This window comes from Cheilinus undulatus, linkage group 9 (assembly GCF_018320785.1).
Source record: "Cheilinus undulatus linkage group 9, ASM1832078v1, whole genome shotgun sequence".
In the NCBI taxonomy this organism is placed as follows: domain Eukaryota; kingdom Metazoa; phylum Chordata; class Actinopteri; order Labriformes; family Labridae; genus Cheilinus; species Cheilinus undulatus.
Window position 1 is genome coordinate 39325959 of NC_054873.1, and position 144179 is coordinate 39470137.

The 144179-nt window shown below is 39.0% G+C and overlaps 2 protein-coding genes across 3 annotated transcripts; both read right to left on the bottom strand.

The window, feature by feature from the left end:
* Positions 1 to 1032: 1032 nt before the first annotated feature.
* On the bottom strand, positions 1033 to 55465 carry ano10b (anoctamin 10b). Of its 2 annotated transcripts, none has more exons than XM_041795445.1 (15): positions 55352 to 55465; positions 15560 to 15813; positions 15098 to 15271; positions 14451 to 14588; positions 13453 to 13569; positions 9723 to 9839; positions 8785 to 9123; positions 7961 to 8143; positions 7816 to 7871; positions 7644 to 7718; positions 5278 to 5436; positions 5003 to 5194; positions 4771 to 4908; positions 4570 to 4686; positions 1033 to 4480 (listed from the first exon to the last, which is right to left on the bottom strand). In XM_041795445.1, the coding sequence occupies exons 2-15, from the start codon at positions 15804 to 15806 to the stop codon at positions 4457 to 4459; spliced, it is 2076 nt and encodes a 691-aa protein (XP_041651379.1). In that variant the 5' UTR covers positions 15807 to 15813; positions 55352 to 55465; the 3' UTR covers positions 1033 to 4456. The 2 variants fall into 2 exon arrangements, with proteins under 2 accessions (XP_041651379.1, XP_041651378.1); XM_041795444.1 differs by having other exon boundaries at positions 1034 to 4483.
* Positions 55466 to 71046: 15581 nt separating this feature from the next.
* fa2h (fatty acid 2-hydroxylase) lies at positions 71047 to 118158 on the bottom strand. The gene is made up of 7 exons (XM_041794831.1): positions 117715 to 118158; positions 75267 to 75380; positions 72270 to 72412; positions 72020 to 72120; positions 71601 to 71773; positions 71261 to 71513; positions 71047 to 71118 (listed from the first exon to the last, which is right to left on the bottom strand). Exons 1-7 carry the CDS (start codon positions 117994 to 117996, stop codon positions 71051 to 71053), a joined length of 1134 nt encoding a protein of 377 aa, XP_041650765.1. The 5' UTR covers positions 117997 to 118158; the 3' UTR covers positions 71047 to 71050.
* Between the last annotated feature and the right edge of the window lie 26021 nt (positions 118159 to 144179).

Sequence of the window (144179 nt, forward strand, 5' to 3'; positions counted from 1 at the left end):
GTCTTGGTCTTGTCTTGGTCTCTGCTTGTCTCAGTCCTGTCTGGGTCTCAATCCCCAAAAGTCTTGATCTTGTCTTGGTCTCGGTACACTCTGGTCTATGGCAAGTCTTGGTCTTGGATAGTGTGTACAACACCACTACGTTGTGGTAGTAATGGAATGGAATGTACACCACTACATTGTGGTAGTAATGTAACATTAAGGTCAAGGAAAAAATAATGCTGGGCACTTAAAAATTAAAGTCAAAATGATGAGAAAGAAGTTTAAACTTCCTATTACAAACAGCAGATTTTAGACACAATTTTTATGAGCTAAAAGCGAAAGACTCCCTTGTTGTTAAATCCCATTCTGAGGTATAGTTTCACATGTTCATCGGAACGAGGCATTTTGTAGAGAGAGTCAAAATTCATTGTTTGTTATTGTCTTAAATAATTGTAAATTAACAGGAGAGACATAACAGCACTCATCTTCTCTTTTCCCTATCTGTTGTGGAAGAGAGGAACTCATCACTATCTGCGGCTGCGCTTCCTGATCTCCCAAACTATGGAATGGGTCGAGGGTCACACAGAATGGACGTGCGTGAATTGTGCTACAAAAACTTGTGAAGCTAAAATGAACTTAACCTAACATGTTACGTTCAGTTTGACAGTTTGACAGCCCTAATACACACACACCCCCACACACACACAGACCTGTGATAGGACCTTAGATTAAAAATCAAGTTTGAAAGGTAATAATAATTTTACTACATGGGGCACAAAAGTTTTAATGTAATAGTATGCTGTATGTTGATGTTGTTATCACTGTTATCATTATCATTGCTATTGTTGTCATTGATAGCAATGATAACGGGGAGGTTGAAAAATACTTTAATAATTACAAATAATGTGTACAATATTAAAATTGATAATGATGGTAACTGTATAAGGATTGTGTGATGAGGATTTGTACTTGTCTACAGATTTAACACAGTCTCTTTAAATGTCAACCCCCCCCCCCCCCCCACCACCACCACCACCACCACCACACACTCATATATCCACAAATACATGTACAACTACATACACACACAAATAAAATCAATTTAAATAGCTAAGCCCCCACCTCTGCTGACATACCTATTCTCTCTATCAAAAAGGCAGATAAAAGCACATAAATGATGGATTAATTTTCTGGAATAACACTTGATCATGTGAATTTTCCTCCTGGTGATTGTTTTTATTCCATGACTCACAGATGAACACAAGTTGACTTAAACTGGTAAGTTAACAAGCAACAGATTTTAAGTATATTTACTACTATATTCTAGTTTAAAATTGACAGACAAGCAGTGTAATAAACATTAACTGTGACGGTGATAATTCTTTACATTCATTTTTAAACTGTACTGTCTTGCTCATTGTCTTATTGAGCTTCTATATACTGTTTTTAAGCTGGTTGACCTGATTTTTGTATGTAATACTGCTGACTGAAAAACAAATTGCCCACTACAGTGCAACCTTGAACCTTCCAAACACTACCCTTGTCTAAAACCCTTGTCTAATAAACTGTCTATTCTAACAGTGCAACATTTTCAGATTTAATGACAAAACACATGCAGAAACAGACAAAAAACACAGACTTACTGGAACAACAGTTGCCATGAAGAGGTTTTGATGCTCTGTAGTGAAGAGACTACAAAGATAACAAACTACAGTTGTTGCCTTCTTATACATGCAACATAACTAAGCAAGACCAATAATTCTTCAGAGGAGACAAATAACCCCGCCTACCAAAGACATCACTACAGTGAGGTCAACACACTGCACACACGCCTGTTGATTCAGGTTACACATTTGTTGCCATGAAGTTCTCTTTTGTTTTGAAGGACATATTAAGGACCATTTATAATTCTGAAACTGAAGAGATTTGTTGAACTAATTTGTGCAAAAAGAGAAAAAAGGAAAAGGAGTAAAAAAGCAGATGTGGGTGGAGGTCTGTAATGTTGTGAGGAAAAAAATTTGACATTAAAAGACTTGCAGTGTAGGGTCACATGCCTAAACAGGCACATGCAACTGAATATTACATGTCAGTGTAATGTCAGGCTTCCTGCATTGGAAACTAGGCTTGACCTGCACGTGTGTCCTTGGGTGTGTGTGTGGGGTGTGTGTGTGTGTGTATGTTATAAACAAAACAGAACTTGTTGTATCCATTTGCTTTTACAAACTGATTGAACCTCTGGAAAGAAAATCTAGTTATTTACATTTTTATTGATGTTTAATGTCCTTTTGCTGATTTCTAAGGAGAAATTGTGTCTTGCACACCACTCATTCCCAAATTTGCAACTTTGCAACATAGACAACTATTTTAACATTGAGCTTGTCTTTCATCATTCACAATGATGAAATTTATGTTTGTGTGTTGAAAATTTTCACATATTTAAATTTTCATGTCCAAAGCCTCCTCATGCCACATGAACAACTGAATGAAAATTTAATAACTGAAGTGTATTATTTAGCAGCCAGTACGATCACCCTGCAGGTGGTGCATTGCTCTCTGAATGTTCACAAAGGCTGACAGGGACCTCTGGTGTCTTGATGGTTTGAATATGTTATTTAATGCCATTCCATGCACAGTGCTGGTCTTGTTCACACTGTGTCTTTTACGGCGGTGGTTCCAAACTTTTTTTTTTTAATTAGGGCCCCCCTATTCAGATCTAAGAAAAAACTAAGCCCCCATCCACCCAAGAACCACTTGGAAAAATTACAGATCAATTATAATTGATTTAATTGACAAATCCAACATAATATGCCAACTTAATAATAGCTAACCATTAATGCAGCAGTATATTTGGGCCATTCTAGAAAAAAAAAAACTAATAACAAAGAGTATCTGTTATTATATTTTCAAGAACAAAATATGAAAATCTCAAGTTTAAAACATTTTCAACTTAGAGGAAGACCCCCCAAAATACTTTAAAAGTTAAAAATAAATGTGAACCAAAACTTACAATTTTTGAGATGTTAAAGTAAAAATCCCCAAATGCATAGTTTCTTGGTTTTTGAATTTTCACTGATGTAGATGTAATAGATGTAATCATTTTGAAACTTGAATTTTTTTAATCTCCAGTGTCAAAATTTAAGACGTTTTAAACTAAGAAATAAGTGTTTTTCCCTCATAAATTAACTTTTCAAACTCTGAACATCTGACAGAGGCTGAGCCTGTGTGGGGGTGTGTGTGGGTGTGTGTGTGTCTTTTGGGTGGATAAACCAATCCTAGCTGTAATGCAATCCTATTCATATTATCAAAATACCTTATTAATGGCAGTTAAAAATTCACAAAGCCTGTTATTATATAGATAAATTAAATACACAAAAAAGTTGATAATAAAATACAAATTACACTGATGTTATGACTCACTCTTTTCAACAACAACCTTAGTGTTGTAAACTTGATGAAAAATAAAGAAAAACATTTCATGATCTTGTGATTTTTCAAAAAATGTCATTTAATACTTCAAAAGATGGAACCATCCTGCATTAATTAATAGGATAGTTTATCCAGCAGAGTGACCAGGTGACAGTCTGTACAGACACACACACACACACACACACACACACACACACCTTATTAAATATTCACATCATGCTTCCATCTTGCTAACCCCAAACCTTAAAAAAAAAAAAAAAAATTTAAATTTGCACACACATAATTAAAAAATTTCTGCCATGCTATGAACAGCTTCATAAAGAATATTGTTCTTATTTAAAAGGTTTACATCATCCAGTGCAAAAAAAGGAGGAAAAAAGAAAATATTAAAATTTAGTCATTATTTCACAACATTCATATATCAAAGGAATTCCTCACATGTAAATGTGATATAGGTTAAATTGATAAATGAATGTTAAGGGAAATTAACAATAATCATTTCACTCATCTTGTCACCTTTGCAAAGACACAAACTGCAAGTTTCATTTAAGCTGTTTTATTTGTCCATTAAATTATCACAAGCTCTACCTGTCTATGGACCCAGTAATGATATGGCAAATTAACTGTATATTTACTACACTGTTCTAGTTACCTGGCATTTTAAAGGGCCTAACAACAACTTTTACTGCCTATGCAGAAATTTTGGATTTGGTGGATAAGCAGTTGTGTTGATTTTTTTCACTATTGGAGGGAATGGCTGAAGTGTTTGTAAAAAAAAAAATAGCCCTATTTACAGCATTAACCTTTTACAGGGCATCTCTAAACATGAACAATACCTTCCATTTGATATTGTGGGAGGATAAAAATACTTACATCACAGAAGCTCAGTGTTAGTGAATGAAAGCAGAGCTGCTTAAAAGTATACAAGGAAACTTTAGTTGCTGAAGACCCTAGACATAACTCTGGTTAGACTGAGTAACATGTAGCTGTAGCTGGTTGTTGTTGTTGATCCGCAGAGCAGTGCATGAAGCAGTACTTTCTTTTTTGAAATTTATCTGGACTCCTCAGCAACTAGCTTCTGGAAAAAGGAAAAATAGTTGTCAAACAGATATCGGAGAATATCAAAATCTTGATAACATAATAGTTTAAGATAAAACAATTAACCTGCTGTTTCAAGGCCTGCATGGATGTGTACTCAATGTGCTCTTTCTTTTTCCGGATCCACTCTGGTTCATCAGGGATAAAAACTACCAAGACCAACTTAATCAAGATCAGCACATGCTGCAAACAAGGTTAAAATGTCAGAGAAATGCATCAAGATATCATTTTGACTTTTACTTAAAACCACTTTAATGTCCTACTTACCTCTACCAAAACAGCCAAAAGTAGAATGTTTGTGCTCCTTATTCCACCCTCATTAAACAGCTCTTGTAACTGTGGTGACAGCAGCAGGAGCCAGCAGTTTGACACGACAGAGACAAAACTCAGGACCTCAAAAGCAGTCTTGTACAAAAAAGACAATGACGTGAGCCATTCACCCTTCACTTCTTGTGCTGATTGTATGTTATTATAATTGTGCATGGTATTTTTTGCTGACCTGCCACACGCCCATGTTGGCTACAGGGGAGCAGAAGGGTTTGCGAAACAGTTTGCAAATTTTGTAGGCATCTGATCGGATCTCTGTTAGGTTATTAATGAGCAGAAGCACTGCTGTCAAAGGATAAACGCAGGAGAAGAGACTGAGATACCCAAACTGCACCAGGAGTTCAATGTATTCTGCAAACAGGCCCTTTAAACAGAACAGAGAGCTGTGTCACACCATGTCAGTTTTAACCACCCTTTTGATGTTTTTTCTTAATACTGTGTACTCACAGGGAAAGTAGGCATGGCGCCTTGCTTTCTAAATTTATCCTCTTGCGGTTCATCTTCTTTCTCTGTCCTGGCACTGATAAACTTATCCACCAGAAAGGGTATGACCACCTCTGTCACCTGATTCACCAGCTGGGTCACTATTAGTAAAGATGCTAGACGCTTAAGACAGGAAAAAAAAAAAACATATTAGCATTTTGTAATTGCAATTGTATTACCAGTCCCGAGGCCTTTTCCTTTTGGTGACTCAAGACTTTTTCTATCTGCTTAAAAAAATCTCTCTGCCCTAATTCCAAAAAGGGACATCAGTTTCACCTTTGAGCCTGGGTCTCTCATTTGGATAGAAATTACGAAGATTTGGAAATCCCGTTAGGATCAGCTAATCCACCTCACCTTTGTCCTGTTTTCTCACTATTCTGTTTTCCAATGAAAAAACAAGATAGGAGATACCTGATCAAGACACAAACACTCAAACACATTATTCAAGTTATTTTGTTTGTCACAATGTAGGTTACTAACTAGGTAAAGAACCAAAAATAGAGCAGCTGACATGGGGTAGACAGCTAGGGATACATGGTTTGGTTTTGAATATAGTATTAAAAACCTGGAACAAAGACCACACCTCAAACAAATCCCATTTCAGCTGCCAAACATATACAAGCATGCAGCACTCATTGGGGCTTTTCCACTATGACTTTTGGCTGCGCCTATCCAAACCAAGCAGTGCTGTTTTGCTTTTCCATCACCAGTTTGGTTGTGCCAGGCTGTACAGAGCTGTGCCCAGATTGGTCCTGCTCTGGAGCAGGGCCAAAGTGCGCCACAGTAGTGTCACAGCAGTCCATCATCATTCGGGGATGCTTGCAGACGTGTTAAATAGCAACCACTGCACCAAACTTTGAAATACCTGCTGAATTTTCATCAGACGAAGGAGAAAAAACTTTGAAGAAACAATGGCCAACTCCTGGACAGCTGAAGACACAAAACAGTGCATGCTGAAGTGCAGCTATTTTACATCATCGACCCAAAACACTGCGTCATCAGGTTTACACGTGCCCTCAAACAGGTAGCTCAGTTGTGGTGGCAAATCCCCTGCTGCGCTGGGCTGCCATGTCAAGTCTATCCAAGTAGAGCAAAGCTGCTGAATGTAAAGGAAAAGCCCCATCTACTTTCACATTCCTCCCTCACCAAATCCCCTTCGTTCACTCACTTCCCTCTTGGTCTGAATTCAGGAACCACTGGGGGTCCCATTGCCGAGAGCGATGATGAAATGGTTCCCCCATCCAGTCTTGACCCCTCTGGTTCCCTTCACTTGTTTAAAGATAAGCAAACACTGTCAGCCTTCAGCACTAGACCAGGGTACTGAACTGTTTGCCCGATGAAGATTTCGTACCGAAACATTGCAAATAAATACCCCTCCTATTTCCAAATTGGACAGTGAGTGGGTGTTTTCTTTGAACTGTTTGCTGGATATGCCCTCTGACGCACCTGTCCTGAGAAATAGATGTGCGAAGCAACCTTTCCATTATGAACTTTAGAAATAAAAATTCAATGTGTGTTTTCATTGCTGCAGCCATACTGCACTTACTGTACATGTTTTTTCCCAAGAAATGTCAATAAATTCGGGTACATTGCAGACTCGCACCAAAGACGGATGTCAGGGTTTTTTTTTCCACAAACACTGATGTCAGAGGTCCACAAGTAATTCTTATCCTGTGCTTGTAATACTTTTACAAGTAAAATTGTGTCCTGGGAGTGTCTACCATGTGTTTAAAGACTTTATGGCATATATTCCTGTTAAATGTTTTAACTGAAAATCTGTTACAAACTAGAAAAGCACTCCGAGGGCGCAGACCTCCGCCATTAGCCCTATCTCCCAATAGTAAAGAATCCTTTAAAAACATTCCTGGATCCAGACAGTGATCTGGATCACTCCCAAAATCTAATCAGTTCTTCCTTATGCCATTTCTGACATTTCCTGAAAATTTCATCAAAATCCGTCCAGAACTTTTTGAGTTATGTTGCTAACAAAATAATGAGCAAATAAATTCAATTTCAAAACATTAAATTCAAATTCAAATCATGCTATTCAAATTTAATACCATTATTCAAATTCAGTTCCTAGTGGCACAAATCTCAGCCCATGACAACCTAACTAACAAACCCTGCCGATCACATAACCTCCTTGGCGAGAGGTAAAATAGGCAGCTCAAGTAACATTTGCAGGAACAGCCTAAATGTATGTACTGTAGGATCCAGTAGCAAATTCTTGATCCACATTGTAAGGCTCAAGTATTCCATAAAGTTTTTAGATTTCTAAATTGCATTAATTAACTGTGAAGTAAAGTAAAATTAAGGCACTTAGTTGTTACCTTACGAAGCATTGGCACATCCCGCTTAAAGAATGCAATGTGGAAGAGCACTGCAAAGTAGTTGAAGAAGGTAAACTGAAAAAAGGGAAAATTAGCTTGGTAAAAGAGCCTTAATAATAATAATAAATAATAATAATAATAATAATAATAATAATATTGACAGGGTGCCTACCACCAAGACTTTGGCCGTCAGATGATTCTCAAATGCAGATTGCTCTCTGTGGTTCTCTAATGGATATAAGAGGAATTTGGGCTAATCATTCAACTTTCCAGCTCTTTATGCAACTGTTAACTGTTATGCAATTTCTTTCACTCACCATATTCAGTCAAAGACAGCGCCACCGTCTTGTAAAAAGTTGCTAGAACATTTGTATAGATGATGTGAAGCACTGAGGGCAAGTAGAGGAAAGTCTGCGACAGCAGGGAATCCCATTCTCCATGTAGCTGTTGCATTTTGGCCTCCCCCCAGTAGAAACAAACCATACCCAGTACCACCAAGCCTGCCAAAAAAACCATGACAGACAAACATAAAAACATGAAAACACCTTAAGAAAAACTGGCCACCTCCTGGACAATTGTGAAGCAACATTTTTGCAACCTATGGCTTCCATATGTTTTCAACACTGATTTATCTCTTGCAGGGATATTTCTGTATTTTTTAAGTTGGGTTGGATAAGATATTTGGCAAATAGTGGCACTAGTCCCAAGGGATTTCAGTGAGCCTTACCCCTTCAAACAGGAGCGCTTGGAGTTCTCCTATGCTATACAGTGTAGCTGATAGGTTTAGTTTCTCTGCTTAATTTTTTTGAGTTTAAGGTTAACAATACAATAAAAATGGTCACCCAATGCAGGCTTTGTGTACCTTAAACTTGTAAAATTATGTGGAAAAACTTTACCCGTCTGCTACACTGCATAGCGCATCCTGTTTGAAGGAGCAATGCTCACTGAAATTAATGGAGGCACTACTGTTGCACTTACACAACCCAACTATGAAAATACCAATATCCTTTAAATTCTGACTTGACTTTCTGTTCACCAGAACTTTGAAAAATTTCCCTGACACTTCTTTTGCCTGAGGTTTTTGAATAAGCCAGTTTTAAAATGATGGGCACATTTAATATAAATCAAAGGCAAGTTGTACCTAGAAACAACCCCACCACTGGAACTGACAACAATGCCATACGTAAGTCCCTTTGCCAATCAGGAAAGAGCGGCTCCACACAGCCTGTCACAGGGTTAACCCCAAGTGTGCCATGGAAACCAGGTCGGGGCTCTGCAAAGCGTTCTGCTAGGTGTAAGGTCCCCCAGCGGTAAGAAAGGGAAGAACTTCGTCGCTTCCACAACTCCATAACCACAGTAGACCACAGCATGCTGAATACAGCCTGGATCATGTGACCGGAGACAGCTGGTCCTAAGTCTTCTTCTTTACTTTGGATCCCTGAACCTGATATTGACTCCAACATCTCAGTCTGGACCTCACCTGTGAGGGCAAAAAAGGTTAGTGTCCTGTTTGTTTGTTTTTTCAACATATAGCATTATTATCTTCAGTGAATTGTAATAATGTCATTAATAATCTAAATTACATGGTAGGGCTAAGCATGTCAAAATTCAAATAAATCATATGTTTGAAGTTGTAGCATTGATGTTGCATGGAACTTTTGTATTCTATTTTAACATATAATGATTTTTTTGCATGCATTGTAAGAAATTGTTTATGTTTTCAAATGAAAAATGCATATATATTCAAACTTGGGCATCTGTTGCAACCCTCTGCCAGCTCACTGTACTGGTGGCCCAAAACTGTTTTTCTAATGAGGTCAAGGATAAGGGACAAGTTTTATTTTCTGATTCTGTGTGTGTGTGTGTGCACATCCTATATCTCTCAGTGAAATTAGGTATGCCATTACCATGAAGTGTAAGCTTATTGATAGCTTCATATTTTAATGAATCAAGCATAGTTGTTGAAGTGAATATATATTCTAAATATATATTGACATCAGTATACAATACATCAAAAATGTCTTTATTATGAATTTATAATGCGCCAAATGGATTTTAAAAATCAATCTACACACCTACCTGAGAAGTATGTAATGCACAGACCAAGTATTGCTGGTGGCAGCAGAGACCAGGTGTACCAATCAAGAAAGCTGAAGTACAAAGATATGGAGCTCCCAAAATACTCATTTATCATATCTGGTCAAAGTAGGAGACAAAGGTATTTGGTTAAAGTATGTGCATGTCTGAATTGACCTATAGCTGAGCCCCACTCCCTTGGCTCACTAAGGCAAACATTCAACTCTTAATGTTGATTTTCATTTACATTTTTTTTTTTTTTTTTAAATTGAGCGATGCACGACAGAACTTGACAAATGAGGGACAACACATGTGCAACAACACTGGGGTCAGACAATACAGATAGTGAACACCAGACAAGACAGGGACATGCAGGAACTCAGAACATCAAAACATTTTAAATTGAGGGTGTTGAGGGGCTATGTTTTTGTGTATGTGTGTGTGTGGGGGTGTGTGTAAATGTGTGAGTATATACACACGTGGACAAAATTGTTGGTACCCCTCTGTTAATGAAAGAAAAACCCACAATGGTCACAGAAATAACTTGAGTCTGACAAAAGTGATAATGAATAAAAATTCAATGAAAATTAACAAATGAAAATCAGACATTGCTTTTGAATTGTGGTTCAACAGAATTATTTTAAAAAACAAACTCATGAAACAGGCCTGGACAAAAATGATGGTACCCCTAGAAAAGATTGAAAATAATGTGACTATAGGGACATGTTCAACAAGGTGTGTCCTCTAATTAGCATCACAGGTGTCTACAAACTTGTAATCAGTCAGTCAGCCTATTTAAAGGGTGACAAGTAGTCACTGTGCTGTTAGGTGACATGGTACCAACAATTTTGTCTGCGTGTGTGTGTGTGGGTGTGTGTGTGTGTGTGTGTGTGTGCATTTATTTGTTTTAGTGGAATATTAAGAATGGTGAGGGTATTGGCTGTCAATTAAAGTTGGGATTAAGTTGGATAAATACATTAAGACAAGAAGAGAGACACTGTAAAAAAAAAAAAAATAATAATAATAAATAAGATGCAGTATATATGAGTGTGGGATGTACATAGGTAGAGGAATAGTTTATGAAAAACTTATAATAAATGACAAGGAGAGAGTGAAAGAAAAAAAGGAAAATGGAACAAAACCAAGGGGCAGGAAGGGGGAAAAAATCTTGCAATAATATTAATGAATATATATATTTAATAAAATGCCTTGCATTAGGTTTCTGTTATCACCGTTATTCCTTCTCTTTGGTCCATTCTTTGGTCTCCATGTTTTCTCCCATTTTAACTCCCCTCCCTATTGTTTGTGTGGACGTCTGAAGTTCAGCTGAAGTTTGGCCCTTCCTCGGCTGCCCCCTGACCCTGCGGAGAAAGCCGGCCTATCGATTCGCCCTTTGACAATGTGCCAACTAATGGAGCAACACCCAGACCCAAAGGGAGGGAGTCTGCTCACATTAGACACTTTATCACTTCATCTCTTCATTTATCATTGCTAAGGGATGGCCAAAGGAGGGAAGGGGGGTCAGGGTACTAGGAGAAATCAGAATGGACTGGGGAATAATTGTCAAACCAACTGTAATGCAGGCTGATGTGAAGGGGAGAAGAAACACCGAATTAACTGACTTAATAATAATAATATTAATGATAATAATAATAAATAATGATACTAAAAAATAGACAAAATATTTAGAGAATGAAGAAAAGAAAAAATATTCAGAGTTATATATAGAGTTTATTATAAAATTAAATAGAGAGGGGGAAGAAAGTGAGTTATAATATTGGTATGGCTATATGTCGCTGTATTTTATGTGGATATATTAATAATAGTAATAATAATAGTAATATATTCAATCAACATAATAATAATCAAGAATACCTATTTAAGATATAGTAGTTTTATGGTTTTAATGGGGTTTAATAATAATAATAATAATAATGTTGATATTAATAATCATGATAACTATAGTTTGGAATAGTGTAATTAATAGAATATATTACTAATATCATTTACCGCCATCTCAACCCCCTCGATAGGAAGTCATCATCATCAAATACTATTTAAAAAATATAATATGAATTGTATAATAATGTAATACCAGTGAAATATCCATAACATTGTAATTATATAAATGATATAATCAGAATGTAATAATAATTTAATATAAGTGGTATGACAATGACAATTGATATAATATTATTAATAATACAATAACATATTAATGATATGATGATAAGAAATATAATATTAATAAGAATATATATATATATATATATATATATATATATGCCATTCTGAGGAACATGAATCATCCACTACATATCTCCCTAAATGACCAAAGAAACGGTGGTGGACGGCTCCTATCCCTGCAGGACAGAAAGATTTAGAAAATCTTTCATTCCATCAGCAATAACACTTTATAATTCTACCGTAAACAGATGAGAGAGACTCCAGACAACTGAATTTCCCTGTGGGGAAAAATAAAGTTATTGTACTGTATTGTATTGTATAAGTGATATTATAAATAATAATATAAAGACAATATAGTTGTGATCATCCCTAAAAAAGGTGGTGAGACAGAAACAAAATAAAATTAAATATATAAATAAATCAAACAAATGCAATCAACATAAAGTATTTTTTTACAAACAGTAAATAAACAACCAGTACATAAATTAATACAAAGATAGATAAACATTTTTAAAAAGCAAAAGTTGGAATGGTATTGTTAGAACAATTTATGGCTGACATGAAGTGCAGCTGACAATATAGCAAAAAGTAATTCTAATTGATTCTAATCATAATAAAACTAATATATATGCAATAATAAAAATAATAAGAATTACCATAATAATACTGCAATACTACTACTAATAATAATTATGATAATAATGTCAATAACTTGTACTTAAGTACAAGCCAGATATAATTATATATCTACATATATCTATATATTACATTTAATTGGATTTTAACTACAACCCTATGCTACAGTCAGTGTTAATGTCAAATGAAAATACTGAGACTAATTGGAAGGATATGGTTATGATGATCTAAAGTTACACAGCTGAAGTTGGCCATAACATTTGATTAGTTAATGTAGCAAAGTTTCCTGCAAGGTGATGATATACTGTTCTTATAGCCTACATATCATACTCATCACTTTTCGGCAAACTTTGAAAACCCTACACTATTCTACTACCTTAAAACAAATGTAGACATCCTTGTTGATTTTCTGCATGTGAGCTGACTGCATGCTCAGCAACATTTGGATTATAAAGGAGACACTTTACTGTATTCATGTGAGTCTATCAGTGTTATACTGTATATACCCGATGCATTTTTTTGTTTTTTTGCTTGGCTGTTTACACTGCAGTCATCGTCCAAAAGATCAAATCATCTGATTTAGAACCAAATAATCTAAATCTGATTCAAAAACGTCAGATTCAGTGAGAACTGTGCTGTTCACTGTCAGAAAAAAAATCCAATATGAGTCACATGTGGGCAAAAAAAAAAATCAGATTCTGGTCACTTAACAGCTGCGTGAACACAGCATATGGCCAGAAATTTCATTTTATTGTGGTCTTTCAGACCTACGCTTTCATCTCTTGTCAATTCAAAACCCTCTACGGCAGGGAAAAACTGTATGTTGATCATATTTTGTCATTTGTGTGCATGAAAGGAATGGATATACATGCATTGCATGGGTGAGTGTATGTGTTGTATTTCCACCCACCCAGCGGCTGAGTCAACTGATTTCCGGAGTACCAGGCTTCACTGAGATTCTTCAGTTTTTCCTGGTTGTGGAGTGGAAACATGTCTTGAACAACACCTGCTGACCCAAGTTTCCTCCCTGAAATTGTTTCAATTTGTGCACATTATTTATGTAATGCTCTTAAACTAACGTATATCAAAATCAAGTAACAACTAAACCTGCTAATTAATGCTACATACACAAAAATATACACTCTAGACTGCTTAATTGCTTATAATGACAATTTCTTAATTGAATGAAAAGAGAGAGCAGCTGGCATTATCAGGACATAGTACACATCACGTCAGACTATTATGCATATAAATCACATTATTGCCCTCTAGTGGCACAAAGCTTTGTAGCACAGCCCAGTTTGGATGAAGGAGATTGGGGGTTTGAGACCTGCTTGTTTCAAACTTTTTACAAAATGCTGGTTTTGTCATCCAACTTAATTAATTAAGTTGATTATTCTGTTTTTTATTGTTTTCTCCTTAACCATCTAAACCAACAAGGTTTAAAAAACAGAGAAGTCAGTCCTTAAACACTTTTATAAGCTTTATAATCAAAAATTCAACTTTGCTGCAGGACTGCCACACAAAGCTTTGTGCTGTGTGAGGGTCACATAGTCAACACAACTCCAATAGAGGTGGGGGCTGTGTGAAATGTAAATTAAAAACAGAATGCAAAGATTCATATTTCTCATGAAGCCATATTTTATTCACAACAGAACTTAAACAACATATCAGATGTTGAAACTGATTTCACACAGCACCTCAACTTTTATGGAATTAGGATTACAGAAATATCTAGATAAGTAAATTAATACGTGTGTGTCTTTGATGAGGCTGTCATAATGTTCATATGTTGTAAAGAACATTATTTTCTAATTGTTACGGAACTCAGTATTCATCTCAATGGATATTTTTAAAGTTAAGCTCCAATTACTGTTAGTAAAGTGAACATATAGTGAAAACACTCACATATATTATCTCGATGTTGCAGTGTGAAGCTGTCAGGTAGGCCAGGTATTCTCAGGTCTCGCTGCGCCCACAGGCCATCCAGCTCATACTTTACAATGTACTGTCTTTCTGCAAGTGTCAGGAACTTCTCCATGTTGTCTGTCACACACACAGCACACACAGACAAAGATACATGAACAGAAAAGTATCCCAAGTACCCTTTCACACCATTCACTCCACATTCATTACACTGATGGCAAAGGTTGCTATGGAAAATTGACCATCAGTATGAGCATATTCCATTCAAACACATCCATAGCAATTTACACTCCACAGGGGAAGCAAACTGGGGTTAAGTATCTTGCCCAAGGACACACCAACATGTGACTGCAGGAACACACAACCATTTCAAGACAACCGACCCTACCAACTGAGCCACAGTAACCCCAAAGGCTTTTACCTGTAAATGTGGCAGATCAGAATGAAAAATATTGAATAAAAAATTTGTAAAGAAAATTCGAAATAACGAAATGCCTTAAAACTAACACTAACCCTTTAACTGTCATTTCTTTGTCTTGAACTTGAGTTCATGTTCTTTTTGTAATGTTTTTAAAATAGAACAGTTATTCATGTCTATTTTCAAACCTACCTGCACTATTCTGCTGTACCTGAATTTTTAAAGTTGTGTCTGTTCCTGTAGGAGAAAGCTTCCATGTTGTCGTTGGAGTATGTCTTACAGAGACCCAACTCCTCAGCAGCTCTTAGCAATGTACATTGAGGGGCTGAAACCAAAATGATGTCACCGCTGGCATCCTCACCTGGGTGAGCTAGCAATGCAGCACCTGGGGTAAAACATAGAAACTAAAGATTATTACTCCTTGTATATTCTGACAGGGAGTGAAATGGGAGGCACCAGAGATAAATCTTAAGTGTTTTTGCAAAGGGTTTGAATACTTATTGCAATGCAATATTTCAGTTCTTTTCTTTTCAATATGTTTACGAAAATTTGTTTTAAAGAGAAAATTCTTCTGCTTTAGAGATGGATGGATGGATGGATGGATGGATGGATACTCTGCAAGTAGTATTAAGAGAAGACTGCAGGACTTTGTTAGTTATATGCTAAGACTCACCCCCATCTTTCTGAGGAGCTCCTATCAGTCTAATGAGCCATCTTTTTGTCTCAGGGCGAACTCTCTCTCCAAGCTTTACCAAAACCAAGGGCTCCACCTTCTCGGTCACACAGCAGGGGCAGCTTACTTTTGTCCAGCCTGATCCAACAGAGGAGGCACTTGGTTCGCTCATAACCGTTTGGGTCCTATCCTCATGGGATGATTTACTTCTGATGCCGCTGTCAGAATCATCAACATCTGTCTTCATAGTTAAACTGAAAGAAAAATTTACAAAACATTTTTAGTTTGCCACATACTTACCACATGTTGTCTTTCTATATGCACTGGAAATTTTAGGTCCACTACTCAATAAGAAAGCAAGCTCCACCAAGGGGTTAAAATTTTCCAGTCAAATCAATATGTCCTATCTTATTCCAGTCAAGGCAGGAACATGCAAATCATATTATCTTTTAGCAAACACAGTTTTACTTTACATACTTATCACCCTCTTGTCAAAATATATTTTACTTGATATTCCAGCCAGTGTCATGCCAATGCATTGCACTTAAAATGGATGGCAGCTGTCAGTGAAACCATGATCTGTTCCATCTCAATGATTTTAGGAATCACCAAGTTACCAGCTGCTAGTAAATCAAAATTCCAACAGAGGTGGAAGTGTATGAGGGGTGAAAGTGCCAAAAATGAAGTGATAAATTGGAGGTAATGAAAATGCATTTGAACCCATTGTACCACCCAACTGCATCCTTACCCAACTGACCTGAGATATTGAAACAGTGGTTCACGAGCCTGACCCAGGTGGGGGTCGACTTCGTTGTAAATCTTTTCCAACCACTTTGCAATCACAGATTCGTCAGTGGTGTCACTTTTCCCATTTTACAAACCATCCAGGAATTTGGCACACCCTCAACTTCCTTAAAAGGAGGCCCCATATGGATCATAAGGATGTGCATGAATTTGTTGCTGCTTATACTGTTTGTGCCCAAAATAAAATATCAGAAAGTCCACCTGCTGGCCTTCTCTGGCCTTTACCAACACCGAGTTGCTCAGTCACATATGGCCCTTGATTTTGTTACAGGGCAGCCCCCATTAAAGGGGTTTACAGTAATTGTGGTAGTAGTGGTCAGATTCTCAAAGGCAGCTTACTTCATCCCTCTTCCTAAGCTTCCGTCAGCCATGGAGACTGCCTGACAGGTGATCTAGTATGTCTTTTGCCATCATGGTCTTCCCCAGGACATTGTCTTGGACCGAAGACCCCAGTTCATTTCCTATTTTTGGGAAGCATTCTGCTCCCTATTGGGTAGTTTGTCATGTAGATTTTACCCAGAAGCCAACAGTCAGACAAAGTGTACAAACCAGTCACTGGAGTGAACACTCCGCTATCTGATCTCATCCAACCCATCCACCTGAAGTGACCAACTTCCCTGGGCACACTGCTAAATTCCTCTTCCGGGTTCTCTCCTTTTAAATGTCAGTTTGGGTATCAGTCGCTGCTTTTTCCAGAACAGGAGAGAGATGTGGAGGCCAAATGCTCAGGCAGGATCAAAAGAGTCCTCCGTAAAAAGCTACAGCCAATTGCTGATCATTGCAACACAGAGGACAAAGTCTACCACAAGCATTCAATTGTACTGAACAGAAGGGCCTCGGTGTGCTCATCAGCTAAGATAGAGTGGTAATATTTTCTACAATATTGTCCAAGTATTTCATTCACACAGGCATTGAAAGTCAAATGCTCTCCAGGGAGTGCTGGACAATGCAGACAATCAGACAGAAAGAACTGAAAATCAGAACACACTACCAGAATCTGAACTCAGACACTGAAACTGAAAATTGAAGTCAGGAGTAATGTTCTATAAATAATAAACCCCTTGATGAGGAGGAAAACAGTGAACGCTTTTCAGACATCAGACCAATGGAAGCTCCGATATGTACCAACACTTCCAAACAAAACGTCTACAAGCCTGAAGCTGAAAGCTGGATAAGTACTGACTTTCACAGACAAGGACAATGGCCAAACACACACAGGAAAAATCTTCAGAAGGGCAGGAAAAGCAACAAGAACACACAAAGACTGGTACAGTCTTCAATAATACACAGAACGTGAGGAAATTGCAAGCACAACAGGATCAGTTAACTTGAAACAAGTGAGTGAAGATTTAGGTTGTTACAACTGAGCAAGCAGAGTTATGCATTGATAATCAAAGATGAAATACTTGCAGTAAAGATGACGTGTACATTTCACCAAATACAATGAACTCAACAACTGGATAAAGAGTGAGGTGTTCGAAGAAGTGAGGGATGAAAGCCAGAGATGCATCTCTACAGGGTTTGGTGTGTGCACTCAAGGAAACATCTGATGGTGTTGTACCCAAAATTAGGTTAGTTGCGAGAGGCTTTGAAGAGATGAACACTGACTCTCCAATCTGTGCTTCAGAGTCCTTGAAAATAATAATGGCTGTCACATGCCAAAAGGAGTGGTAGCTGAACTCTATGGGCATTAAAGCAGCCTTTCTACAAGGTAAAGAGTTGACCTGAAATATGTATAGGTACAAAAAAAAAATTCTCCACAATAGCCATTCCTCATTCAAAAGCAGTTTTCTAGGTTGGACATAAAGAAAACAGCAGTTTCAGCGACATTGGAATCGAGATTATGGGGCAAAAGAGGCACTCTGTCAGGAGAGAAAAGTTGTTGGTGCCCCTGTAGTCTGTGCAGAATAAGTCGTGCCAGTGAAAGAAGAATGCACAACGAAAAGTCGTCTTTACAGTTACTGGGCTAACACTCACCCTGTGTTCTATTTTTCAGGTTATTCCATGCCATGTTGCAATTTGTTGCCTCCATTGCTTCTGCAAACTTGATTGCTTTTTTTTGTCTGATCTTTGGAACCAAAGCCACACTGGTGTTGGATTAACTAATGAGTTAAACATTCTACTATGCTGCTTTCTTCCCAATTTCAAGAACTTGTCATCGTAAACATTAATGCTACTGGGGGAGAGTTTGCTGTGTCACAAAGTACATTTAAAGGGATGAATATTAGAGAAGAAAATTTAAGTGACTTGCAGATGACTGATTTTAAAACAAAATGGCAGCAGTTCATTAATTGTGCTGTGTGACCTCACAAACACTTTCTGTGTAATATTAATGTATCTGAAAAATAAATAATTTGCTTTAAAATTCCCAGTTTATGTAAGCAAAAATATGATAGAGCTAGAAAAGCAATCAGAGATTGCAGACCTCCGCCATTAGCCCTATCTCCCACGAATCCTTTAAAAAATTCCTGGATCCAGACAGTGATCCCAAAATCTAATCAGTTCTTCCTTATGCCATTTCTGACATTTCCTGAACATTTCATCAAAATCCACCCAGAACTTTTTGAGTTATGTTGCTAACAAACTAACTAACTAACAATCCCTGCCAGTCACATAACCTCCTTGGCGGAGGTTAGAAAGGTAAATATTTTATTCTTTTTGGCCCCAGAAGATTTTCAGGTCTCAAATTGGGCCACAGCGTACTGAAGTAAAAGTGTTCACATTACTCTAATGCCCTCTGTTGGCTCTAAGGTGGATTATACTTTCATCACCATTTAGGCTTTATTCCCAGGCCAAAATGAAAATATGAAAAAAAAGAAAAAATATATTTTTAAAAATCCAAAGGAAAGGTCTTTAAGTGTGGTTGGAACAATAAGCTCCCCCAGCAGACCACGCCGTAGAAGATGGCCGAGGCCACAACAGAGTCATAGAAGGTCTTCAGGAGTGCCCCCTGGACCCCAAAAGACCTCAGCCTCCTGAGCAGATAGAGTCTGCTCTGACCTTTCTTTTTTTTTTTTTAAAGTGCAGTGGTGATAAGATATCTGAAAAGGGACATGTAGATATCTTGAACTCGGCTTAATTAAAGGTATCTGTAATTCTAATTCTGCCTAGTCAAAATGTAATTAGAGATATATTGAATTGGAACAAGCAGATATCTACAATTCAGTTGCAGATATCCGTAATTCACATTGTGGATATTCGAAATGACATTGTAGATATCTGTAATGAGAAACCCCATACACATGCGGTCAAGCCAGCCGCTCCCTCGATTTCCGTGGTCAACTCAGCCGCTCCAGAATTTAAAGATTTCCGTGGTCAACTCAGTCGCTCCAGAATTTAAAGTGCACACGTATTAGGAGCTTTACGGTAAATGCTCCACTTGACAGCCTGAGAGGGGGTTAGAGGCAGGCTGTGCGATGTTTTTCCTTTGCCATAAAAAGTGACAAATAGAAAAAGACCCTACCTTAACATTGGCTCTAAAATACATCTTTTTTTTGACATGACTGAACTGGATGTATAGTGATATTTCTAATTACGTCGGAGGTCGCTGAATGCAAGCGTGACTTATTTGTTTCCCCTTTTGACCGTCATTTAAAGGGAAAGGAAATAATTTCCTTCAGTAAGAACCTGATGAAACATACATTACCGTAAGGAGTACGTTTTGGAATACATGTATAAGCAGTATGAAGTAGTTTTACTGAGTACTATGTGAGAAACCAATTCAAAGTACACGATATACTGTCATATTCATACAATTTCCCCAACTTTGAAGTCCAATAAAATACTTTTTTCCCACAAGTACCTGATGAAACTTACTGCATTGTAAAGAGTACAGCCTGGACTCTGTGTGCAAGCAGCATGAAGTACTTTTACTGTGTACTTTTTGAGTAATCCTCTGTCAAAGTACCTGAAATACCATCATATCCACCAACTTTGAAGTCCAATAAAATACTTTTTTCCCGTAAGTACCTGATGAAACTTACTTCATTGTAAAGAGTACACCCTGCACTATATGCGCAAGCAGTATGAAGTACTTTTACTGTGTACTTTTTGAGTTATCCTCAGTCAAAGTACCTAAAGAAGGAAAGCGGGGGAGGAGAGGCGGGGTCAGGTTGAGACTGAGGAGACAACGGCTCACTTGGCTCCCCCTCCCCTCAGTGATTTTAGTAAACATTCAGTCCCTGCAGACTAAAATCGATGAGCTGCGGGTCCGGTTTCTTCGGGAATACAGAGAAAGCTGTGTCATAGCACTCACAGAGTCTTCGCTCACTGAGCTCGACTCAGACGATGACTTATCTTTGGATGGATTTGGGGCTCCCTTTTGCCTTGACCGGCAAGCGGCGCTGACAGGGAATGCACGGGGAGGGGCCATGTGCCTCTACGTCAACAAGAAGCTCCTGCAGCTCTGTCACCCAGAGAGAGACTGCTCGCCTGATGTCGAGCTCCTGTCAGTGTCGCTCCACCCAGTCTTACCCTGTGAATTCCCTCAAATCTTTCTAACAACTGTATACATTTACCCAAAGGCAAACCCCGACACGGACACCAGCACTATATTTGATATTGTACACAAACTCCAATCTATTTCCCCTGATCCTCCTAAACTTGTTCTTGGAGATTTTAAAAAAGTCCTTGACTAATTTTTATCAGTAGCTATTTTACATGTCCCACAATGCACAGCAAGACACTGGACCTTTGTTATGGGACAGTTAAACGACATCTATCCACATGACCCCTCTTGGATCCACAGACCATAATTGTGTTCTCCTTCTTCCCACTTATAAAACTATCTTAAAGAGGGAAAAGACACAGACCAAAGACATTAAAACCTGGTCTTAGGAATCACTCGCTAGTCTTTGAATGCACCGATTAGGATGTGTTCAAAGATTTATGCGAGGATATTAACGGACTCACTGATGTTGTCTGTTCTTATGCAACTTTCTGTGAAGATATGATTCTTCCCATCCCTTACCTTGGCTGTCCAAGGATGTTTAATCTAGTCTACGGATGAAGAAAATGTTTTTTAAATGGGGGAAGTTCCTGAAATGATTCAGCCAAGAAGGGGGTGAAAATGGAAATCATTAAAGCTAAACAGAAGTATAAAACTAAATTAGAGAGCAAACTGGCTGAGAACTTGCATCAGCGTGGTCCAGCATAAAAATAATTGCAGGTACACAGAAAAGTGTAAACAGAATCAATATTAATTTGGAAGGCTTTACATTAGATAATGTACTTGCCACTCACTTATCTGGGATTTGATGTGTTTGACTTCAGTGACAGAACTGAGGAACTAAAATGAGAACTTATTGACAGCAAGCAGTTAGTCCTTGACCAAATAGAGGTTGAGAAGTCCTTTGGTTCTGTAAAAGTTAATAAGAGCCCAGGTCCAGAAAACATCAGTGACATACTACAAGTCACGGCCAGGTCAATTAACTATTATTTTTTCTTACATTTTCAAACTGTCCTTGTGTTTTCAATGTGTGCCTGTGAACTGTGAACTGTGGAAGCAGGCTGTAATCATTTCTGTCCCTAAAAAACAGCACGCATTTAATGATTTTAGGCCAGTTGTCCTCACATCTATTGTGATGAAAAGCTCGTAAAAAACAGGATTACTGAGGCAACTGAGCAGGCACTGGAGCCTTTACAGTTTGCCTATAGTACTCATAGAGGAGTAGAGGATGCCACACTAATGCTACTGAACCTTTTAACCAAACATCTTGAAGGTAGCAAAACATGTGCCAGACTGCTGTTTTTTTTATTTTTTTCTTCTGTTTTAACACTATCCAACCCATGAGGCCTTTAAAGCATTTTATCCTGAGTTTTAATCTTGTTGGGTGGATAATTGCTTTTTTAACAAACAGGTCACAAAGGGTCAAAGTAAATAGCACCATATCTGAATTTTCTTATTCTTCAACAGGCTCACCACATGGGTGAGGTGAGAAACTTTAATGTATATTTTGTACACAAACATGTGCAAAAGTGTACATGAGAACAGGTTTATTGTAAAATTTGCAGATGATTCTGTTATTGTGAATTTGTTGCACAATGACGAGTCCAGCCATGGTCCCATTGTGGATAAGGTTTTTCCTGGTGTGATGATTCTTTCTTGGAGCTTAATATCTCCAAGACAAAGAAACTGATCATAGGTTTTGGAGCACATGCTCCAAATCACGAGCCTACTACGATCAAAAACCAGGTTGTTGAATGTGTAGAGAGCTATAAATATCTTGGAACGATTATCGACTCTAAACTTACCTTTGAAAAGAAAAGTGAGGCAGTCTGCAAAAAAGCTCTCCAGCGACTATTTTGTCTAAGGAAACTTGTTTGTTTTCACGTTAATAACACTTAAATGGTTTTATTCTATTGAGCTCATTTAACCCTTATTCCCTGTTAAGGGAAATCTGTATTTGGGAGTGAATTCTATGAAATAACTTTGGGTGTGATTGTGACCTTGCCCCAAAAATTAGGTCAGGGAGTGTGAATTGCATGAATTTTGATATATTTGAGTTTCATACATATCCACTATATTTTGACTGTGTAGTCAAAAAAAGTTCCGTTGGGTTTGTTAACTACAAAGTTTGTATCATAGACTTCCATTACAAACAAATTTTTTGACCTCCCATGTAAAACAAAGTAAAAATTACATTCCCTGTAATTTCCCATTTCTCTGTAGCAAACTACTTGAAGTTTTGTAAAGTCAATGACAAAATTGCCCCATTTTCACATCACCCCACCCACACAAATAAAAAATACTGACTTCCGCTGGCCATATGAGTAACTGGCATGGCTGCAGACCAGTTAAAAAAAAAAAAAGAAAAGAAAAAGTTTTTACAACTAAAATGGTTTTTGATGTGTAGTTAGTGATAAGATCTTTCAGTCAGAATGGTTGAAATGAAAAACAAAAATTCCAGGTGTGTGTCAGTGTGTAATCTTATCACAGACAATAAAATCCTCATGGGAAAATATGCAAATTTGTAAACTCATAAAAAGCCATGAAACTAGTATTTCTTATTCCTTGGCCATGGCAGGATAAAATCAAGACTTTCATCAGATTTTGCATTCATTTTGAAGGTTGGCCTCAAATTTTATGTTTTTACTCATATTTAGCCAATTTTTTATATTTCATATAGTTTCCCACTGGGGAACAGCCATGCCTCTGTCACAAACTAGAAAAAAATAGGAATTTGTAGAATTTCTGTCAAACTTCAGGATTACAGGCCACTGTGACCCCCAAAAAAGGCACATTTGTTGAATTTTGTTCTGATATGGATCGTAAGGACTTGTACTTGCATGTTCATGGCAAAATAAGATTGTGTGTGCATGTGTGTGTGTGCATGTGTTTGTAGGTAATTGGGCTGCAAATCTGTATCCCTTCCATTTCTTTACTCTCGTACACGCACACACGTACACCCTGTGCACCTGCGCACTGGACATTTCAGATTTCAGGACAAGTGACTGTCTTTCTGATTCTCGTCTTTGAAGTCAATAGATCAAAGTAATTAAAAGACCCTCAACTTCACGGAAGATATCAACATGACCCCAGTGCCCCATAACAATTTTAGTGCAGCCAATTGCAGGGTGTGGGAATGTAAACAAGGCTGAGAAAGCAGAATGTTTAGGCACAAAGTAAAATTTTCCTGGACCTCGTTTACATTTTCACACTTAGCCATTCGCTGCACTAAAGAAAATGAGGTGTGGCTACTTTTACACCTCCAGAAATTACATCTACCAGAAATTTCATTTCTAATCTGACAGTCATGGAGACGTGTCACTTCTATGGTAATTCCTGCACCCAGCTCAGCGCTGACAACATCCATACCGTTGGCCCAGCTTTGCTGCTCAGTGGTCAAGAGATCCAGCCCCAAGAGGACCCCACGCTGCTTCATCAAGGACCCCTGCCCCGAGAGATACTCAGGCTGCTAGCTTCAGGACCCCAGAACCTACCTCCCATGACCCATCCAACTCTTCCTCAGATGAGATGGATTCCACTGAGTCTGAGGAAGACACAGAAACTGCCAGTGAAATCGCCCCTTCAAGCTCAGACAGTGACAGTTTGGACCCTAGCAACAATGAAGATGGTGGAGAGAAGAATGCTCTGCTGTCCAGGGATGGACAGGTCAGATGGTCTAGCACGGCTGATGGCATGTGGCGTCGTGTCCCCCCTGCAATCCCCAAGCCAGATCCGACTCGCTTTGCCATTGCCCAGATGCAGGACATTGAGTCCACCTGGGATTTGTTCATGACGCAGGAAATCATGCAGGGGATATTGCACAACACCAACCTCTACATGCAGCCAACCCCCAGGACACAGCTGTGGAGGTATGTGGAGAAGAGAGAGTTGAGAGCATTCTTGGGGCTTCTGCTGCTCGCCGGAGTTTACCGCTCCAGAGGGGAGAGTGTGCGGTCATTGTGGGACTGTGAGCAAACAAGCCAGCCGGTGTTTCGTGCAACGATGTCCCTGTCCAGATTTGAGGAACTGATGACGGCAATCCGTTTCGACATAAGCTCACCTGACATTGGCACTTGAAGTTCTCGAAGCTAGCTGCAATTCAGCCACTCTAGGAAATGTGGCTGCATCAGCTGCAAATCCTATTCAACCCAGGCACTGACATCCCCATTGATGAGCAGCTCCTGTCATTCAGAGGAAGATGCTGTTTCCATCAATATATGCCACAAAACCCAGGAAAGTATCGGTTAAAGATTTGGGCTCTGTGCGATACTAAAACCTCATATGCCTGGAAGATGCAGCCATACACTGGCAAGGAGGGGGGCGAGAGAGAGGTGGGGCAGGGCCAGAGAGTGGTCAACCAGCTGATAGAGGGTTAAAGGGTCACACAGTCACATGTGACAACTTCTTTACGGGCTATCAGCTGGGTGTGGATCTGCTGAAGAACAAGAACACCTTGGTTGGCACCATCCGCAAGAATAAGAGGGAGATTCCCTGCCAGCTCCTGACCTTCCACGGGAGGCAGCCCCAGTCATCCCTCTTTGCCCACACTGAGACCCACACCATTTGTCATACCTCCCGAAGAAGAAGAAGAATGTGCTCCTGTTGTCTACCAAGCACCAAGAGGCCGCAGTTAGTGACGGGGCTGACTGAAAACCCATCATCATCATGGATTACAATAAAAACAAAGGAGGCGTTGATAACCTTGACAAGGTATGTGAAATTTTACATTCATGTACACTTTTTATTATTTTTGCATACTGTAGGCCTTTATTCATATTTTCTCTCATCTTTTTATATTCATCCTATAGGTTGTGGGCACCTACAGATGCGGCCGGAGAACGAACAGGTGGCCACTCTGTCTGTTCTTCAATGTGATGGATATCAGTGCTTGCAATGCATGCGTCCTGTGGACCCTGGTCAATCCCCAGTGGAATGTTGGAAAGACCTGGCGTTGCAGGATCTTCTTGCACGAGCCGGGGATGGCCCTCATCGCACCGTGGATGGGAGAGCGGCCGTGTCTTCCTTGGACCCCTGTGGCAGCAGCCTTGGTCAGGGATGCACAAGCACCAGCAGCAAGCACAGACATCCCAACCCAGAAGTCCTGCAATGCTGACAGGGGCCTTTGCTCAGTCTGCCACAAGAGAGTATCAATCCACTGTGCCGTCTGCAGGATGCATGTTTGCACTGGGCTCCAGTGTGCTCAAAATGCACTGACGCACATGCAAATACTGGCAAGCAGGACTTTTGTTTGGACCGACGACGAGGTGGAACTGCTGCTTTGAGTGACCCTAAACTACAAGGCTAGCAAATATCAAGAAAATGTGGACTGGGAGTCATGTCAGTCCAAATACGCTGACATTGTCGATGCCTATTTAGAGCATTACCCCGTAAACGGGGCAGCAGAAGGAAAAGATTTCCCCCACAACAAAGACTGCATCTCAAAGGGCCACATCATGTCTAAATTAAAAGCCATCCGCAGGAAGTGCTGACTCTGGACGGTGGAGTGGCCATGGATGAGTTGTTGTTGTTTATTTCGAACTGTGTGAGGAAATCTGGGGAGGGTCGCCATCAACGAGCACAATATCAGATGGCGTGGAGTCAGCCGACCTTTCATTTAACACCGACGACTGTTTGACCTCAGGTTCAAGAAGCTCAACTCCCCTCTCCGAGATGGAGAGCAAGGACTCAGCTGGTCCCAGTGCCCCGCCAGAAGTGTTCAAGATGCGATGGACTATGCTTCAAGTAAGTGTTTATCGCCACCATACTGTAAAACAAGATGCTTTTATGTAAGCCACAGTAGCAATGGCACCACAGTACATTTTAAACCCACTATTACATACATTGTATTAGTTGTTCCAGTTCACACTGATACATCAACTGTTGTCAATTTCCACAAAACCAGACTGGACAGAATCACAGACAATATAGCGGCAATAACAAGCACTATAAAAGAAGGATTCTCCATGTTGAGCAACATAATGTCTCAACAGCAGCATTTGCCTGCCCCCCTGTCCACAGGGATGTCTATCCACACATGCAAGGACCACCGCTGGGGTACATGCCCACGCCCCAGCGACCAGCACATGGACCATATCACTACACAGCACCAGCACATCACCGAAGAACACCTCAGCATGAGGACTCTACAGGGGGACATGCTGAGTCTGTAGAAGGACAAAGAACATTTTTTTAAATTTGTGTCCTTAGATGGACATTGTGCTTGCTTGGGTTTCTATGCATGCCTTGTATTTTGCACAAAACTGACATTTGCACATTTTGAAAATGTTATTCTTTTGTAATAAAAAGGATAGGGGAGAGTGGGGTGAGATGTGCCAGTTTTTACTCAAAGTGATTTTAAAGTGAGGCCATGACAGTAATGCCTCCAAATTAAAGTATGTACATATATTTCAGGATGTGGTGCATCCCTGGGAACAATAATTTTGGATCCGAAATAAACTGTTTAAGAAATATAGCTTTCAGAAAAAAAAGTGGTCTCATGGCACAACTTGCCCCGGTGCGGGGTAAGTTGTGCCTTTGGGGAGAATACGTTGGGGTAAATTGTGCCAGTGATTATTGAAGATAATTTAGGTAAAACAGAACATTTTAATCTCATAAACTGTAATGCTATATAAAAGCAAGACAAATTCAATAAAAAATTACTTATTTAAGTTTTATTCAGATTTCATCACCCTATTAAACTAATGGAATAAGTCATATTTTCTAGTTTTTGGGGAAACACAAAAATCTTTAATACACAATATGTGATATTTGTGAATCATTTAATAAAGTGATACTGGCCAATTCTGAACATCTCATTGTGGCTTAGGCCAGTTAAAAACTGAATAAAACTGCTCTTTAATAACATAGTGCAAACTCAAAACTGAAATCAGTGTTAGCTAAATTAAACAAATGGCAGATAAATCAAACACTGATGAGGCATGCCCATCTCCTCACTTCTCCAGCTGTTCTTGGCCTTTCTTTACTGGGTTCTAGGTGTGTAGGTCTCGGTGTGTGGATTTGTTAGGGTGGGTGTGTCAGTGTGTGTGGGTCTGGGTAAGAAGGTGTGTGGGTTAGGGTCTAGGCCTGTTGGTCTGGGATTTGTGTTTCTGGGTGTTTGGGTATGGAGTTGTGGGTATTTGGGTCTGGTTGTGTGGGTGTCAGGGTTTGGATGTATCTTTGAGTCTGGGTTTATGGGTGTGCCACTGGCACAACTTAACCCAGGCCCTTTGGCACAAATCACCCCAGCCCCATTATTTTTGAAAAAAAAATTAGCATGATCCAGCAGTTTAGAGGTAATATAATGCTAACTGTATAGACTCATTGTGTAGCCTAATAAAGCATTATAACATGTGTGAAATGTTTTTAAACTTGTCTTTAATTGTTCAGAGCTAAAATGTGCTTACCTCTCATGCCATGTGTCTCCCTTTTATACAGGATGAGTAAAATGGATGGCTCTTCAAAAATATGTGGTCACATGACCAATTTTTTCTATGGTTTTCTATAAACAAGGGGTGGCTCTACTTCCCCTTTGGCACAAATCCCCCCACTCTCCCCTACGTGGTTTAATATCTCAGTGTGTTTTGTTTACTTAAGTATTTGTAGTGCAACAGTGATTCTTTAGTATACTTTTAACATGTACTCGCAACCTTTTGATTTTAGCTTTAGTTCATTGGTGATCAGTTACATGTAGGCTATGAAATATAGCACACTAATAATTAATTTCCCACATTGACAATTATATCATGCTATCTATGATCACTATTAAAAAAACAGTTGGTATTTTGTTCTAATTAGTATTCATGGGAAAAGTTCTTATAGAAGTCCTTCTATAATTAGGGGTACATTTCATATCAGTGAAAAAGGGAAGAAATCAGTGTACATTTTTGATAAATGTTGTTTCCACAATACATCCCCTTAAGGTTCTTAATGTGTTAATTGCCAAGCTTATGCTCTAATTATCAATTAAAATATTTAAATAAAAACATGCATAGCATACATTATTTTGTCAACTGTTTAATGGACAAAAGTTGTTTCATAGAAGAAAAATAAAATACTACACGTTTGATAAAACATGTTCAAAAGGTCTTGTGTCAATTTACCAGGGATTTTGAAGTTTTCTTTCTAACTGACTCAAAAACAAAATTTGAGCTTGACAATGGATTTTTTTGTCAGCTGCTATTGTCAGGGATCAATATTTATTCAACATAATTACACAATATACTGAATTTAGAGTCATTCAACGTGCTTGTTTAATATGTTATCTCTCTAGTGAAGTCCCACAACTTTTTTATTGTACTTTAAACAACATTTAAAAGATTTGCTTGTCGTTAACACAGTTGACATAGATTTCTTGTACACACAAAAAGTGAATTAATTAATATTAATGAGTCATAAAGTTTATGACTACCTTTCTTGTGCTTTAATGATTCTTCTTGAATAAAAAAATGAAGAAAATAATTTATAAAAAAAATGTGTATCTTGTGTTTTTTAAGAGCAAAACCTGAACCTTACTAAACTGGACAGAACAGGAAAAAGGTAATTCCAGTATAACAAATTTTAGCAATTTTTAGCTAAATAAATGCTGGAACCCGTTGCTTTCCTTGTATAAAATAACAAAAAATATGCACTAATATATATTTAATTGCTTCATTGCTTGAAGTGAATATTTTTATGAAATTGGTCAATACAACCTGTGGGCATGAAATAAAGGCATCCCTAATTATAGAATGACTCACATAAATATAAAAAGCTTTGCTTAGGTTTTCACATAAACTCACAAGCTTTTGATTTTAGTTTTAGTTGATTGGTGGGTTTTCTAGGTTTTATAACATGTCCACACTCATCTTTGATCATCATCACAGTCTGAGTACCAGTAATTTATCAAAGCAGTAATGCCAAATAAAACATCAGCCAATGACTGTTCATTCCTTTATTGATTTCTGTTTTCACACATCTTGTTGAAAAACCACGTGGTAGACACAAGGCATTTAACAAAGAGTTGAAAAGACATGGCTGTTTAAAAGATCAGCAAAACATTTGCAAGAATCAGGGGTCCAGGTACTTGGTCACATCCCGTCTCACCCTCTTTCCACCTCCTTCATTACAGTCTGTGACATAATTGTTGCTCTGTGTGGGAGGCTGGCATTCTTGGTCAGAGTGTATGGCTCCCAACACACACTGTTCATCAAGACTCTCCCTGCTGGCTTCACAATAATTGTGTAGAACAAAACATGCATAAATCACATGGGGCAAATCCTTCAGGTTAATGTCCATAGGTTGCCTCAGGCATCCAAACCTGGCCCTGAGCTGGCCAAAGGCACACTCGATCACCATGTGAGCCCTACACAAAGAAAGTCCAAAGTATTGTTCCAGAGGAGTTGAGCCACCATTAGAGTATTCCTTCATCGTCCTCCACAATCAACTTTTCCAATGCATGGATTTTTCTGCTCTTGAAAAAAGTGTTTATCTTCAAATTAGCGAGGATTCGTGCATCATGCACGCTCCCAGGCCACTTTATCACAATGTCCATGAAACGATATCTGTATTCACAGACAGCTTGAAGATTCAAGGAATACTTCCCCTCCTGTTTATGTAGTTGGTGGAGTTAGCAGATGGTTGTTTTATTTCTATGTGTGTTCCATCGATGGCCCCAAAACACTGAGGCCTGCCATGAGCATTTTCAAATGCAGTGACAAGCTCCTGGGCCTGGTGTTCGTCGATATATTTTGGACCAAGATGTACTGCGATGGTGTTGCAGGTCTGTCAGATAACATTAGATACAGTAGGCCGTGACAACCCGAAGGCATTAGCCGTTTTTCGAAGCCTCCCCTCGTCACTCAGGTAATACAATGTGCATGCCACCTTTGTTACTACTCTGACTGGAGATCTCATGTTCGTTGTTTAACCCTGGATGTAAGGACGAAGTTCCTTGCTCAAGACCACAAGGGTGTCTTTGGACATACGAAAGTTTTCCCTCCATTCACTTTCATCAACAACATCATTGAGGAAGTTATCCCACCACTTGCTTGTCCTCCCAGGTCTTGTCCAATATCGCCTTCGGGCTGCCCTTCGACGGTGTATGGGTCGAGTCAGAATCTGGTGCAGGCACGAAATACGTCTCCGCTGATCCAAGTGATGGTGAAGTAAATCAATACTTTGCTGGAGAAGTACAGTTAAATTCAAAAGAGAGAGGAGCACGAACAGCATCCTGGTGTCGGCCATCATTGTTTTGTTTTGGGTTTCACATCTGCGCATGCATTATAAGTCTACTAGCGCAACGATATTTACTGCAGCCGTAGTGCGCATGTCCGTTTTCAGAAAGTGTTGTTTTTCCTATATACACGGAGACGGAGGCTGGGGCGTTTTGAAAAACTTCCACTCTGGAGCCCGTTTCCAGAAAGTTTCGTTTTCAGGCACCAAAACACCGTTGCCGAGTAAACGGACAGCCAAAACACAACAAAACTTTTGCGTTTTCAGTCGAAAATGCTGTTGTATAAATGGGGCCTTAGGGTGCACTCACACAAGGCCATCCGTACCGTGCCTGGGCTGGTTTCAGCCTGAAGTCCAGTACGTTTGGCCAGTGTGAGTGCAATCATTCCGTGTTTCAGCATGGCACGCTTCGTGGCCCCGGCACAGAAGGACGAGGTGGGCCTAGGCACGGCACAGATGCAATTGAAGGAGCACAGGCACGGGAATGTGACATGAAGTAACAACAGAGGGACCCTCTTCAGAGCACAGAGAGCACAGCAGCTACATGCTAGAGACAGCAGGATTTTTTTCTAGAAAGAGATAACTATTTTGTCTCATTGAATTTCAACAAGTTACAAGGACTTTATAAGAGTTGAAGAATTTAACTTCACACAGCTTTACTACGACCTCGTTCTAATGGATCCCAGTCCAGTCCACACTTCTGACCAGTTCTGAACAAAGTCAGGCTTTAACCACTGTGAGAGGATTTTTGGTTTGTGAAATAAAGCTTCTTCCCTGAATTGAGTCACAAACAGCTGCTCACAGGATAACAAACACCTTTCATCCTCTGTGCGTAAAGGAGAGTGCCAATTACGCGGACAAGTGTGTGCCGGGGTTAATCACATGGCTGATTTAACCTCTCTTATTATAAAACTATAATGCCAAACTATCATCCACTGAATTAACTTACCTCTAACTCTATTTCATGTCACCAAGAAATGAAACTGTGGTCTTGATCGCTGACGTTTGGACGTAACATCATTTATTAATCCTGAGGAGCATTCACCTCCAGCTCTCATCAGATGGTTAAAATTGCTCTTGTCACCGTTAAAAAATCTTTTATCTGAATATTTAATCTTGCTCTGGACACAAGCTGTCATGTGACATGATAGCTTCTTTGGTGCACCACTGAAAGGCATCCAAACGCAGAGTAAAGGCTCAGTTCATGGCATGTAAAAGAATTCCACGAGGATTCAGATAGTATATTGACACACAGAAGAGCGGTTCTAGGGGCTCATACGAGTTATAAAGTCTGTGTTTCATTCATCAGAAGTGCTTGGAACTCTGATCAGCCTCCAGATTATATGCTGTGAGCGATAATTCTCCGCTATGAACCGCTTTCTCTCCCTCTCTCTCTCTCTCTCTCTGCTCTTTATAGTTAACATTGCTACTGATCCCAGGTCAGCTGAAATAACTCTGGTGTCACATCAGATATCTATAAATCTGTTGCTATTTTACAGCCTAAATAAACAACACTTAAATATACTGAATCATCAACATGTATAATTTCATCAATGGTGGACACTTCATATGATGACGTTGGCACGTGACGTATCCGTGTCCAGGCCTGGATGCATTGAGCAGTGTGAGTGAGGGCCAAAGGGGGGACGGGGAGGGGGTCAAATGGGCTGCAGCACGGTTAGAATTCGGCACGGTACGGATGGCCTAGTGTGACTGTGCCCTTAGAAACATACCGCATAAGCTGCTTGTCATTAAAGGGGGCTTAATCTTGGATATCATCTTGTCTTTGTCTTCCTTTTTGTTTTCTTTAAAATATTTTGTGCTCAAACTTTACTCTTAACTTTATCATGTCTTCTTGTGCTTCTCCTAAGGTGCGTTCTAATAACGTGTGGGGCAGAACACCAACTACCAAACATTAGTTACTCCTTGGTAACTGGTGATGGGAAACACAATAAATAGATGGACAACCAAAAAAATAACACTGGGACTGACGATGAGAGGCAGTTACAGCCTTGTCAGCCTGAGTCACAATAATTTCCCTTTATGAAGGCTGAAATAGGGGCAGCAACTGAGGTAAAGACTCTTACAAAGCAGTGATAAAAATTTGCAAACCAAAGAAACCTCTGAACCTGTATGATAGTGTCTGGTTTAGGCCTGTCTGGCTTACCACTGCATTCACTTTGCTTAGGTCCATCCTCATCCTGTGTCATCCTGAGACACAACATACCCCAGGAACTGAATGGTGGTGGCATAAAACACATACTTCTCTGCCTTTACATAGAGTTGGTTCTGTAATAGTCGCTGCAAAACAATTTGACATGGGGCGATAAAGAGGGGCAAATGAAACATGCAGGCAGAGCCTCATCAATATAGTCCCTAATAGCTGCTGTTTCAGGTCCAGACAAAGAATACAGGTGCCCCCTAGGGGGCTTAGTGCCTGGGAGTAGATCAATGGAACCATCATTGGGCCTATGAGGAGGGAGGGCAGAGGCCTTCTGTTTGCTGAACACCTTCCCAAGTTCAGTATACTCTAACTGAACCCCAGGAGGGAGGGGAAATCTTCAGATTCAGCAGAGGTTGAACAAGGCGGGATAACGGATCCAAGAGTTTGAGATGTCCGAGTATCACAAAGGAAAACTGGGAGGCTGAGGTGCAGGGGAGCTTTTGGGAGCAGGAAACTAGAGGGTTGAGTTGAACCAGATTAGATTTCCCCAGGTGAGATGCACATTCCTGAACCCAACTTAACACCTCCCCTGATTTTCAATCTACAGTCTTGGAAAAAATTATTAGACCACCCTTGTTTTCTTCAATTTCTTGTTCATTTTAATGCCTGGTACAACTAAAGGTACATTTGTCTGGACAAATATAATGATAACAACAAAAACAGCTCATAAGAGTTTAATTCAAGAGCTGATATCTAGCCATTTTCCATGGTTTTCTTGATAATAACCAAAATCACTTAAGTTCTTGCATCAATAGCTATGGCATTGTACTGCCAAAAACAGTGCTTTTAGGTATTCCATGTTTTCTTTTCTGTCTGTTAGTCACATGATACACACAGGAGTTAGTACTTGATTGTATAACCATTGTTTTTGATGACTGCAGCCATGCATCTTGGCATGCTCTCCACCAGCTTCTGACATTGTTCTGCTGTCACAGCAGCCCATTCCTGTTGCAAACATTCAACCAAATTTGCTTTTTTTTGGGCTTGTGGTTCTCCATTTTGAGTTTGATGATGTTCCACAGGTTTTTAATTGGATTTAGATCTGGTGATTGAACAGGCCAAGGCATGGTTCGAATGTTCTGGTTCTCCATCCAGGCTTTAACTAACCTTGCTGTGTGGCAAGGGGCATTGTCTTGTTGGAAAATCCAGTCATTCGAGGCAGGAAAGAGTTTATCAGCTGATGGAAGAAGACTGTTTTCAAGAGTAGCCCTGTATGTGACCTGGCTCATTCACTCTTCACACAATTGCATTTGCCCTGTTCCACCCATACTGAAACGACCCCAGATCATCACCGATCAACCCCCATGTTTTACTGTAGGGGCAAGACAGTCTGGTTTGTAGGCTTCTTCAGGCCTCCTCCCAACCAGTAAGTTGGCTGGAGTGGGCATTAACTCAAAATTGGATTCATCACAGAAGAGAACCTTAGCCCAATCATCAACAGTCCAATCCTTGTGATCCCTAGCAAAGAGTAACCGGGACTTCCTCTGCCTTTCATTGATGAAGGGCTTCTTCCGTGCCCTGTGTGACTTCAGACCAGCTTCAAGAAGTCGGTTTTGAACTGTACTTGCTGAACAAGTCACATTTCTCGACAGTGCCCACTCATTTTTAAGGTCCCTGGAGGTCTGATGACGATTCCTGACACAGGAATGGATGAGTGCACGGTCCTCTCGTGGAGTAGAAAGACGTTTCCTGCCTTGACCAGCTAGCAATTTGGTAGTACCATGTTCAGCTTGCTTTTTCTTGGTGTAATGAACGGCTATCTTGGAGATCTTCAGTTTTTTGGCTACCTGTCTCTCATTCATACCAATTTCCAGCTGTGCCAAGATGGCTGCCTTTGTGGCTTCACATAATTCTTTTGTTTTAGGCATTATGTTAGAGCTGACAACTTCTGAGTTGTGCTACGGCTTGAATGTAAGCAGTAAACCACTCTAGGCCTTTGCATGTGCAGTGCTGCTTATGACATAAAATGGCCTCTTATATAACCTGGGAATACAGTTAAGTTGAAGCATGTCAAATAGGACATAAAGTATTATGGAATCAGCTGCATTTTTGTCGAGTGGTCTAATAATTTTTTCCTTGACTGTGTATGGGAATTGTGTTCCTCAAGCCATGGGTGTCCTAGAATGAGTGGCAACTTAGGAGAATTGATAAGTAATAACTGCATTTTTGCCATGATTGCCAATGCAAACCAAAAGCTGGCCAGTAATTTTTTTTAAACTGGCAGTTAAAGTTTTTGGGCAAAGGTTCACTCAATGAAACTACCTGCTGCCCCAAAATCAACAAATCCTGGCAAATTTAACCGATTATTATCCCAGGATAAATCAAGGGAGAGGACCTCCCCCCAATACTGACGAGTACACTCGTTTCCCTGTTTCCTCCATATCTCAGGACATTTTCTAATAAAGTGGCCTGCCCTCCCACAATACAGACAGGACCCCACTATTCATGTTTCACTCTCTGTCGGAGAGAGCCTTTTACGCCCGATTTGCCTGGGCTCCTCATTATTCGAAGAACCTGGAAGGCCTCTGGCTCTCCTCTAGGAAAATTATCCTGGCATCCACTGTTTCTTCTCTCTGTAATGCTCTCGGTTATCAGTTATCGATACAAATTGCCAGGGATATCAATTTCTCAAGCGAATCTGGGATATCACTGGAGGCCAGCTTTCTTTAACTCTCTCTGATAAATGGGTGGGTGAATGAAGATGGTCGTCAGAGCTTCCCTATTCTCATCCAAATTCAGCAGCTAGGCTGCGAAATTTAGAGAACGCTGCAACACCACGGTTGTAACTCAAACACCAGACTGCATTAGGCAGTCTGAAATCCTATGTTAACATGTAACTTGGCCTGTGAAGATGTTTTTGATTAAGATAGCTTTTGATTTCAGTAAATATAACCTCCAAATGTTGCAAATTCAACAAATGACGATTTTCAGTTCTTTCCAAACTATAAAATGTTTTGAAACTCTGTTGTGCATAATATTTTGGGACAGTGCAGTTTTATTATTTTTGAAAAAAATAATGTTATCAATGGGAGATTTGTCCAATAAAATTTGAATCATGGTAATAATGGTTGATGACTTGAAAATTATTCTGACTGAGAAAAATCAGAGAAAACCATCATTTGTATTATAATTTGGAATGCAGTGTATCGCCATACACTGCAACTGGAGTTGCCAGTTTGGTTTCTGGGAATGCTAAAAGGTCATGAGGTGGAGCTTGGGAAGGGTTGGGGTTAGAGTTAGGACCTTTGGTTAGGGTTGGTGCTTGGGAAACTGTGTGGTTGGTGCCTTGCACCTCTGCTGGTGTTGGCACTGTAATTGTAAATGAGTTGTTTCTTTAACATAATATTATGACTGACCTGTTGGTCTGCAATTACCTGGAGCATTTGTTCATGGGAGCCTAGAAGAAAAGTGCAGAAAAGGCCTGTCCATTTACTGCTAATTTCTGAATAAGGTCAGAGGTTAATGAATCACAAATGTGTTGGGCCACTGCATTCCATTGGCTGACTCACTGTCAGAAAGTGGGGAAAATGGAATGCAATTGTGACCTGCGTATCTTAAAGTTATCCAAGAAGGAAAACAACTAAATTGCAAGTGATATTTGGGTAAGGGGGGAAAAATGCCTGAAGCTAATTGTTATCAAACCAGAACTAAAAATCTCCCCTACTTAAATGATACTGATACTCCTTTCCCACTGGCCGAAAAACCCAACTTTGGCATAACGTGCCTACGTCATAATATCACGCCCGTAACTTGGGGCAACAAAAGGACGCCGGCAGCTGAGGGACGAGCATTGTTGTTTTTTGGACTTTGAAATTCCATCCACCTTCAAAGAAGAGAGAAGTAAACTGCTGCTGCTTAGCAGCGGACAAGAAACAAAACACTGAGAGGAACTGGGAAAAGTTTTTCTCAAATGAAACACTGAGGTCATCAGGCTAGAGTAAAATGAAACAAAAGGGCTGGGCAAAGGCCTCCATCACTAATCAACTTCAACCAAAGGGCAACTGGTGATAAAAGAAAACACTCTCTGATAAGGTGTCAGGAATGATTACGCAAACTCTCAATCAGACACAAGGAAACACAAGATGCACTTAGTAACTCTGATGGTGAGATAATGACTAAGCACTGAGAGCTGCAACCCAAGAGTATAAAACCTCACTAAACCAGACCCAATCAGTCCCACACACCTGGCATTGCAGAGATTGATACATTCTCAGTGAGGCAGGTGTGATCACCCTTACCTTATGCAGCAGAAACGGCTTTAATGCTGCATAACTATGACATACAAACCTGACACACACACACACATACTGAAAAGCACACAAGCATGTTGGCAGTGCAGACTTCAGGTTTCCCCTCAGTGTTCAGTGTTCCTCTTATAGAAGCTGTTTTGTTTCATTTAGAATGCGTCTGGCTTTTGCAGGCTATTGACCCTTACCAGCCACCATAGAAGGAAGTAAAAAGAGCAGTGAGGTTAGTTAAACTAGTTAAACTGAACTAAACGCGGTAATTGTTAAAATATGCCACAAGATCATGCTGAGATAACAGCAGCAGTAACACAACACGTCGCTAAAGACATGACCCCAGTGTTACTGAAAAGCCAGGATTTATAAATCTCAGACACTCCACTCAGAATATATGATTTGCCTGGGCACAAACATTTTGCTGAAAACTCCCTGCTAGAGTCATACATGTCAAAGAGAAGATGGCCCAGCAGCAGACAAATGTGATTCACTTCTTCACAACTACAGAGCTTTATCTCAGACTAACAGTTCAGAACACTGACAACGAGGAGTTAAAATGTTCACGTCCGCAAACAATTTTGTCTCCTGATGATCACACAGGAGAGTTTATTGATTAAGGTCTAAAGGCGCTCTCATGTCATGAACTTGTCAGAAACTGGTCCAGCGGTTAGCAAAGATAACAGACTAATGCAATCAAAACTGTGAGCCTGGATGGTGGACTAGACTGCAGGGTATTGGCCTTCGGCTGCATGCAGGATTGGTGGGTTTTTTGTAGGTTTGCTTCACCCTTAATGAGGAAAATAATCATTTTATAATAAGCAATAGTTAACATAACACAGAAAACATTTCAGGACTTTCCATACACTATAAAAGACAGAGTATTTAATGATTTATGTATTTTAGATTTATTAGTAAAAGATTAAATGGAGTCCTTTTCAAAATAAAAACGTGTAATAAAATTGACTTTATTTTGATTTTTACCCTTTCTGCATACAATTTTATTAAAAATCCAATAGAACAGTCTATTTTAATTACCAAACTGGTATCATTTAGGGCTGAATTAAACATTATACAGCTACTTAGATGGCATTTCAAAATATCACGATATATATTGTGTATCCGGATATAGCAAAAATATTTGCAATATAAATTTTAGGCCATGTCGCCAAACCTTACATTCCACATGTCTTTATTAGCAGGGAATTTAAATAATTTGCTGTTTATTGAAAATTAACAAATATGAAAGACGATAGGACTTCCAGTTATGGCACCCACGTAGGAAGACATGTCTCACTCCACTCTGCTTCTATAACCAAAATTCCTTTTAACACTCGTTTTCGCAACTCAACTTTATGCACTGTGTTGGGGGTAGCTTGAGTTATGCCAAGGGGAAAATCAAGTAAACAAAAGAACCCAGTCGGCTGAAACTAATTGACCACAGAGTGTACAGAGAAACACGGTGAGCTAATGAAGACATGTCGGAGGAGGCCACTAGCCAAGAAGTGGAACTTGGAGGTGCAAAAGCGGACGCAATATTGGCTCCAATCCTATGAATTTTGAGTTCTCCTCAAGACTTGATTGAATTATGGCAGCCATAGAAAACATGAATAAGGATATATATGACTGCACAGGGAGAGTACCACAGGCTGAAGATAAAGTGGCTAGCTTACAAGCTAAAGTTAAAACACTGCAGTCGAGAAATAATACAATGGAGGAGAAGCTAGTAGATTTAGAAACAAGATCTTGAGTGAATAATCTACAACTAGTAGGATTACACGAGGGCATCGAAGGAGAAAATTCCTGTCAGTTTTTAGAAAAACAGATTCTGGAATATTTGAATCTCAAGTCTCTGCAGCTGCCCCTTACAATTGAAAGAGTACACCAGTTTGGACTGAGGAGGGACAGCAAAGCGCCACCCAGAACCCTGATAATTAAGTTTCTCAACCACAAGGATAAGCAGGCAGTTGTAGCTGCTGCGTGGACTAAAAAGACATTCAGTACAAAGACCAGCAAGTGAGATTCTACTCAGACTTGGCTGCAGGAGTACACCAACTCAGAAAACAATTTGATCCTATTTGCCAGGAGCTCCGCATCTTGGGATACGACACGGAGTGATTCAACCAGCAAGACTGTTGGTGACTCATGAAGAACAAACCTATACCTTCAAAACCGCAGATGAGGCACAGGGGTCCATCAAGAAGATCCAGAAGGACTGTGGTGGGACTTATTTTGGACTATAAGAGGGTAACGTTGGAGTATGTGAAAATGAAGAAGCAGGCTATAAGATTTAAAACACTAAGAACAAAATGAGTATAAAAGAGCCTACCTTTTCTGTTAAAAACCGGTATATGCTCTGATTATATGGCAGGCTATTCTTAGACATATGTCAAGTGACATAAAGGCAGAGAAGTTTAATATAATATCACGCACATTACATAATAGGTTTAAACAGATCCTAAAAGATGATCAAAGTATTAAAATACTTATAAAGACACAAAGGCCAAATGATGCAAAACTAAATATGTAGTATCTATTGGTGAATCTAGGTTGAGAATGTAAAATCTACCGTGGTCTGTTCCTAACGTCGATCAGACTGAATGAAAACCATGTCAAACAGAGCAGGCAGGTATACAGTGCTCAACAAATTTATTAGACCACCCTAACCCTAACCAAAGTAAGGTTTATGCCACAGCTACCCTAAATTAACAGCATTGGTAATAACCAAAATCACTTTTTATTAACCACTGCAATGGTTAATACACCAATATGTAGAAGCTCTTTAACCCAAATGATATTTTTAATGCTAAAATGTCATTATTATTGTTATCCAAAAATTTTCAAATTTACTGATTTACAAAAAAACTGAAAAAATAGTAAAGCACATTAATATTTCTTGACTAATATGTCAAGTTATAGTTATTTACTTGCATTCCTGAACAGAAAAATGAGTTTTAGGGCTCTACTTTCATGGCACAGCGCAAGGTGGCGCAGGGTGGCAGAGAATGGCGCACCCTGCGCAGTGGTAATTTCGTCCGGCGCACCACCGTGCGCAGCCAGTTTGGCAATTTGGTAGACCAGGCTGCGTCAAGATGGGTGTGGCGGCGCACCAGGGGGAGGTGTCTACAGATTCAGCTTGGCGCAGTGACAATTTCTTGCCAAAACACTGTGCAGAAGGTGTGCTGAAAGCCCGCCAGCTCCAACCTGGTCTATTCTCGGCGCAGGCGAAGTGCGCCCGGTGTAGTGGTAATTTGGCTGACAGGCGCGCAGTGTGCACACGTTACCAAAACCTCACTGGCAGGTTTCCAGAGTGTCAGGCACATTTCAATGCAATAAACAATCACAGCAACCACTATTTAATGTAACCGTCTGAACCAGCATATACATTTGTATCTATATAAATTGCCCCGTCACATCTGATGTCAGATCAAAGATGTTTGTCATGCGTAATTGAAACTCAACCTGATGGCAGCTGGGAGTGATAAAAACTAGCAAGTTCACATCTCTCAGCCAACCACAAACAACCACGACATCCGATACGGAGTATATATTCGGCTTCTGTCATCTCATGAAATTCAATTGCTGAATAAATGTAAGTCAGTCAGTGTCTTAAGGATTTACCTGTGATTGCCCATATTTCTCTGTTTTAATCTTTATTCTTAACATGATCTAAAAAGATGGAGTACATTATTGCAAGAAGGATGAGGAGGAGATACCGGGTGAGAATATATCACCAAAGGTTCTCCTATTTGGTGATGACAGAGCAGGAATGCAGGTGGATCACAAGCATGATGCCTGGATTAGCCTGCTGCTGTGTTTAATGTAATTGTCACTTAATTTTGTACTCCTATTCATGACACAGGAACAGATTACATCTGTCCCGCAAGGTGGTCCACATGGTGACGCGCATTGTGGCCTCTGATGCACAGCCTGGTGGCCACTGTGTGCCTTCTTTGCTCTGACAGCTTTTTTTTTGGCCCTTCTCCTTACATCATTGAACTGTTTTTTACATTGGGCAACAGTTCTCAGAATATCTGGGCAAACTTGATTGACAATATCAGTAACTTCCTCCCAGGCAGTTTTTGCATCATCAGCCCGTGGAGGTCTGTTAGTATTACCATATATTCTGGTACTGCGAGCTTGGACCTCCTGGACCAGCACATCAGTTTCCTCCTGGGAGAAGTTTGGCTGCCTGGAGCTAGTGCTGCTGTCTTCGTCCATGGTGGTGGCGAGGTGAAATTGGCACTGCGCCTTGCCCGCAGCGCATTTAAAGGCGAGGAGAGGCGTTCATTTGATTGGTGAAGATTACACTCGGCTGTGTTAAACCCACTCACGCCTTCTATCCTCCCTCTTTGCCACTTGCGCCGGTGGGAGGGATGGAGGCATGGGTGCGACGCGCCGGACTGCGCCGTGCACGAAAATTGCAAAATGCCCTTGACACACCCCGTTGGCGCGGCATAGGCGCGGCGCAGGGCAGGTGCGCCACCCCTGCGCCTGGTCTACGAAAATAGAGCCCTTAGTGGTTGAATGTTATGCTTGATTAATTTCTGACTTCTCAGAGAAGCCCAGTGAGCTGGCTCAAATTTGGGTGAGTTCAGTTTGAAATCCCTCATTCCTGTTCAAAATGGTAAAACTTGGAGAGCTCACTGAAAATGAAAGCGTTCGCATTTAAAGCACTCCATGATGCTGGATGGTCTTTGAGACAAATATGACAGGTGGTATAATAAATTTGTTAAGCACTGTACGTCTGTGAAAGTAACGATGGATCAGGAGACTGTCAGACTGATTTTGTTATAACGTTGGGCCTTTTGGCTCTGGCAAACTTTCTGCAGTTTTCAATGCCTGCTTATGATCAGCACTCTGCCTGGTATTAGCCGTTGGCTCGGTCCTAATGCCCGCAGCTGAGGCTAGTGGCTGCTGCCGCTTCGTTTTAACGTCGTAAGGATGATGACTCTTAAGTGACTTAAAAGATCCGTCGAGGACTTCTATCTACTCTTTGGGGCCTTTGCAGGGCAAATTCTACACACATGGTTGCATTATCCTCCCTGTAAATAATGAATAACACTACCATGTTGTTAGCATTTTAGCACAGAGGTTGCTTCCTCTTCTTCTCTGGTGCTTAACAGTGGGTCATGTACTGCGGCGCCATCTGCTGTTTCAGAATGTGTAGTCTTGCGAGAAAGAAACCAAACACCTTTTATTATTGGTGGATTTTATCGGTTAATATTTTATTATCAGGATAATAAAAATATGTAAAATATACGCTATTTCAGCCAATAATTTATTTGTACCGATAATTATCGTGCCTCCCTATTAAAAAGATAAGAAGAAGGTGGCAAGGTGATGTATTTACAGCATCATTTTCTTCTCAAGCTACAGGAGTTATGACTCTAAATTATAAAACTGTTTCATTTCATGATAGAAAGGTACTTAAAAAACAAAATAGGAGATATTTAATAATTCAAGGTTCTCTTTTGGTAGAAAATTTAATTTTAGTTAATCTATACATGCCCAATGTCGACAATCCCAAGTTTTATGAAAACTTACTTTTAACTCTTTCAACTCTAGCAGGGGGTTATGTAATAGCAGGAGACTTTAATTGTGTGTTAAACCCCAGCACTGACCCATGTACACAACAAGACCAATCACATAACAGGTGTAGGATAGTTATTAACCATTTAATGAAAGAATTAAATCTTTTATGTACATGGAGAGGACTGAACATGTAAAATCTTTTTCTTGTTATTCCAATGCCTATCAATCATACTCTTGAATTGATTATTTTTTAATTTCCTCAGAACTAAGGTTCAAAATCCATAAATGTTTTATACTATTGCAATGTCAGATCATGCCCTGTGTTGTTTAGTATATGTGAATCAAAATTGACAAAAGACCCTCCTAGATGGCATCTCAAACATAAATGGCTTAAAAATGTAGAATTTGTGAAATACATAGGAAAACAGATAATTTAGTTTTTTCAAATTAATACTACACAGATTTCAGCAGGTTCAAATGGGTAGCATATAAATCATTTCTGAGAGGGCATATAATTAGTTTTACAAGTTTAAAATCAAAACTAGCATGTGAGGAGAGGCTTAACTTGGAATCTAAAATAATAATTCTCCAAGACAAAGTCTATGAGAAAAGTAACACACAAATGTAGAAAAAATTACTGATTTTGACAGTTGAGAATGAAAAATTATCTGCTTCTAGAGTGGCTGCTAGCCTTTTGGGATTAAACCAGGCATTTTATGAACAAGGTGACAAGTCAGACAAATTATTAGTATGGCAGATAAAACAGAAACAAGATTACCAATTACTTCCGTCTACATGTTATTGTAGACCCCACAGAAATAAACAATGTTTTTCAAAGTTACTACCAAGAACTATATGATGCTAAAAGCAAACAAAACTCGCAACATCTGAATAACCTTTTTAGTAAATTATCAATACCATGTATCTCAAATGAGCACAAAGAGGACTTAGAGCTAGAAATTACACAAGAAGAAACTTGTTATGCTATTGATAGTATGAAATCAGGAAGGAGAGCAGGACCAGGTGGTCTCCCAGTTGACCTGTATAAAAAGTTTCAAAATAAATGACATACCATTGTTAGAATACATACATACATAGAGGCTTATCAAAATGATAATCTTCAACCATCTATTAATAATGCTTTCATTTTTTTACTCCCAAAACCAGGAAAACCTTCCAATCAATGTGAGAATTGGAGACCTACCAGTCTGCTAAACTCTGACCTGATGATAATGTGTAAAATCTTAGCAAGACACTTAAAAAAAATTCTGCCAATTATTATTAACAAAGATCTAAATGGATTCGTAATAGCTAGAAAAGGCTTTAATAATGGTAGGAAGAGTTTTGAATATTTTATATGCTAAAAGAGAAACTTCAGATACAGCCCTTTTATTATTAGATGCCGAAAAGGCTTTTGATAGGGTCAAGTGGCTTTATTTTTATGAGGTTCTGGCAAAATTTGGCTTTGGGAATAACTTCATTAAATGGTTTCAGGTAATGTATAAAAATGCTACAGCAGAAGTTATGACTAATGGGAATATTTCTGGGAATATTTCTAAACCAATAAAAATTAGTAAGGGCTGCTGTCAGGGATGTCCACTGGCACCTTTGGTATTCACATTGGCAATTGAACCTTTCACTGTAAGTATACTCACCAGCATTTCTGTGGAATAACAGTCGCACAGACAGAACATAGAATATCTTTGTTTGCTGATGATGTCATTTTTTAATGACAAATTTAAATCAGACAATTCCAGTGTTGCTACAGCTTATGGAAACATATGGTGGTATTTCAGGATACAAAGTAAACAATACAAGTCCTTCATACTATTATTCAATGCAAATGAAAGAAGTTATCCTCTCAGAGGTAATTCAATTTAATGTTGTAGAACAGTTTAAGTACCTGGGAGTCCAAATCGTGCCAAAGTTAGAGTATGTTGTTAAGGATAATTATGAACCCTTAACTAAAAGTTAGCGAGTCTATAGGAAGATGGATGTCACTCCCTGTATCTCTTATTGGGAGAATTAATATTCTAAAGATGTACGTAGTTCCAAAGTTTCTCTAAATGTTCCAAAAGATTCCTCTGCCACCACCCTCAGATTTGTTTTCAAAAATTTAATTATTTCTAAAATGTATATGGAACAACAGAACGGCAAGACTTAGTTTAACTTTAATATACTTGCCATTGATTGAGGGGGCTTAGAATGTCCAAATCTTGCGTGGTACTGTTGGGCAGTACAGCTGTGATCAATGATCCTCCACATTGGACTAAAATCTCAGAACTTTAATTTACCACTTCCAACATACATATATTCAAATACAGTCAAAAAACTACAGAAACAAACTGAAAATCCTACTGTCAACATATGATTAAGATATGGTAGGATTTGAAAAAATATTTAAAACTAGAAAAACACTCAGAGAGCGCAGACCTCCGCCATCAGCCCTATCTCCCAATAGTGAAGAATCCTTTAAAAACATTCCTGGATCCAGACGGTGATCCGGAGGATCACTCCCAAAATCGAATTTGCGGATTACTCCCTCCCCAGTGGGGTGGAGACATGATGAGGCAAAGCACTGGCTTCGCTACGTGTGGAAGTCATGGAAGAGGGTGAATATTTCTCTGTTCCTGCCAGCATTGTGAGTATTCTCGCCACAATTCGCTGTCTTTCTCTGTTACACGCTGACTCATGTCCTCGACCAGGCGTGTGTCTTTAAAACCCTACAAACTCCAAGACTTTCAATAAGTTACTCATGTCTGCCATCTCCTGGTGTAAAGTGGTAACAGTGCAGACCTCTGCCATTAGTCCTATCTCCCAATAGTACAGAATCCTTTAAAAAATTCCTGGATCCAGAAATCCAGATCAGTCCCAAAATCTAATCAGTTCTTTCTTATACCATTTCTGACATTTCCTGAAAATGTCATCAAAATCCGTCCATGACTTTTTGAGTTATGTTGCTAACAAACAAACAAACAAACCCACCCGATCACATAACCCCCTTGGCGGGGGGAACTGTACTGTCACCATACAATCCAATATGGGGTAATCAGTTCTTTATTCCAGGAAGAACAAATGCTACATTTAAATTGTGGAAGCCTGAGAGACTTAAAATGGTTAAAGTCATTCAACAGACTCAAGTCCAATTATGTCATTTGAGGAACTGATGTCTAAATACAACATAAATAGAAAACATTTCTTCAAATACCTGCTTAGAAATTTTGTAAACCAAAACAATTCTCTTACCAAACCCGCACTTTCAACAATAGAAAAAAACAATAACGAAGGACTGTTTGAAAAAGGGTATCATATCTGAACTGGAGAAGTTGCATTTCCTTGCAGCAAATGTGTTGAAATGCTGAGGCTGAAGGCAGAAAATGAGAAAATGTGAAATAAAATTGCTAAAAGCAGTGAAACAAAGCTGAAAATAAGAAGGTATAATTAATGGTTGAAACTGTTGAACTTGTGAAGAGCCATGGTGATGGAGCATCAAGTAGCCTTAAATGGCATTCAATTGCTGAAAAAGCATAAACATAGCTTAAAACAGCATGAAAATAGCTGAAAGATAGCATAAAAATAGCAATAAATAGCATCAAAGCTGAAGAGCATAGTTTCTGATTTGTGGAAAATGTAAAGAATTACTGATAAGCACATTGTTATTTTATCATGTGAAGATGATAGCTTTAAAATTGCTTAATTAAAGCCACATGTATGTTATAGTTATGGAGAATGTTAAAGCATGACTTTAGCTGTTCTCAATTCAAAGTTCACAAGTTCGAACTTGCATTCTCTAGAAGTTCGGACTTGGCAAGTTCGTTCCAGAGTTCAGATTTAAGGGGTACGGGAGTCCGCTGAATGATCCTACTACTATTGGAACAGCTGCAGACTTTGCTAGTGTCCCCTTCTACGTACCTACACGTCACATCCGGTTGTCCCGTAGCTAACGTTTCCAAAAACACAGACATCGTCCATTTAGAATTTATCAAGGATGAATTTCATCCAACTCATCCAACGTTTCTGGGTTTCAAACACAATTCTATCACAAACAAGTAATTTATTCATATTTTCAATATTCAATGGTTACTTATAATTGTGTGACTTCTCCTCCGCCATTGTTTGAGTTTCCTGCTGGACGGCGCAGATTGCATTGTGGGATTGTAACTGTGAAAAGTCTGCTCAAATTACGTTCAGCAGCAGACTTGGTAAAAGGGGCGGGGCGAGTCCACATCCGGCTACTTCGACCAAACTTGTTTCGATGTGGACTTTGAATTGGAACAGAACTTTGGCTTTGATTGATGACGTATCACAAGTCCGTAAGTCCAGAGGTACGCTGAAGTATGCCTATTGAGAAACAGCTGGTGTTTGTATGTGTGCAGGACTCCTAGGTTGCTATGGTAACGAATGCCTGTATGACATCACAGCTGTTAGTTTCAGTTAAAGTGGGGTCAGAAAACAGGTTTGAGAGGTCAGAACATGCACTCAAACAATGTCAGTTTACAATGTACTTGTAAAACCTAACAGAAAACCAAAGGTGCTGTGAGAATCAGCAGAAGCTGACGAATGCGGTGATATGTTTTTTTATGTCTGGGAAGCGAAATATCATGCTACAAGAGTGATCTACAAAAGTTGTGTCTTTCTGAGTCTGAAGACCAAAGTCTCAGAATCCGTAACATTGCAGCAGATGAAGGTGATTTCGCAGTTCTTGGGACAGTTTGTCCTCTCACACCAAAAACTGTGCATGATATGGCTTTGGTTCTTGGTTTGACAGTAGCAGGACAAGATTTCCCCAGTTTTGATGCCTTTTTTATGTCTGTGGAGTGAAGTTTGTGGATTTTATGGAAGTTTGTTCAGCAGATTTCCTCTGTCTCACAAGCAGGCTGCTGTGCTCTGACTGATAATGTCACGCACTCTAAAGTCTTACTTTTTTGTGTAAAACCCAAAACTTTGTGTTGCTTAAACTGTGAAATCTCAAAAACTGTAGAAGATAACTAAAAACTGAATACATGTTAAATAGCTGAAGAGTTTGTCTATGTTTTAAAGCAAAAATGAAGTCTGTAAGCGAAGTATGCAGAATCTGTAGAATCTCAAAGTTGAAGCGGTTTTAGGCAGAACTGCACACATCTTCATTTCATTTTAATGGGGCCAAAAAATATGGAAAATGTTAAATATTGCAAAAAGGAAAAGGGTTAAAAATGTGAAAAATATAAGCACACTTCTCCTGAACATGCTGAACGTGATAAAAGTTGAACCGTGAAAATCGGTCAAACTGTGGAGACTGTGAAAAGTGACAAAAAACGTATGGAAGAAAAAGAAGAAGAAGAAAGTCAAGCACAATACGTTGAAATGAGCATTTCAACATAACTTACATCTAACTCAGTAAAGAATTCAGACTATAAATTGGGGAGAGGATTTACAATCTGAAATCTCTGATGAAGATTGGAAAGTAGTTTGTGCTAATGCTCACACAAGGTCTATCAATACACGTTTAAAGTTGTTACAATTAAATGGTTATGGACTTATGTGACATCAGCTGATCTACATAAATACAACAAATATAATAGTTATCTGCATAAAATGCATAACCTGACACGCCAGATGGATGTGTTTCACACATCCATCTGGGAAAGCTTCAATAGGAAACGTTTGAGAAAAGGAGAGGATTTGAAAAAACTCGGAGTGTGATTGGATGAACGTTCTGTCTGTCACATCTCTACGGGCCAATAAAAGCAACAAAACACATTATGTAGCTGCTATCGAGCTGCGCATGCTCAGCTACTGAGGTCCAATGCAAACATGGCAACTGTAGACATGTACCATAATTTCCGGACTATAAAGCGCACCTGAATATAAGCCGCACCAGCTAAATTTAGGGAAAAACCAAATGTGTACATATACAAGCCACACTGGACTATAAGCAGCAGGTGGAACGGTGGCACGGTGGAAACACCTCGGCCGTCTGTTCTCTGTGTGTTCAGCCAATCTTCAAGAAAGTCTTCAATTTCGGGCCATCTGACTTTATTACCTCTGAAAGCTTTTTTGTCTTTTTGCATTGAGCCAGTTCTTCACGCTGGTGTCTCCAACGTCTCACCATTGACTCACTGATGCCAAGGGTACGTACAGCAGGTCTATTTCCGTCTTTGACAGCCAGATCGACCGCCTTTAACTTAAAAGCTGCATCATATGCGTTTCTTCGTTTGTTTTCCATAATGAGGGTTTGTGCATGGAAACTTCCTTTGCACAAACTGTCTCGCTCTCGTAATGTCTGTCTTGCTCTCGTTCTGTCTCTCGTACTGCATTTGGTTCCACTTTTGCTTTTGTTGTTCGTGCGAACTGCCTGTCTCACTCTTTTCCGGCCTCCAGCATTTCCTGCTGGAGCCCGCCTCTTAATGGTGGGGGACGTGGACCGACCATAGAGCACATAGAGTTTAAAGGTGGCGGACCGTAACCTGTAAAATCCAGATTTAGAAGGTCCCCTAGTGGCTGTTAGCTGCAACTAATCTATGTAAAAATCCATAGATTAGCCGCATTGTTGTATAGGCCGCAGGGTTCAAAGCATGGGAAAAAAGTAGCGGCTTATAGTCCAGAAATTACGGTAAGTACTCGACTTTTGTTTTTGTTTAAAAGAAAACAACTCACTGCTGTTCTTTGTTCTTCTTTTAACAAAGAAATGTTGTAAAGTTCTGATAAAACTGAAGCTTTAGTAACATCCACACTGGTTTCTTCCTCCATAACTGCACCAGCTCTTGCTGCTGCTTGTTAACATCACGACTCCACTGTGCCTGAAAGTACTGCCCCTCGTCGCTGATTGGTCCTGTCACTTTCTAACCGGGCCCAGACGGTTCAGATGGGAGCTTTGCAAGATGAATTTGCCAGTGAAAAACAAGGAAACGGGAGTATCCATATGCTTTGCAAGGTTATAAAATGCATGGAAAGTAGATGAACATTATTTCACTGTATCTGGCAATGTAGGAAAATTAAGATTTTCTGGGAAGAGGTGTTATAATGAAGAGGATCATTTCAGAAACAATCATTCTTGATCTAAAGCTTTTTTTGTTGGGGTTATATCAGGAGAAACACAAATATAGCAAAAATGAACAAGTATTTGTTAATTTTGGTTTACTTTGTGTCAAAAATGTATTTCCTTGTTCTGAAAAAACATTCATAGACCAGGTATTGCTCAGTTCGTAAACCAGATGTTGTCATACCTTCCTTTGGAAGAACTATCTTACATATTACATTATTAAAGACGAAACAGTGTACATGGAGACCTTTTAACTAGGTTTTTTGAACTTTTCAACCTTTAAACCTTAAGACCTTTAAATATGTCAAGAGTCTAAATTGGACAGAGTGTCAAGAAAATGACTGGGTGATGTGGACAATGCAGATTCTGAACCTGTATAAATTTATCTGAACTTTTTACACCTACAACTTTAATACTGAACAGTTGTGACAGATGTGTTCTGTTTGTTGTACAGATTACCGGTTTATGTGATAAGAGAATTGAATTTCTTTTTTTTTTGTGTGTGTGTGTTTACTTTTGTTGTTGTTTGCTTTGGTAATTAAAACTGTACCTTTGTATCTCAACAAATATGATGCAAATGTAAAAGTTGTATCTTATGGTGTTAAAAGTTTAATATAAAATATTGATGGAAAAGAAAAGACAGCCTAATCACATAAAAGCAAGTCTATAAAAATGAGTTTTAAGAAGTGATTTAGGAGATATCACTGATTCTGCACGCCTTATCTCCTCGGGCAGGTCGTTCCAAAGTCGAGGCACCCTGACAGAGAAGGCCCTGTCACCTTTAGTTTTAAGCCTCGACTTTGGAACAACCAGGAAGCCCCCACCTCAGGATCCAAGGCTGCAGGCTGGCTCATAGGGGGTTAAAAGTTCTGTTAAGTATCTTGGAGCCAGGCCCATAAGTGCTTTAAAATTGATGAGTAGTATCTTACAATCAATTCTAAAACTTATAGGTTAAGTTTAAGGATGCTGAAATGGGTGTGATGTGATGCCGTCTGTTAAAAAAAACAAACAAAAGACAATAGGAATACTGAAACGTTAAATACGTTTCATTGAGGTTGTGAGAAACAAAGACAGGTAGATAAGAGGCTGTAGCTTATAATTTAGTAACAGTCCAGATTTCTGCTGAATAAAGTGAACATTTGTTTCTTGATTTACACCAGTGATATTAAACTACAAAGAGAGTGTCAAAAACAGATGTTTAAATCTGTTCCCAATTTAAACGTAATGCAGTCATCTGTTGTTTTCACAGATAATTTAAAAGCTTTATTGTATACATCTAAAGACACTTACACCATGATGACAGAATTTTAGGGAGAACAGGGGAGGGAGGTGATAACATTCTGAAGATTTGCCTGAGTGAGAATTAGAAATGTTCATGAAACTTAATGTTATTATTTTCAATATATTTTCAAAATAAACAGTTCATTAACAGTGTTTCATTATTTGTATAGAATATATACCCACTGAAGAAGAAAAAAAAAAAAAGCAAGATTTGTGTTTTTGTCAGTTATAGTGCTTCAAAGAAAGACACCTGGTTTAGGCAAAAAACTGACATAAGCAGACCAGTAAAAATCATCCAAAGACATTACAGGATATCGTTAGCCTAATCACGCATTAAAAAAAAAAAAACACTCTCTTCTCTTTATGGCTGAAGTAGCGCAAGTGCTGTGTTGGAAAAACAAGTAGGGAAAGTCAGCTGCTGCATGTCTCCTTTGAAACACTGATTTTTGCCATGTCACCTTAGATGTGTAATTAAAGTATAAGCTGTCCGAACTAGATGTGGTTCAAGCAGGACTGCTTGTCTCTTTATACCCCCAACCCACTCACTGTTTTTATGAGGCTGCTCATCATAATAGCATCCTCTGAAATAAAACTTTGCTTGAACTCTAACCTCTCCATTTAGTCAAATCAAGGTTGCAGTAAAAAATGTAAATTTATCACTACAACATCATATGCCACAGATATAACCTAATTTAAATCTCATAATGTACAAATAAAATACAAATGAACTATATGCCACAAATGAACATATATGCTATTAATAGGCCCCTGTTGTAAGGATAAAGGACAGACATATCTGTTCAAGTCCCCGTGTTTAAGAGAGTTCCAGTAAAAAAAAATCACGATTATAAAGTAGGGGTGTGAATCTCTCCTTCTCAAGACGATTCAATTTGAATCTCGATTCACAGACTACAATTAGATTCACTGGCGATTCATTAAAATACAGAATGATTCAGTCCAATCCGATTCGGTTCGGTCTGATTTGATCTGGTACAATCTGATTATAGAATAAAAATAACTTCTTGCCTTAACAAAAATTTGCCAAAAAGTGGAAAACAAGATAATTTCATAATAATCTAAGTTTATTTGATCTTATTTATAAAACAGACTAAATGCCAGGCTTCCTGTGCTTACATTCTGAAATTATGTTTAAGAAAGTTGTAATCACACCCAGGTGTCCAGGTGTCTTACTTTGACATTAAATCGGGAGATAAATATTAAAATGATTTTTTTCTGGTACATGTTCATCCTTCTGTGCTTGTAACTTCCTTAGCATTATTAATCCCAATAACAGTACAAACTAAATATCACATTTTCCCAAGAAGCACAAATTAAAACAAATTTAAAGTCACTAGGAGTGCTAGTACAGGAGAACAAGGGGTTAAAATAATATTGAAAACAGTCAAATTAAAACAGCTTTCTATGCATGTTTTTCCTTTCATAATTCCTCTTAATGTGAGTATTCAGTCTACATGTCGCAAAAACATCATTATTTCCTTTCTATGTGTATCTATGTGTATCTGACTGTTCTTGAACAGCTGATCTCCAGCTCAGTGAATTCCTCTCTGTTTAATATATCAGTGGGCTCAGATGTATTGATTATGTCACCAAATCAATCACTCCCAACAACACGTTACGGTTGTAAACCCTGTGAATGAAGGGGCTGTTGTTACGGTGATAACTGAAGACTTATCCGAGTTTTAACTCAGAAAAGTGTTTATGTATGGGTCTGTTTGGGCTGCGTTTAGCATTAGCATCTTAGCTAAACTTTAGCTCCACTGTCTCAACAGGTGAGATTTATGAACCTAGTTCTTAATCGCTTTTCTCCAAAGCGTACAGACAGGCAGACATTTCAGAAGTTATCCTTCCTTTATATTAAGTCCACATGACTTTTTCCTGAGGTGTAAAACTGTAACTGAAAGACATTTAGGCGAGGACCAGTGAAACATATCCAGCTACCGAGTGAGCACCTACGGCAAGTGTAACTCTCGTTTAAAGGTAAAAGGTCACCGCAGGTCGCTCGAGATTGCAGACACTGAGCCAGAGCATGGTGGAACGGGCTATGAAAAGCAGCAGAGCCTCAGTGAACTGATCTTTAATGTTAAAACTGGTCCAAAGACCATTTTGTGCCACATTTTTACCGATCCAGGGCTCCGCGGACCGATGCACTCGGACCGCTGACATCAAGATCAGTTAACCGATCCATATCGGATTATCTTTACACGATTATCTTTACACCACTATTATAAAGGGTTGCAGGAAAAAAAAGGTTGATATTGGTGCTTTAGTTATCTGAGAACAGAAGAAATAAAAAAAAATGGTACTGAAATTATGTTTTAAAATCATCATGTTTTAGCACAAATGCCCATTTTGTGTTCTTAATTTTTTAGGAAATTAAGGATCCTCAAGTTTAAGTGATTTGACATTTACCTTAAAAAATGTTACTGTAGTTAAAAGCAGGTGATTGCTCTTTTAGTTGAGATTTTTAAAAATTAAATGCCTGTCAATTTTTAAATTACAGAAACAGTTTTTTTTCTGTAACTGTTTGAAATTTGTGCATAAAATTGTTGGAAATCGATCTTAGGCCCCTATCACATTGACTCTGAATCGTATCGTGGCAGATTATGTGATATCGTTGTCCAAAATATTAATATTGTGTTGTATCGTTATGGTTGTTCTGGTGCCAGACAGGCTGGCCTCAGAAAACTGCTCATTTACTGGGATTGTCACTCACAACCATCTATACGGTTTACAGAGAATGGTCCAAATGAGAGAAGCTATCCAGTGAGCAGCAGTTGTGTAGACGTAAAAGTGGGTAAAAGTGCCTTGTTGATGTCAGAGGAGAATTGGCATACTGGCTCAAGATGACAGAAAGGCAACAGTAACTCAAATAACCACTTATTACAGCCAAGATATGCAGAATACCATGTCTGAAGGCATAACATGTGCAAAACAAATACAAGATGCCGCTCAGTAAAGATGCATTGTTACAACAAAGAAATCATTTAACAAATGCAAATTTCCTTACATTAAATTTGGTCTGGACATATATATGTCATTAATGTAAATTTGAATGAATCTTATGATTTTTTCTTCCAATGAGCTTGCAGTAACAAAAGTACAGTCTACATGCACACACCCACAAAAACAAAATCTATTCAGTTCTATAAAAAAGAAACAGTGGCATGCCACAAGGACGTTTAACAGCATGTACCAGGAGATGCTCCTGCTCAAAGTGACATCACCTCAGACAACCTCTGTCTGTATCAGCACCTGAAAGAACAGCGCATTATTATGACGACAATGACGACGATTATGATGATCTGACAGCTAGCTGAGTTTCCTTTTTAGACTAGTTCCAGATTTCCTCCATTGGTCTTTTCACTCCCAAAATGATCTGTTGCCATTTTCATTAAGTAATTACTTAAGTAATTACCTTTGTAAGAAACTCTGTAAGGTGCCCTTTACAAAAGAGTTAAACCTCCAAAATGACAACAAAATAAGATGAGATAGTAAAGATACGCTAACATAACATTAATAATGACCACAACAGGGGAAAATGACTCTTGACAACATGTTTATACCCTGATGTTTATACCTTGATGATGATATCTTATAAATTATGCCACTTTGTACAGTTGGTCCTGTTTCTGTTTTTCTTTAAAACACAAGCATTTTGAAAAGAGAATGACAAACAGAGCTACTTCTTCTTTGGTATATATAAGGCTTGCTGGTATGGGTGTAGAGCATTTACTGTGTTACAGATTTTAATAGGTAGTGACAAAGTGGCTTGTATAAGAACCTAGGCGTCATGACAATTGTAAAGACCTGGATGATTTGGACATCTATGTTTCATTCATGTAAATATTAATGAATCCGATGAGTTTTACTTCTAATTAGCTTGAAGCAACAAAAGCACAGACAGACACACATACACACCCACACTCACGAAAACAAAATCTATTTAGTTCTCTAAAACAGAAACACTGACAAGCAAAGAGAATATATGTTAACCAAATGTGTGCACACTTACCTTGCTGCACTGCCTAGTTCCTTTTTAATGTCTATGAAAGTTGTTTGTGTGCCTGTATTGAAGGAATGCAGAGAAACTTCCGAGACTGTAGGGTGTGGAGATGTTGGGTTTACATGCAGACTCCTCCTTCCTCCTTCCTGCCTGCTCTCTGCTGCAGGCACCCCAGGGTCCTACTGCTCCTCTAGTCTATTGTGTATGTGTACAGTGCAGGGTAGGAAATTAACTTTCCTGGATACCTGCCACCGTGATCGGTCGATTGAAAAACCTACAAGCCACTCACTTTTTCTAACAAACAGCATAATGTAATGACATGTAATTCAGTAATCAAGGTGTAAATTATTCAAGTTATAGTCTATCTCCACTGCATTTTCCTGCATTATGTGTCAGACTTGCCAGAATTAGATATTTTGTGTGCAACCTCACACCTTATTTTACTATCTTGGACTTAACAACAGTTTCTGCTGTTTACCACCACAAAATCATTCTTCTACATTGCTTTTACTTAACTGCCCTAGTGGCTGGTAGTTTAAGCAAATTCACCTGACAATGCCCCAAATACCCACATTTGGCTGGTGATGGGTGCTAATTTCCCAACCTGGTACAGTGTATATGTGAGTGGATTGGGGGGGGGGGGGGGGTGTCATTTATATCCCCACTATTCCACAGAGTAATAACTGAAAAAAAGCATTCAAGACTACCTCCACAATTTCACTCCTCCTCAAACTAAGGAGTGAAAAATGAGGATGTGATCCAGTCTCCCCTGATGATGGCAAGGAGAGCAATAATGGTGAAATGGATTAATAGATGACCCTCCAACTGTTACTATGTCTCTGATCTCAGAGGTTGTTACCTTGGTTAAAGCTTGGACACTATGTTGATGGAAGGACTCATCTTTTTCTGCAGAAATGGAAGAAGCCACTGGAACGGTTGGGACTTGACTATAATTTGGAGCTTGATAAATGATTTAGTGGACAACTACAGCATTTTTGGATTTTGAATAATGGACATGAGAGTGTCTGAACCCCACAATTTTGGTTTCTTTGCAAGTACAGTGTCTTGTCTGATTTTCTTATCTATGTATCAAAAAGTCTTAGTTTAAGTATTATCCAGTCTTGTACCTTTGTTGTTTGTTTGTGTGTTTAAGCTGTTTGGTTAAAAAAAATCAATAAACAGAATTTACAAAAATAAATAAATAAAAAATAATCACAAAAACATTCGCTCACAGAATAGAAAAAAATCATCCCATAATCCACCCTGATCAGACCTCTTTCATCAAAGGCAGATATTCAGCCACAAACACAACATACACCATCCATCATCATCACACTTAATGCAGAAAAAGCATTTGATAAAGTTAACTTGTCATTTCTCATCTCCACAATGCAAAAGTTTGGCTTTGGGGAACCATTTATTGGTTGGATCAAATTTTTTTACACTGCACCTTCAGCCACTGTTATCACAAATGGACTAACCTAACAACTATTCACACTGCACAGGGGGTCTAGGCAAGGATGCCCACTCTCTCCCTCACTATTCACCATCTTCATAGAACCTTTAGCTGTAGCCATCCATCAGAACACGAACATCCATGGAATCAAACCACCATCATAAAATCAGTTTATATGCCAAAGACATACTACTCTTTTTACAGAAGCCATATTTTATCACTACAGGAAAAAATTAAAACCATAGAAACATACTCAAAGATTTCCTACTCCATAAACTGCCACAATTCTTCAATCCCTCCGCTTCATAGTAACAGCTGGGATGTGGCAGCCCACACACCACCCATTCCCATCACATATTTAGGTATTCACATTTCCTCCAGGTCGTTCACTCTCAATTACACCCCATTACTCAAAACAATAACTGACATTCTTCTCCGTTAGATTAACTTACCACTTTCATTAATTTGCAGAAAAGCATCAATAAAAATGACAATATTACTAAAATAAATGATCGCTTAACTATGATTCCATCCCATCCCACTTCTTCATGGTTGAAATCTCTAGACTCTGTCATCAATAAATACTATTGGAAAAACAAAACACCCAGAATCAAATTAACAAGCACAAGAACTGTCACAGCTCTGGCTGCCTCCTGTTTTTCTGCCTCTTTTGTGTCCCCTCCCCCAGTCTACCTCTGAGTGTTTGTGTGCCACACCCTCAAACTACCTGCAATCAGGCACCTGGCTGTATCACCTGGATCACTCATCTGCCTCAGTATAAGAAGCCTGGTTTCAGCTCTACTCATCGCCAGATTATTACATCTAATCCATGGTATCGTTTGTCGGCTGCTCTGTGCAATTTCAGTCCAAAGTATCTTCTGCTTGAGTATTCTTTACCAGTGTTTCCAAAAGCCTTTTTCTCTGTGTTCAGATTCTGCTAATTTAGCCATTGAAACAACTCCTCCAGTAACCTGGGTACGGAAAGAAGACAGGACCAGAATTCACCCGTCTCCTCAGATACTCAAACCAACCAGCCAGCCTACAACTCTGCAAACAATAAATCTCCTTCAAACTGTTCACCTCGTCTGTCTGCCTCTGGGTCCGACAACATACTTCCACACCAAACAAGAAGGACTTTCAGCACCAAATTTTCATCAATACTTCATAGCAACTCAACTACAGTACATATTTAAATGGATCCACCCCAACAGTCAGACATTTTCTGGTTAGACATTGAACAGACAGCATGTAACAACATTTCCATCTCAGATCTACCATTCATCAGCCCATCTATCAAACACCCCTGTTTTAAAACATTAACAATATCATCAGCTTTGCCAGCCAGGTGGGGTTTCCTCAAAATCACAAACTCTTCTCTAGCACCATGTAAACTCATCCCCATCTGGAACAACCCTGACTTTTTCAGCAACAACAAAAAAAAAAAAAAAAAGAAAACACTTCACCTCCGCTCATGGTCAGACAAAGGCATCATACACTCACAGCATATCTTTCAAAACAATAAACTGGTTTTATTTTCCCCTAACAGCCCTGACTATCGCCAAGAAAACCATACTCATCAACTGGAAATTCAAGAAAAATACAAACACCACCCACTGGAACATTTAATCCTAGAACACATCTCCCTGGAAAACTCATCCACCACCACTCAACTCTCAGCAGCAGAACCCCTCTCTGTTTCGTCCCCTCTCCTTAACTTTCTGAAATATCAAAATATCAGTTCTTACTGTCAATTCAGTCACATCAACCTCACAGATTGATTGTTGTAATCAATATTAAGGACATTATCATTGTTAATATTATTATTATTAATAGTGTATTTACTATTATGATAATTATTAGTGTTATTATTACTGTCCTGAGAATCATAAGTATGATACTTTTTCACTTGCCTGAGAACCAATTCCCCCACAACACACACACACACACACACCCACACACACAAAAGAGAAATTTCTTATTAATGTATCTACAATTGTGAAGTAAAAGAGACACTCAAAAACATGACCAGTGTTTAAAATATGAACACTAACTGCCCCAGATTTAAATGATGGAATTATTATGATTATTTACATAATAATCAATACTAATCATAACCACTAATAGTAATCACCATTGCCATTTTTTTCTGTTATACTCATCACCCCACTTTAAGCCCTCAGTCACCTCTACTACCTCCTCTATAGTAAGTGCAATATCTAGCCATGATTATTGGTATAGCCATGATTATTGTTGTATACAGTTCACGGATTATTACTGCTGCTGCAACAGCTTTCACTCACTCCATCCCATGCATTTAATAACTTACACCACAACTGCTATTACTTTTTTCCCTTCTCATAACTAACTGTAATTATAATTAACTATTGATTGGTGCTGTTACTCAATTAAAACAAATTAGTCAAGTTAATTACATCACTACCCTGTGATTAATCATGACTAATCACAGCATTTTCATATTTTTACTATATTTTTAGGTTTTTAGTAGTGCTATCAAACGATTAAAATTTTAAATCAGATTAATCATAGGGTTGCTGTGGATTAATTTCGATTAATCATCATTAAATTTCATTCATTTTAATCTACTGTATATTAATCATGTTTCATTTTGCTTAAGCAAACAAACTCAAGAAAGAAGGGAATATACAGTGCTTAACAAATTTATTAGACCACCTGTCATATTTGACTCAAAGACCATCAGGCCATCAGCTGGCTCACTGGGCTTCTCTGAGAAGTCAGAGGTTAATCAAGCATAACATTCAACCACTAAAACTCATTTTTCTGTTCAGGAATGCAAGTAAATAACTATAATTTGACATATTCATCAAGAAATATTGGAAAATGGAAAATTCATGGATAACAATAATAATTATATTTTAGCATTAAAAATACCATTTTGGGTTAAAGAGCTTCTACATATTGGTGTATTAACCATTGCAGAAACATAAAAAATGATTTTGGTAATTACAAATGCTGTTAATTTAGGGCAGCTGTGGCATAAACCTTACTTTGGGTGGTGGTCTAATAAATTTGTTAAGCACTATACATGCTATATATGCTATTCAGTAACAAATTCAACTGGGCCAGATTTTTTAATAAAGAAATGCAGCCGAGCCAGACATGTTTGGCACCCAGTAAGCAGCTGGTAATGTCAAATTTCGTAACAATACATGTCAATTTGATGAAAAATATTCACATGCTAGCAGAATCCCCAACGAACGTCTGCTTCGCGTTAATGTGGTATTTTAAGCTGGAAGTGCTTCGGTGAAAAGAAAACTCCTTCGAGCAGAATGTGTATAATACTTAATGTTGGTCGACTGTTCTATCTTGTTTTTTTTTTGCACTCAAATTTCCCATCGAGAGGGCCAAACATGCTGTTTAGCATCTTCCATATTGAGTTGGGTGGCCACTACCGGATCGATGACCCATTTGCACATGCACGGCGGCATGCTCGATGGTAACCCTACTTGGACAAATTGCCCAAAATGCATTGCCAGAGACGTTTCAGGGATTTGAGTCATTCTGCGCTGTAGATGGGTTAATTGGGTTAAAATTTTTAATCAGATTACTCATGATGATGGATTAATGACCAATAATGCGTTGATTTTGACAGCCCTAGTTTTTAGATTTTTAAATGTTGTTATTGTCAAGTGTTGTGTATTTTTATTCTTTCAATTCTATGTACAGCACATTGAAAGTTCTGATCTGAGTACTTATCAGTACCATTATAGATACTGTCTAAAGTTTGGTAGAGAAACAAAATAAGGGCAAATATTTAATCAAGTGGTCTTAGCTGGGTAGCATAAAAGCTATAATTCAGTCTGTCACATCTATTGTATAACCCTCAAATATAGACACATTCACACTGTATTTATTGACTTTTCTCATCAAAAACAAAATGTTCCTATTTTTATGTGACATTCGAACACATCAAAACATAGAATACAGTCGTCTAATTTATTTACTGAGGTTACCTTAACACATCATATTTTCCATCTTTAGCGCGTGAAGTTCACTAATTAACCACAATTTTGCCAATTATAATGCAGATTTATAAACTGGATTAATATTGTCAAAAAACAGGATTTGCTACAAAGTTTTGGAGTACTTTTCAGCATTTATCTATTGTCAAATGTCAATGTGCCCAAGCGCCACAGAGCTGGTCTGTGACAAAGTCTTTGTAGAGAGAGCCGGGTCTTCACACTCTCCCTGAGCCAGTAACAATCACAGGCGGCTGTCCCTGTGACACTTCTGGTCCCACAGTGTCATGTTGTGGGCTTGGTGGAGGTGCAATTGCAGCGACAGCAGGTGGGTCCTCTGCTGTGGAGTCTGAGACATAGGTCTCAGGTGTCTGGAGTAGGTGGTGCCTGTTTCTGACATATATAGCATCTCCAGCCTTGACCTGGTAACTGTTGGGTTGTTGTGCTTTCCCTAGTACTGTTGCCAGCCTGTCGTGTCCTCTCTGTGTCTGCAGTCTCACTGTCTGCCCAGCTCGCAGTGGAGCCAGTGGCCTAGCTGATTTGTCGTAGTAGGCTTTTCCTCTCTGTCTTGCCTGTGTCAGGGCCATTTGGACCTGTGCCTCCACTTTGGGTGAGTACATGGCTTTGGTCATGGGAATGAAACGTATTGGGCCAGCCTGCAGCAATGACCTCAGAGAGACGCCGGCACACAGGATCAGCCAACGTATCACGCTTCAGTTCCTCAACCCTGTGCGAGGAGAGGATGTCCATCACCATGACCTCATACTCCTCCATTTCCTCGGCCTGGTTGGTGGAGGGCAGATGTGTGCGGGAGAGAGCATCAGCGACGTAGAGCTCCCTGCCTTTCTTATAGATGATGCTGAGGTTGTAACACTGCAGCCGGAGCATCATTCTTTGGATGCGCGCAGAGGCCATGTGTAGTGGCTTCTGTAGTATGGTGATGAGTGGCTGTTGGTCAGTCTCAACAGTCACAGCCCAGCCATATATGTAGTGATGGAGTTTTGTGCAGGCATAGACGAGGGCCAGGAGCTCTATTTCAATTTGAGAGTAGCGTGATTCAGTCTCTGTGAGGGCCCTCGAAGAAAAAGCCACCAGCCTGTAGCTTTGAAGGCAGACAGTGCCCAGACCGTGCTGTGAGACATCAGCTGACAGCACTACAGGTAGGTGCACATCAAAGTACTGCAGCACCGGGGGGCCAGCGATAAGGTCTTTGTGTTTGGTGAATGCTGCTGTGTGGAGCTCCAGCCAGCACCAGTTCACATCCTGGTGCTACAGCTCGCACAGCGGTGCCATGATCTCGCTGTAGGCTGGTATGAATTTGGCCAAGTCATGCCCCGGAACCTTTGGAGGCTGCACTTGTCCTCCGGCAGGGGGATCAGACAGACGGCAGCAGTCTTGGCAGGATTGGGTTTAACGCCCTGGTTGGTGAGCAGGTGACCGACATAAGAAACCTCCGTGACCCTGAAACGGCACTTTTCAGGGTTGAGTCTGAGATTGACAGCCTGTATTCTGTCCATGACTTGGTGGAGACATAGATCATGCTTCTCTCTCGAGCGGCCCCACACCAAGATGTCATCGATTACAATTGCACATGGCTGTCCTTTGAAAAGCTGCTCCGTGCACCTCTGGACAACCTCACTCCCCGTGGTGATGCCATAGGGCATTCGTAGGAAGGCATAGCGGCCCACAGGAGTCATGAAGGTGGTGGAGTTTTGAGGACTCCTTGCTGAGCGGCACCTGCCAGAAGCCACACTTAGCATCCAGAATGCTGAACATTTTGGCGTCTGGCATGTCAGCGATCACCTCTTCCACGGTTTTCAGCGGGTGGTGGGGTCTGAGGAGGGCTTTGTTGAGGTTGACGGGGTCTATGCATAGTCTGATGCTACCGTCTCTTTTGCTCGCAGCCACCATGGCTGAAACCCATTCAGTGGGCTCCTGAATCGGCGTGATGACTCCCAGCTTGGTCATTCTGTGCAGTTCTGCCACAATTCTGTCCTTCATGGCCAGTGGCACCCGTCTTGGAGCGCATACAGTGGGGTGCACGGTGTCATCCAGGCGCATGTGATACACCACAGGCAGCTTGCCAATGGTGCTGGTGTCAAATAGGTCCTTGTACTCTGTCAGCTCTGGCACCTCCTGCTGGACGACGGCATGCACCTCTGGTCCAAAAGTCACATAACCAAGTCTAACACTGTCCCTGAGACCCAGTAGCGGCTTGACATTTCTGTCCACAACTTGGAATCGCAGCATACTGCAACCAAAGTTCACATCTGCTGCACCAAGAGTCTGGATTATGTGACCTCCATAAGCTACAAGATTTGCTCTTTTGTTGAGATTGATGTGAGCAGTAGGATCAATGTGTTGTAGCAGGGCCCTGGATATTACGTTGCATTTGGCCCCAGTGTCAGTCTTCACAGTCAGTTGTTTGCCAGTGTGGCATGTAGACAGTTCAGCAAACCTTTCATCTTGCTCATGCACATCCACTGGCTTGTCTATGCTCTCACAGTAAAACATTTCTACAGTCTCTCAGCGAAAGACGTCAGTTGGCTCTTGTGTTGGCTGCATGTTTAGCTCACTTGTGTGTATCTGCCCCTGTGTGCAGTGTGGGGCGGAACCTGTCCTGGTCTGTTGGTGGCAAATGGTTTACCTGATCTGTAGCATCTCGAGAAGTGGTTCATTTTTCCACAAGTGTTACAGTGCTTGTTGAAAGCTGGACATCGGTTTCAATCAGGTGCGTGCTGGCCACTGCAGTTTGTGCATGGGTTGAATTGCACTGTGCACACCTCTGCTTCCTTTTTCAGTTCTCTGTTGCCCTTCTCAGATAGTTCATGTAGCATGCAGATTTCAATGGCTGAATTTAGTGTCAGCTTCTTCTCCTTCAAAAGCTGCGCACGAACAGCGTCACTGTGAATACCACAGACCAAACGGTCTCTGATCAGTTCATCATGTAGTGTGCCAAAGTCACATTTCTTGGCCATCACTTTCAACGTGGAAACATAAGACTGGATAGACTCGTGCTGTTTCTGGTCAGTTGTGTTAAATGCATGTCTATCCATAATTACGTTCTTAACTGGCAGGCATAGTTCTTCAAATTTCTTTACCAGGACGGCAGGGTCCTCGCAATCCTCATCGTCCGCAAAATCAAACGTGTCATATTTATCCAGTGCCTCTGGACCGGCAAGGTTGAGAAATGTGTAGGCTTTCCCTTTCTCACTAGCTGTTGCTAGCCCGGCATTGCTATAGATGTGCCACTCCCACTTAAACTTCTCCCAATTGTGAGCGATATTCTCATTAAAGACGAGTGGGTCAATCCGGCGGAGTCCTTGTGCAATCTTCGGTTAGGTCCGGCTCACTTCTGACATCATGTAGATGTGCATGAATGAGGAAGGCTGCAGACAGTCAATGTGTAACACACGTTAGCCTCTTTTTATTAGCCATGAACCGGTAATAACAACAACCAGTTGAATTCTGTATGCCCCAGCATTCCCTGTGCCCACTGATGTCATCGCGCTGTAGCAGTAACTATGGAGATTATCAACACAGTCTACAGTATATATGTGTTCACTGCCTTCATGTGCATTGGAACAACACAAAAAATCCGAAGAAAAAAGACAAATTGACAAAATTTTACACAAAACTCAAAAAATGGGCCAGACAAAATTGTTGGCACCCTCAACTTAATATTTAGTTGGACACCCTTGGAAAAAAAATAACTGAAACTAGTCGCTTCCTATAACCATCAGCAAGTTTCTTACACCTCTCAACTGGAATTTTGGACCACACTTCTTTTGCAAACTGCTCCAGGTCTCTCAGATTTGAAGAGTGCTTCTTGCAACAGCAGTTCTGAGATCTTCTCCATAGGTGTTCAATGGGATTCAGATCCAGACTCATTGCTGGCCACTTCAACTCTCCAGCGCTTTGTTTCCAACCATTTCTTGGTGTTTTTTGAGGTTTGTTTTGAGTCGTTGTCATGCTGGAACACCCATTACCTCTGACACAGACCCAGCTTTCTGACACTAGGCCCTACACTGCGGCCCATAATTTTTTGATAGTCTTCAGATTTCATGATTCCTTGCACACAGTCAAGGCAGCCTGTGCCAGAGGCAGCAAAACAATCCCAAAACATCTTTGAACCTCCACCATGTTTGACTGTAGATACTGTGTTCTTTTCTTTGTAGGCCTCATTCCGTTCTCTGTAAACAGTAGAATGACGTGCTTTTCCAAAAAGCTTTACCTTAGTCTCATCTGTCCACAAAATGTTCTCCCAGAAGGATTGAGGCTGACTCAGATACATTTTTGCAAACTCCAGTCTGGCTTTTTTAGGTCTCTTTGTCAGCAGTGGGGTTCTCCTCGGTCTCCTGCCATAGCGCTTCATCTCATTCAGATGACCACGTATGGTCCGAGCTGACACTTTTGCACCCTGAGTCTGCAGGACAGCCTGAATTTGTGTGGAAGCTGACTAAGGATGTTTATTCACCATTCCAACTATCCTGCGTTGCATTCTTTTGTCAATTTTTCTCTTCTATCCATGTCCAGGGAGATTAGCCACAGTTCCATGGGTTAAAAACTTCTAGAGTATATTACACACAGTGGACAAATGAATTTCTAGATCTCTGGAGATGGTCTTGAAACCTTGGGATTGTTCATATTTTTCTACAATTTTGCTTCTTAAGTCCTCAGACAATTCTGGGCTCTTCTTTCTCTTCTCCATGCTTGGTGTGACACACACAGGCACACAACACAAAGTTTGAATCAACTTTTAGACTGGCTAACTGGCTTCAGGTGTGATTTCTAGATTTCCAGCACCTGTTACTGCCACAGGTGAGTTTAAATGAGCATCACGTTTGAAATAAAATGATTTACCCACAGTTTTGAATGGGTACCGATAATGTTGTCTGGCCCATTTTTTTTGAGTTTTGTGTAAAATTATATCAATTTGGTCTTTTTTCTTCAGATTTTTTGTGTTGTTCCAATGCACATAAAGGCAATAAACACATGTATACCAAAAACATTTGTGATTGCAACAATTTCTGGGAGAAATGGTGTATTTTCTGGAAAAATTCCAGGAGTGCCAATACTTTCGTCCATGACTGTAAATGTATCACCATTTCTTCACATACCATGAAGTTCTGTTTCATTCTTTTATTTGTTGCATGTATGTCTGTTGTAACTTTTATCCTGATATTATGCTGCGCTATTGGTCAAAGCTCAGTTATTTTGTTATGTCTGTTCGAATAAATTGGATGACTATGTATTGACATACAGTCGCTGGAAAAAGTATGTGAACTCTTTGAGATTTCTTGGATTTCTGCATAAATTGGTCATCAAATGTGTTCCGATCTTCCTCTAATTCACAACAATAGACAAACACAGTCTGCTTAAACTAATACTGCACAAAAAATTATATGTTTTCATGTTTTTATTGAACAAAACATGTAAACATTCACAGTGCAGGGTGGAAAAAGTATGAGAACTCCTAGGCTAATGACTGGTTGACCCTCCTTTGGCAGCAATAACCTCAACCAAACGTTTCCTGTAGTTGCAGATCAGACCTGCACAACGGTCAGGAGGAATTCTGGACCATTCCTCTTTACAAAACTGTTTCAGTTCAGCAATATTATTCGGATGTCTGGTGTGAATCGCTCTCTTGAGGTCATGCCACAGCATCTCAATTGAGTTGAGGTCAGGACTCTGACTGGGCCACTCCAGAAGGCGTATTTTCTTCTTCTTTCTTTCTTGAAGCCATTCTGTTGTTGATTTACTTCTATGCTTTGGGTCGATGTCCTGTTGCATCACCCATCCTCTGTTGAGCTTCAGTTGGCGGACAGATGGTCTTAAGTTTTCCTGTAAAATGTCTTGATAAAATTGGGAATTAATTTTTCCATCTATGACAGCAATCCGCCCAGGCCCTGAGGCAGCAAAGCAGCCCCAAACCATGATGGCCCCTCCACCATATTTCACAGTTGGGATGAGGTTTTGATGTTGGTGTGCTGTGCCTTTTTTTCTCCGCACATAGCGTTGTGCGTTCCTTCCAAACAACTCAATTTTGGTTTCATCAATGGACAGAATATTTTGCCAGTAGTGCTGTGGAACATCCAGGTGCTCTTTTGCTCTTGTGCAGAAATGTGTTTTTTGCACAGCAGTGGCTTCCTCCGTGGTGTCCCCCCATGAATTCCATTCTTGTTTAATGTTTTACTTACTGTAGATTTGTCAACACAAATGTTAGCATGTGCCAGAGATTTCTGTAAGTCTTTAGCTGACACTCTAGGAGTCTTCTTCACCTCATTGAGCATTCTGCGCTGTGCTCTTGCAGTCATCTTTACAGGACAACCACGCCTAGGGAGAGTAGCCACAGTGCTGAACCTTCTCCATTTGTAGACTGTCTTACCGTGAACACATGAACATCAAGGCTTTTAGAGATACTTTTGTAACCCTTTCCAGCTTCATGCAAGTCAACAATTTTTGATCGTAGGTCTTCTGAGAGCTCTTTTGTGCCAGGCATGGTCCACATCAGGCAATGCTTCTTGAGAACAGCAAATTCAAAACTGGTGTGTGTTTTTTACAGGGCAGGACAACTTTAACCAACACATCCAATCTCATCACATTGACTGGACTCCAGGTTGGCTGAATCCAGGCTCCAAATAGCTCTTGGAGAAGTCCTTAGCCTAGGGGTTCACATACTTTTTCCACCCTGCACTGTGAATGTTTACATGTTTTGTTCAATAAAAACATGAAAACATATAATTTTTTGTGCGGTATTAGTTTAAGCAGACTATGTTTGTCTATTGTTGTGAATTAGAGGAAGATCGGAACACATTTGATGACCAATCTATGCAGAAATCCAAGAAATCTCAAAGAGTTCACATACTTTTTCTAGCGACTGTATTTCAAATAAAGTACCAAAAAAAAATAAATAAATAAAACAAACAAACAAAAAAACAAAAAAAAAAACCCAACAACTAAAGACTTGGTGCACTGGTGTAAAGACAGTTCATTACTGCATTTACCCACAATTTTTGTTTTATCTTAAGTAACTTTCACCAGCTTTTTAAAAAGAAAATTGCTGTTAAGCAGACCAGAGTTTGTCTCCTCACTCATCACTGCTGGCTGTGTCTGACCTGCCTCTCACCCTTTTACCCCCAGGCACGTAAACATTCGTGCTGGAGGACCATGGGAGCAAGTTATGGTCAGACTTATTCATATGATTAAATTGTTTTTTTTTTTTGTTTTTTTTTTATCACGTTAAGGTTTTGAGATTAATCACAAGTGTTAACGTGTTAATGTAATATATATACATACATACATACATACATACCAATATATACATACATATATACACTATATTGCCAAAAGTATTCGCTCACCTGCCTTGACTTGCATATGAGCTTAAGTGACATCCGATCAAGCTTTACGACTGAGTAGGAGGAGGAGTGTGTTTATGGGAATTTTTGAGCATTCTTCCAGAAGCGCATTTGTGAGGTCACACACTGATGTTGGACGAGAAGGCCTGGCTCTCAGTCTCCACTCTAATTCATCCCAAAGGTGTTCTATCAGGTTGAGGTCAGAAATCTGTGAAGACCAGTCAACTTCATCCACACCAAACTCTGTCATCCATGTCTTTATGGACCTTGCTTTGTGCACTGGTGCACAGTCACGTTGGAACAGGAAGGGGCCATCCCCAAACTGTTCCCACAAAGTTGGGAGCATGGAATTGTCCAAAATCTCTTGGCATGCTGAAGCCTTAAGAGTTCCTTTCACAGGAACTTTACACTTGGCAGATTGCAGTCAGACAAGTACCGTTCTCCTGGCAACCACCAAACCTGGACTCGTTCATCAGATTGCCAGATGGAAAAGCGCAATTTGTCACTCCAGAGAACGTGTCTCAACTGCTCTAGAGTCCAGCGATGGTGTGCTAAAGCACCACTGTATCTGATGCTTTGCATTGCACTTGGTTATACATGGCTTGGATGAAGCTGCTCAGCCATGGAAACCCATTCCATGAAGCTCTCTATGCACTGTTCTTGAGCTAATCTTGAGGTCACATTAAGTTTGGAGGTCTGTAGTGATGGACTCTGCAGAAAGTTGGTGACCTCTGCCTACTATGCGCCACAGCATCCACTGACATTGCTCTGTCATTTTACATGGCCTACCACTTTGTGGCTGAGTTGCTGTCATTCCCAATTGCTTCCACTTTGTTATAATACCACTGACAGTTGACTGTGGAATATTTAGGAGTGAGGAAATTTCACCACTGGACTTGTTGCACAGGTGGCATCCTATTACAGTACCATGCTGGAATTCACTGAGCTCCTGAGAGCGACCTTTTCTTTCACAAATGCTTGTAGAAACAGTCTGCATGCCTAGGTGCTTGATTTTAAACATGTGGCCATGGAAGCGATTGGAACACCTGCTTTCAATTATTTGGATGGGTGAGTGAATACTCTTGGCAATATGGAGTGTGTATATATACACATATAGTTTATATATATATACACAGATTTGGAGAGAGAGAATTTTCTTAATGTTTTATTTTTAACTCTTAAAAACTGTAAGAATATTCAGAAATAGATTTTGCATCAAAATTTACATTTGCAACGATCAATGTACATACACATTATGCAAGTGTGAGTTCATCTTCAACAACAGATAAGTTGATAAAATATCATTTACTATGCTCTTCCTTCATTTAAGAGGTTTAAATTAAATTTCAGTGTTATTTGTTAGAAGGCACATTTAGAGGATCTGCCAGTCAATATCAAGACCATATGTTGTCCGGTCAGATGGTTGTCCATCGTCATCCTCAGGGAATCTTCAGGGCCATATCAATGCTTTTAAAAAGTGGAGTAAACAAAATGTTTTTTATTTCATTTACTCATGAACTTAGTTCTGCTCAGTCTATATTAAGAGCCAAATTAACACTGAAAATATCTTTTTATACCTAAAAATAAATAAATAAATGTGTGCATGAGATCTTGACCCTGAAGAACCGACAGCAAGAGGTCTGACAGGCTGGCCTCATGCCTCTGTCACTCTGACATAACACAAATGTCCATCTAACTTTATACCTAAATACATTCTTATCCTTATCATTTGACCAGCAAGAAGATATCTTGTCTTGCAACTTAAAGCCTGAACAATTTGAGATTGTTTTCAAATCTTTTTCTTATAAAGCATCTTTCAATTTAGTTTTCTACATATTAGGAGTCATAAATCATGCCTGAAGAAGTTAATAAGGGAAATTTTACCAAAGACATGCAAATTCTGCATCTGATTCACATTGGTAAAACCTCACATTACATTACTTTCATTGTACAATACATTAAATGAGAGCAGTATAATTGTATCTTTGCAGCTTTTTTGCTGCTAATGAAATTGATTTTTAGATATTAAAAAAACAAAATGTTCACAGCTACTTCCAAATCAACAGGGAAAAAAATATTGGTCTTTTTTTTCTCAAAAAGCCTGCAGTCAAACATGGTCATGAGCATGACATGCCAGCTTTGCAGCTTATATCAGAATAATAGACGTGTTAAAGAAACAGACAGTGCAGAGTAAGTATAAAGAGGTTTTCCTGAGTTTTTTTTTTTTTTTAGCTGTGTGGTGGCTCTTCATCATCAGCCCTACATTCATTGACTCACACACCTTTGGTCACTTTATTAAATTCCTTCCTTTTCCATCTTTCCAATTAATCTGCCATCACTTTCTGCTCAGTTTCTCCCCCAATGAGAGTACTTGAGACTGCATGCTTATGAATGTGCCCACCAGATCTGTAGTTCCATGTGTGAAACAGGATTTTTTTTTTTTTTTTTTTTTTTTTTTTTTATGTAAATGTATGTTTTGGTTTTCTATTTATTTGTATTTAACAATCCTTTCCTTGGTACACTACCAAGGAGCTGATTACTGATTTTTATAAACTTTAAATATTATCATGTTGTCAGTACCCCTCAGGTGATTTGGCTGGTGCAGACATTAAGGAGAACAGCAGTAAGAGATGTTGATTTGATTATAAAAATTGGCAAAGAAGCCCTTGCAACTGCGCAGAATTGATAATACAGCAAGCTATAAGGCACAGGTACTAAGCAATGATGGATCATTGATTGAGAATCACAAACTTGAAGTTATTACTTTGATGTGACAGTTGTATTGAAGGGAACAAAAAAAAAAACTATTTTGAGGGTTATTAAAGGAGGACGACTTGTAGATTTGATGGTGCTTCGTAAGTACTACAGCCCTTTAAATAGGCCATTTTAAGTACTAGAATTTTTCATCTGGGATGACTGTGTTGAAGGGGTGGTCCCAGAATGTGGAGGTGATTCCAAAACCTGAAAGAGATTTATATATTAAAAAAAAAACGATTATATTGGTAACATGAGACAAAATCAGACAAACAGAAGAAAGGGGAATCGGACCTAAATGACTTGAATTTCTCCCTTTATCCACATCCCATGTATATCATATTTTTACCTGCTCTCTGGTGCTCAAAGTGATGCTTCACATGGTAGGCCTTCAAACTGTACATATAGGAGCCTTTCTTTGGCGAGCCATAGTGAAGGTAGTAATGGATCATGTCATAGACAACATAACCACACAGTCCTCCAACAAACACGGATATCCCAAGAACATCTGGGAGTGTGTTGCGTAGGATTGCATAGAAAGTTCCAACCACAAAAGATGCTAAGCCTGGAGGGAAGACCAGCCGAGAGCCATCAAATGGAGACTGTAGAAAAAACAAGTTTTTGTCATGATTAAACATGCTTCATGAGAAGTTTCCTATCTATCACCCCTAGTGAAGATGAGTTTGTACCTTGTGGTGTTGTCCATGCAGGAGAAAATGCAGCATAATGAGGTAGTAGTTGTGGGCCGGTGGTTTCATGTGAAAGACAAAGCGATGGATGCAGTACTCAATGAACGACCACAAGAACCAACCCAGCAAAAACAGCACTGGGAAAATGTACTTGTGGATCGGAATAGAGAATTCTGGAAACACACAAAGATATTGAAATACTGATGGCCAGATTAAGATACACACACCCCAACACACACACTGAGTATTGCAAATGCAAAATAAAATAAATACCACAACTACTACTACTAATAATAATAATAAACACATATAGTCTTCTTCTGCATGAGATTTCATAATGTAATGTAATGTAATGGAAATTCACATGGTGAAGTAATGTGGTGTCGGCATGCATGCCTCTGTAACTGCAGGTACTTTACCTGAAGTGAGGACTATTCTGGTAGTGCCTTTTGCCAGGGTGGTGTAGCAGTACCAACTGTAATAAAAGACAACAGGAAGCCACACCACTGGCACCCAGTACCTGGAGCAAGGAAATATACAACATAAAGGTCACACTCTTAATCTTTTCTTAAGTACATAGAGGAAATAGTTATCCTAGTGTTGATGATGTTTGGATTTACAAATGGATCCCATAGCTTGGAAAAATGCATTGGAGATGCCATTTCTTACCAGGAAGTTTTGGTGCTGGCCTCCAGAAAAGGGTTTCCGAACAGTCTGATTGGTCTGTCCACTGGCTGGTGAACCCATGTGTCATATTTCTCTCCAAGGTAACCTACCTGCCATGCCAGGGGCTTCCTCCAATCCACCAAATCCTGTAAAGTTACAACCAGTTATTGGTAATTTATATTTCATACAGAACTGACTGCTGTAAAAAAAACAGCATATAAAAAGTATAACAAAAGAGCAGGTACATAATTTTGTTTCATCCAGAAGGTGGCAGTAGAGAATTACAATTGATGGATTTCACTAAAAAGAGTTAAAAATCAAGAGTTGCTTTTCATCCTAATTTCATGAATTGTTGCAGAAAGTAATTTAGGACTTTTATTCTTATACTGATGATCAGAAAGCATATTTTGAAATAATTTTCTCTTAGTGACAGTTTTACATACTATATTGCTGGCACTGTGAAATCTGCTACTTTTCATACTACTGTAGGGTTTATAAGATGAGGACAAAATTATTAGCTCCCCAACAAAAAATGTCAGCTTTTCCCAAGTTTTTTCCGAGTGCTGTTAAAGAGAGCACGGAGCTTTATAACACAGCTTTTCCAAACATCTCAGTTTTATTTTGGATGCTTACATTATTTTACTTTGCACACAGAAACAAAACTATTTCACAAAAACCATAAACTACCAGGGTCTAAATTATAAGCCCTCTTTAGAATGGACCTTTTTAGTGAGCCATAGCACAAACCACTGTTGTTCAATTATGTGCTTTATATGTGCAGTATAAAAACTTCAGTAAGGGGTTGAGCTGTCACTCATGGCAAAAACATGAGATCAGGTTTAGACTTAAAAAAAAAATTGTTGATGCTCAAAAAGCAGGAGAAGGATCCACAAAGTTATCACAGTGTTTACAAGTGCCAAGAACTGGAGTGAGAAGTATCATCGAAAAATCCAAACAGGGCCACATAGTACAGAACAAGCCTGGCAGGGGTGGGAAGAGAGAGATTTTAAAGACCCTGGAAAGAAAACTAGTGAGAGATGTGTCTAAAGACACCAAAACAACTGCTAAGACACTAGTGAAGGACTTAGCCAAGTCAGAAATTGTAGTCTCAAAGAAGACTAGACTAGACCAGAAGACGAGAGCCCTGCACAGGAATGGACTGAGAGGTTACAGACCAAGAAAAACTCCACTTCTGCAGTAGAGACACCAAGCCAGACTGAAGTCTGACTTGGGAAACCTGGAGAAAGATTATCCATGCTGGAAGCATGTCCTTTGGTCAGGTGAGACTAAACTAGAGCTCTTTGGTGATAGAGAAATTGAAGGTGTTTGAAGTAAGAAGGGAGAGGCATTTAACCCAAAGAACACCGTCCCTACAGTGAAACACAGTTCTAGGAGTATTATGCTGTGGGGATGCTTCAGTGTGTCTGGAACTGGGAGTCTCGTGAAGGTGACAGGAATCATGAAGAAAAAAGGATGTGTGAAGATTTTGAACGAAAACCTCAAGCAGTCAGCAGGAAAACTGAGTCTGGGTCGTCGCTATGTCTTCCAACACGACAACAACCCAAAACATACATGGCTCCTGTTGAAGAACTCCCTCCAGAAAACCAAAGTGAATGTAAGACTGGCCTGCATAAATCCCTGATTTGTATCCCACTGAAAATCTGTGGGGTAAACTGAAGACCAAGGTCTTGAGAGTTTGGCAAAAGAAGAATGGGCTGAGTATCCTCAGGAGACGTGTCTAAGAAAAACAAATAGGAGACACAGCTGACTATAAGCATCAGGGGGGCTAATAATTTAGACCCTGGTAGTTTTCGTTTTTTTGTGAAATTTTTTTGTTTTAGAGATAATTCATCCTCATCTGTATTCAGGGTTAATATAACTTTATCTGTTCACAGTGTCACAACACTTGGCAATCAGATTTTTATGTCCTTTAAATGTTACTTGGTAGTAAACTGTTAACATATTTTGATGGATGGATAGAATTTTTTTTCTTGCTTTTGCTACTTTATTTAATGGTGTCAAGTACTTTGCATGGGGGGGGGGGGCTTTGTTAGTAATTTAACAAAGAGATTGGTCTAAACTGTGCTTGGTCCAAATTATGCTTGTGTGAAGGCTGAAATCTAAACACCAGTGGCTAAAGCATCTTAGATTTCTATGGGTCTAAGTATAGAAGTTAAGCTACAAGCATAAACTATGAAGATTTTATTATATTAACTCAGTTTCTGATCACAGAACTTAGAATAATAATTCTTAGTTTGTTTACTTACTAGGTACTTTAACAGAGTAAGCTATGGTAGCTGGAAGCAAGGTGGAAAAAGTTCCTATGGACCCTCCATGGTGAGACTGTCTTCAGAAAACATTGGTAATCAGGCAGGAGTAACCTTTTTGTAAACAGCATACATGCATTTCATTTGGAGAAAACTGATGCAAGAGACAGACGTCTTCTAGACAAGCAATTGCAGACTATCTTGTTTAAAACCTTTAAAGTGCACCTTTAAAGTGTATTTGGCTGTATCAGCACAACAACATGCTACTTTTTTCCAAATATTTAATGTGATTGTTTGGGATACCCAGTAGTTATGCATTTTTTTAAAAAGCAAGCATTTCTAAGAAGCCTCGACGGTGAAAGCAACAAAGTGAGGAAAAACATTAAGGTGATGAAAATGTATTTGATTTGAATGATTAAGCATCAAAAATGCAAATGAATTAAAACATTAAGTGATAACAATGTTTGCGAAGTAAATATAAAAGTGATAATCCAGTTATTAAATAATTAATTTCTATCATTTACAAAATGTAATATTTGATCCTTTGACTTTTACCATTCACAACATGTAGTGTGCATTTGTTTTGTTAGTACATGCCTGCGTGTCTAGAGGTATGTGAAACCCAGCATCAACTAACAAACAGGGGCATTTTTGGAATGAACCAGGGTGAATAACCGGTTGACAGTTCACCCTTCATTTATTCACTACAGCAAACACAACCACACACACTTGCCTTGTCAAGGTCCACAGATCTACAGCAGTTGAATAGGGCATTCTCATCGTCGTTTTTCACATTCTTGTCCACTTCTGCTGTCTGTTCACTGGCTTTCCTTCTTTCTCTCGGAGTCTGGCAAAAAATAGAAATGCAGTTGAAGATAAAAAAAAGAAATGCAGATGTGATAATTGCTGTAAGAAAAATGTATACCCTCTATATGTCCCCTTGAGTGGCAGTTATTGCATTTATTTAGTCAGGGGTGTGTGTGGGGTGTGTGTGCATGCATTCTTATTCATTCATTTATTATGGATAAATAAGAATGCATTACTAAGTTACATGCCTGCATCTTTAACTGTGGTTCATTTACTGAGGTTTTACTCGTTAATCTGCATACTCTACTCAGGGCCTTAAATCTGGTAATCAGACATTGCCCTCCTAGCATTTATGAGAGTAACACCCACTTTAAACAGGGATGCAGGGCATGTGTATGATAAAAACTTCAGTTGATAAGATATGGCAAAATGTTTGTACAGTTGGGCCTAATCCGTAGTCCCTTGGACAAGTAATAAACACAAGGCATGTTAAATTGAAACGATGGTGTAATTTTTCCTCCAGAAGAGAGGTCAGTTTCTGTCATGTCTTTTATTTATTATTAATTTTGGAGTTTCAAAAAGTAAAAGCATTACCTCGTTCTCATTTATGAATTTGCATAGAGAAGGACTGTACCTCCTTATTTGCGCTAATCAAATCATATGGAATCTCTTTATAATAATGGATTAGGTAGCAGCCAGCGTGTGGATCTATAGGATATTAATAGGTTGCTGCTCTCTCAAGGAATTCTCAAGGAATATGACATAAAATTGTGTTGTGTGTAACATTTGTTGCATGACAGTGGAGAACTGATATGAGCAGCACCAATGCTGGAGTTTCAAGTGAAATGCAAATTTTGCAATTTGTTAGAGAAACCACTGTGCCCATTTGGTGTTTCAAAACTTACCATCACAATCATTTTTAGCTGTCTTTGTTGATCACTTGTGCCATAAAAAAGGAATTTTATATCAATGGCCTGGCTTCAGCCTTGTGCATTATTCAAATTATATAAATGCAAACATAATTATGCACAAAACACGTAAGCCCTGAAATATTTGATACAACATAACCTTTAAAATTTAACACAAATAGAGGCACTCAGGATGGGAAAATTAAATAAGAGAGATAAACTTTGAAAAAAACTGAAGGAGAGGCCAAATAAACTATTTTGTACATATATATATATATATATATATATTTCTTTTTTTTTTTTTTTTTAAAAGAAGGCACTGGAATACTTGGTAAAACCGCAAAAGATTGCTGTGGATGATTGCAGAACCCTTAGTTCTGTCCTTGTTCTTGTCCTTAGTGAAGAAAACTTCCCTCACAACATCTAAGTTGTGTCTGCAGTCAGGAATAATTTGTCAAAGTCTAATAATAATATCAATATGCATAGCACCTTTAAAAACAGAGGTTTACAGAGTGCTTTGACAGTAAGCAGAATCACAAATAAGACAAAGCATCATAACACAAGCAGGAAAACACAAAAAGAAAGACAAAATCCCAACAATAGAAGAACCCATTAAAAATTCAGCCAGCATAGTAACCCAACATTATAATAACCCAGGGGTTGTAAAAACAAGGACGACATCATAAAAACACAGGAAAAAAAACTTGAATGAAAATTAAAAAGGTAAAATAAAAACCTAGAGCAAAATAAAAACCCAGAATAACCTCGACAAATCCAGGCAACATGGTAACTACATAAAAAAGACCCAAGGACAGAGATATGGGAGTTTTTTAAATATTATAAAGGGATAAAAAAAAATAGGAATCTAAACAATAAAAAATGGATAGAAACAAATTAAAATTCATCTTGATCATTGATCAAAGTACAACAATTACAAAAGTAGAGACTGTAGGTTTATAATAATAGTAATAAAAATCAATAGTGTGGATGCTTACTCAGCATCCCTACCAATAAGAAACATAATCAGTTAAAACAAGTAAAAGCAAAGCGGGCAACAGGGGCAATCAGATCAAGGCATGAAATACAAAATAAAGTAGACATAAAAGCTTTATGATAAAATGAGAAAAAGAAAAATTGGAGGCAGAAAATTAATAGAGAGCAGATTGATCAAAAGAAGGAGACAGTCAAAGACAGAAGATGACAACACATAAAAGCCAGTCTATAAATTGAATTTTAAGAAGTGATATCAAAGCTATCACTGATTCTGCATGCCTTGGGCATCTCGGTTTACTATCAAGAGACAGTTTCACAAATACAGAAGTTTTATAACAAGGTCCAGACCACTGGTAACATTCAAGAACAGGGAGGCCAGATTAGACTTTGCCGTCAGTATGTGAGTGTGGAGTGAATGGAGTGAAAGGGTGTGAATGTGCAGGAGTGACCTGCGGTGTAAAAGCACTTTGAGTAGTCACATGACAAAAAAAAAGTGCTGTACAGACTAAAGTCCATTTACCATTTACTTTACCAGAAAACATCTGAAAGCCTCCCCATTTCCGGAATGAGATTATATTGACAGATGAAACCATGATAAACTTGTACCAGAACGATTGGAACAGAAAAATATGAAGAAAGGAACAGCTTAGGATCCAAATCATACCACATTATCTGTTAAACACAGTGGAGGCAGTGTTATGGCATGGCTAAGTATGGCTGCCAATAGAACAGGCTCACTGGTGGATATTGATGATGTGACTGCTAACGGAAGTAAAGAAATAATTTCTGAAGTGTATAGTTGACCTTTGACCTTTACAAAAGAATTATGTAACGGAAGGTGCCAGCTAGGTGTTACACCTAGCATAGCTGAAGCATCTTTTAGTTACAGTGCTTCCCCTGAGAAATCAAGTCATGTAGACTTCATATGAAGCAACAATCGCTTTCATAAAGGCTGCCCATTTGTCACTTTGGTGAAAAGTACAACAGCAGCACATAAATCTCACTAAAAAGCAGCACAAATAGACCTGATCATTAAGGGTCACATATTATGCATAATACACTTTTTCAGGCTTTTCTAACAAAAATGTGCCACTGGCCTGTCCACAATCCCCCCAAGAATCTGAAAATCAGTACAAGAATGATGACCAAACAAGAATGTTCTGATACAGAGTGAGTCCAGATGACAATGTCTGAACAATATGCAGACTTTTTACATTAAGAAGAAATGTGAAAGAAGAAAATATAATATTGATTTTTATAATGTTGTTTTGGCTGTTTTGGTTTTGATGTTTACTAAATTGTGAGCTGAAATTAAATTATTTCAGCTCATTATTCTCCTGTTATAGCGGACACAAAGCTCTATCAATGTGTTTGTCCAAATTTCCTTTAATTGTTAAATTTGCTTTAACTGTGACTTTTGGACAAATTTACATTTTTGTTTCACTGTTAGCAGGATTCATACAGCCAGTGAAGTTACAAGTACAGAAGGGCAAAGATGGATGTAAAAGTAAAAAGTCACTTTAGTATTTGCCCCCTAACTGTCAAAGTGAGACAACTACGCAGGTTTGTGTGTGATGAAAAGAGTTCATAAACATTTCTTAAACATAATGTCATAGTGTTTGTACAGGAGGCCTGGTATTTTGTCTACTTTGTAGATGAAGTCAAAGACACTTGGCCTATGTTGAAGTGATCTTGTTTACCCCCTTTTTCTCAGTTTTGTAAAGCATAAAGTTACTGGGATTCCATAAATCAGTTTTCATCAGATGAGACTGAATCGGATTGAATCAGCTCAGAACGAATTGTTTTGTAATAAAGACAGACAGACAATATGGTCAAAAGTATTTGGGCGCCTGCCCATTACCCCAACTGTAATACCATTGTATTCAAATGCATGCCCTTTAATACAGAGTTGATCCCCCTTTTACAACCATAAGTCTCCACTCTTCTTGAAAGATTTTGGAGTGTTTTTTTTGGGGGGGAATTTGTGCCCATTCATTCCACAGACTATTTATGAGGCCAGGTACTGCTGTTGGGCAAGAAGGCCTGGTTTGCAAATCTCTGTTCTAGTTTGTCCCAAAGGTGCTTGATGGGGTTGAGGTCAGGGCTCTGTGAGATAACCTTGCAAAGCAGATGAACTTGCCAGACTCTATGTCTGGCATCAGGCAAATCTATCTTGAAAGTCTCCAATCCTCACTGTTTGTGCCGAACAGCCCCCTGTTCAGACCAATCAACGTCATTTGAGAAGAATGAGGCATTAGTTTTGGCAGGGTTTAAATATACAAGCCGATTTAAATGGTCGCATCTAATGCAGTGATTAGATCGGATTTAGCGACAAACATAGCGGCAGTTTAATCAGAACTGAAACAGAAGTGAATTCCTGTACTACATTTCATGCATACATTTAAATCTGCTTTAAATGTATGCTTTAAATGCATACATTTAAAGCAGATTTTGTTTTTAAGTGAAGTAACTTTAATTTGTTTTTCTTTTTTCTTAACCATGCAGTTTTTAACAGCAGCACTCTAGAAGCACTTGAATTTTGATAGTATTTTGATAAAAAAAAAAAGGTCTTTTCAGCCAAAACTGCATAAAAATTTACATCTTTAAAGGTGGGCATGACAGAAACAGAAAAAGGACAAGATAAGACCGACAAAGTTGCAATAGTTTTGTGCACTCAAAAAAGGCTTGGAACATTCCACAGGTAAGTAAAGTAATTGGTAACAGCCCAATTGTGACAATTGGGTATAAAAAGAGCACTCCTGAAAGGCTCAGTCATGCATAATTTAAGATGGCACGAGGTTCTCCACTGAAAGACCATGCACACAAATAGTCTAACAGCTTATGAACAATGGTACTCAACATGCATTTCTGTGGTGTATATGAGCTTGAGAACACTTCAGAAAGCCGTTGCAAGTTAACACAGTACATTACTTCATCTACAGTACAAAGTTTTGTCAACAACACAGTCTTCTGCTGTATTACATACTTAAAATACATATTTTTAAATGGTGTGAGTGGACCCTAAGTCAACATCACTGACTTTGCAATGCTTGTTACCATGTGACTGGTGTGTGCATGCATGCATTGCAATTGTAGTGGCAAAATGAAATGTTCAACCTAAGCTCAAATCAATTAAAATCAAATCAAATCTGTTTAGCCAAAGAAGAACAGAAGTCAGAGGGCTTGGAGTTCCTTTGACTGATGAGGCAACTGACCAACCATACTACATGACTATCTCCAAGCACCACAGCTGCATTGTGACAACATATTTCTGTCTTCAAAGTTACAGTCTTAACAATAGTTTCTGCTGGATGAAGCACTGATCTGGGGTCTAAAAAAGTGCACAGAATCCAGACTAAAGGCACGTTCAGACCAAACCCAGAGAGAAGGGGAGAATGACGAGGGGAGAGATGCAGATGCATAACTGACTACTATTAAATAATAGTTCATGATTTCAGCGAGGGCATAATGTATTTAAAGAAGAAAAAAAAATTAAGACTGTATGTAATCATGGTTAGGACTGTGTGATTTATCAATAACATGTCTTTGGATGTTCAGCATTTTGTAATCAATGTTGATAACTGGAATAAGAATTTATGTAATGTTAAATATTAAACTCCAAGTCATTATATTTTGCTTATGATTTTTCATATTGATACTGTTAAAACAAACAGACAGAACTGCTGCTGCATGGGCTCTACTTGCAGTGCAAAAAAATCCACCTTTCACCGTTACGCATGAGTATCGCTGCAGTTTTAATTTTTTACAGGACCAAACTCATTTCTTCATATAGATCTCTCAGATCTCGCTTCCACTATAGGATGTTATTAAACAAAATTTTGGTGATCACTACAGAATATAAACAAATAAATCTATGTGATCGATGTAAAAGCATTTAGTTTACTCTTTTTTAGTCCAGCATGAACTAAGACTTTTTATTAGAATATTCTGATTGTGTATATTTTCATAACTGGATAAATGACAAAAAAACTTTGAAGACCAAAAAGGAAAGACTGTGCTGAATCAAACTAACCTTACAAAGAAAATGGATACGCCTGTTTCCGTGTTTCTCACTGGCGAATACATCTTGCAAAGATCCCGTCTTAACCATTTGGGCCCGGTTAGAAAGTGACAGGACCAATCAGTGACGAGGGACAGTACTTTCGGGCCATTATGGCGGAAGACATTACCGGGGATGCTGCTAAAATGCCAGTTATATCGAAACTTGATGACATTTCTTCGTTAAAAGAACAAAGAACAGCAGTGAGCTGTTTTCTTTTCAAAAACAACAAAAGTCTGGTACTGACTGGTCTATGGTCGCCATGGTTCGCGTTATGCGGTTCTCTATGGAGTTTATTCCTTGGTAGTTGATTAATGGGTTGTTAGCATAAATAAACAAAATAATATTTTTGTATAGGGCAATGAAAACTGCTTTACTATAACCAGTAAATCAAAATGACTCGTTTGAAAAATAGGCAATATAACAGGTTTGTCCATATGGAAGGGGACCAGTTTAAGTTTTCATTATTTGGCCCATCCAATATTACGTAGGTCCATCAAAAGTTGTGATCTAGTGTGTGCCTGTGTGTCTTGGAGCAAAGTGAAATTTATTCAAACTAAGAATCACGCTGAGATAAGAAGGAGAAAATTATATAAAAATATAAGCACTGGTGCTATGGTCTGCAGTTTTTTCTTGCTTCTCTGCGTTTGGATTTCTACATCAAATGGTTGCGTTAAGATCTGGCCACCTACAGTCAGAGCGAATGAAGGTAAGACGTTGATAACTCTTATTTTCCTCTGACTCCAAAACATTCATAGGTCAGAGTTGCCTTACTGGTGAGCACGTTTTACTGTTAGGTCTGTGTTTTTATACATCACATACTTTGCATGGAAAGTGGTGCACACAAACTTCAGGCCCCATTTTGTGCTAACACAGCGTTTACAAATGAGACTCTAGGCTCTTGCAAGGGCCTGTTTTTTTTTTTTTGTTAATAATGGATTCATGAAAAATGAGACATATATCTATCAGGTTTCATAATTAAAGGTTAAAGTGATCTGAATTTGCTCCCGCTGCTGTTTACACTGATGGAAACTCTACATAGCAGTCCCTGATATCAGTGTGTGAATGTGGAGTGAATGACTTGCTGTGTTAAAAAATGCTTACAAATTAAGTCCATTTACCATTTGCAATTAGAACTACATAATAAACAGCTAGTTATTTGCTGCTGTTAAGTAAGCACTGAATGCCAAAGAGGTCACTAACTGAAAGCTGGCTTTCATTGCATCTCTGTCAGTTCAGGAGTGCCTGTGTACACTTGTCAGGCCTGATTTGGGACAATAGATGGTATGCCCATGCTGTTGACATAATTCTAACCAGGCTCACTCTCCTGCTCAAAGGACATTTTTTAAGGCTTCTTATTATATCTTTCTTGCTATTGTGTGATTTAAGTTTGCATGTTTAATTATCTTAAACATGAAAAATATTTGTTTATTTTGTAAAGCCAAACCTAAGCTCAATTACACCATATTTCAAATGTGCATGATTGCTGTCAAGCTGGATAATTGATTACCACAGCAGAATTTTACTCCAGTCTACTATCTTTTGGCAAAGGAGCATGGTCATTCGTGTCATGTTCCTTTTTCTTTGAATCTTTGTGAAAGCATTTTCCAGAGGTGGAGAAAGTACCTGACTATTGTACTCAAGTAAAAGTAGTTACTTTGGTTAAAATGTACATAAGTAGAAGTACAAGTCCTGCTCTATAGATCTACCCAAGAAAAAGTAAAAAATAAGTCATGTAAAGTTTACACAAAGTATTGAGTATTGAGTTGCTACTTGTGATCCCAAAGGGGCTTTCAAGGTGAAACATGATCTTTCCTTACATGCAATATCAACAAGACAATATGGATCGCCAACAGGGTTGTTTATTGTAAGGGGAGACTTAACACAAAGCAAAACTCAACAGGGTGACGCGTGGTCTCATTCTCTCACAATTTGCTCCTGTCTGTCATGTGTTGCGGAAATCAAACTTTTAACCATTTTCTTGCTGTTGGCAGAAAGCTTAGTCCTCCTTGTTTTGGCTTTTAGTGTTTATTTTTCTACTCAGTACTTTATGCTTTTAAAAATGTAACTAATTACAATACTTTACGCAAAATACTTAAGTAAAAGTAAGTGTTAAAGTGTTAATACTACTCGAAAAAGTAAAAGTACACAAAAAAGCTACTCAATTACAGAAATTTGAGTAAAAGTAGGTAGTAAACCCCTGTCATTTTCACAGTAAAAGATTCAGAGATGCCCTATTAAAGGGACATAAGCAGAGTTTTTTCCTGCAGTCTTATGTCTCTGTGTCATTCACTATCTCCTGTTTAGCTGTTTGGGTCTGAAAGCTTTGACACAGACAACAACATACACGGTTGTTGTACTTTGTGCCAGCATTGTTTTCTGGCCCATTTGTACCAATAATTTGCTAAGAAATGCAGAGAAGCTCTGTCTGTAGTGCTGTATAGGCTACCTTGCTGGTGAACCCAGCACAGTCTGTTCAAAGGAGCAATGCAAACTAAAATCTCTGGAAGCTAATGCCACTTACTAATGACTAGCACTTTATCCAAATATTCCTTTGAGGCTTGTTTTGTTTGTTGTGATTTACAGAAGGTTTTTTTAATTTAAAACTTAAATGGAACTATAAAAACTCATGTCGTGCTTTCCCTCACTAGTAAAAATGCAATTACTGCTGACGGTGTGACTCCATTTTCTATCATTTCATTTTATCACTGCATTTTTATGGCTGATGATAAGGAGAATGCTGGAGCTCAAGGTGGGGTAATTATGAAGGGCAAAGGCTGGGTTGTTCTGTCCTCTGATCAGCCACTTGTAGGCAGATGTGTTTATGGCTGGCTTGTCAAATTAAAATTTTTGATCACAGAAATATGACAGTAGCAAAGGGTAGGGATAAGCATTTTAATTAAAGTTACTGTTCAGACTTCAAGTAATATTCAAACTATAGATGGGCAGAGATGTAATATACATCTTAGTTTTTTAGCTGGATATTAACACATAACAGAAACTGCCTTTAATGGGCTTACTGATAGAATTTAGCAAAAGAAATGCTCTGGTTCTGAAGAAAAGAGCATTTGCAGATCATCATCAGAGATGCTGTGTTGGCTTTATGACATCTCTATAGTCTGCATCTCTATAGTGTAGCCTGACAGTAATGCTTTCTTCTTCTCTTGCCGTTCAATGGAAGTTATTAAAACCTTTCAGATGTTCTAAAACCATTCTCTGGAGGAAGAAACTCATTACAACAGTTTATAAATATGGATTTAATATAGATGAGTTAAAAATGGCACAGGGAATTTAGATTAACTACTCTTGATCCATATATTTCACCCATCCTATCACAGCAAAGAGGCAGGATTTATTAGTAGGTATTCATTAGTTATTTCTAGCCAGTATTGATCTAAATGCATTAATGTCATACAAAACTTGTTACCTCCCAAAGGTAATATGAAACATTTCTAGTAAATAGGTAAAAGCTGATATGCATCAGGAAGTCTGAGTTGGCAGCTCAACAAGTGACTTGAATACTAGAAACCCACTCAAAATCCTCTAGTGTATAAAGCATATTTTTAGGAAGAAATTTTGTGATGACATTTTCATGAGTTTGACTTTTTCCTTAAAGACATAATAATTAAAAAAATAAAAATAAAAAGAGCTTGTGCCCAAACCCTGCAATGCCTTGGCATTGAAAATACTTTAGCAAAGCTAAAACTCCCCTGTCATTTTAGCAGTTCTAAAGTTACATTTTGCCAACTGAACCTGGGAGTGGTGATAACTTCCCACATGAGGTCATGAGGGGAAAATCTGAGAACAGATTGTTTTAGCACATATTTTCTGAGGGTGAAGGAAAGGGGGGGTCTAGTACTCGGGAGATTGTGGACAGGCCTGGGGCACATACTTTTTGTTAGAAATGCCTGAAAAGGTGATTTTTGTATATGTCCCCTTTAACAAAATACATTTTCAGGGTTAGACAGGATTTTTAAATTAACAGTGTTGTGTCTTTAATTCCGGGAAATGTTGGTTGACTCCATTTGGGCAGTTTCCTCGCAGTAACTTGTGATAGTGATGAATATTAAGGCTAATGGAAACCCAAGATCTAGGTTTAAGCTACAGCCCTGTTAGTGCTAGCTGTAGAAAATCCCCTCTTCCACCTCCTGACTCTCCTGTCCCCCGACTGTGTCACCTGCATGGGTAGGGCTTCAGAGTTTATAAAGACAGCGGCTCACCTGCTGCAAACTCTCTGAGAACAATGGAACTGGCTGAGATTGGCTCGTCAATACTACTACCTCTAACTGTGTACCTGATTTGTAAATTTCATGTTTTTTTAGACCATAATTTAGTGTTCTGATAAAGTCTTTCTGTTAGTTCTCTTTGATAATTGATAAGTATATTAAAAAAGCTAGGAGCAAATTGTTAGCTATACCAGTTTTAAAACTAAACAGTACAATCAAGAGCTACAGTCATTAGAAAATCAAGAGTGCTGAAAACTTATTTTATCTTAGTCATGACCCTGAAAAACTAAAGAATATGTCCATAATGAGAGCAAGATCTGATAAATTAACAAATGAGAAAGTGGTGAAGAGTTTAATGTGGACTAAACAAACGTATTATGGCAAGATACTAGCATGGACAATAAAGAAAGCACAAGCTGAATGAACAATTAACATTAACAAAACCAATGTCAGGTAAATTAACATTGGAGCCATCAGAAATAAATCAAACCATTAGAGAATTTTACAAAGTAGGCTACTATACAAATCAGACTACACATTTAACGAGGAAGCTCAGAATACATTTCTTGACCAGCTTAACTTACAAATGTTATCAGAGGAAGAACTAACATGACTGGATAGTCCTTTAAATAGAAGAACTTTGGGAAGCTATGAGGAACATAAATAGTAACAAAGCACCTGGCCCTGACGGGTTGCCGATAGAGTTTTATAAAACTTTCAAAAGTGAACTTGTCCAACCACTCCTGGACATGTACGAAGAATCATTTACTCTTGGAATGCTTCCTGAATCTTTAAGATTATCTACAGTCATGGACAAAAATATTGGCACCCCTGGAATTTTTCCAGAAAATACACCATTTCTCCCAGAAATTGTTGCAATTACAAATGTTTTTGGTATACATGTGTTCATTGCCTTTATGTGCATTGGAGCAACACAAAAAATCAGAAGAAAAAAGACAAAATAGATACAATTTTACACAAAACTCAAAAAATAGGCTGGACAAAATTATTGGCACCCTTTTAAAACTGTGGGTAAATAATTTTATTTCAAGCATGTGATGCTCATTTAAAACTCAGCTGTGGCAGTAACAGGTGCTGGCAATCTAGAAATCACACCTGAAGCCAGTTAGAATGTATAAAAGTTGACTCAACATTTGTGTTGTGTGCCTGTGTGTGTCACACCAAGCATGGAGAAGAGAAAGAAGAGCCCAGAATTGTCTGAGGACTTAAGAAGCAAAATTGTAGAAAAATATGAACAATCTCAAGGTTTCAAGACCATCTCCAGAGATCTAGAAATTCCTTTGTCCACTGTGCGTAATATACTCTAGAAGTTTTTAACCCATGGAACTGTGGCTAATCTCCCTGGACATGGATAGAAGAGAAAAATTGACAAAAGAATGCAACGCAGGATAGTTGGAATGGTGGATAAACATCCTCAGTCAACTTCCACACAAATTCAGGCTGTCCTGCAGACTCAGGGTGCAAAAGTGTCAGCATGGACCATACGCCGTAATCTGAATGAGATGAAGCGCTATGGCAGGAGACCGAGGAGAACCCCACTGCTGACAAAGGGACCTAAAAAAGCCAGACTGGAGTTTGCAAAAATGTACCTCAGTAAGCCTCAGTCCTCCTGGGATAACATTTTGTGGACAGATGAGACTATGGTAGAGCTTTATGGAAAAGCATGTCATTCTACTGTTTATAGAAAATGGAATGAGGCCTACAAAGAAAAGAACACAATACCTACAGTCAAACATGGTGGAGGTTCAAGGATGTTTTGGGATTGTTTTCCTGCCTCTGGCACTGGGTGCCTTGACTGTGTGCAAGGAATCATGAAATCTGAGACTATCAAAATATTTTGGGCTGCAATGTAGGGCCTAGTGTCAGACAGCTGGGTCTGCATCAGAGGTCATGGGTGTTCCAGCAGGACAACAGCTCGAAACAAACCTGAAAAAGCACCAAGAAATGGTTGGAAACAAAGCGCTGGAGAGTTCTGAAGTGGCCAGCAATGAGTCCGGATCTAAATCCCATTGAACACCTATGAAGAGATCTCAAAACTGCTGTTGCAAGAAGCACCCTTCAAATCTGAGAGATCTGGAGCAGTTTGCAAAAGAAGAGTGGTCCAAAATTCCAGTTGAGAGGTGTAAGAAGCTTGTTGATGGTTATAGGAAGTCATTGGTTTCAGTTATTTTTTTCCAAGGGTGTGTCACCAAATATTAAGTTGAGGGTGCCAACAATTTTTCCCGACCCATTTTTTTTTGAGTTTTGTGTAAAATTATGTCAATTTTGTCTTTTTTCTTCGGATTTATTGTGTTGTTCCAATGCACATAAAGGCAATGAACACATATATACCAAAAACATTTGTAATTGCATCAATTTCTGGGAGAAATGGTGTATTTTCTGGAAAAATTCCAGGGGTGCCAATATTTTTGTCCATGAGTGTACAATAACACTTTTATCAAAACCAAATAAGCCACCAGATCAGTGTTCATCTCAACAGCAATTTCCACATAGGACGACTGCGCTGTGCACTGTGGACTGCAAGTTCACACAGGAATAGTATGTCAACAGCAGACGATTGTACCTTTTGGGGTTAATTTATCATCCTTTTCAGTATAAGTCCATGATATTGTTGCTTCTGCCATTGGGTGAGTACATTAGGAAGTGAAAAGGTTAATGTTTGCTTGAAGGATTTGTGGATTTATGTAAAGTTCTTTGGCCAAATGTCCTCAAAAGTTAACTTTTCCTCATCAATGGTGCCTCTGTAGCTCTGTGACCCACTGACCTCTCAGTGACCCTTTGCTCTTGCTGCAGGATGAGACATAATGTTGATATAGTGATGATTTACGATCGGGAGTATGTGCATTGTGTTGTATTTTGAAAAAACAAAAAACAAAAAAATTGATATTCTAAGCATGTATCTTCCTGTTCTGGAGCTTTCTGATCAATTGGAATTGACGCAGTTTGGCAGCATCTAGCGCTGAAAACAGACCTGAATCTCGAACGAAGCAGAGTGGAGTGGCCCTCCAGGAACGCGCCATTGCTGGACTGGAGTATCGGCTGTGGAACTGCTCTGATAGACTAGAGAGGGAGCGATTTGCTCTGCAGTACGATTTACCTGCAGATCGCGGTGCAGTCGCTGTATGTGGAAATTGGAGGTTACAGGGAAAGAAGTTTTATGGGATGTGATGCTAAGATATTATAAAATTACTAATTCTTAATCAGTAATAATGTTTATTAACAAGGAGGAAAGAAGAAACCCAACTACATCACTCCATCTGTAACAACTACTGAAGGCTTTAGATATTTGGGTGTCAAAGTTACTCCTGAACTCAGTTAAATAATTCCAGCAAATTATGATCCCCTGGTGGAAGATTTCACAAAAGCACTGAATCGAAGGTCTATTCTACCTATATCCATGACAGGATGAAAAAATATAATAAAAATGACATTTCTACCTACATTTTTGTATTATTTCCAAACTCTCCCATTGCCACTACCAAACCTCTTTTATAACAAAATCAATCAATTATTTAGTCAATTCATTTGGAACAAGAGAAAGTTAGACTTCGTCTAAAACAGTTATATTTGCCTTATGGGGTGGGGGGTGGGGTGGGCGTACTGCATGGCTGCCCAGCTGTGTGGTATGAAGCACATAAACATGTAGGTGGTATGCCAGAATTGTCTTAGTTCACCCCTATTTGGGGTAATGAGCAGCTTACACCAGGGAAAAAAGATGGAGGATTTAAGTCATGGAGTATAAAAGGCATTCAGAAATAAAAAAAACTTTTATCAAGATTGAGTTTTGCTTACTTTTCAGCAATTAAGTGAGAAGTACCAAATCCCTCAAAAATATTTCTTTATATATTTACAGCAAAAAAGCTGGAAAGCGTTACCTTTCTAAATATTATAATACCTTGATGTCTAACACTGAACATTTGGCTATGGATGGATTAAATACATAGAAAGTTAAAATCCAAGAAGACATTAACAAGGAAACATGGAACAAAGCTATAGCTGCCTAAATAGGACTTTTTGTAAAAAAAAAAATAGCTGTGTAAACTTTTTTGCTGTTATTTTACCCCAACTTTAACTGTGAACAACGTTAGATGCTTAGTTACTCCAAAGTGTAAGGAGGAATTGCCTCATTTGTGTGTTATATTTTGGACGGGTCAGGTCGTCGTGAAAATTAAATTATCTTTTCATCTTCAGGTCCACAGCTATGAACCTGCATGTTTTAAAAGGACAAAATTAAATGTTAATTAAAAAGCACAGTAAAATTGTTCATGCTATGTCTGTCTTAATTTAGCTCTGGTACAAATCAGGACCACATCTGGTCCAGTGCTAATGTGTATGTAGTTTTAGATAACATCCAGCAAACACATTTGGCCCAGATCTGGCTCAATGCTGGCACAATTTCATCTCAAATCCTTCTCAAAGCTGGCACAGGCTGTTTACGTTTTGAGCGAGGGTCAAATATGTGTATTATCAGAGATGTAACAAAGGCATCTGGCACAGATCTTACTGAAAGCTGGCACAATTTCGTTCCAAATCTGTCTTATAACTGGCACAGGCTGTGCCAGTTTTGCACAAGATTTGGGCCAAAAATGAACGTGGTTTATGGCGCGCCGGTAGTCGAGTGGTTAAGGCGCACGCCATATACGCAGGCGACCCGGGTTCGAATCCGGCCCGTAGCACTATATCCTGCATGTCTCTCCCCGCTCTCCTCCCTGTTTCCGACTCTATCCACTGTCCTATCTAATAAAGGCAAAAAAGGCCAAAAATAAAATCTTAAAAAAAAAATGAACTTGGTTTATATTTAAAGAGCAGCCTAGGGCTGTCATCAACCAAAGAAAAACTTGGTTGACCAAAATCGCACCCAGGCACCAACCAATCGATTAGTCGTTTAGGTAAAAAAAATAAAACGAACAAAAAAACATTAATCCTCGTTGGGAACCAGTTTAATCCATACAGGTTCCTTACTGCACCTGTTTGGTAGTCTTAATGATCCTAAAATGAACATAACAAGCCTTTTGAAGCATTAATACATTTTTAGGCTCATCATGTTGAATTAAAAAAAAAATAATTAATTGAGAGACGATCAGCGTGCACCTGCCTTTGATCACAAGATCTTCTTGATCCTGGCGTGGTAACTTTAAACTCATACAGCCTGCAAAATAACCTCAGATCATTGTTTTTTATTCATTTATAATGGTAATTAATAACAGGATTACTTGATCCAGCCCACGCCGTGTCATCTACGAGCATTAAGCAGAAAGCATGCAGCATTTATTTATGGCGGTGAGAGGGAAAATGTTTGCTCGCCCGGATTTAATGACCAGCAGACATTGCCTTTTATCCCCTTTGCCTTTCTGTAATTCCTACAGCTGCATTGCTCCTCTGTCCCCAGCAGCACGTCTCTATATATAAGTCAGCTGCGCACTACCACTTCTTCCCCCTGGTCAGCACCTTGGGGGATGGAACGCGGGGAATGGAAGGGGGACAGAGGGCGTGCGACCTGTTGACTAGGGTGATCTTGGTCGGACAAAACCTTTTTGACCAAACACTCGACCAATCGAATGGAAGCTGTCAGCCCTAGAGCAGTCATATGACTCAACTCCCAATAAGGCCCATTGTGTAAAAAAAGACACTGGAGCAGACCTACTCTGTATGTGTGCATGTGTGAGAAGCATAGTCACTGTCAGAGGGCTGCACCATGTGTGGTGCTAAAATTTGAAAATCTGAAAAATACTCAAAGAACCAAATAAGAAGAGAATAATTTTTGATTAAAAATCCATTAACATACACTGGAAAATCACTCAGAGAGCGCAGACCTCTGCCATTAACCCTATCTCCTAATAGTACAGAATCCTTTAAAAAATTCCTTGTTCCAGATGGTGATCCGGATCACTCCCAAAATCGAATCAGTTCTTCCTTATGCAATTTCTGATATTCCTTGGAAATTTCATCCAAATCTGTCTAGAACTTTTTGAGCTCTGTTGCTAACAACCTAACAAACAAACAAACTAACAAGCCCTGCCGATCACATCACCTACTTGGCAGAGGTAAAAAAAGACCTTTCATTTATCTAGCATAGTTTCCTTTTTCCAATTAAAAATTACAATATATATCGCAAAGAGAAAAAAAATCACAATGTCAGTTTTTCCAATATCATTTAGCCCCACTTTATATTGAAAATCTACCAAAGCATTCAAGCTAACTATTTTGTCACAGCTCTCTATCAGAAAATAAATTTTAGAATGCAAGACATGGCACATCCAAATATTGTGCAACAAAAACAAAATACTTAATAAAATAAAAAATACTTTGGAATAATACAGTATTTGTGCAATTTAAAACTAATAACCCAAATACTGAGTGCATAAAAGTTACAGTATATTTTACTTGTGGTATCAAAACAGGCATGGTTAATCTGATTTTGAATTAATTTGAATTTAGAATCCCAGAAATCTGGTATGATGGCAATCATAATTATATATATTGTTACACTGGTGATACCTTGACTGTCAGTGCCTTAAATCAAATAAAACATTAAAAGGGTGTGTGAGGGTGAGGTGTGTATTTGTATGTGTGTATAACAAGATCACTTGTCTTCAACTAGAAAACCAGTCAGACCTGCAGGGCCAAAACTCAAGATTCCACCCTTGCACTCCCTCTGTACCTGCTCTTGTTTGTTTGTGAGCTGATGTACAAGGATCAGATGTGTAGCTAGCCAGTTTGTGAAGATGGTGTCATATTTCGATGCAGACTGTGACTATTGAGATAAGTTATATATAAACGCTTAAAACCCCCTTAACATACTGCCATACTTTATGTATCTTATTGTAGGGGTGTCCAAACTATGACCCAGGGTCTAAATGTAGGCCACGGTTCAGTTTTAATTGGGCCTCAGCGAATTCAAAAAATGAAATTAAATATGGCCAGCACTACAGTATGAAGCCTGTGCTTTTCTAAATTGCACTTCTGCATCTCAACACTAGGCACTGTTTCTATGTTTATATAAAATATTTTGGCAAGAATTTGCTGCCATTTCTTTTTTATGACAAAATTAAGATGCCAACAAAAATGGTTAACATATTTGCAACCAAAATAACGATGTGGGTCCATAGCACCTTGATGAATAAACTCAAAAGGACTACAGCAGCAGTTGCATCATACTCATTTGCTCCAATGTCTGCTCTATCTCAAGGTCCAATTTACTAAGCATATAATGCTCATAATTGTCAAAGTTTGACAGCTTTGTGCAGTTAGCTCTTGATTTGTGACTGAATGTGGAGATGAGCCGTTAGCATTTCCACTCTCTGCTGCACAGAGTATCTTTCTCATCATGGCCAGGGGCAGATCCAGAGGATGCAAGGATCAACCAGGCCCCCCCCTGAAATCTGACTGGCCATCCCATAATCCTCAACAATAATATAACAATAATAATTGGCTATTTACCTTGTTAGCTATTCACAAGCTCTTAAAGCATATTCAATTATTAAGTACAGTGCTTAACAAATTTATTAGACCACCTGTCATATTTGTCTCAAAGACCATCCAGCATCATGAAGTGCTTTAATGCGGACTCTTTCATTTTCAGTGAGCTCTCCAAGTTTTACCATCTTGAACAGGAATGAGGGATTTCAAACTGAATTCACCTAAATTTGAGCCAGTTGTCCAGTCAGAAATTAATCAAGCATAACATTCAACCACTAAAACTAGTTTTTCTGTTCAGGAATGCAAGTAAAAAAAACATAATTTGACATATTAATCAAGAAATATTAATGTGCTTTACTATTTTTTCAGGTTTTTTTTTTTTGCAAATCAGTAAATTTGAAATTTCATTGATTACAATAATAATGATATTTTAGCATTAAAAATATCATTTGGGTTCAAGAGCTTCTACATATTGGTGTATTGACCATTGCAGAAACATAAAAAATGATTTTGGTAATTACCAGTGCTGTTAATTTAGGGCAGCTGTGGCATAAACCTTACTTTGGTTAGGGTTAGGGTGGTCTAATAAATTTGTTAAGCACTGTATATCTGAAACTACATTAGTAGTTCTTTTCTTTAGCACCTTCTGCTGGTTCTACTGATACGCCAACAAGCGTTTTACTATTAACTTCATGTCTACAAATTGTCTTGCAAGTGAACCAACCTAAATCACACACACTTACCACTGGTCAGGCCACGCTGATTGACGCAACACTGAGGGGGTGGCGCTGGCAGTTGTGAGCTGACTGGCCCCCTTGATATTGTAGGTAATGCCCATCAATGAGTGGGTTAATAATAACGATCTCATAGTATGTAAGAAATATTTTAATATGTGCTATTTTTTGTTACACAAATGTTAATCAGTGGTAAATGATTCAAACTGGCATTTAAAGGGTTGAAAATATATTATACAAATTATTTCATTAATTATTTGTCACATTTTTGATAAAAAGAATGGCAAAAAAATCCAGGGGGAATTTATGACTATTATGATGAATTTATAATTTTACCAGGGGAAAGCTGGTATGACCACACTTTAATAATTGGAGAAAATTATGGGCTTTTATTAAAAATACGGCATTGCACCGTAAATGCATCAGAAGTTTGAGAAAGCAGAGCATTTGTTTATCTGGTACGACAGAGCTTTTTTGCCTCTGCTGGTGGGCCCTGAACTTCAACAAAGCTGACATATTAGATTGCGCGCGTGTGTGTGGCCTCTACGTTTGTGATGTTGTGCCAGTGGCATGTAACCCATGTCTCTTGGGTGTTTACCACAATCAACCTGGTGGTCTACAGGAAAGACTGGTGAGCTAATTCTCAATATAGGGTGTTTCCCAACTCTATATTTGTGTCTTTAGTCCATCCTTACCAAGGTACACCTGACTTTATCACAGGGGTCCAATACAATATGGGAACCTTTAGTATTTTTAAAAGATGCATTGCAATAGACAATAATTAAAAATTGAAAAAAAATCAAATTTACCCTCAAAGTAAAAGGACATCTGTAGTGACATTCAAATTTTTTGGACTTAATAACACAAATATGTACACCTCAGTGTTGATATTAGCATAACACTTTAGTAGTTGAAAATGATGCACTAAGAGAGTAAATTTCTAAAGATATAAAGAAGTGTTGGACTAAAGTATCAGGGGATAGTGTTAAGAAAAGTCATTTTTTGACTCCAGAAAAGTCATAATGACACTTAATTAGTGTTGCGGCACCAACACTCCCAAAAGAGCCAAATTAACACTCTGTGGTGTGGGCCCATATAGACACCATAAAAGTGTCAGTTATGATGGTATCAATTGAGTATGCAGGATTCGCTGTAAGTGAGCAGCCTGTTGATTTCTTTGGTAGAAACAAAATATCTACATTTCTATTTGAAATTGTTCTTTCTTAAAGCCACAGATGTTCATGATAATGAAATTCATACTCCTAACTAGCAGGGGTAAAAAGGTATCATTTACAATTCAGGACTTTCGGCAAAGTGTAGATGTGTACTTATCCAGATATGTGCAGAAGAAAATGAACTTCAAATCTGAATTCCTACATGGATAACAACGGAGTAAAACTAATTAAATCTTACTACACCACGTTCCACATTATTATGCAAATTACATTTTTCTTTGATTTTCCTAAATATTAATGCAAATGACAGTCAAAATATTTTTCAAGTCATCAGCCATTAGAGCATAATTCAATGTTTTTGAACAAACTTCATAATGACAAAAATTATTTAAAAAAAAAATTAAAACCTCAAAATGCACTGTTCCATATTATTAAGCACAACAGCTTTTTAAAACATTTTATAGGTTGTAAAGAACTGAAAATGGTCATTTGTAGAAATTGCAGCATCAGGGGGTCATATTTACTGAAATCAAAGCTATTTCAATCAAAAACATCTTAACAGGACAAGTTCCATGTTAACATAGGAGCCCTTCTTTGATATCACCTTCACTATTCTTGCATCCATTGAACTTGTGAGTTTTTGGAGAGTTTCTGCTAGAATTTTTTTTGCAGGATGTCAGAATATCCTCCCAGATCTGCTGTTTTGATGTGAACTGCCTCCCACCCTCATAGATCTTTAGCTTGAGGATGCTCCAAAGGTTCTCAGTAGGGTTGAGGTCAGGGGTGGATGGGGGCCACACCATGAGTTTCTCTCCTTTTATGCCCATAGCAGCCAATGACACAGAGGTATTCTTTGCAGCATGAGATGGAGCATTGTCATGCTTGAAGAAAATTTTGCTACAGTAGGCACGATTCTCTTTTTGTACCATGGAAGAAAGTGGTCAGTCAGAAACTCTATATACTTTGCCGAGGTAATTTTCACACCTTCAGGGACCCTAAAGGGGCCTATCAGCTCTCTCCTCATGATTCTGGCCCAAACATGACTCCGCCCCCTCCTTGTTGACGTCCCGGCGTCATTGGGACATGGTGGCCATCCACCAACCATCCACTACTCCTCCATCTGGACCATCCAGGGTTGCATGGCACTCATCAGTCAACAAGACTGTTTGAAAATGAGTCTTCATGTATTTCTGGGCCTACTGCAACCATTTCTGCTTGTGAGCATTGGTTAGGGGCGGCTGAATAGTAGGTTTATACACGACTGCAAGCCTCTGGAGGATCCTACACCTTGAGGTTGGTGGGACTCCAGAGGCACCAGCAGCTTCAAATACTTGTTTGCTGCTTTGTAATGGCATTTTAGCATCTGCTCTCTTAATCTGATGTATTTGTCCGTCAGGAACCTTCCTCATTATGCCTTTATCTGCACAAACCCGTCTGTGCTCTGAATCAGCCTCAAATTTCTTCACAGTATGATGATCATGCTAAATTTTTCCTGAAATATCGAATGTTTTCATTCCTTGCCCAAGGCATTACACTATTTGACACTTTTCAGCAGCAGAGAGATCCTTTTTCTTTTCCATATTGCTGAAACCTGTGGCCTGCTTAATAATGTGGAACATGTGGAAAAGTGCATTTTGAGGTTTTTATTTAAAAAAAAAAAAAAATAGTTATCATTATGAAGTTTGTTCAAAAACATTTTAAGTATACTCTAACTGTTGATGACTTGAAAAATATTATGATTGTCATTTGCATTGATATTTAGAAAATCAGAGAAAAATGTTGTTTGCATAATAATGTGGAACGCGGTGTAGAGTGCACGAAAAGGTATCTGGGTGACTCTATGGTCAAGAGGAAGAAAGTTCTTTGTTCTAATGAGACGAGACGAGATGCTATTTTTGGCGGACACCAAACACTGCACATAACCACAAACACAACAACCCACTGTATGGTGGTGGCAGCATCATGCTGTTGGGATGCTTCTCAGCAGGTCACCCTGGAAATCTTGTAAAAGTAGATGAAAAAATGCTTATGGCAAAACAAAGGAAGATCCTATTCAGTCTACAAGCAAAGTATGGCTGGGGGAAGATTTTTTTTTCCGAAAGGCAATGACCCAAAACATACAGCTAAAGCTACACAGAAATGGTTTAAAGACAACAAAGTGAATGTATGGAGTGGCTGAGTCAAAGCCCAGACCTCAATCCAATAGAGATTGTGTTGCTGGACTTAAAAAGGGCTATTTATGCCTGATCCCTGTGCAACCTGACAGAGCTTGAGCAGTTTTGCAAAAGGGAATGTAGTAACATAGTAGTATCCTTATATGCAAGTCTGGTTGAAACCTATCCACACAGATTGAGTGCTGTGATGCAGCCAAAAGTGAATCTACTAAATACTGACTTGAAGGAGGTGAGCATCTATGCTGTCACTTATTTTAGATTACATATTTGTATTCAATTGCCATTTAATTGAAATCTGTTTTCACCTTGACATGAAAGAGTTTTGTTTTTTGTTCTTTTGTCAAAAAAAGCCTAATTATATTGAGCATTGATTTATAAAATCAATAAAAGGGCAAAACATCGAAGGGGGTGAATACTTCTATAGGCAGTGTAAATAAACTGTCATCATCATATGTTCAAATGTAATATCAAGTAAAGGAAGAGACAGTGTTCAGCAAAAGACTTCAATAACTTGTAAAAGGGATCTCAATCTCAGTGGGCCTTTATCTGGTTAAATAGAAGTTAAATTAAAAAAAAAAAAAAAAAAAAAAAGTTGTTGGGAGCTGATTTTTTCCCCTGCTACATAATCTAGATACAACTGTGCGATTACAGCCTTTTACATTTTACCCTCTACCTTCTTAAAATTAGGTCAACTCAGCTTTTGTTACTTCCGCCAAGGATGTTATGTGATCGGGTGGGTTTGTTCGTTGGTTAGTTAATTTGTTTGTTTGTTTTTTAGCAACATAACTCAAAAAGTTGTGGACGGATTTTGATGAAATTTTCAGGGAATGTCAGAAATGGCATAAGGAAGAACCGATTAGGTTTTGGGAGTGATCCGGATCACCATCTGGATCCAGGAATTTTTTAAAGGATTCTGTACTCTTTGGAGATATGGCAGAGGTCTGCGCTGTTACCACCCATACCAGGAGATGACGGCCATGAGTAACTTCAATCCCAGCAGCAGTTTTTGGGTGTGTTTCTATTCCAAGTTTTGGAGTTTACAGAGTTTGAAAGACACATGCCTGGTTGAGGAGACGAGTTGGAGCGTAACAGAGAGAATACTCACAATGCTGGGAGGAATAGAGGAATATTCACCCTCTGCCATGACTTCCAGTTGCCCGGTGAGACCACGGGTGCATCTGTTGGCACCCGTAGCGAAGTCAATGCTTTGCCTCACCGTGTTTCCATCCCACCGGGGAGGAAGTAATCAGCAAATGCCGTGGTGGGGGGCACATGGGGACGGATCCAGGAATTTTTAAAGGATTCTTCACTATTGGGGTGATCCAAGATGGTGGTGCGCACGGGTTCAGCGACTCCTTGCTCTCCAGTCTGGTGCTTAGTTTTCTTAGTGTATTTAGTGTTTTTATTGTTTTATACAGAGTTTTGCAAGGCAGCTTTTAAATATAATCGCCAGGACTTAATCCACCCTGACCTAAGGTTTAATCTGTCCATCACTTCGGCATATCAGTGCACACACGATATTCCCAAAGACATAGCGAGACCACCGGGATCTCTGTGGATGGTGAGCCCGCCCAGCAAGCAACTCAGACGGCGGTGGGAAAGGAAACAAAAGCGAGGAAGCCGGTTGGGCCTAGATGCTAGGCCAAGAAAACAACCGCACAGACCACAGCTCCCGAGCATCTTCCTAACCAACCCCAGATCCATCACACACAAAATGGATGAGTTGGAGCTTCAACTGGCTATGAACAATACCATCCGGAACTGTAGCATCTTCACGGAGATGTGGCTTCACCTGCTGGTCCCTGACACTGCAGTTCAGCTAGCAGGCCGCATGCTACACCGGCACGACAGAAACGAAGACTTGGGTGAGAGCAGAGGAGGGGAGCTTTGTGTTTACATACATAACGACTAGTGTTGTAACAGCAGGATCATTGACACATAATGTTTCCCTGATTTAAAGGTTCTGGCAGGCTCGTGTAGACCTTTCTTTCTACCAAGGGAGCTAACTGTTGTCATTGTGATAGCTGTTTACATCCCTCCGGATGCTAATATTAGCACAGCCCTCAGCCTCCTGCATGCGACTGTATACAAACAGCAGCTCATTATTGTCATTATTGTTGCCGGTGATTTCAATCAAGCATGTTTAAAGACTGTCCTGCCCAAATTTGCCAGTACGTGAAGTGTGCCACCAGAGGGGGCAATATTCTAGATCATGTTTACTGTAACATCAAATATGCATACAGAGCCACCCCCCTCCCCCATCTGGCTGGATCAGACCACCTCTGCCAGTTCCTCACCCCCTCATACACCCCCCTCTGGAGGCGAACAAAGCCACAAACAAAAACTATAACAACGTGGCTTAAGGATGCTCTCCCTCAGCTACAGGACTGTTTTTCAAACACCCTCTGAGACATTTTTGGGCATCACAACCTCCAGGAATATACGGACACTGTACTTTCTTACATCAAACACTGTGTGGACACTGTCACAGTCAGCAAACGAACCCGGGTTTTCCCTAATCAGAAACCCTGGATGAGTAGTGAAGTACAGGCTCTCCTCAAACACCAGAACAATGCCTTCAGGCGTGCAATAGGATCCTCTACAGTGCGGCCAGAGTCGACCTGAGGAGAGGCATCAAAGAAGACAAGGGGGCCTATAAAAGGGAAATTGAGGAGCACTTCACTGACAATAACCCATGGAAGATGTGGCAGGGAATACAGCACATCACCAGCTATAAAGACAATAACAAGGTGACTGTAAATGGTGATGCCTCACTGGCAGAGGAATTAAACCATTTCTTTGCCTGTTTTGAGACTACAAGACCAGGCACAGTCACACCACAGCAACCTCCCCTCTGCAACAACACACTGACACTTCAGGACACTTCAGGAAGTGAGACGTGTGCTGAGGACTAGAAACCCAAGGAAGGCTGCAGGCCCAGATGGAGTACTGGGGAAGGTGCTCAAGGCTTGTGCTGATCAGCTGGCATGGGTTTTCACCACTATCTTCAACTGTTCCCTGTCACAGTTCATCATCCCATCCTGCCTGAAATCTGCCACCATAATCCCTGTTCCCAAGAAGCCAGCCATCGACAGCTTGAATGATTACAGGCCAGTGGGACTTACGCCTGTATAACTCCTTGTTTAAATATTTGGGAGATGTATTAATGGATAATTGATGGTCTCATCAAATAGTAAAAAAAAAAAAAAACAAAAAAAGAAAAAACAAAATCCTCTCATTAACTGAACATTTAATCCTAATCTGGATATAGGCTGTCCAGTGACATGAGAGGTTCTGGAGCAGTGCTAAAAGGCATCAAAATTACACACGAAGATGCCCAGTTCAAGGCACATGCAGGGATGTCGGGGGGGATTCTGTTAGAACGGACATGCAAGAAGAATGACCGTAGGGGCTCATACATGTGTTTAAAAGTCAAGTTTTCACTCAGTAGGAGAAGGTTTGGGGCTCTGTAGTGTACCAGTGAGAGATAAAATTCCATAGGACCCTCCTCCCTCTCTCTCTCTCCTCTCTGGACTCTGTGCACTGATCCCAGGTCAGGTGAAATAATCTCAGGGTCTGATCAGATATTGTGGACAACAGGTTGCTCTTTTACAGTCTTAACCCTCAGGCAACACTTTAATTTACGACCCGTTAAAGCCATTAAGGACAAAAATGTCCACTTCCAAAAAACTACCATAAAACTTAACAGATCGATATTCTTTTCTTTTTTTTTTTTTTTTTTTTTTTTTTTTGCATAAATCTCTTAAATAACTTCAGCTGTTCTCAAACCTACCAAACATTCAATCATTTTGAGGATTTTAACCCTTGAAATACCAGTTTGATTACTTAAAATCAATGTGTTTTTTTTTTATGAAAAAAAAAAGCAAAAAAAATGTGATATCTTCCTCAAACCAAATGTTAGATGGCTGGGACATTTTTTCTAAATCCAGCATGGACATGTAAATGATTAGCCAAAATATTGGCTTTAATACATTATATAATTATAATTATATTATATAATTATATATTATATAAAATTTTTGACCCTTTAAAGCCATTAAGGACAAAAACTCCACTTCCAAAAATGGCAATATGAATAGTATATATTCATATTTTTTTCTGCTTTTTTTGGGTCAAATCTTTTGATCAACTTTTGATCTGATAAAAACAATCAAATATTGAATAATTTTCAGGATTTTAACCCTTTAAATGCCATTTTGATTACAGGATGGTAATATAAAAAAAACCCCCACACAATATTAATTATTTTCCAGAAAACTAATATTGGGGGGATGGGGTGTGTTTTTTTTTTTAAATCGGTCCTGGGTATGTCTAACATTAGCCAAAATATTGACTTTGGGGGAGCGGGTAGCCTAGTGGTTGTGGCAGTCCCCATGTACGTGGGCGGCCCGGGTTCAAATCTGGCCTGAGGCCCTTTACCGCATGTCTCTCCCCCACTCTTGACCCTGTTTCTGACTCTATCCACTGTCCTCCTCTATCTAATAAAGGCACAAAAATGCCCAAAAATAAATCTTTAAAAAAAAAAAAAAAAAAAAAAAAAAAAAAAAAATATATATATATATATATATATAGACTTTGATGCATTATTAGTTATTGTGAAGCATCTGATTTAAAACTTATGACTGATTCGAGTAGCTTTTGGACAAAAATGTCCCATTGACTCCCATTCAAACCACATTTTTTGATCTCAGCCATTGCAAGATATATTCATGCATTCTGTAATGTTATGGTTTCATTATTGAGAAAAATAGTAAAATATGCCATTTTTAATGCTCATCACTAAAATCCGCCATTTCCCCAGCCTGTGAATGAAAAGCCTGCCATTTCATTAGTATTTGTGCTTGTGTTATTGAGCTTATTAGGCTATTTTAAGATAGTGTTTGTATGTGTGCATGCGTATGCATGTGTGTGTGCACGTGTGTGTGTGTGCTGTTTCATGTGTCTTTGAATTAAACAGATTGACAGATTGACCTTAACCTTACCCAGGTCACACTTGCCCTTCAAAAAGTTGACTGTGGAGAAAAACAAAACAATGCTTAGTGAGTTTATGCACCTATCTGGCTATCTGGTCGTTTCATACCTAGTAGTACTTTTGAGCACAGCTGAAGTTGTTTAAGAGATTAATGCAAAAAAAAAAAAAAAGCAGAAAAAATATTAACCTGTTAGGTTTTTATAGCAGTTTTTTTGGAAGCGGACATTTTTGTCCTTAATGGCTTTAAAGGGTGGTAAATTTGTTTCACAATGTTCCCCTGACCTATTAGAGCAGTTGAAATTTGAATTTGAAAAACTGCCAAGAAAGATACTTTGTTGCAAAGAATTAGACCATATGGACTAACGCAGCCAAAATGGTGAGCACATAAAGACGAAAAATTTGCCCGAATGGACAAAAATGTCCCTAGTGATGCCTGAGGGTTGACAGTCTTACTGAATGTATATTAATAATGAATATTCCAGTCTTGCTCCACATAGCTTCTGGGGAGTCCCATTTCACATGTAAGCTTTTATGAATCATCATGACGGATTATTACCTCCGCCAAGGAGGTTATGTGATCAGCAGAGTTTGTTAGTTAGTTTGTTAGATTTTCAGCAACATAACTCAAAAACGCTGTGGATGGATTTTGATGAAATTTTCAGGAAATGGCAGAAATGGCATAAGGAAGAACTGATTACATTTTGGGAGTGACCCGGATCACCATCTGGATCCAGGAATTTTTAAAGGATTCTTTACTATTGGGAGATAGGGCTAATGGCGGACTTCTGTGCTACCCGAGTGCTTTTTTAGTATTGAATTTTTATTGGTTTTGTGAATAAACAGCTGGAATTCTGAATCTGTTACTTCATCATCAGTGTATAATAAAAATGTTAAAATCTGAAAAAATGTATGTGTTATATCATGCCATGTATCATATGGCATGGTATTCTGCCTGACTTGTTTAGGTTTCTCTTAGCTATACACTCTGTTTAAAGTGGTTGATTCACTAGTGCTGTCAAAGTATTAAAAATTTTAATCAGATTAATCACAGGGTTGTTGTGGATTAATTTCGATTAATCATGACTAAATAATATTCATTTTTACTCTATATTAATCACGTTTCATTTTGCAAGCTTGCTGATGTGTTAGCCAAAGTGCTAGCAGAATCCCTGACGAATGTATGCCTCACATTAATGTGGTATTTTAAGCTGGAAGTGCTTTGGTGAAAAGAAAACTCCTTCCTGTAGAATGTGCATAATACTTTATGTCGGTCGACTGTTCTGTCTTGGGGTTTTTTTGTACTCAAATTTCCCATCGAGAGGGCCAACATGCTGTTTAGCATCTTCGGTAACCCTACTTGGACAAACTGCACGAAATGCATTGCCAGAGACGTTTCAGGGATTTTGGGTCAATCTGCACTGTAGATGGGTTAATTGGGTTAAAATTTTTAATCAGATTAATCATGATGATGGATTAATCCACATTAACGCATTAATTTTGACAGCCCTATAATTCACATTTTTGTGTGAAAACATGCAGCACTCATCTGCATCTAACATTGAATCATTTATAATAATAAATATTCCGACAGATGATTTATAAGTCTTTGGTCGTACTGATGTTGCTAAAAAATAGTCCGGACAGTGAGCAAATTCAGCCCCTGACCCGAAATGAGTTTGAGTGTCTTTTAAAGCAGGGGTGTCAAAGTAATTTCACAAGGAGCTAGTTTCCATGTGGTGCTGGGGTTGTTTTACAGCTGCTACTCAGGCAGCAAGCACATAGTGAATTAAGGCACATGAATATCCATTAGATCGACATGGATGACGTCAAACCAAGCCTATCTCTGAGGCTGTTCAGAGCAACTTGAAACTATACAAAATCCTTACCAGAACACTCTCGAAAATAGATGTTTTTATTTTCAATTACGTTTTCCTGGTTAAATAAGGGTTCAATAAAATGATATGGAAGGTTTATGAGTAAGTCATTGCTGCAAGTAATAAAGGGAAAAAAAAGGGAAACTGTAGACAGCTGAGCGGCTTAAACACCCATACCACAGCTGGGAGGCCTCTGCCGATCATGTTGTGCAGAATGGCATGGACTTTCTGAGGTTGATAGCAAGGGCTCCACCCCTGTAACTGGTTGTTAATGCTCTGATTGTCCTGGTAATTAGCAGCAGCATTGTAGGATAAGCCATCCATGAGAGGAGGACTGGACTGAACTATCCGCTTTTGCCTTCTTTGGACTATCCCCAATAAACCACAACAGTTGGATTTACTGCTGACTCATATTTCATATGAAATGCGGAGTTTTAACATGGTGTCTAGTTAATGAACCCCTTGTTAGTTTTTTGATATGACGATTCATTGTTGTCAGTAGAGTAAGGTATCTGGCTGTTGTAAGCTGCTAAGTGATGGTAGCAGCTAATGTGCTAACAGGCTGACGGTGCTATTTGTGAAGCTAAGTGCTGTCGAAGTTTATGTGTTAAAGGTAGGCGTATACAGTAGTGTGAAGCTGACTACTTGTGTGTAAGAAAAAGCTCATAGCTTTCATTTTGTTTGTTTAAATCGATTACAAAAAGACAATAAGAGAAAGCCTTTGCAAAGTTCTTTCCAAGGTCTGGCTATGAGCAATTTTTGTCTACCAGGCTGTAATAACAGGCTAACAATTACTCTGGTTTACTGTTGGCTTAGTTTCTACTGTCTCAGTTTTAGGTCAAGTTCGGGAAGAAAAATGTGCGCCCAGTCCTGTTTTGGTGCAGACTTGAAGCTGTATCATGGAGTTTCAGATTTTAGCATTTTGCTGCTGTTAAATGCAGCCAAGCAATGTTAAAGCAAATGTCAGTAGTTGTTATAAATGCCTGGAATTCTTGAGGACTAAAAGTAATTTTGACTGGAGACAACAAAGTCTAGTGGAAACTCTGGTATCAATACCAATTTTAAAAAAGTAACAATTCCCATCCCTAATCTTTGTGCAGGTTATTTCAAAACATTTTATTTATTGACTACTTTTCCAGAGTCGGCTACAGCATTACTCTGTTTTTGTTGTTGTTTTGTTTTTGTTTTTTTCTCAGTTCTGTTTCTGTTTGTTTGTTTGTATTTTCACTTACCATACCAAAAACGTAGTGAACAATGACTTCAAACCAATAACCGTATGACATGAATCCTACATCCTCTATCCTTTAAACCCTTTTTAAACTGATACGTTGGCCACGCATCAGCCTGTTTATACTAGAAAGCCTCCATTTACAAATAACTGTAACAAAATAATGTGTAAAAATCAATTAAAACAGTAACAGACTTATTTTTCTTCATTCCTGACCTTTTGAGAACACCAGCCATTTTTAAGAAATTGAATACCAGCCCAAGAAATAAAAATCTGGAAAGTACCCATTTTTTTTTTTTTTTACTACAGAATGTATTAATTTAGTCCTTAATCCTTCCAGCACCATAGAATTGTCCCTTTGAATAACAACCAGCAAGAAGTATACAACTGTTTTAACCGCATATATATATATAAAATTATTCCTCATCGTTGCTGTTAAACTCTTGATTTAAGGCTGTGGCTATATGACGATTTTTCTGTCAATTTCAGCTTTTTTGCATTTTGTGGGGCCATGCAGCATCAATGAACAATCAGTAAGTACTTGGCAACACTGGCAAGAAAGAATCATCCAAAAACTGATGTTGCAAATCAAATTGCCAAGGGATTTTATTTTGTTTTCTCAATTTACATCTGAGAAAATGCAAGGAAGGAATTATATGGCATATAATATATGGAATTTCTGTCTCTAACTGTTTGTGAACTGCATGTAAATATTTTTCTTTGGAAAACAAAGAAATTTGCCAGTGACCCCAAACTTTTGAGCGATAGTGTATGTAAATGAAGGAATATTTAAAATTCAGTCCAAAATTGCTTTCCTAATATTCAAATAAGCTTTAGCACTAGTAGCAACTGACTCACAAAGGCCAGCACTAAATGCCACAAGCAGTAAAACTGGTGCAAGATGAACCGAGGTATCAAATCGGTGTCACCAAGTCAAACTCCTTTTACGGGGACATATTATGCAAAAATCACTTTTTCAGGCTTTTCTAACACAAATATGTGCCCCTGGCCTGTCCACAATCCCCTCAAGTACCAGAAAAATCCATTCCTTCTCCCCCTCTCTTTCTCCACCTTTCAGAAAATGTTAAACAAGCCGTTCTCAGATTTTACATTGAGTGACCTCACCAGGGGCCTAAGCAACCGCCCCCAGGTTTGGTTTGCCCTCCCCCACTTGGAGGAAAGATCTGCCCTCCTCTCCTGATCCTCTTATCTACCAGCTAAGATGCTGGATAGCTCAGTGAGTCACCCTGCTGGCTATGGTCTGAGAGATTGATGGTTTGAATCCCAGTCTAAACTTTGGAGAAAAAAAAGAAGTGTCTGTAATATCACCAGTGCTGCATTAATTTCCTGAGAGGGGTGTGGTCAGAGGCGGAGTCAGACAGCTAATTACCATTTAAAGCCATGGACACAGAAAAAGCTTGTTCTGAGAAGGGTTGAAACAGAGGGGGTTTTAGACATGCAAAAATCCAATACTGGAGTGTTTTTTCAGCAATAAACTTCATAGGCATGTTTTGGGGACCTCTGAGAACAATATAAACTCATCTCAAAAGGGTAAAATATGTCCCCTTTAATGTGAAAATGTGCTTGGCAGTAATACTCACTGCTTACATTGTAGAGTGATATGTGTCAGACAACAGCTCAGTCTGAGTCCAATCATCATATTTGCTCCACAAAGAACAGTTGGATAACAACCCAAACCTCACCAGTGTCTGTGTAATTAATGTGAGACACAATAATGAGGTAAAAGGTGCCAAGGGACTGTGCTGTACTCTTCTCTGTCAATCTGTCTTTGGTCTTAATACGAGCTGCAGCGGCTCATACACCACCTTAATCAGCTGTTTAAAGATGTGTTTTCACTTGCTTGTTCTAAGTCCATGTTAATTCAAAGAAGGGGGCTGTGGTATTTCACAAGTTCATAGAAGCAGCTGTAAAAAAGTGACAGTGCTGTAAACACTATGGTAAAGCCAAGTTGTAATGATAAAATGTAACTTCTGACAAACCCTTCACAAAAAAAAGTCCAGTTATTTTCCTCAACTGCTTTTATTGTGAATGCCCACATAATGAAATTTGGTGTTTTCAGGAACAGCACACGTCTCAGCAAAAGAGGGTTGAAAATTAAAGTCACAAAGCAGTGAGCACATACAGACTTACAAATTCATTTTTCTGTGAGCACATCAGATGTTTTATTCTTTGGTACGGCAGGTTTGTGTAGCCGCTCTTAGCCTAGCCTGCAGCCCAGCCACAGAGTGTGATCAGCTCTCTAACCTCGCAGTCTCTCCAGTTAATCCACATTATTCTTTGTTTTTATCCCACTGTTGTTTTCTCAGATGAAATGCCGCTTGATTAAAGGGCGCTGGTTTTTAAATCTCCTGTTTATGGAGACAGCAGTGCACACTCGCCGTTGTGGAATGCCGTGACGTCTTTTCACACTCGTTGCGGAAAAGAGGCAGTTCAATTTTACACCATGTAATAATACATCACCACACATACTTCATCAAAAATGCCTCTGATTTACTTGTGTGATGGCAAATCACTACCTAACACTTCGGTATGCCAACAGATAACATCTGCCATTGTGCCACCAACTGATAAGACACATCATGACTTGCATGCCATGTTTCATTAGGCTACTCTTACACTTACAATGGTGCTAACAGTTTGGTAATAGTGGCTGATTGCGATGACACTGGACCTTTTGTAAAATTTGTACTTGAGATTGCGACATACTACAGAAATGGTTTCATGAGTCTACCATCAAGAAAAAAGCAGAATAATGATACTTTTGAAGTGAGTATTTCTCTGATCAAAACATGCGAACATTAAATGAAATAAAAAAAAATGTAAAACCTGGAATTTTTATAGAACTCCTTTCAAAATAACTTATTTTCTAAAAATAAAAGTTCTTCCTTTTAAAAATAAATAGATAAAGGTAGTTCTACAAAGTGCCATTGTTGCATTATCATAAACTAAAAGTATTTAATTGCACAGCCTGACATTGCCACTGTGTTAAGATAAACTGTGCAGCACTAATTTACAATGTGTGCTCTTTCCTCTTGTACGTAAAGGACATGACAGGAGTAGTTTTACATTCCTTAGTCTCATAAATAACACTGCAGCAGCCCATTTTGAGATTATGTCACAACCTAAATGTAAAATCCTGATGTGCATGAATGTGTGAGGGCCCATTCAGTGCTGTTTGCAGCCCTAGTTTGTGTTGTCACACAAAGCAATAGCATTACTGGATGGCACTAAAATGGATAATATAAGAATTATTGTAGATTTATTACATAATTTCAGATATTAAAAAAAGTTAATAAAATTACCCTAAAGACTATTTTGCCAAAAGAAGTCTTGTAGCCTAGTATACAGGCTTTAATATCACTATAATGCATAATATTAGAGTTATCTTAGATTTCTTACTACTCTACTACTCTAAAAAAAATACAGTAAATACTTTATTTGGAAAACTGCACTACAATGGATAATATTAGAGTTATTGTAGATTTATTACATAATTTAAGATCTAAAAAAAACATAAATTGCCCTAAAGACCAAAAAAGTCTTGTAGTGTAAATTAGAGGTCATGATAAATGTGAGATGAAAATTATTGTAACTACAATGCATAATATTAGAGTTATTGTAGATTTTTTCTTTCTAGTATGATAATTTAGTGTCCCTGGGCCTCCTATCCACAGCCGGTCACCTATAGGGAACAATGTAATCTGTCAAGCCCAGAGGACGTTTTGTTTGGAGAAAAATTGAGAAAAAAACGTGTTTTAGCTCGCAGTCCACTGTACTGTGATTGAAAAGAGGTGTGGGTTTTGTAAATGTAATGATCCTCTGCTGAGTTATTAAAACGGAAAGGCCGAATCTGTGAATATCTTTCTAAGGCCGGTCTTACACCTAACAACTTTTCCCCCGATTTTAAAGTTGCAGACAAAATTCCAAAGTTAAAGTAAAATTATGGGAGTCTTGCAAAATTTGCAGCAATCTTTGCAGCGAATCCAGCGATCAGCGCTTTCATTCTTCTGCCTAGGCCGGCCAAGAGGCTAAAGAATGCCGCCAGGTCTCCCCCGTATGTTGGAGGGAAAAGGCAGCTGCTCGCCAGCTGGATGCATACAGTGACAATACTTCAGAGACGGACTTTTCCTACCCAGACTCTGAGGAATGGCTGCCGAGTGAGTGCAGAGGATCTTGTTCCCCGTCCCAGAGCGATGGAGGTAAATTAATGTTAGGAACCCACTGATTATTCAGCTAAATTTATCGAATGAAACTATCACTCATTCTCCTGTGATTTCAGAAGCAGACTTGAGAGAAGCGCAAGCCCCATACAGTTCTACAACACCGTCTGTTGGCAGAAAAAGAGGTAAGAACAAAAAATTTCTATATTATAGATTATATATCTATATATATATATAGATATATATAGATATATAACATTTTTCTTGTCATTTTGCCTTTAATCTTGTCTTTTCAACTTTAATCTCAACTTGCCCATAATTTTTTTTCCTTCACTGGTGTCCCTAATCCTCTTCCATAGTGTTGGAATTGGATTGGAAAAAAGAAAAAAAAAAAAAAAAAAAAGTGGACTGATGCCTCTCTAGCATAAGCCCGCTCATGAAAAAGTCACAAGTAGGCTGACCCTTATGGTGTATAGAGAGGTACATTATAAGTGTAATGATTTGTCCACATACTGCATCTATTCATCTGTAAATTTGTAATCCTTCCTGCAGAGTGAAACAACTCCACCTTTACACAGGGCAGACACACACTGCAGTGTTTGGCCCGAGATGTTTTGTTTTTCAGCAGAAGAAATTATTTAATCATGCTGTCAAACAGAGCAGGAGCAGCATACATATATTTTCTCGTATTATAACAACAGAAGTGTTTGGTCACTGCGTTTTTATTTTGAACCAGTGAGCCAGCACACATTGTTTGCATTAACCAGTTCTTGATCAACAAATTTTGAATTTCTCTTACCTGACTCACTCTGTCATTGCAGTGTCATGATCTGAGTGCGGGTATACAACAAGGATAACATTTTTTTGTGGCTATGGTACAAAAATAGGGCTAATATTGGACACTAAAAGTGTGCTATTAAAATCTCAGTGATATTTCTACAGCACAACAATTCTTTTTGGATTTGACCCTGAGGGTATCGCAAAATAAGAAAAAATGGACTAGACCAATGTTTTCCCAGTAAGACAATGAATCTACACAATCGATGAAACCATAGTATAACCCTTCTAGAAAGACAAAATAGCTTCCTGCTGATGTGCATTGGAGACTTAACTTCATCCAGGCTAACAGCAGGGTTTCTGATAACAGTGAAAGTGTTAAAAAAACAAATAAATGAGCCTTTAAATATTGCTAAGGTAAATAACAGTCTATTAAGAATCCACACTATTGGATTTTTGTTGATATCCAACATACCTAACCTGGCATGCCAGATAGATTTGTTTCACACATCCATCTGGAAAACCATCCATAGAAAGCGTTTGGGAAAGGGAAGAGCCTTTGAAAAAAAATCTGAGGGTGATTATGGGCCAATCAGAGCAACAAAACAGGACATAGCCGTTATCGAGCTGCGCCCCTACCGAGGATTAAACTCCATGGGGAACTACATAATGTGAACCACGGCGACTGTAGACATATCAGTACACATTTTTTGTTGTTTTTTTTTTTTAATAAAAAAGAACTCAATGCTGTTCTTTGGTCTTCTTTTAATGAAGAAATGTTGTCAAGTTCTGATAAAACAGTCACTTTAGCAGCCTCCACGCTAATCTCTTCTGCCATAATTGCACCGGCCTCTTGTTCCTGCTTGCTTACGTCATGACTCTGCCGCGCCGAAAGTACTGCCCCTTGACACTGATTGGTCCTGTCACTTTCTAACCGGGCCCAAACAGTTCAGATTTGTATGCTGGATTTACCAGTAAGAAGCACAGAAACAGGCAAATCCGTCTGCTTTGCAAGGTTACAACATGCCAGCATTTACAAAAGAATGTGAGCTGATACTGATACTGATATCCAAATCTAAATGTTGTTCAGGCCTAAAGTTAATTTCTTTAAACACACAATATCAAGTTTGAGGATAAACAAATTTTATAAATTTTAGTCCTCAAAACACACTTTAAAGTGTAAGAAATTAGGATAAATAAAGGCAAGGACTATAACAGAAGTAGGATTGTTGGCTGAACCTAAAACTTCTCCAACTTATTAGTTTGCACAGCCAATATTTAAAGCAGAGATAAGCCCATTTATAAAGAAAAATATTGCTTGTATATATTGGCAGAAATTTTCATATCTGATGATACTGATAATTCACCTTCATAAGCCAATACCTGCAGATACCTAAATCATACTGATAATATTGGCATCCCTACAATATATTGTCAAGTGAGTGAGAGAAGTCAGTGATTAAGGAAAAGGGGAAAGAAACAGGGTTGCCATTAGCAAAAGCCATCTCATCCCTGAGGACACAAACACACTCTTTTATTTCTGGCTGCCTCTTCCCATCAGAAATCTCTGCTGGTGAATGATTTAAATGAAAAGCAGATGTTCTCTGAAGGAAAAAAAATGTCAAAATAATTAACACTGCATATCCCACTTTCACAGGTATCTTTAAAGTTTAGTTTTAGTTTAGGTTTAGTATAAAATTTTTACTATACACTTGCATCATCTTATATTTGTCATCTTATAAGTGACTTAACCAACTAAAGTAAGGGGGCTTATAATGAGTCAGGGTATAAAGAATGCATCCTGATATTTATGCACTAAACTCATTACTATTAGTTATTGTGAAGCATACAGTTAAATAAACCGCCTATGACCCAAAGGGTTAGAAGTTTTTTGAAAACTGGACGGAAATTTAATGCATTTTATTATCTTAATATTAGGGCTGATTAATTAATTTCTTTAAAAAATAAAGCATCAAACATTGAACATTAATTAATCACACTGGCAATCTTTTGGTTTCCATCAATCCATCAGGGATTTATGAATAAGACAGCCTGCTAACATCTCTCCTCCCCTGCCTGTGCACACACACCTACACACACACAGACACAAGCACACTCACCCACATGCAGACGTGCCAAAGTATGCTATGTCTAAATGTTAAAGTCCCTGTAAAGTGAAAACCAAAATTTGAGTCTTAAGATACAAGATTTGTTGTATAAGGTTACTGTAAACCCGTGAAAACGCTGAGATGTATGTGTGACTGAATTTTGGATTTAGACAGAAAGTCGCCTCTTTCCTGGCTTGGTTTAATTTGGGCAGGGCAAACATAGCGACCCAGAAGTCGCTGTAAGGACTGCCCCCCTCACGCTACATCACTGAGCAGTTCATCTCAGTAGAGTCTGTTGTTAGATGATGTCACAGTCATCAATGAAAATGATTCCTGGATCTGTGCAAGAGCACAGATCCAGGAATACCCTGGATGTTTAAAAAGAAGCAGGCTTTCTCCAAGCAGCAACAAGCCAATCCCTCCTGTTTGTTAGCATCACAACTTTAAACTTTAGCAAAGTATCTGATGATGGACATATCCTTTTCCTGCCAAGCCTGTCACAATGAAACCCTCCAATGCAATCATGATTGAAGGCTTCTATTTTGAAGAGCAACATCGGGAAGTGGAGTGTTTTCATCAGCAACTTAACAACAAAGACGTCTCATAAACAGGAAAGACATAACTTCATATAACTCAGAAAATTAGAAATAAAGAATACCTGAAGAGTATACAGAATGAGAAAATGGAACTGAGACTTTGTAGCTCTTAACTGTCTTCCTGTCATGATATTAATGCTATTTTTCTCTGTTGACTTACAAGAGAGAGTTGTAAACATAGCAGCACAGCAGACAGATGGCCCTCCATTCAGGTTGTAGCATCTTTTATATTTGAAAGGATTGTTTTTCTTGTAAGTGTGGCTTCAGCTCATTCAACAAACGAGCCCACACCATCCTAAAGCAGATAATACATCCTAATTTTAGTTAATTTAAGTTAATTTTATAAACTTAGAGGTGTTTGTCATGATGATGATGTCATAACTGAAATTTGGCCTGTTGGTTCATAATCACAGAGTGGCCTGTCATACAAGAAACCTAAAATGAATTTAAAAAAAAAATTCTATATTTCGCAATGACCTATTGTAATTTTAAATTGCAAGAAGGTGCAAAATTTCTTTAACCTGAAATTTTTCTGAAACAGCCTTCAAGATAAGTGAATCTTAGTTTCGCTGACTGTCCAGCCTGTTTCCTGTACCTCATTCCCTATTTTCCCCATGTGTAATTGTGGCGATGATGGAGCCACCTGAGGCCTGAAACTGAGCACTTAAATGCAGGATCTGCAGTCTCTATGGTAGCAAAGGTAAACAATGTGCCGGGTAATGTATCACCACATTGACAGCCTCAGGACAGCTCTTAAGAGTAATAAAAGAGGTAGTTTATCTCAACAGCATGGTTTTTTTTTTGTTGTTGTTTGGTTTTTTTTTTTTTTTGGGGGGGGGGGCAATATCTGAAAAAACTCTGTCCAATTCACTGTGTTTCCGTTACATTCATCTGTGTTGGGCCTATATTTTTAACTGCACACAGAACTAGGTCTTGTATAAATAACCAGAATTTATGCCTCTAGTATTCTGTCACCGACAAAATGTTGCAAGATTGGTTATACTAGCAGGGGATGCTCTCATCTGTATGTCCTATAGAGAGGCGATCAAATTATTGATGATCTGATGCTCCACCAGCCTAACCCAGCTGCCCTCAAACATTCCTTTCAAAGGACTTATCAGAATACACTACAATAACCTCTGAGATGGACTCTGTACTCTAACCTTAAAAGTTCCTTCCTTATTTTTTTTTTTCCTTCCTTATTATGCTCTGGTGCTCTGCATGTTTCCCTGCTAATCATCTGTCACTTTTTGCATTTCTGTCACCAAGTTTTACCAAACTATTCAATTCAACATTTCAACATAGATCATTCTACTCTCAGTCTCCTTTTCTGAAAATGGTCTTATTTACTATGCTATTTTACAGCATCTTCACTGTTCATTATGTCATTATGTCATATGTCACACTCACCGTTTTGTGATTGAACTACATTGACAATAGATTTATTTCCCTCCCAAGTCTCTTGTTAAAGAGCAACATTTCATTCTACATTTGGCATATAATGCAGCTTTGCTCTGTTGTTGTTTAGATAATTAAAAAAAATGGAATAAAGAGATCGAGAGATGCGACAAAAAAACCCATAAAGAGCATGCTACGGTTTTGAGCTGTTTCCACATCCTGCCCAGCAGTAGGTAGACAAATTTCCTTTGAGACAAAGCTAAAGGAGCACAGAAATAAAAAAAAAAGGTTATTAAGCTAGCTTATATGTTTGTTTGTTTTTTTTTCTTTTACATCAGTTACTGTGCAGGATGTTAGCCTACTCTGCACTCCTTAATTGTAATGTGTAATTACACCAAAGAAAGTTTTTAACTAATTCAATCCAAAAGGTAGTTGTAGCCCAGAGGTGGTGTGAGTCATCTTCTAATTGGCAAATTAATAGTTCCCTAGCCCCTGCAAGGTTTAAGAGTACTCTGGCAAGGCTCTGAATCCAAATTTTCTTTAAGCTGCTTAATATGAAATTCAGTGTGAATGGGATTGGGTAGTGTTGGGCTGTAGCATCATTACAAGTTGTTTCACTTGTAGCTTAACTGCATTTTTCACTAGCTCTGTGGTAGCATTGATATTTTCTGAATAAAATAGCTTCTCAGTAGCTTAGCTGATTTTTTAAATCAAGTGTGGTAGCATCCAATAAACAACATTTTCCCCACAACAAAGTGGGAATGTAGCACAGTGCAACTGATCTCTCTGTAATGGTCCAAAAACAATCTTTTGAGAGTGAGTACAGGACACCAGCTGACACAAGAACATGTCCACAGACAAGGACATGTCTATGGAATGGACTGTTTACTTCTATGTGTTGATGACCTGACTGGTTGCTGAAATCACTCCTGGTTCACTATAAAGTGAATACGCCATTTTGTAGCGATGTCCAAATTCTGAGTGACTGAACAACTGATAGTTAATAGCCCAGCAATATTTAAGATCATGCATCACACTTCAAAGCTTTAACAAGCAGAAAGTTATGTTTGACTGCTGTCATACATGAGAGATGGACAAGAGGCATATGGTGCTTTTAGTAGTGGGAGGAAGCCAGAGTACCCAGAGAGAACCCACACATGCATGGGGGGGAACATGCAAACTCTGCACAGGAAAGCTCTGACCGGTAAGCACACCAAGGACCTTCTTGCTGTGAGGCAAAAGTGCTAACCCTGTGCTGAAGGGTCATCAAGACAAGAACAATAATAAAGTCTATCTGCCTCAAAAGTTTACCGTAGTGCAGTGTAGACTAGGTCTTTAAGAAAAGCTTTGCTCTGTGTGTTCTTTGATCATTTCAGACCAATCTGAGTTGGATATAATTGTGAAGTCATCAGGTAGAAAAAGGTGTTGATTTGAGGGGGGTAGGTAAGCTTGAAAGCTTAATAATGATGGTAATATTATAAAAAAATGATAACCCTTATAGTAGCTTGGGTTTTAAACTGTATAACTAAAATGCCTAAAATGGCATCAATCTTTCAATTTTTCCAAGAAAGACCACTTTGACAAATCTCAAAAAGCCACCTCCACACATTATGACCACAGATAGAGTGCCACAAACACAGGGAATATGTTTGTATTATTTTACTCAAACATTGTTTGGACTGTCAATGAAGTCCAAACTATATATATATATATATATGTAATTTTTACATTATGCGTTAGCAGCTCTTACAGGGCTGAATCTGGAACCTAGCAGAAACATCAGCACAGCTCATTTTCTGAGAGCTTAACACTGACAGTAGGACTCTTTTACTCTTTTAGTTATTACTAAACTGACATTTCAAAAGGGAACCAAAGCTCACTTTGGTATGTATGTAAGTATGCACAGGATGTTAGGAGGAGCATGAGGAACACAGGAATTAAGTAAAGTGAAAATGATGTCTGGATGTTTTTGCTACTTCTAATCATATATAATAAACCAAACATAATTTCATATTTTTGTAAACACTTTAAATATCTATCAGTTAACCAGAACCTGTTTTAACTGATGTTTTCATAGTTTCACTCACCTCTCATCTCTTTTACAGAAGAAATCCAGCTGAAGAGTACATTTCAGCAGTGTATGAATTTCATATGCAATTGCTTCACTCAGAATTTTGTAAGATTTAGACATTCCTCATCATTTCACTTGTCCAATTTACAACTGTACAGTAATGGTTGATGATAACTACTGCGAAGACAAAATCAGGTTTTCAAAAATACTTTTAAGGATGTCTGTTAATGTTAACATCTGTTAATGTTAAAATTCATGGATGATGCTTGTTTGGGTGGACATTAAGCCCTATTTTATTGAATAAGATTATGTGACTGATAAACACATCCTGTTCCTGTATAGGTTTAGGATGGTTAGGGACACAATTATTTAAGGTAAATAATTAAAAGAAAAAAATGGTATCTGCTTGATATTTGCATTTAAACCAAAGTGTTTCACTGACAGGAGAAAGACAATATGGAGACATTATTTGTTCTGAACACATACCTGAACACAAATTGTATAGAATTTTATCAACATGGAATGTCCTGGTAACTGAATCAGTGGGCTTAAATTTTCCACATGACCTCTATTGTCACATTTGAGAGTAATTCACATTCATGACATGCAGGTTCCTGGTAGGGCTTGAGACTGCAACAGTTTCAGTACATAGACTAACATAAGTGAATGAATTGATAAACTACTACATTTAAATCATAATGGCTTCAACATGACTCTCCCATCTAGCTGATAAAACTCAAAAATGTTTTTGAACACCACTCTCAAAGGTAATAACAGAAAGAGAAATACAGAGCAGTAACAAAGTCCTAAAGTCCTTTGTTTTTATAGTTATGGCTTATGAGTGACTTGCACATGATACTCCAGCAAGAGAAAGAGAAGAGCACCTAATGGCTTTTGTTACTGCAGTTGTGTAAACTTTCCATACACAGTGATGCACCAACAGGCAAAAATACAAACTGCGGAGACACATGCCATGTAAATGTCAACAACGTTGGTGAGAGATTCATGCAAAGTCTCTCCCCTACTAGGAGAAACACCATAAGCTGAACTGGATGTGGATTATGCTAAGGCAAGAGAGTGACAGTTTCCCTCAGATTTGCCCCTTTCCTCTCTGTCTTTGCTAAGACATTACAAACCAGCCTTTTCTCCCTACACTCTCTGTCACACACTTAAATCATTTATCAGCACCACTGACCACACCAGTCTTTACCTTAAGCCTTAAGAACTGCAGTGAAGTCAAGTGACAGACAACTATAAGCCCACATATTATTTAGGTGACAACACAACCCTCCTGCTCAAAAGTGTTTTTATGTCAGACAAGATGTTTCAGTGTGAAAATATATTCCTATTAACTGCTTTCCTGCTCTGAGGACAGTAATTTTGACCTATCTGCCATGTAGGCTATGCACAAGTAGTCTTCTTCAGAATAATGTTTTACCTGTCCCTCGCCGGTGTCGCTGTGTCTGCCTAGTTCTCCGATGTAGTACTGCTCCATCCACCGCCGGGCGTTGTTTGAGTGGTGGTGGGGGGGTCCTTCCATCTCCTGGCTCACGTCCTTGCCTGATCGGCGAAGTATGAGCACCTCACCACCCGGATGCATCCGTAAGAAAGCGGTCACGTCGTATACTCTGGTCCCCTGAAGCACCCAGCAGGAGTCCTTGGTGCAGTGTTGGGCCACCTCCCTCTCAGTGAAGATCCTTGGGGACGTCGACGGAGACATCCTTGTGGAGATGAAGAGTGTCCACCTGAATAGTAAACTTAACAGAGGAATCAGAAAAATGAGAACAGAACGAACTGCTTGGTTCGCGAGTTACAGCACGGCATAAGCTTTCGATGTTGACGCCCAGGGGCTGTAAAACTTTACTAGCCTGTTGACGGGAGTAGGTACATAGGTGAGAGGCGGAGTTTATGATGGCTTCAGACACAGAGAAAAGATCGGAGTTCCCATTAATTGACACTGGAAACTTTCTATATATCTAAGAACTTTCAAGAACTACTAATACCATTCTCTAATGGATGATCGGGTTGATTTTTATATGTTTTTCTTTGATGTTTTCAAAGATTAGCCTTTTATCTTTATAGTTTAGACAGGTTTTACGTGAGACGTTACCGTTAACAGAATCCCTACATGTTCCCTGAAAGCAGCATTACGCTCAGACGCACCTGTTCCTCTTAGAATATCAGCCTAAATGATGCGACAGTTCACGTAACTTTCAAAGTATGTTGCTGGGATAACTTTAATAGGCCTAAATATTTCCCAGTTTATTGATAATTACCGCCCTGCCTCTCAATGTGGAGATATTCAAACAAACGTTCACAATGGCCGCCAACCAATGAGTCACACAGTTTCAGCCTACGGACTCCTGAAGTCCGACATTACTTCCTGAATATTGAAAGTGTACCCTACGGGTGATACCTGGGACTCGTCTCACGCACTTAACTTCTACATTGTGAAGCCCAGTAAATCTGTAAAGCCCACAGCTGAACCCAATTCAGTGCATTGATCGTTTCCTTGTTAGAGCTTCCCAGCCCTAAATAAACAAAGAATCTTTGTGAGTTGTGCATCTTCTCCTAACGACGCCACTGCCGTAATGCCCGATGTGTACATTCCTCGAAATAAAACGCAAAGTAACAGACAGATTTCGATTAAAATATTCAACAGACATTTGCTTAAATGTAGGCTATTTGTAGGTATTTGTATAGGTATTTGTAGGCGTATCTTTTCCTTTCTTTAATGCGTCTTTTGACTCGATTTTAGCCGACAAGTTGATCTGAGCTGATGATAACGCCTGTACCTGGTACGTTCACAATGCATTGGAAATACACCCTTACCTATGTAAGCCGAATAAAAATGACCAATGGTAAGAGAAAAATAAAATGTAAATACATTTTGAAATTATTTGATTTTTTAATCATTTATTTTGCTTGTTTGTCTAAAGGCACATCTCTCAGTTATTTGTTCTTAATTTCATGTTTAAGGTAAAATTTTCAAATATTCTCAATTCACGTGGCTACACAACATTTTAAACATTTCAAGCCTGTTTGCCCTTTTGTTTTTAGCTAAAAATGAAATAAAGAATGTTACATGCGACCAGTCAAAAGGGATAAAACTATAAAGGTAAAAGATAGTATCAAGATACCTCTGGTTATGGTCAATGGTCAGGTCAAGAATAGTTTTAGAATTTTCTTTATTTTTGATTTTGAATGCATATCATTTTCATTTTTTTTGTTTCAATTTTATTTTTGTTTTAATTGATTTTAATGTTGGCTTGTTAGTTTGGTTTCATTTTATTTGTTAAAATGCCTTATTTTTGTTTGTTTAATGTTTTATTTTTGTAAGTTTAATATTTGAATGAATACTACCATGCTTTGGTTGTAGGGGAAAGGTTGAATGGCCCAACAAATTGACTTTGATCCAAGAGGTTAAAGTAGATATAACAGAAACTGCAGATTTATTCGTGTCTGTTGTATTTTAGTTTTGGTTAACTAAATATTTTTTCCATTTTTGTTTTTATATATTTGTTTATTCAAGTCAGCTATAATTACGTTTGTTATGGATTTCCCATTCCCGTGAGTGTGATGTATTTTAGATATTGTAGTTGCAACCCCAACACATATTTCAGAGAAAATTAGCATTGGCCATTTTATGTATTATTTGTACACTGCTTTGATATTGGCATGTAAACAAATGCTTTCACTTAACCCCTTTTTGCTGTTAAAACAAAATTATCCAGAGAGCTACAGGACCAAAATCAGAAAGCTGTAACCAAATGCTTAACTTGCTCAGCACCTATTAGAAGAAGAATATAACTCAAACTTACTACATCTAAATATTTTAGTATGTGTCTAGGCCAGCTGTAACTTCTTAACATATGCCCATTTTTTGGGCAAATTCCATTCTTCTATATTTCTGTCACAAAATACTTCTTTTTGTTTGCATCCTATTTTGCCACATAGTAATCCACCAAGTTATTGTTGTAATATGTCAGTGACATATGTCAATGTCTACCATTTTTAATTTCCCTTAGCACATTATTTACATTCCAAATACATGTCTCATTCAGTGAAAGTAATTTTAGACGGATGCCTAATATCTACACATATATCCAGAAAAAAAGCCAATTATATTTATTTGTGTTACTGTAATTGAGAATATTTTTAAGAAGTTCTTTACTTAAGTATATTTAAGTAATTTATCATTTAAGGAAAGGAGCTTTATTGCTTGCTTTTGCCTTACAGTAATGCATTGCATATACAGTGCTTAACAAATTTATTAGACCACCTGTCATATGTCTCAAAGACTGTCCAATATCATGTAGTGCTTTAATGCGGACTCTTTCATTTTCAGTGAGCTCTCCACATTTTACCATTTTGAACAGGAATGAGGGATTTCAAACTGAATTCACCCGAATTTGAGCCAGCTCACTGGGTTTCTCTGAGAAGTCAGAAATTAATCAAGCATAACTTTCAACCACTTAAACTCATTTTTCTGTTCAGGAATGCAAGTAAATAACTATAATTTGACATATTAATCAAGAAATATTAATGCGCTTTACTATTTTTTTTTCTTTTTTTTGGAAATCAGTAAATTTGAAAATTCATGGATAACAATAATAATATTTTAGCATTAAAAATATCATTTGGGTTAAAGAGCTTCTACATATTGATGTATTAACCATTGCAGAAACATAAAAAATGATTTTGGTAATTACCAGTGCTGTTAATTTAGGGCAGCTGTGGCATAAACCTTACTTTGGTTAGGGTTAGGGTGGTCTAATAAATTTGTTGAGCACTGTATGTAAACTGAAATTCAGAAAACTAAAGGAGTTTTAGGTTGTATGTGGACATCATTTTTGGTTAACTGTTTAAGCGCAGTTGTTAATGATGCTGTTAATTACAACCAACATTTTATATTTACAAGTTAAAAACCATTTCTCCAAAGGTTTTGTTTTGAAAAATTGCTGCACACACTTTTTGTTACACTAGACGGCAGCAGAGCACTACCGGCAACAGATTGTTTTTGGTGATGAGGTGGTTGTCAGCTCACCATTGTGGCAGGTGAATGACAAGATGAATGTCAGCAAGTTTCTACTGCTTATTTTACCTGTTTTGATGTGCTATTTAATAAATTAAAGAAATCAAGGACTGCGTGAAGACAAGTAATGACAAGTTTGTGTCAGACCTTCAGGGAAGAGTCAAAAGTTGTTTTCATGGAAATTAATACTGTGTTCTCTGCAAGAAAGCAAACAAGATTTTCAGCAGTGAGATACTCTAGTTTTATTTCAAACATACTCTTCTGTATAAAATCATTTTTGGAAACAATATCTAGATGCTTGAATTACGCTGTAATTAAGACTACATAAGTTCGTTCTAAGAACTTATAAGCTGCTTATAAACATAGATAAGTCCATGTAAGTGTTAAAGAAGAGTTAATAAAAGCCTAAACAACATATTTATTATTGCTTATAAGATACTCGTAAGCTCTTATTGGAATCTTGTTATCGGTTTAAATATCTGTATATATATTCTTCATAAACAGCTTCTTATCATAGCCCATAAAAATTCATAGGATGTTTGTTATTAATAATCTTACTATTGAAGTCTTAATTAAAATCACAATAAACACATTATTTCTCTCTGGTACCTTTTTAAATAAACTAAAGCACTTTTGTAGTCTTTTGACTACTAAGTACTTTTACACTGCACGTCACACCCTTTCACACCACATTTACACACTGATGGCAGAGTTCGCTGTGGAGAATTTGCCATCAGTATTAGTTAATCCCATTCAATCCCATCCATACCCATTTACACACCACTGATGAAGCAATGGGAATGGGGGGTTCAGGGCCACCCCTGGCCAAAGTGAGGCCCTAAGCAGACTCTGATACAAGCCCCAAATCATGTGTTTTAAAATCAGTCTTTGCTGTTCATAAGTGGACTAGGTGACAGCACAAAAGAGGAAAATAAAAACATAAAACACAGTTTTAACTAAGGCTGCAAGCAGCACTGATCAGGCCCTCAACAGGCTTGTGGCATAGCTGCTAAATGCATTGTTTTAGAGACATCTTTCAAACAAAAAAATCTAAAAATACCCTGATGTGTCATGTCAATAAAAGCCAACATGAAACAATAATACACAGTGTAGCTGACTAAAGCATGTCATAAAAATGTTGCTTTGTCTTAATAAAGGTGGCCCATTGAAATATGCAATATTTCAAGTTATGACGGCACTGAGTCAATTTGCATCAATGTCCTGTGTAACGGCTGGGCCGTATTCTGCACAAACAAATTAGCAGCAAATCCTCTAGCTGCAGATCAAATTTCAAGAGAATTAGAAGACTCCCTGAAGTTAATTCTAAAAGGATCCCTAGAAATGGCTTCATTTTTCAGTTCTTTTTTTTGTTAAGAAAAAATAAAATTCAAAATGCCAGACTACCTGTTGATTTGGTGACATGACTCAAGAGGCTTTTTTGTACATCCTGTTATGCTGAATATGTGCACAAAATTTTAAAGGTTGTATGTGGCATGGGGGCTTTTAAAAAAAAAAAAAAAAATTATATGGGGCGCCACTTAGCCATTACGCCACGCACACCAACTTACCCCATAAGTAACTTCTATTTTTTTACAACTGTGCTTATCCCCACCAAATTTCATAGCAGTGCAAGCCCTTTGGAGCAAGTCAAAACCCTTCACAAGACCACTTCCTCTTTCATGGTGACTAATGGGTCACCGTGGCAACAGATTTAGTGTCAGATCGGTCGGCTTGAAAATAAATACCATAGGAAAACTTAAAGGATGTTTTAAACCAATTTTGAGGCAGATTTGGTCAACTTTGCGGGAGCTGCATTAGTTTATTTGAAACAAAGTTGGTTTCTGTGTCACTTTGAGACATCAAAGTTAGATGAGCTGCCATGGCCACCCCCTTTGAGTTTTGTACACGAGCCTCCGCACTTTTCTTCACAAAGGTCTCTTCTAGCAGACAACTCAGTTTTGAGTAAATTGGAAGAATGCCTTCAGAGAAGATACTCCTAAAAGATTACCTGGAAAGGACTGACCAATATTGTTACAATAAATCAAAATGGCGGATCACCTGTTGACTTGGCGATATGGTTCCAAGAGGCTTTTTGTAGGTCCTGGCAAGATATATATACCTTCCAAATTCCAAAATCCTAGGTTGAACTTGCTGCCGGTACTGATTTTTTAAAATTTTCTAGTACGCGCCACCGAGTCACCCACCAACAAAATTTATATTAATGAGCTTGTTCATGCACTAAGAATTTTATATACCTAGTTTCATGGCTGTATTATCCTTTTTACCATTTGATAAACTACTTTCTGTTTCATGGTGATCAAAAAAAATTGCCATGGTCAAAGCATTGGGCAAAATGTCATGGTCTTCATAGTGGTGCAAGGTAAAGGTCTTTGGATGTTTCCGAGCAAATTTGAGTGAGATTTGATAGAGGAACCATAGAGGAATCATGGTTAATTATAAAGAAGCAGTAACTTTCTATTACCAGTAAGTGGCGCTGTGGCTGTATCTAAAATTTCAAATGCAGATGTGTTCAGGATGGAACTATTGTTGCACACATGAAATTTTATAGAGGTATGACCAAAACAGCTGAGTTATAGCAGTTTAAAATTTTAGTGCGAAACATCAAGCTCAAATTGAAGTTCACCGTGCCAACACGTCTACGCCCTCCGACAAAAACTCACCAATTTTGCTTCACATCTAGACTAATGTCTTAAGGGTTTACCCAGTAAATTTGATGACGAAATAATCAAAGCATTAGGACATATACCTATGAAAGTAAAAACATATTTCCTGTCACCACTAGGAGGTGCTATGATCTGTAAGAAATATTACTTTATTGTAGAATTATTGTAAAATATTCTTACAGATCATAGCACCTCCTAGTGGTGACAGAAAATATCTTTTTACTTTCAGAGGTATATCTCCTAAAGCTTTACCATATGAGTGTGGGGTCTGAATCCTCGTTACACATGAATTATTTCATTTAGTTTGGACTGTGCAAAGCTGAGTTATAAGCAACTTCCATTTTCTTAAAAAATATGCAAATTTGAGGGCTCACCAAGGCCACGCCCTTTAAGTTTCATACAAAAGCCGCATAACTTTTGCTCATTAATGTCTCATCTAGCCATAAAAACAAATTTCACATAATCCTGATGAACACCGTTGGACAAGTTAATCCTAGAAGGACCACAGGAAATGGAAAAATGTAACACTTTTTTTTTTTTTAAATGGCTGACTTCTTGTCACCATGATGATAACTACCTTTTTTGTGTGTATTAAGAAGCTGAATATGTGTACCAAATTTCATTCCTGTAGGTGAAACAGTGTCTAGGAGCTGTATTTTTTGTGAATTTAGGGGGCGCTATTGAGCCAATTTCCTACACTTACATTAGGAACCTATAAAATTTCAAAATTTCCTGCAGGCCACATGTCCATGCCAGTTTTCATTAGTTTTTGTGCTTATTCAGATACTCAAAAGTCCAGCCAAACATATAAAATAATAATAGCTAGGGCTGCAAGCAGCACTGAATGGGCCCTGGCACCTTTACGCACATCAGGTCTTGGAGCATATCGGTTTGTGACCTAGTCAGAAACAATAGCCAGCTGCAGTGATGTCTGTCCAAACTGAGCTGTCAAACAGCCATCAATTCTTGTCTGTCTTTTAGAGACAATATTAAATGAAAGCACTGAGTTAAAATTTAATGTTGGTGACAGTGTATAGAGTATTTTTACTACCAACTGTTGGCACCATAACAAATATGCATTTTGGGCATAAAGATTTGGTGAAAGAGGGACCCTAATCAAATATGTGAGTGGAAGTTATATTAGCCTGAGGTCATATAATTTGTGACCAAAGCTGGTAAAAACTCCTGCAAGTCATCCGAGGTCATTTTGAGTTTTTTACACTTTAAGAAAGCATAGATTCCAAGCTTTCAAATGATGTATCATACACCTTAATCTGAGCATATTTTACAAAGATATGCTCATTTGAATGTTAACTTCTAGTTCCTGTTTGCTCTGAGAAAACCAGGTTCAAAGTTTCAGGACTTTTCCTACCTTCAGGCAGGCCAGGTAATGGGTGTGAACAATAGAGCCGCATTTACATAAAGTCCACCCAAACCAAGCTTCTGAATAGGACCGGTGATGCTCATCAAAATATTCCCATAGGAAATCTGCCTTCATCAAACTTTCACTGACGAGTGATCCTGTAGTCATCCCAAGTCTGTTGGTAATTCTTGCTGCTTCTTCATTGTCTCTTCTACTTTCTTCGCTGCAGGGTGCATCTTGAGGCTTGTTGATAAAGTCGATAACTAGAAACAGCTCTAGTTATGTGCTGACAGGGGTTGGAGTTTGAGCCATGCGCTGTTTGTTATTGTCCATCTCAATGGACGAAACTGGGGACAATGGCAGGCTGAGTGGCCAATTATCACCCAGCAGTTTCGCTTTCCCCTCCCCTCAATCTCCCCGCAGAAACTACGAAAAGAGGGCATTTTTAAACACAAAATTAAGACTTTTAAATATCACATGTGTGTTACTTTTTACATTGAATGAGTAGTTTAAATGTTGGACTTGCATAAAATGAGAAAAAACGAAAAATGATCATTTTGAAGAAAATGACTTTGTATCCATTTTTCTCAACCACCGGAATTCCAACTTGCAGGAACTATATCTGGCTTCGGTCACATTTATATTAGCCTGTTGTTCAAAACCTTAGAGATTCAGCCAAACTATTTTAAAGCTCTTGGTAAATGTCTTGGGAACTGCCTTGGTTTATTTCAGCAGGATTTGGCCAACCTTGTAATAAATGGAATTTTTTCATGAAGACCAGCTACTTTTTTGACATGATGAGACATCACAGTTTGAAAAGCCACCCTGGCTGCACCCTTTGAGTTTGGTACAACATTTTGCAAACTTTTAATCCTCCAGGACTCTTCTTATTTGACACCAAAGATGAAGTTGACTTGATGAATTCCTCAAAGGAGATAATGACGTAATGATCCCTGGAAATTACTATTTTAACCAATATCTGTACAAAAAAATTCAAAATGGCAGATTTCCTGTAGATTTTTCAATATGGTTCCAAGAGGGGATTTTTTAGATCCTGGCATTATACATGTGCATACTAAATTTCAAAATCCTAGGATAAAAGCGGTGCAGGGGCACCCAAACTTTTCTAGGGTACGCCACTGAGCCAACAGGCCACACCCACCAGCTTAAGCCTTATCATCCTTCCCAGGAACTCATAGGGAATTTTTCCACCAAGTCTCATGGCTGTACAAGTATGTTAGTCATATGGAAAAAAAAAAACTACTTCCTGCTTCATGGCAAACAAAAAAATCGCCATGACCACGTCTTTTGATGTAGACTTTTGACCTTCATATATGAGTAAGGTCAACATCTTGGGAAATGCCTCGGATCATTTCAGCAGGATTGTGTGTTCCTGTATTATATGGGATTTTTTGTGTGGACCAGCCACTTTAACAACATGGTGAAACATCTGATTTTGATGAGCCGCCATGGCCATCGCCCTTTGAGTTTGGTAAAACATTTTTGCCAACTTTAATCCTCCAGGGCTCTTCTTGTTTTACACCAAAGATGAAGCAGATTGAAGGAAATCTTGAGGAAGAAAATGCTAGAATGACCCTTGGAAATGACTACTTTGCCCAATATCAATACAACCATTCAAAATGGTGGACTTCCTGTAGTTTTTACAACATAGGTCCAAATTGCTTTTTTGTAGATCCTGGCATGATGCAAATGCATACCATTTTTCACAATCCTATCTAAAAAGTGTGAATGGTGAGATTTCTTTTTGGACATTTTCCAGGGGGCGCCACTGAGCCAATAGGCCACACCCCCCAGCTTCAGTCATATCTTTCTTTTCAGACTCTCGAAAGGGAATTTTTCCACCAAGTTTCATGGCTGTGAAAGAATGTTAAGTATATAAAATTAACTACTTCCTGTTTCAAGGCAAACAAAATAAAACCATGCCCACACCTTTTCTTTTAGACTTTTGACATCTAAGGGCCATCTGAGGGTCAATGTCTTGGGAGTCATGTGAGCAAATTTCAGCAGGATTGGGCCAATTTTGTTATTAATGGGATTTTTTGTGAGGGCTAGCCACCATTATGGCATGGAATGACACCTACATGTCATGAGCTGCTATGGCCACACGCTTTGAGTTTGGTACAACATTTTGATAACTTTGAATCCTCCAAGGCTCATCTTAAACTACACCAAAGATGAAGGTGACTGGATCAAAACCGTGAGCTACAGGAACTGCATTTTTTAAACATTGGAGGGGGCGCCACTGAGTCATCTAGCCACGTCCACCAACAAAATTCATATCATTTACTTTAGGTCCCTCTGGGCATTATTTATACCAAGTTTCATGTCTTTACAAGTATGTTTAACCCAAGTAAAAAATACGTCCTGTTTTCTGCTAAACAAAATGTCACCATGTCGTCACTAATAGACATACACTTTTGATACAAAACAGAAATAAAGGTACACATCCTAGGATGTGTCTGGGTGAATCTGAGTGAGATCAACCAGACTGAAATAGGAAATGATTTACCAGAAGCAATTTTTTTTCTCTTACCACAAGGTGATGCTGTATATTTTTTGAAAAGTACAATTGCCAATGTGTTTGGGTACATGCTCTCACAAAGCACATTAAATCTTGTTCAGACATGATTAAATTCAGCTGAGTTATGGTTGTTCAAAATTTAAGGCAAAAAATTATCGACTTTGATGTTTGCCATCTTGTAAGAACCACGCACTCTTTCCAAAACTCACAGATTTTTGTAGTGTTGCACCAACATCTTACCTCCTTCCTGACACTAATTTGAGGTGAATATCTTAAATCGTTTCAAGGGGACATATTTTACCCTTTTAAGACAAGTTTATATTGGTCCCCAAAATATACCAGTGAAGTTTATTGCTGAAAAAACATTCCAGTATTGGATTTTTGCATGTTTAAAACCCCCTCTGTTTCAGCCCTTCTCAGGAAGAGCTGTGTCTGTGTCTTTGAATGGTAATTAGCTGTCTGACTCCACCCCTAACCACACCCCTCTCAGAAAATGGATGCAGCACTCGTAATATTACAGACACTTTTATTTTTTTCCAAAGTTTAGACTGGGGTTTGAATCATCAATCTCAGACCATAGTCAGCAGGGTAACCCACTGGGCTATCCAGCATCTCAGCTAGTAGCTGAGAGGATCGGTAGAGGAGGGAGGAACTTTCCTCCAAGTGGGGGAGGGCCAACCAAACCTGGGGGCAGGTGCTTAGGCCCCTGGTGAGGTCACTACATGTAAAATCTGAGAACAGCTTGTTTCAGCACACATTTTCTGAAAGGTGGAGAAAGAGAGGGGGAGAGGGAATGGATTTTTCTGGAACTTGAGGGGATTGTGGACAGGCCAGGGACACATATTTGTGTTAGAAAAGCCTGAAAAAAGAGATTTTTGCATAATATGTCCCCTTTAACAGTAAACTTTGGACCAGCAAAACAGACGTGCACCATAGTGCTGTGCTACAGAAACATTCCCAGTGGGTTCAGTGTTGGAACCAAAACAAGACTGAGGTGAGGCTGAGGTGCAACAGTCTGACATTCCTTTTGTACTCACATTCCATGAAAGGTGACCTGCCAACCCATCTTATAACACTGCAAATGCAAGGACTTACAGCAGTGGGTAACGGTTTCAGCAGTGGGTAATGGTCTCAGCTCAATATGGTGACTTTAAAAGCATATATTTACATGAAAAGTTTGAGATTATCTCCTTATAAAATAAAATATTGTAAAAAATTATTTTATACCCAAACTGTAGGTCTTTGCGATATCATGCAAGAGCCTTCTAAGAGGGCCGTCTTCATGTTTTCCCCAGCCATTCCGTCCACTCAACAAGGTAAAGATGGTCAGATGGATGGTTTCATCACTTTTGAAAGAGGAGACAATCTTTACAAGGTTTTTAATCAAAGGCGCAAGGTTCTTATGACCCCCTCCTTTCCACCAGTCGCAAGAATGGTTTAACTGGTTTTCCTTTGTGTTGCTCTGTCTTCAAACCCAACATGCCAAAAACCCATTTTCTCCTTCTCCAGGTAACGGCCATTCTTCCTCTCCCATATTTCGTGATCACACAAACAAACAATGCAAAAGAGACACCTAATGCACTGAACAATTTCCAGCAAAACAAGCATTTTAAAACTGAACTTAGAGTAAGCTTTCACATCTTTTCAAAGTTTTTTTCTTCCAATTTATACAATATTGGATAAGGGTGCTCTGAATTAATTACAGCAAATTAACAAGCAAACTGCACTGTTTAAACCACTTTCATTAATTTTGAACATGGAAATAGAATTAAAAAATTACCATGTTTTGAATACCCACACTCATGCGACAGAATTGTTGAATCCATAATCATCAGTAATGTTGAAGGATGACTAAGTGGGCCATGAAAAGTGATAGAACAAGTACATAAGCCTGGGCACACCCGGCAGCATGGGGGGGGGGGGCATTGGGGGGCCCACCCACAGAGTCAGCCGTGCCCGCCCTGGGACTTAAAGCTGTCCATATTTGGGTTTTGTTTTTTTCGTTGGAGTAGCCATCTTCTGTTATTCCTATCTTGATTTGTCTATCCTACAATTCAACCAATCCAACCAACGAACGAAGGCAACATGCTAGCCAATTACAAATAGAGGGGGGCGGGTCACTGAGTCATACTGAGTCATACCCTCATGGCTTTCACCGTCGCTAGTGCACAGTGAACTGAAAATGGATATCCGGAAGTATTACCAAAAAAATACAAAAGTACTGAGGACAAGGGACAATGCGGACAGGAGCGAGCAGGAAGAAGCACCTTAAAGCTTCACTTCTATTGGAAACATAAACACTGAAGTCAACAGCCAAACTGGAGCAATCATTCATAATAACTGCACTAAAACAAACAAACAAAAAAAAAAAAACACATAATATCATAAGCATCATATGTTGGTCAGAAACATGCACACAGTGTCCCTGTGGAGGTAATTTAATAGAACTCTGGCCCTGTCAAGCTTTCTTCATGTAATGGCCTGTCTCTTGGTATCTCCTTTATGCTCTGACTGCACATGTTGACATCCTGGAAGATGAACTGACCTTATATTTGTGATGATAAAAGGTTCTCTTCATTTTAGAGCAGTGTATTTTCCTTGTAATGTGCAACACTCCTGCATTATTACTTGCGCTAGAATTTGAATTATGAATGCATTATTGGTCTAAATTACAATTACATGCTAATCATCATCATTCCCCCATTTGTATGCACTACAGGAAAAATGTGAAAAAATACAAGTATTTAGACTGTTGGTATTCTGTGGTTTTAGAAGCAAATAGAAATAAATTTACTCACAAAATTATAGTGCACAAGCTTTGTAGTACATGGAACAAAAACAACTCAATCTCCAGAATATGTAAAACTTGTGTTTCTTCAAATCACCGATATGAATGACCTTATATTCCTGATTGAAAATGGCATTACTTACAGTGGTGGAAAAAAGCTGAGGGGTAATCTTGTCCCATTCTCCTTGAATTGCTGCTTTTAATTCTTCTAAATTCTTTGGTTTACGCTTTGAAACAAACCTTTTGATAATCCACCACAGATTTTCAACAGGGCTCATGTCTGGGGATTGAGCTGGCCACTCAAAGACCTGGATACTGTGCTCCTGCAGCCAAGTTCTACTGGCCCTGGATGTGTGGCAGGGGGCATTATCTTGAAACATCCAGTTTTGACCTTGATGGAACAGTGCATGTGCAGAAGGGAGTAGGTGGGTTTCGAGAATGGCACAATACTTGGCAGAGTTCAATGTGCCATCACACAGTGAGATGACCAACACCAGCAGCACTTATGCATCTCCAAACCATGGTATTGCCTTCAATACCATGGTTTGGAGATCTGTATCTTCAGGTGTGTTTCCTGCGTTAGGTTCCTTGTTTTAGTCATTTTTGTCTCTGAAGAACTTTCAAATGTGCTGGCTTTATATAGACATGAAGCAAGACAACGAACGTTTGTGTCTTTTAATAAAAAGCACGACCTTCACTAGTGGAATAATGGTACCAAAATGACCCAATTTTCAAAATTTCATATGCATTTTTATGGAACCAATAATTTTAAGTTTTAAAGGCATTTTTAGGATTTATTTAGTATTTTGGCTGTGACTGTACTAAAAGAAATTGCACTGGAAGACCTAAGAGTGATTCTTAATAGAATATTTCACAAATGCATGGGGTGCATTTCCACCATTGTATATTAGGGTAGTGTAGTGTAGTTTGGCCAAAGGATCTAGGAAGGTGGTAGGAAGGTGACAGCAGACTTCTTTTCCCCAGAGGTGAGCTTTTTATTTACAGTGATTATTAAGTAACACATGTTAACTTTTCAAAATCAACAAAAGTTAAATGAAAATCAAAGAAAACTAAATCATGACTAAACTAGAAAAGCACTCAGACAGCACAGACCTCCGCCATTAGCCCTATCTCCCAGTAGTGAGGAATCCTTTAAAAACATTCCTGGATCCAGATGGTGATCCAGATCACTTCCAAAATCTAATTCACCGATTACTCCCTCCCCGGTGGGGTGGAGACATGGTGAGGCAAAGCATTGGTTTCGCTACATGTGGAAGTCATGGCAGAGGGTGAATATTCCTCTGTTCCTGCCAGCATTGTGAGTATTCTCGCTACAACTCACTGTCTTTCTCTCTGTTATGCTCCAACTTGTCTCCTCGACCGGTTGTGTGTCTTTCAAACTCTATAAACTCCAAAACTTTGAATAAGTTACTCATGTCTGCCATCTCCTGGTGTAAAGTGGTAACAGTGCAGCCCTCTGTCATTAGCCCTATCTCCCAATAGTACAGAATCCTTTTAAAAATTTCTGGATCCAGACAGTGATCCAGATCACTCCCAGAATCTAATCCTTCCTTATGCCATTTCTGACATTTCCTGAAAATTTAATGAAAATCCATCCATGACTATTTGAGTTATGTTGCTAACAAACAAACAAACAAACAAACAAACCCACTCGATCACATAACCTCCTTGGCGGAGGTAATTAAAGTAAGGCACATGTTAGAGGCAGCACAGCCTCCCTGTCTTTCCCTGCACTGCTCAATTACTGGATAAACTGCAGCTGTGATGGGCAACTCACTATAGGGTGGAAACCCACATTTCTCTAAACACAAAGAAAAGAAACAGACTCTGAAATTAAACTCAACTCATTTACACAACTAAATGGCTTTTAAATAGAGAAATCATGTAAATGTAATAGCTAAAAATGCATTACATGCTCCAAAAGAAAACATCAATCAAAAAGGAAAAACCCTGTAGTTGGTATGACCCAGTGACGTCTGTGCTGACATCACCAAACCTTTAAAAAGCCAGGAAGTGCTGGGCCGGCCCCTCTTTGGCTGCCAGACTGCATGGCACACTAAACAAAGAAAAAAATGAATGTGAGTTTACACAAAGAAACATATGAAAATGGTAGTTAATGAAACTAAGACTAAATAAAAATGGATTAATCAACTCGAAGTTGTGTGTTTGATTTAAATTACTTTGTGCTTTGATGTAAATTGTAACTTAATTGTAAACTTTGGACAATTCCTCTTTACAAAACTGTTACAGTTCAGCAATATTATTCGGATGTCTGGTGTGAATCGCTCTCTTGAGGTCATGCCACAGCATCTCAAGGTTGAGGTCCGGACTCTGACTGGGCCACTCCAGAAGGCGTATTTTCTTCTGTTGAAGCCTTTCTGTTGTTGATTTACTTCTATGCTTTGGATTGTTGTCCTGTTGCATCACCCATTCTCTGTTGAGCTTCAGTGGGCGGACAGATGGTCTTAAGTTTTCCTGCAAAGTGTCTTGATAAACTTGGGAATTCATTTTTCTGGCAATGACAGCAATCCGTCCAGGCCTTGAGGCAGCAAAGCAGCCCCAAACCATGATGGCCCCTCCACCATATTTCACAGTTGGGATGAGGCTTTGATGTTGAAATGTTGTTCCTTTTTTTCCTCCGCACATAGCGTTGTGTGTTCCTTCCAAACAACTCAATTTTGGTTTCATCTGTCCACAGAATATTTTGCCAGTAGTGCTGTGGAACATCTAGGTGCTTTTTTGCAAACTTAAAACATTCAGTAATGTATTTTTTGGACAGCGGTGACTTCCTCCGTGGTGTCCTCCCATGAACTCCATTCTTGTTTAATGTTTTACTTACTGTAGATTTGTCAACACAAATGTTAGCATGTGCCAGAGATTTCTGTAAGTCTTTTGCTGACACTCTAGGATTCTTCTTCACCTCATTGAGCATTCTGCGCTGTGCTCTTTCAGTCATCTTTGCAGGACGACCATGCCTGGGGAGAGAAGCAACAGTGCTGAACTTTCTCCATTTGTAGACAGTCTGTCTTACTGTGGACACATGAACATCAAGACTTTTAGAGATACTTTTGTAACCATTTCCAGCTTCATACAAGTCAACAATTCTTGATCGTAGGTCTTCTGAGAGCTCTTTTGTGCCAGGCATGGTTCACATCAGGCAATGCTTCTTGAGAACAGCAAATTCAAAGCTGGTGTGTGTTTTTTATAGGGCAGGGCAGCTTTAACCAACACATCCAATCTCATCACATTGATTGGACTCCAGGTTGGCTGACTCCTGGCTCCAATTAGCTCTTGGAGAAGTCCTTAGCCTAGGGGTTCGCATACTTTTTCCATCCTGCACTGTGAATGTTTACATGTTTTGTTCAATAAAAAACATGAAAACATATATTTTTTTTGAGCGGTATTAGTTTAAGCAGACTGTGTTTGTCTATTATTGTGACTTAGATGAAAATCAGAACACATTTTATGACCAATTTATGCAGAAATCCCAAAGGGTTCACATACTTTTTCTTGCAACTATATATATTAGGGTTGTCAGTAGATTAAAATTTTTAATTACGATTAATCTCACAAATTTCATAGGTAACTCGAGATTAATCGTAAATTAATCGCACTTTTGTTGTCTGTTATAAATGCACCTTACAGTACTATTTTTCAAGATTTAAATACCCTTATCAACACAAGTGGATAAAAATGCTTTCTTTATGCAAATGTTTGTTCATGTCAACAACCCAAAACAACAGTTAAAGTCCAGAAAATTCTCTAGTCTGAGCTCAAAGATACTGAATGCTCCAAAAATATGCTGAGAGCTTATCATGGTAAACTCAAGCCCAAGAAGCCACAACAGATGGAGATACTGACCTTAATGTAACATTACTGAATAATAACACAATGTAGAGTCAAACTTTAGACTTCTAGAACTTAACTCCTCTGCTCTCAGCAGCGTAACACCGAACAACAGATCTCATCATCACACATGGACATATAGAGCATTGTCAGTGAAGTTTAAATCACTCAAAGATCATTCCTGATCACACTAAAGCAGGGAATTTCTGCCTCACATGAGGGGAATAAAGGCTCACAGACACACCCCTTTACACCCCTTTAGTTACACTACAGATTACTGGGAGAAGTCAAGTCTCTGCTGAGAGCTCAGCAGTAAGGCACAGACACGTCTAATGGTGTTTCACTGTTCTGATGTGAGTAAGGTGGACACATCTGCCCTGCTCAAGAGAAAAAGCAAGTAATTACTTAAAAAAATGTCTGCTATTATTTATCATATTTTTACTTTCAAACTAAAAAATTCCCAAATGTAAAATAAATGCTGACAGTAAGAAATGACTGTCATCAGTTCAGTAGATTTACTTGAATGATGTCAATAAACACACGTGAAGCTGCTTTTCAAAACTCATGAACACACAAAGTAAAAGAAGTCTCAGTGAAGAACTTTTAAGGTGTAGTAAGGGGACTTAACCATCTTTTCATTCTTCAGATCACAGAAGAGCTACAATTTTAATCTAAAACCATTTCTTTTCTTCATAAATAAAGGAGACCCACAGTCTAATAATGCCTTTTAGCTTATATTATGATACTCTACAGAGCTCATTCACTCTCAGGCTCACCTGTAACCTCAGCTCCCCTGTCACACACCAGCCTCTGCTGCTCTGTCTCCTCCTCCTCCTCCTCCTCCTCATGATGCAGCTGTATATTCACCAGCATCCGACCCTTCTATAGGGACTGCAGAGTCTTTGACACCTTTGCAGCATCTGGATTGACTGTTTTTTAAATTTGGCGTTTATTTACAGCTCCAATCCATCATTTTAGTAAGTTTGTTTTTTTCCGAATACTTTAACTTTCAAGCAGGAGCTGAGTGTGGATGGGAGCAGGGGGTAAATGGGCCTTTAGGAGATGTGATCGGACCAGTCAACGGTCAATATAAAGGGTCAGCGTAGTTGTAGCGCCGGTTCATAGCAGATATAAATAAATGAATAAATCATGCTGGCCCAAAAATGTGTCGGCACACCGGGAAATCCCTGGTATGCCAGATAGCCAATCCATCCCTGCTTGCAGTGTTGTCAGGGAGGTCCGTTCGAAAAGTCCAAAAAATAACCTCCTAAGTCCTTTCCTATTCATTTTTCCTTAACCCCGACAAAAAACGTCACAGGGTGAAGGAAAGGAGAACTGTGGTGATTAAGGAATCCGACTGCACTTTCCCTAGGTGGATGTTACGGACGTGACGTGCATCATTTGTGTAAAAACTACAATTTAATGTTGATGGACTACAAAATTCGCATCTACCACTCGGTGCGTTCTCTGTATTGTACGGAGGAGTATTAGGGCCACTGAAAAAAAAAAATTGAGAATTCTGACTTTTTTTTTCACTTGTGAGAAAAAAGTCAGAATTCTGAGAATAAGTCAGAATTCTGAGAAAAAGTCAGAATTCTAAGTTTAAAGTCAGAATTCTGAGATTAAAGTCAGAATTCTGAGAAAAAAGTCAATTCTGAGATTAAAGTCAGAATTCTGAGAAAAAAGTCAGAATTCTGAGATTAAAGTCAGAATTCTGACTTTATTCTTCAAATGAAAAAAAAGTCTCAAATTTTTTTTTTTTCAGAATTCTGAGATTAAACTCAGAATTCTGACTTTTTTCTCAGAATTCTGACTTTAATCTCAGAATTCTGACTTTTTTCTCACAAGTGAAAAAAGTAGTATTGTGATGTGCTGTGAATGAAACGCTAAAACGTAAGACATATAAGATTTTTATATGCCAAAGTCTCTTCAGGAATGGGAACTGTGACTGTTAACATTCAGAACAGCATAAACTTTTCTCTTTATCTGAACTTTCTGCGAAGTCAGTACGACTAGATGAATAATGTTCAAGTCCTTTTAATTCACAACGATATTAGATTGTTTTGCTGTATTCCCTACCTATCCATTTTTCTTTAATTTTCTTGTCTCTGCTAATTTTATTACAGAGTCTACTCTGGTTCTGTCTTCCTTTCAGCTCGTTATGTGAAAAGCTCTATAAACGCGTCTTCCCTGCATAATTATGATGATAGATGTACAACTTTTCACGTTTACTTTAATATTTCAAAATAGCAAAACAAATAGTTTAAAATACTGACTGATGAGTTTACTATTTGAATAAAATGGAAATGAGAAGAAATTAAATCGTTATAAATTGAATGACAAAGTTTTCATGCCTGTAATATTTCTCCGTTCATCCCTACTGCCTTCCATTTATCACAAGTATTATAAGTTTGACTGAATTTTACGGTTTAAATTGGGGTTAGTAAAGTTACAGTCAAGTTATTCACTTGTTCCGATGAGCAGTCAACAGGTGCGTCACTTTAAATTAATTTTACGCAAAGCATTGTGGGTCATCTTTTCATCTCTCCTTTGGTAAAGGATGGTCCAGTGTTTCCTAGGCTAAAGGAGCTAATAAAGGAAATAATGAAGCTCCTTTCCTTTTAGTTGGAGAATTCGAATGGCCTTTATCATGGCTGACACTAAAATGCTCCCGGGTCGTTTCACTCAGTTAGGAACCTTCCTAAGCAAAATGGACAATTCGAAAGGATCCTGAGTGTTGTAAACAAATCCAGCATGGAGGGGGTGGCTCTCTGCATTAGCGGTGTGCTCGGCTGGCGAATGGTACGGGCTATTTAAGACTCTACAAACTCCTGGTAACTCAGTTCATGTCGACAGGAGGAGAAAATAACTTCACTTTTATCTGACATGATATGAAAGATGAACCTGCCATTTAAAAGTCTCTGTCCTTTATCCATTTCTGCTTGCTTGTACCACATCATGACAGTGCCACTTTGTGATCTGGCAAACTACGGGATGGGTCGAGGGTCACACAGAACGTGCATACGTTAATCGTGCCATAAATAAATTAGCGGTGTCAAAAGTAATTTGAGTTAACGCGATATTAATGCATCAACTTATATATATATATATATATATATATATATATATATATATATATATATATATACTTGCTGAACTATTAGAATGTGCTAAGCTAAGCTATGAGATGCTCTTAAAAGAGCTGATGAATTATGGTTGGCTATTTGGGTATTTATATCTCACATTTGGACATTAATTGCAGTTCTTGGCCCTGTTAACTTAAAAGAGATCTCTGCTGTTGTCCACTCATTATAAATGCTTTTAGCTAAAGGAGGAGGGGCCTGATATTGGTCTTTGCCCTAGGCCTCCAAATGACTGAAGTAGCCCTGCCTCACATCTTTTTCATATTTTGCATAGAAAACACCATGACTTTTCAGTGGAGCCCTGGTATTCTAAGATATGAGGAGGTAATTACTCGGCCTGTTAAAAAGATCATACCACTTCAGGGGGTCTAGGGGTTTCTCCCTCATGATTTTTTTGATTAAAAAAACCCTCTTCTGCTATTTTTATGCACTTAGAACTCTTTATTTACTATTAAAGTTGCCTTGGAAAACCTGAAATGTGTATTTCTAAAATTAATTTGTATTTATATTTTTATATTTGTTTGAATCTGAAATATCTGTGCATTTGTTTCTACAATTTCATTTTCTATCATTATTATTATTACTTCAACTACCAGTACTGCTGCTATAGCACTACCACAACCACAACTACTACTAGTGCTTCTTCTCTTATTGGTTACTCAACGCTTACATTACTAATTTACTTTCAGTAAGTTTATGTTGTGTTGTGCAGGTGTATGCGTGTTCTTCACCTGCTGTCTCATTTCAATGTTTTTAGTCTCTTTTTTAAGTGTATGTTTAATTGGCTAAAATAAATCCTGAAATACTCACTTTCTCTTGAATAACAAACTATTTCAGTACTTCTGCTTATTCAAGGTCGGGTCACGTGGGCAGCAGCCTAAGCAGGGAAGCCCAGACCTCCCTCTTCCCGGCCACTTCATTCAGCTCTTCCTGGGGGATCCCAAGGCATTCCCAGGCCAGCCGAGCAACATAGTCTCTCCAGTGTGTCCTGGGTCTTCCCCGGGGCCTCCTCCCAGTGGGACCTGCCCGGAACACCAGGAGGCATCTGGACCAGATGCTTGAGCCACCTCATCTGACTCCTCTCAATGCAGAGGAGCAGTAGTTCTACTCTGAGTCCCTCCCGGAGGGCCGACCCCGAGATATTGAACTCCTTCACTTGGGGCAGGATCTCATTCCAAACCTGGAGAGGGCATTCCACCCTTTTCTGACTGAGGACCATGGCCTCAGATTTGGAGGTCCCAGCCGCTTCACACTCGATTGCGAACCGTTCCAGTGAGAGCTGTAGGTTGCAGCCTGATGAAGCCAACAGAGCCATATCAGAGCCATATCTAAAAGCAGAGACCTAATCCTGAGGACACCAAACCACCAGCCGGTGTCCACCAGCGGGTTCGGGGGTTGCCGCCACGACAGGCACCGACCACCTTACAGCCGCAGCTCCTATCAGCCGCCTCGACAATAGAGGCACGGAACACGGCCCACTCGGACTCAATGTCCCCCGCCTCCCCCGGAACGTGGTTGAAGCTCTGTTGGAGGTGAGCGTTGAAGCGCCTTCTGACAGGGGACTCTGCCAGACGTTCCCAGCAGACCCTCACCATACGTTTGGGCCTGCCAGGTCTGACCGGCTTCCTCCCCCACCAGCGGAGCCAACTCACAACCAGATGGTGATCAGTTGACAGCTCCGCCCCTCTCTTCGCCCGAGTGTCCAGGACATGTGGCCGCAAGTCCGATGACACGACTACAAAATCGATCATCGAACTACGACCTAGGGTGTCCTGGTGCCAAGTGCACATATGGACACCCTTATGCCTGAACATGGTGTTTGTTATAGACATCCCATAACGAGCACAGAAGTCCAACAACAGAACACCACTCGGGTTCAGATCAGGGGGGCCATTCCTCCCAATTACCCCCTTCCAGGTCTCAATGTTGTTCCCCACATGAGCATTGAGGTCTCCCAGCAGGACGATGGAGTCCCCAGAAGGAGCACTCTCCAGCACCTCCTCCAGCGACTACAAAAAGGGTGTGTACTCTGAGCTGCTGTTCGGTGCATACGCACCAACAAAAGTCAGGACCCATCCCCCCACCCGGAGGCGGAGGGAGGCTACCCTCTCGTCCACCGGGGTAAACCCCAATGTACAGGCTGCCAGCCCGGGGGCAATCAGTATGCCCACACCTGCTCGGCGTCTCTCACCAGGTGCAACTCCAGAGTGGAAAAGAGTCCAACCCCTCTCAAGAGGACTGGTTCCAGAGCCCAAGCTGTGCGTCGAGGTGAGACCAACTATATCTAGCCGGTACCGCTCAACCTCACGCACAAGCTCAGGCTCCTTCCCCACCAGAGAGGTGACGTTCCATGTCCCCAGAGCCTGCCTCTGCAGCCGAGGATCGGACCGCCAAGGTCCCCGCCTTCAGCCGCTGCCCAGCTCACACCGCACCAGACCTCTATGGCCCCTCCTACGGGTGGTGAGTCCATGGGAGGGGGGACCCACGTTGCCTCTTCGGGCCATGCCCGACTGGGCCCCATGGGGGCCACCAGGCGATCGCCATCAAGCCCCACTCCCAGGCCTGGCTCCAGGAGGGGGCCCCGGTGACCCACGTCCGGGCAAGGGAGATCTGAATCCTTCCTGCCGTTCTGCCATATACGGTCCTTGAGCTGCACTTCGTCTGGTCCCTCACCCAGGACCTATTTGCCTTGGGAGACCCTACCAGGGGCATGAAGCCCCCGACAACATAGCTCCCAGGATCCTTGGGACACGCAAACCCCTCCACCACGTTAAGGTGGCAGCTCAGGGAGTCTCAAGTCTCAAGTCTTTAATCCCAAGCCCAAGTCAAGTCTAAAGTAAAGACAAGTCGAGTCAAGTCCGAAGTCATAGGCTTGAAATTTTCGAGTCCTTACAAGTCATAAGCACTGTTTACCAAATAAAGTGCCATTTTAACAATGTAACAATCTAATAAAATTAACAAACACAATGAATGCATTTTGAATAGTTTTATTTTTTTAAATAAAATAAGACCAGTATGACAGAACTTAATCACACAGAAAAAGAGTGCTGACATAGCATTCAGGATATAATCAGTGGTGCAACAAGAAATGAACTTCTGAAGATGTCGTACAGTCTTTTTAACTCATCTAATGTGAGTGTGTGTGTGTGTGTGGTGAGTGTGTGTATATTTATAGGTGTGTGAGTGGATATATAGGGTTTGTGGGTGTTTGTAAGTAAACATGTTTGACTGATCAACATTAGGTTTAAGGTGTTATAACCAGTTCTTAACCTCAAGATATGTGTTATGTGTTAAGTTATAAGACCTCAAGTTATGTGAACACAATGACTGCCTCCTAGTGAATAAACAAAAAAAAAGAGCTGATGAATCATGGGTGTCTGTGTGGGTATTAATATTTCATATTTGGACCTTTACTGTAGTTCTGTGACTCTGTTAACTTAAAGTTATGCTTTCTATTTTTTTCCTCTCATTATTATTGCTTTTAGCTAAAGGGGGAGGGTCCCCATATTGGTCTTTGCCCTGGGCCTCCAAATGGCTAAAGCCGGCCCTGCCTCACACCTGCAGCTCCCCCTCACAAATCGTTCTGTCCTGCCAGTTTGTTGCTTTCATTTTTCTGTTTCTGCCCTTTTGACTGTATTTATCATTAGTACATTTAAGATCAAATAAACCATCCATGTTTGGACAAGTTTTACTCAATTTTACATTATTTCAAAATGTGATCAGTGTGTGTTTGGCTCGTTGATGATGATGCGCATGGCAAAACTCATCATCAAATAAGAGTATGGGAGAGCATCGGCAGGGAGTGACTGAAAAAATGTGCTAAAACGAGGCCATTAGAAGCTTATCTTGAAACACAAGACAGCCCCCTCTAAGAATTAACTTAATGAAGACGCGCGCCACCAGCGGACTTCCTCTGCGCTCTTTTATGCATGTTCCTCCATCCAGCGCGCATCCAATGGTAATAATATACAAGTTTCATTTGAATTTGGAAGTTAAAGTCTGTCTTCTTTGTGTGGACTTAGATTTATAGAGGATTTCGGGAGGATTTTTAAAGTAAGCCCTAAAAGAGCCACAACTGGTCACTAAAGAGCCACATGCGGCTCAAGAGCCATGAGTTGAGTATCACTGCGTTAGTTGAATCCTTTGAATGGGGGCACATTTTACTCATCAGACTAAAGTCCAAGTCAAGTCCTGAGTCACTGATGTCAAAGTCCAAGTCGAGTTGCAAGTCTTTGATGTATTGTCAGGTTGAGTCCAAAGTCATAAAAATTGTGACTCGAGTCTGACTCGTGTCCAAGTTGCGTGACTCAAGTCTACACCTCTGGAAAAAAGTAAAACAAATGCAGTTTGAATTACTGACTGATCAATTGGATATATAAAATTGAAAAGGAAAAGAAAAATAATTACCATGTGTGGGATGATATAGTTGTCTATAATATTCCTCTGCAGCTGCTTATCCATATTTCCTCCCATTTGTCACGAGGCATAAGTTTGACAATGAATTTTATTGTGTAATTCAGTGTAGGTAATGTTTCAGTTATACTGATCTCTTGTTTGGAGAAAGGTCAACAGGTGTATCACTTAAGATTAAGTTGAATTGTGGGCAAAGAATTGTGGGTCATCTTTTCTTCTCCCCTTCGGTAAAGGATGCTCCTGTGTTTCCTAGGCTAAGGGCGAGAATAAAGGAAGCCATAAGGCTCTGTTCCTCAGTATTTAGAGAATTCAAACAGCCTTTATTATGGCAGACACTAAAATCCTCCCAGGGGAGTAAAGCAGGGAAGGTGATGAGCAGGGAAAATGTCCGTTTATTTCACATTTGGGGCTTCACTCAAAATATTTGGGGTTCATGCCAGCTTCTCCTGAATCATTTGGTGCCCTAGCCTTTGCCTACTGCCTTTGCCATGATTTGCACCTAAGTCGCACACATCAGTGACTCGAGACTTGACTTGGACTCATGCACAAAAGACTTGAGACTCGACTCGGACTCGTGATTTGGGACTCAAGCACAGTCTTCGGTTTTTAATTTTTCCATCATGATCTCTTGTCCCCCTGTCACTCTTTTCCCCTTTCCTCCCCTTGTGTTTGATGGTTCATGCGTCTTTTATGCAGCACCAACAGCTGCTCTTCTCTCTCCCTCATCTTCTTTCATGTTGCATAACAATGACACACAAATGCGATGCTCACGCACACACCTACTCTAAAATGCACGCTAACATGTTGGTGGTGCAGACTGTAGACTTCAAGCTCCAGTCTGTTTAGGGCAAAAGTTTCATGTCCACTCTCATCCACAGTGTATACATGGGGTGTGTGGTAGCCAATCACCACCTGGGGGCACCCTATAAAGGGAGATAGGGAAGCCTCTTGTTGCCCTCTTGCTCGGTGGTCCTTGGCTACGCCTCTTCTGGCTCACCCGGCTTCTGTCGGCTGCTCTCTGGTACAGATAGGCTAGCAGTTAGCTGCCTTAGTTTTACCTATTTACCTTGTTTGATTGGCGCTGTGACCGCAGAAATTTACAATCCTCTTTTAGATGCTCCTGTGCGGGTTTCCCTGTGGGCATGTAATGGAATAGAGAATACCAGCGCGTAACATCGTCTCTCTCCCTCTTGTGTGCAAACCTGCATCCCAGCTGGTAGGTAACCCTCTTAGCAGCGTCCTTACTGTTACAGCCTTTAACTATCACGATAATTGTAACTGGCTTATTTTTTATTTGTTAGAGCCCATGGCCTGCTGTGGAGGTGAAGGGACACAGCTGCTTTGCTATAGCTGCTTTGCTCCGCTTCACTGCATGTGCTTTGTTTTACTTTGTATTGACTTACTGGACCTGCGTTAGTTGTGCTACTTCCCTCTGCTTGGCTGCATGCGCTTCTGCCTTGTTTTGTTCGTTGAAGACTTTGCTTACTGGTCTAACTTGCTTGCACGTGACTTACCTTTATAACTGCATGCTTTTGGACTCTTTTTACATGCGCATGATATGAACTGGCATATGGAAGCCTTTTAATGATTTTGGGGTTTGGGGATTGTATTGGACCCTTTGAGTTATAGTTAACACTTTAGTTTTTTTAATCAGGGCCCGAGCAATGAAGGTGCGAGGACCTAATTGTTTTTGCTAAAAACGGAAAGTTTGCATGGACTTTTGAGGCCCTTAACATACTCAAAAAGTTATGAAACTTTGCAGGTGCATCCAGTCCTGTAAAAAATTTGATATTTTCCTGGTTTGCAACATGCCAATTCAGAATTGCCTCAATAGCGCCCCCTAAAAGTTATAAAAATTAAGCCATCTTCCTTTGACTTTGTTGTAGATTCATGAAATTTTGTGGACGGATGCGTCTTGGGCAGATCTACAAAAAAGCCAGTGGGACCATGTTTCTATCTCCAACAGCAAATCCGCCATTTTGAATAAATTAGCGAAAATTGGGGTATTTTTGCCCTGTTCCAGGGGTCACATCTAGATTAACTCCTCTGAGGGATTTGATCCGATGGA

Bases quoted from the DNA above. Each gene is read 5' to 3' on its own strand.
- ano10b (XM_041795444.1), bottom strand. From the start codon at position 15,806: ATGAAGACAGATGTTGATGATTCTGACAGCGGCATCAGAAGTAAATCA. The intron at 8,144-8,784 runs GTACAACTTGCC...TTTTTTTGGCAG, and splicing joins AGTGGTGGGGTTGTTTCTAG to GCTTGGTGGTACTGGGTATG. The intron at 4,687-4,770 runs GTAAGTAGGACA...CCTTGTTTGCAG, and splicing joins TTTTGGCTGTTTTGGTAGAG to CATGTGCTGATCTTGATTAA.
- fa2h (XM_041794831.1), bottom strand. From the start codon at position 117,996: ATGTCTCCGTCGACGTCCCCAAGGATCTTCACTGAGAGGGAGGTGGCC. The intron at 71,774-72,019 runs GTAAAGTACCTG...GTGTGTTTCCAG, and splicing joins CAGAATAGTCCTCACTTCAG to AATTCTCTATTCCGATCCAC. The intron at 71,119-71,260 runs GTAAAAATATGA...AATCTCTTTCAG, and splicing joins CTTTGAGCACCAGAGAGCAG to GTTTTGGAATCACCTCCACA.